Genomic DNA, 103,927 nt, shown 5'->3' with positions numbered 1-103,927 from the left:
CCATTTCGAAGAATAGAGTCGTCTTGTAGACGGAGCTCTAGCCTGCGTGATCGTGTTTAATACTCCTTTAGGGAGTCCAACATGTACCCGTTGATGGCCCAGACATGAAGGGACCATAGTTCCGGGTGAGGATGCCAGATCGAGCCGCGGGCCTGTGAGAGGAGATCTCTCCCCATTGGTACTGGCCACGGGGCAGTACTTGCTAACTGCATCACGACTGGGAACCAAGGTTGGTTTTTTCCAGAACGGTGCTACCAGCAGTACTGAGCATCCTTCTTCCCTGATCCGTTCCATCACCTGAGGCAGGAGAGAGATGGGGGGAAAAGCATAGAGCGGGCGGCGGGGCCACACATGGGCCAGCGCGCTCCTGCTCTTGGAGAAAAATTCTTGACAGTGAGCGTTTTCTTGAGACGCAAACAGGTCCACTTCCGCTCTGCCAAATTTCTTCCACAGCAGATGGACTGTCTGTGGGTGTAGAGACCACTCGCCTGCCGGAACATTGTTCCTGGACAGTCTGTCCGGTCCTATATTCAAGATCCCTGGCACGTGCGCTGCTCTGAGCGAGCGCAGGTTGCACTGAGCCCATACCAGGAGGCGTTCTGCCAGCCTGTACAGTTTCTCGGATCTGATGCCGCCCTGGCGATTTATGTAGGACACCACAGACATGTTGTCCGAATGGACCAAGACGTGGTGACCTTTTATTTGGGGACAAAAACGCGTCAGCGCGTTGTCTACTGCCAGCATTTCGAGGCAGTTTATGTGCAGGAGCTTCTCCCGTTCTGACCACTGGCCGAAGAACGGTCTGCCCTCGAGCAGCGCTCCCCATCCCGAGGTGGACGCGTCCGTGGACACCACTTTCACCCTCGAGGAAGTCCCCAGGCTTACACCTGATTGGTACCAGTCGTTCGCTTTCCAGGGTTTCAGAGCTGTAACGCACTTCTGATTGACCCTGAGGCGAAGCAAACCGGGTGCCCACGCTTCGCGTGGGACTCGCGCTTTCAGCCAAAACTGCAGCGGGCGCATGCGGAGCAGACCCAGCTGGAGCACTGACGATGCTGAGGCCATGAGACCTAGCATCTTCTGAAATCTCTTGAGCGGGACAGACGCGCCGCAGCGAAAAGAGTTCGCTGTGCGTCGAATGTCTACCGCGCGCTGTTGTGATAGTCGCGCTATCATGGATAGTGAGTCCAGTTCTGTGCCCAGGAAAGATATTTTCTGACTGGGTGACAGGGAGCTCTTCGCCCAATTGACACTCAGACCCAAATCCTCGAGGTGATCGAGTAAAATGGTCGTGTGTTCTATGAGCACTGCGCGAGATTGCGCTAGAATCAGCCAATCGTCCAAATAGTTCAGCACTCGCATGCCTCTCATTCTGAGGGGTGCGAGCGCCGCATCCATGCACTTCGTAAATGTACGGGGTGCTAGGGACAAACCGAACGGCAGGACTGTGTACTGATATGCCTGGCCCTCGAAGGCGAATCTCAAATATCGCCTGTGACGTGACGCTATCTGTATTTGAAAATACGCGTCTTTCAGATCTATTGACACAAACCAATCTCCTTGGCGAATCTGCACAAGGATTTGCCTGGTCGTGAGCATCCTGAACTGTCGCTTCACAAGCACTTTGTTCAGTTGCCTTAGATCTAGTATGGGTCTGAGACCCCCGTCTTTTTTCGGTACCAGGAAGTATCTGCTGTATAGCCCTCCTTCGCTCTGAACTTGAGAGAGAGGCTCTATGGCCCCTTTGCTCAATAGTTTCGTCACTTCGGCTCGAAGTAGATGTGCTACTTCTGTTTTTACCGTGGTCTCGACGCGCGCCACATAGCGGCGAGGGCGTCGGCGAAACTGCAGCGAATAGCCTCTTTCTATAATGTTCAGCACCCACTTCGAAACCCCGGGTAGCTTTGCCCATGCGTCTGCATGGATCGCTAGGGGTTGAATACGAAGCGCGCTCCGCTCGCTCAGCGATGGAGAAGCTTCGGTGTGCTGTAACACAAGCGTGGCGCTCGTGACATTTGAGGCATGGGGCGCGCTGATGACAGCGGGCAGATTGCCCGCGCTCGACTCCTCTGCGGTGGTTAACCGCGAGGGGAGGGCTGGGTGGTTCCCGTGGGAACTGTCATGTCTATGTGTGGATGTGGGCGCGGGACAGCGGGCACATTTATCACACCGAAAGCATCGTTCGCTTGCGTGAAGCGAGTGCACGTAGGAGCAGTCTCGGAGAAGGATGCCAGGTGAGTCCTCAGAGTCACCATAGGCAGAGCGAGTGCGAGAGCTGCGTGATCAGGAAAAGGGGCGTCTTGAAAAAGACGCCCAGCTCTTTTAGTGCAATGGGGGTGTGTGTCGCGGCGCGTTTTGCATTATTACAAAATTAAGGATAATTTTTGGCTTCAATATCTCGCGGAAAAGGATTTTCCCCTAGCGTAAGATATCTTACGCAGTACGAGAGACCTCTCGTAAGAGAACTAATATACAGGACTAATAATAGAGGTAAACTGATTACTTGTTTTTTAGCTTTAATGTAAGCATTTCCCAGAAGTGACAAATTGGAAACAAGCCTGACAACATTCTAGAGCCTCAGTCTGAAGGTTTGATGATGTGACAGATTTTGTGTTCAATGTGTTTTGAAGGAGTAACACCGCACTCACGAACAACAAGGTGCCAGACAAACAAAACTGAAGATCTCAAAAAATAAATAAAACTGTCTGCACACTTGAATCCTTTCAGCAAATTTAATAGCCAAGCTTTCGGTCAAACGACCATCCTCAGGGCATACAAACAGTCAATGTAGCAATCAACTTAACTGTGTTCAAACACATCAGGATAATTAACAGTGATTACCACACCTGTGGAAGCCAGGTAGGAGAGTTGTAGTCCAATGGTGGGAGTTGTAGTTTTTCTCTAACCTACCCAACATATTGAGTAATCTACATAATTTACACATTTACTCCCCATAGTGAAAAACCCCCCATTACAAGAAACAAACATAAGTACAAATATACAAAAATACAGAAATACAAGCACATATATACATATATATATATATATATACATACATGCTGTATAAGTACATGGAGACTGCAAGGACATCAGTAAAAACCTTCATAAGCCGCGTTTCCACCGCAGGAACTTTCCCCAGGAACTAGGAACTTTGGGCTGGTACTCGATGTGTTTCCACCGCAGGAACCAGGGTCTAAATGAAGTTCCGGGTAAATATTTCCCCCTCCGATAGTCCCTGCTCATGAGGTAGTACTTTTTCAAAGTTCAGGAACTTTCAGGGGTGGGACTTGTGCGCTGCACAAGCTGATTGGTTGTGTTCACGCCGCATTTTGGTTGGATGATTCCACGCAGCATTTATTTATTTTTAACCTTCCTTTTTAAAAAATCTATTGCGGTTCGTGTCGTTGCTTCATGCAGTAAGAGTTGTCTGTCTGCAAATATGGAATTTAATTTTTTAAAAACTGGTCTGCGCGTTCGTCCAGCCATCTCACGGTCAATGTCCGCAATAGCTGATAACATACAAATGTTATATCTAACGTTAGCATTACGAGCTACTGAACACGCTTTATCAGTGCACGTCTCTTTTCTGCCACAGCTTTTATTATCAAGTCATTATGCTTACACATTGTCATCTATTGCAAGGTTAGGTTAGTAACAAACAATTTACAAGACTGTCACTATTTATGATTGATAGACGGGGTTCAGGCTTTTTTTAAGCGTATTTGCGAAAGAGGATTTTTTTTTTGCGCGTTCGTCCCAGGCATCTCACAATAACTGATAACATACGTTGTCTAATTTTATACGCATACGAGCTTTCTGAACACGCTTTAGTATCAGTGCTCGTCTATTTTGTTTTGTTAATTACCTCGTTAGTAAACCAATACATAACTGCAGCACAGTTTGAATCTCCTCCATACTTATTATAAATGTGGCGCAACTGCTGATTACTGTCCGTCGCAGACTGGGAGGAGCAGTTGCGCGCAGTTTACCTTCCCGGTACTTTAGACCGCGGTGTAAACGCAGAAAGCAACCGGTCTGGGGCAAAAAAAGTTCCTGGGAAAAAAGTTCCAGGTACAAATTGTTCCGGGTAATTTCGGTGGAAACGCGGCTATAAACTGCAGTATTCAAGACTTATAAAAACAGTACAGCTGTGACTATAACATGACACTCATGTCGAAATCCACATTTAAACCTTTGGGACATAAGGCATCCAAAGTATGAATCCAGTACAGTTCCCTTTGGCATAGCACTTTATCAATGTTGCCACCTCTAGATAATTTAATCTGCTCAATTCCCTGAAAGCGGAGAGTTGAATGTGTTGAAAACTAGCCACAGATTGTAAAGATTCAGTCAGATTAGAATTTACACTCTATTCACTTTCATCCACGTGACCTCAGGGCAAAGAAAACAAACTCAAAGCTGCTGGGAAAGTGAAGTGTTTTAAGAAAAATGGAAATTCTGATCATTCTTAAAATTTTCTCTTTGTGTGTGTGTGTGTGTGTGTGTGTGTGTGTGTGTGTGTGTGTGTGTGTGTTCTTAAACGTGTTTATGTTGCAATCCAAATTGTTAAAATGTACTGTGCCTGTTCTAACAAAAAAGGGAACAAATAGGGAACGAGTGTATAATATGACCAATCTGTCTCATGATTTAATAGTTTAGACTTGTGAATTAAAAATGTGGAATTTGGTCTGCTTACTAAATGCTTAGAGATATTAGGTGAAACAATCGTAAAGAAGTTAACATGTAACCTTGCCATTTTTATGCATTCATTGACATATAAATATGCTAAGTGACTCCTGCAAATAAAACATTCATGCAAAGAGCAACTTGGGAGTCTTTAATAAAAATGTTTGAGGCAATTGATAGTGGCTTCTTGGACGGGACGTCAAACCCACCTTAAGTAAGATATGACACTATGACACTTATATTACACTAATAACATATTTGAATTTTCTTTATGATGAGTTTGCAACTTTGTATTATTCTCACATATTGTTTATGAAACCAGTTAGCCATATGAGCTTCTCCAGTGCTGGAATGATAAACATGGAGGTCAAGAGCCTGTCAAGGGAGATATCGACATCTCTGTGAACATTCCTGAAATACACTCTGGAGATTGTTTTTCAGGCTCTTCACCTTTTACTCCAAAATCACGTGACTAGTTAGAAGGAATTTACATTTTTTAAATGTCTTAAAGGAAATCGAGTTAAGATTTTTTATTTTTTTTATCCCTTTATTTTCATTTTCTTAAAGACAACAAACATGCACAATGACACCAAAATAGTAACTATACATGTAAATATCTAAATATACTTTCTAAGCAGTACCATTGTACATGCTACATTGAGCTTGGTACTTGAATTAGAACATGCAATATTGCAATGATTGTAGAAGGTTTCTTCAAATGCTCTACAAACAAAAACATTTTGCACATGAGCAAGTGAACATACACAATCTTTTATCTTAGTGAATGACAACAACAGAAATTAAAATAATGTATAATCAGACAGTTAAATTAAAGTAGATGTAAAAATAATAATAATAATAATAATAATAATACACATAAAGCTTGTTCAGTTAAGAATTTTCTTATTGGTTTCCAAATCTTAATGAAAATGGATAGTTTGTCTTTTAATATAAATCTCAGTTCTTCTAAGTGCAACATATTTCCCAGCTCCCTAGCCCACATCTCAAAAGTGGGTAGAGAATCTGCTTTCCACATCTGCAAAATAAGTCTTTTTGCAAGCATCATACACAGCGAAATGGCCTGTGTCTGATATTTATTGCAAAAAGCATTATCTGCTCCTAAAAGTCCAGTGCAAGGCTCAGGCTCCAAATCAATAGAATTTGCTTCAGAAAGAAATTTAAATATACATTTCCAAGGCCTTTTGGCTTTTTGAGGATTAAAAAAAAACACACACACACTGCAAAGACACATTTATATGCAAACACCATATACAAGTGAATTTAGCATCCGATGTCTTTAAAATATTTACACTTGAAAACAAGACAACATTTTTTCCCCAGTGCATTTGAAGGCGTAACAAACATTTGATTCAATACTGAATCTGTTCTATTCCAGGTGAACAATCTGTCTGGAGTGAATGGATTTGTGGAGACGCTGCGGCGCTCAGGACGGTTTCAGCTCCATTAAAGAACATCATCAACACAAAGACAACAGCAGTGCAAACTACAATCAATATCAGGACAATCTAGTGTCATTATGAATGTTAAACATCACAAAGGCAATGTTATCCGTACTAACACAGTCCAGTTCCAGTTAATTATTTTTTTTATTTTTTTTTAAATAAAAATAAACTGAAAACAATTTAGTTAAATGAAGAAATTCTTTAACTTGTCTGATTATATAGATTGTGTGTGAGAGAACTAATATACAGGACTAATAATAGAGGTAAACTGATTACTTGTTTTTTTAGCTTTAATGTAAGCATTTCCCAGAAGTGACAAATTGGAAACAAGCCTGACAACATTCTAGAGCCTCAGTCTGAAGGTTTGATGATGTGACAGATTTTGTGTTCAATGTGTTGAAAACTAGCCACAGATTGTAAAGATTCAGTCAGATTAGAATTTACACTCTATTCACTTTCATCCACGTGACCTCAGGGCAAAGAAAACAAACTCAAAGCTGCTGGGAAAGTGAAGTGTTTTAAGAAAAATGGAAATTCTGATCATTCTTAATTTTATCTTTGTGTGTGTGTGTGTGAGTTCTTAAAATGTTTTTTACAATCCAAATTGTTAATGTACTGTTCCTGTTCTAACAAAAAAGGACAAAAATAGGGAACGAGTGTATGATATGACCAATCTGTCTCATGATTTAATGGTCTAGACTTGTGGATTAAAGATTGTGCATGTTCACTCTTTGCTCATGTACAAAATGTTTTTGTTTGTAGAGCATTTGAAGAAACCTTCTACAATCATTGCAATATTACATGTTCTAATTCAAGTACCAAGCTCAATGTAGCATGTACAATGGTACTGCTTAGAAAGTATATTTAGATATTTACATGTATAGTTACTATTTTGGAATTTTGACAATGAAGCCTATGAATTACCTTGAACTGAATCAAATTGTGCCTAGCATTCAAAGAACATGCATGTTTCTCAAGGACTCATCCCACATGTTTTCATGAATGTTTAGACCAATTTCCTGTTTTATTTTCTCTGTGTTAGTCCACATTTTCTAGCAGTAATTTGTAAAAGTTTGACACTACCTGTCAGGGTGTGTGCAGGCAGAAGACTCCAATACAAAGTGTTTACTTACAAATATAGCTTAAGGGATACAAATAGGCAGGATACACACTGGTAACGATGTTACATAGACGAGAACTGACAAAGACTGACTAAACAGAGGGAACTAAATACAGACACTGAACAAACCAGGTGACACAGATGAAGGTAATTGACAAGACACAGGTGAAGATGAACTAATGACAGTAGACATGGCAACAGATAAGTGGCAGGAAAACAAAGACATGACTAAATAGGAACACAACTGTTACAGTACTCCCCCTCCCAGTAGGCACGTCCTCACGCCGTGGAGGGACCAACTACAGAGTGAGAGAGGGGACCAGGGCAGAGTAGATGGAGCAGGCAGCACTGGTGGCCAGGGCAAAGCAGACAGAGGGAGGAGCCATGGTGGAGGTAGGGATAACGACACCAGGGGGCCAACTGACGGGGGTGGAGCAGGTGACCAGGGCGGAACCGAAGAGCCGACACCGAAGATCCAGCGGGACACTTCAGGCTCTGGTGTCAAGACAGGCTCCGGGCTGGACAGGACCAGCGGTGAAAAAGTATCTTGGCTGGACGGGACCAGCGGTGAAAAAGTATCTGGGCTAGACGGGACCAGCGGTGAAAAAGTATCTGGGCTGGACAGGACCAGCAGTGAAAAAGGCTCTGGGCTGGACAGGACCAGCAGTGAAAAAGGCTCTGGGCTGGACAGGACCAGCGGTGAAAAAGGCTCAGCTGGCATGACATCAAGAGTGTCTGGCATTTTTTTGGTCCATTCTTCTGTCAGGGTGTGTGCAGGCAGAATGCTCCAATACAAATACATTTACTTACAAATAGGCAGGATACACACTGGTAACAACATTACCTAGATGAGAACAGACAAAGACTGACTGAACAGAGGGAACTAAATACAGACACTGATGAACATAAACCAGGTGACACAGATGAAGGTAATTGACAAGACACAGGTGAAGATGATGAACTAATGACAGTAGACATGCAACGGATAAGTGGTGGGAAAACAAAAGACATGTGACTAAATAGACTAAACAGGATGTGGGGCCTTCAGAACTACCCCAGTACCTGCCCTGCTCATTGAAATGGGAGAAATGCCCTTATGGTTAAGACGCATTAAGCTAGGGTTACAGTACTGGGTAAAACTTAGTGGGTGTAATCATACCTTCCCAGCAAGGTGTCTGTTGCAAGAGGTTGCTGGAGATAATAGATACAATAATTTTTTTGTCATAATAAATAAGTGGGCAGGGAAGATGAGCATGGATCAGGGAGGTATTGTAGAACACACAAATTGGTTACTTATGCCCTATTGGGTGCTGCCTGAAATGTGTGTTGAGTTTGGTTTCCTTCAGGAAAAAAATAATTGTGAGGTGGCACCAAAAATAGAGGAATATCTTAATTCAATCAGTGAGAGTACTATGATTATTTTTACAGATGGATCTAGAGATCTAGTTAGTGGGAAAGCTGGATTTGGGGTATATGTGGAACAGTTAGGGTTGGAAATTGGTCGACGTATTTCTAATGGAAGTTCTGTTCTTACTGCTGAGTTAATGGCAATTTTATGGGCTCTATGGTGGATTGAGGAAGTAAAACCTAGAGAAATCATTATTTGCTCTGATTCTGCAGCTGCTCTAGAAAATTTAAAAGTAGGAAAATCTAAAGCTCGTCCTGACATTGTATTTGACATCTTGAATGTGTTTTTTAGAATTAGGTTTGATTCTAATATCAGTTTTTGCTGGGTTCCCGGGCATGCTGGGGTGAGGGGGAATGTGCGGGTGGATAAAATAGCAAAGGAGTGCTTAGGAAGAGAAGTAGATGTCCATGTATTATTAGGGAGGGTGGAACTGAGGGAACAAATTAAAGAGGGTTTAATAAATGAATGGCAGAGAGGGTGGGAAAAGGAAATTAGGGGTAGACACTACTTTTCCATACAACCTAAAGTTAGGAAAAGACGTTCATTTAACATTTTGTCACGTAGGGACTCAGTTAAAATGTGTAGATTGAGGTTGGGGCACTGTGGGTTAAATTATTCTTTGTGCATTGTAGGAAAGCATGTTTCTGGATTGTGTGAATGTGGGAGTCTTGAGACAGTAGGGCATGTTTTCCTATAATGCAGAAAGTATAGGGCAGAAAGAAATATATTCTTTATTAAACTGACAGGACTTGGAGTTAAGGCTTTTTCTCTTTTCTCTTTGTTTGGTCACAGTGATCAGCATAAACTGTCTGATCTCCAAGGCAGTTATTCAGTTCTTGCATGATACAGGACTGTATGTAAGAATTTAAGTCAAACTTTGACCTGTGGAGGGCAGTAATACGCTCAGCAGCGTCTACACTGCCGGAATCCTATAAGAAGAAGAAGACTAAACAGGAACACAACTGTTACACTACCACTCATACCAGGGTTAACATTAACAATTCTCTCTAAGGTGGGATTCAAATAAAAAATCGTGAGCTTAGAATTATAAGGTTCTATCTCCACTTTTGGTCGAAACTGAGTTTTTGACATAATCTGATCCATTAGGTGTTTATTAATGCCTGTGTGGTGTTATTTTTGTAAAAAAATATTTTGTTAGTAGTTATCAATAAAATAAAAAGGTTCCATCTCTCCATTGCCAGCTGGGATGTAAAAACTTTGATGCTCAATATCCCAGAACTACCCTAAATGGAGATAGAACCTTATAATTCTAAGCTCACGAAATGTCAAAGTTTGGAATGTGCTTTCTAACAAAATCTCTAACTTGCAAGTAACGGAAAAAATATGCAGAAACAATAGCATAGTTTTGTTTTAGCTGTTCAAAAGAGCTACATGTACCTTCCCTATAAAGATCCTGAATTGTTACTATACCCATATGTGTTTCCATTGAAAAAACAGCTTATCGTGTAACCCCAGAGGAAAAGCATGATTATTACAAATAGGTGTGTCCAGATATATATCTGGAATTTTCAAATATACTTTAATTTGTTTCCATACCTTAATTAAGTTAGAAATAACTATGTTTCCGTTGATACTCTTGACATCATTAACAGCTCTGCTTATTAGTCCCATTAAAATTGAAGTCTTATTACAACAGGCTTATTCAATTGCTAACCATTCTGGCTTGTCACCTAACTCCACCAACCCAGATTTTCTCCACCATGCTAAAGTATTTAAATTAGCTGCCCAATAATAATATTTAAAATTGGGAAGCCCAAACCCTCCTTGATCCTTAAGTTTGTTTAGATGTTTCTTGTTGATCCTGGCTGTCTTGTTGGCCCAAATGAAGCTGGTTATAATATATTCTAGCTGTTTAAAATTATAAAGGGGGACAAAGAAAGGAATACACTGAAATACATACAAAAATCTTGGAAGTACAACCATTTTTATAGCATTTATCCTGCCTACCATGGACATGGGGAGAGTCTTCCAAAAAATTATATTATCTTTAAGCTGATCAATTTTCTTTTTCCAATTCAATTTTAATAACATTTCAGGGTTTTTAGTGATCATCAGACCCAAATATTTAAAGGAGTTGTTTGCAATTAAAAATTTGGTGCTGGCTAAATTTTTTTTATCTAGATCATCAGAGACTGGCATTAATTTGCTTTTTTCCCAATTTATCGTGAATCCAGAGAAACGGCCACATTTTTCAATAAGCTCAAGTAATGGTGGAATAGACATTTCAGGTTTAGAAATGTACAGTAGAACATCGTCCGCATACAGTGAAAGATGTTGGGGTTTGCCCTCGATCATTATAGGCGCTATGTTAAGATGTTGCCTGATCCTTGCTGCCAATGGTTCCATCGATATGGCAAACAAAAAAGGAGATAGGGGGCATCCTTGTCGTGTGCCTCGAGATAACTGAAATGAGTTTGAAATGTCTTCGTTAGTAATAACAGAAGCTAGTGGAGAGCCTCAAGTGGAGGAGTTGAAGTATCTTGGGGTTTTGTTCACGAGTGAGGGAAGGATGGAACGGGAGATTGACAGACGGATCGGTGCAGCTTCTGCAGTAATGCGGTCGATGTACCGGTCTGTCGTGGTGAAGAAAGAGCTGAGCCGCAAGGCGAAGCTCTCGATTTACCGGTCAATCTACGTTCCTACTCTCACCTATGGTCATGAGCTGTGGGTCATGACCGAAAGGACAAGATCCCGGATACAGGCGGCCGAAATGAGCTTTCTCCGCAGGGTGGCTGGGCGATCCCTTAGAGATAGGGTGAGAAGCTTGGTCACTCGGGAGGAGCTCAGAGTAGAGCCGCTGCTCCTCCACATCGAGAGGGGTCAGCTGAGGTGGCTCGGGCATCTGTTCCGGATGCCTCCTGGATGCCTTCCCGGGAAGGTGTTCCGGGCGCGTCCCACTGGGAGGAGGCCCCGGGGAAGACCTAGGACACGCTGGAGAGACTATGTCTCCCGGCTGGCCTGGGAACGCCTCGGTGTCCCCCCAGAAGAGCTAGAGGAAGTGTCTAGGGAGAGGGAAGTCTGGGCATCTCTGCTTAGACTGCTGCCCCCGCGACCCGGCCCCGGATAAGCGGAAGAAGATGGTATGGTAACAGAAGCTACTGGATGCGCATAAAGAGTTTCAATCCATTTAACAAATTCTGAACCAAATCCAAATGTCTTTAAAACAGCAATCATATATTTCCAATCTAATTGGTCAAAGGCTCGTTGAGCATCTAGTGAAATTACACATGTCTTTAAGTTTTTCTTGTTATAAATTACGCTAAACAGCCATCTCAAATTGAAATATATATGCCTATTGGGCATAAAACCAGTCTGGTCTTGATGAATTATTGAACAAATGTACTTCTTCAACCTATTCACAAGAATTTTGCTTATAATCTTAGATTCAATGGGAATAAGGGAAATCGGTCGATAGGAAGACATCTGCAATTTATACCGTCCTGGTTTTGGAATTAATACTATGCTCGCTCGGTACATTGTTGGTGGAAATTTACAATCTGTTGTTGCATTTTTAATCAATCTTTGGATGAAAGGTACAAGATTATTCATGAATTTTTTTAAAGAATTCAGCACTAAAGCCATCAGGTCCTGCAGATTTATTATTAGGTAACTGACATATTACTTCATTTATTTCTTCCAGTATGATTTCTTTGTCTAAAAATTGTTTTGCTTCAGTGCTAAGAATGGGAAGGTCCAAATCAGAAAAAAATTATTCTATTACTTCCAAGCTTGTATCACATTTTGATTCATAGACTTCTCTATAGAAATCAGCGAAGCAACGATTCATTTCCTCAGGATCAACAATTATCTCCCCATTATCAGATTTTATTTGATGTATTGCACGAGTTGCCTGAGACTGCTTTAATTGGCGTGCAAGTAGTTTTTAGGGTTTATCACCTATTTCAAACTGCCTTTGTCTGATATACATGAGTTGTCTTGAAATATTCTTAGAAAGAAAAGAGTTATATTCACTTCGCAGCGCAACTATTTTCTTAAGAATAGTCTCGCAACTGGTTGATCTGTATTCCATCTCAAATTCCATCTTAAATTCCAAAAATGTAACCTTCCCATGAAATAGAACATTACGAACCTTGTGAATTAGAGCAGAACCTCCCTCCCAACCCACCCCCCACCCACTACTGCATCCCACGCAAACATTATGGATGTCCACCCCAGAGAAAATAACATTTGCATCTGTCAACTCACCCTCGATGCCACCTGGCATTCTTCCGTTAATATAGCCCACCACTCATCTTACAAAATACAACAAAAACGATACCTTTAGTCTTTTAAATATATCAAATGGAATTATATAAACACAAGTCTCTTCTGACTCTGCTGTGCAACGGCGCAATTTCACCAGTTTTCCAGTAGATATGCTTCGGACGACTCGGATGAATCAAAAGTTTGGGTTTCTTTATCCCTCACGGTCACAATGAACTTGGAAGGAAAATGAAAACCGCATCTCACTTCATGCTCCCTGCATTTCTTTCGTATGCTGTCAAACCTCTGCCTCTGTTTCAAGATGTCAGCTGCAAGATCTGAAAAGATATGCATTGCTTTTCCATCGTATTGCAGAGGTTTGGATCTTGTCAGGCGCAGAATGCGTTCTTTCACTTGATAATGATGAAGTCGTACAACGAATGCCCGAGAGCGGCCTTCTCTTATGGGTTGTGGCGAGCTGTGTGCCCTGTCAATCTGAATTGGTCGATCAAAGTTCTCCTCGCCCAGCACCTGAGCCAGAAGATTAGTCACAAACTCCGTAGGTTTGCCATTTTCAGCGCCTTCTTTTATGCCGACAATTCGGATGTTTTGTTGTCGAGATCTTGACTCTAAGTCACAAGTCTTTTCCTTAAGCTTTTCACATTCGGTCTCTAGGTGTGCACATAGTTTCTCCAGTGATTCGATGCGGGCTTCGTTAACTTTTGTTGCCTCTTCAGTCACTGCTACTCTGGTGGAAATTTTTGCAAGTGATACGTTCACCTCGGATAAAGTAGACGAAATGACATCGAACTTTCTGTCAAAGGTGCTGCTCAATTTCGCTATTGCTTCCATAATGTCAGTGTTCGTCGGCACTATTGCTTCAACGTTAGCTTGATTAGCATTAGCCGGCGACGACTCATGAACTTTATCTGTACCTCCTGGCTCCTCAGTATTCGATTTTTCAGATTTCTTATGCTTTGTCGGCATTGCTCAGGATGTTCAGGATGAATAACTTGTGATATTTAAGTGGCTACAAGATATTTTAACAGACAATATTACAGACTTGTGGAGAGCTATAAAAAAACGCGTTCACTCCATTCGGTGCCGGAAGCTCCCCCCAGATTTTTAAAAACAGTCCATACAATGCAAGGAATGTTGAAACATTGGCGCTCAAAAAATCACACAACACTGCAATAATGTAATTCATAGGCCTACTCCAGTTGTTTAATTCATGTCTTCTGAAATGACGTAATTGGTTTAGGAGGGAACAAAAGTAATTTTTTCATATACATCTTGACATGGTCTTTCCCGGCCCTTCCACCATCAGCTTTGCAAAGAGCGCAGCAAGTGTTCACTGACGTTTGACGGCAGAAAAAAAAAAGTTGAAACACTTTCAATCTGAGGTCTGTTGTCTGAAAATGCCATTAATGGTCAGAAGAGTAAAAGAAAACCTCTGGTGAAGAGGAGGAAATTGCAATATATAAACCAAAAGCTGCTCTTCCTGCTTTCTCAAAAACCTTGCTAACAAATACAAACTCATACTAAAGAGCTGTTCAGTTGAGATGTTAATTTTCTGGCCAAACCAGAAGCTAATTTGCTTTGGTTTGTAAAAAATGTTATACATGTTTGAACTGTTCTTGCGACAGTTATATAGTCTCGACCAGCAGGTGTCGCTAGCGCTTGGTGTTTCTAGTGCTTCGAAACGGTGGCTGCGTCCGAAAACTGATAAATGCTGCCTTCGGAGGACATATTCCAAGGTCGGAAGGCATCAATACACATCCAAATGCAATGTTAGTTTCACTTCTTGTTTCCTGAGAGACCTTCATCTGATTGATTTTTTATTCAGTTTTATTTTGATAAACATGACACAATATAATATCACGACTACATGAAAGGGGCTTTTACTGTTATAAAAAACAGATTTGTGAGAATTAGTGGAACTGAAGGTGTTCGAATAAACACGAAATACATGTGATTGTTGTCATGCGGTGAATCCGGCCAATCGTGAAACTGTGTCGTCATCAGAGCTCTTTGCAGCCACTCTGGAGAAGCAGCGCTGTATGAAGTCGAACAAGCCGAAAATCAGCTAGTATGGTGGGTGATTAATTAATTATTGATCTCATTAGTTAGCAAATTTGCCCAATAATGAGTTAACGAGTCATCCAGGTGGTACAAATGGTTTTCTGTTTGGCTTTAAAAGACCTGGTTGGTTTGAGACTTTAGCCTGTGCAGTTGAATTGGTTTTCTTAGTGGTTCAGTTTGTGTTATAAAATGGGTTTGATTAAAATGATTATTTTGGTAGTTCTTTATCACCAGTTACTATGGCATGGTGAGTTTACTTTGTTTGCTTTTAGAAAGTTTACTTGTCTGTTTAAAAATGTCAAATGTGTTTCTCAGAATTCAGCTGCTTAGTTGAAGATGGATCCTTAGATTTATCCTTGAGTGATGTTGGGAGAGTAGTTGGAGAAAAAGGTTTGTAGACCATTTTGTTTCATAATATATACTCTTGTACTAAGGTAATGAGTTTATACTAATCCATTTACATGGTTGTTGCTTTTGCTATTAGCAAAACTTATTTCTCTTTCTCCCTCTCTCCAGACAATTCTAGCTCTGTCCAACTGCAGGGAACTTTTAGCTCTGAGGGGTCCAGTTCTGTCAATGCCACTTTCAGCCAGGACTATTCTGAGGGGTTGGCTTCTGTGAACGCCACCTTCAGCCAGGACTATTCTGAGGCGTCTGGTTCTGTCAATGCCACCTTCAGCCAGGATGATGCTGAGGCGTCCGGTTCTGGGAACGCCACCTTCAGCCAGGATGATGCTGAGGCGTCCGGTTCTGTTAATGCCACCTTCAGTCAGGATGATGCTGAGGGCTCCGGTTCTGTTAATGCCACCTTCAGCCAGGACGATGCTGAGGGGTCCGGTTCTGGGAACGCCACCTTCAGCCAGGATGATGCTGAGGGCTCCGGTTCTGTTAATGCCACCTTCAGCCAGGACGATGCAGAGGGGTCCGGTTCTGTGAACGCCACCTTCAGCCAGGACGATGCTGAGGGGTCCGGTTCTGTCAATGCCACCTTCAGCCAGGACGATGCTGAGGGCTCCGGTTCTGTGAACGCCACCTTCAGCCAGGATGATGCAGAGGCGTCCGGTTCTGTCAATGCCACCTTCAGCCAGGACGATGCTGAGGGGTCCGGTTCTGGGAATGCCACCTTCAGCCAGGACGATGCTGAGGGCTCCGGTTCTGTGAACGCCACCTTCAGCCAGGATGATGCTGAGGGGTCTGGTTCTGTGAACGCCACCTTCAGCCAGGATGATGCTGAGGGGTCTGGTTCTGTGAACGCCACCTTCAGCCAGGACGATGCTGAGGGCTCCGGTTCTGTGAACGCCACCTTCAGCCAGGATGATGCTGAGGGGTCTGGTTCTGTGAACGCCACCTTCAGCCAGGACTATTCTGAGGGGTCCGGTTCTGTGAACGCCACCTTCAGCCAGGACTATTCTGAGGGGTCCAGTTCTGTGAACGCCACCTTCAGCCAGGACTATTCTGAGGGGTCCAGTTCTGTGAACACCACCTTCAGCCAAGATGATGCTGTGGGGTCTGGTTCTGTGAACACCACCTTCAGCCAAGATGATGCTGAGGGGTCTGGTTCTGTGTACGCCACCTTCAGCTGGGACGATGCTGAGGGGTCCGGTTCTGTCAACGCCGCCGTCCGCTAGCATGATGCTGTGGGATCTATTGTTTTAGCCCCTGTCTATTTAACTTGACATGAGTCAAGATTTTGTGTAACAATAAAATAGTCTTTTTGGAATGGGTTTCATGGTTTGGTTTGTCAATTCATCTTTCTTTTAGATTTAAGGTTTTTCAGCCACTTGGATTAGTTTGTGATGGTTTTATTGTCTTGTGGATGACAGGAGGCCTGTCTTTTGAGGTCCAGTTTTGCCCAAGAAGTCTGAAGTACTGTGTACATTTTTTTTTCTTATTTGTTCTTTGCTTATTTCATTTGCAGCACATGAATGATGTTGCACAATTTGAATATAAATGAATTGGTTAGTTTTGCTTTCAGGATTTGTCGAATGTCCCTAAAGCTCCTCTGGGCTCCGTGAATGAAAGCAATGTGTAATAAAAAAACTGCATTATATAATTCTCAGCTGAGTTCTGCCCATTAGAAAGTGATTCCAGCAGGGGGTGACACAGGCTGTGAAAAAGCAACAGCTAACTTTCATGATGAGGGTGAGCAGAAAAATACATGAAAAAGTAAAAATAAAAAATTTAACTTGAAAATAATTGATTTTGTTTAGAGGGTTTCATCAGTGATAGTTATTTTAAGGGGGAAGAAGAGACCGATTTCTGCCACTGTTTAAAAAAAGAAAAGTGGATCCACTTCAAATGTTGACTACTGTAGATGAAGCTCATATTACACATGTTTTCTATACTTTGTTGATGTATTTTCTTTTGAAAAATGAAGTTGGGCATATCATTCATGTGTTTGGCCTTTTTTGATGAACAAACTAAAAGCCGCAAAACACATTTTGTAGCAGCTCTTGGCTTCTTAATAATGGCAGAGAGTCTCTAACGGGTGCAATCGATTTTTATTCTTCGAGAATCAGCATAAGCACCGTGAAAACTAGAAGTAAACACACAAAAAGCTGGTTAATAAACCTTTGGCACAAATTTTCAAATAAATCCTCACCCCTTTTACAGTGCATCATCATGCATTTGTGTATATGTGCAATGCACATCAGAAGACCTTTAAAGCCATTTTAAAATAACAACACATAAAACAACAATTTGCTCACTAAACGCATGCAACTTTCCTGGTACAAGATACACAACAAAACAATTTCCAGTAACAGACAATGTAGACAATTTACATCCTTAAAGCCTTTCATTCTCTTATACATGGAGCCAACTAATACACACCTCACTCCACTCACCAAGGGTGCAAACTTTAAACTAGCTGCTTTCCTGAATTAGCCGCTAGCTTGATGGTCTCTGAACTAAAACAGCACACAAATGTGTGGACATAAGACAAAGCAACTTCACAAAAACATTGTGAAAACGGAATTACATAAGTAGCCGGTTCGAGCTCGCGTGTCTCTAGTCTCTACGTCTCGGCTACCCCTCTGCGTTGTGTTGTGTTGAATAAAAAACTGGAGTCGAATTGCTGGTTCAGAGGTTCTTTATATGCCTGCATGGGTTGGAAAATGCAGTAATTATTTGTTGCATTCAAAGGAGTGTTTAAATCAGCCTACTCCTCGCTCTGCTCAGACCTCCCGCGGACTGAAGCGAGCTCACAATGCACATTTACAATCTCATTTACAGTAATAAAGAATATAAAGAAAATAGTAATAATTAATATCACATCAGGTGTATCAACAGTCAGTGAAATAACACAATATATATATATATATATATATATATATATATATATATATATATTGACACTAACTAAGCTCATATGATATACATTTTTAAATCACCCACATTCCAGCATTTTATATAACCAATTCGATTGAACACATATAACAAAGAAATCACAAAAACAACTCATAACCATACCTGCATGGGTTGGAAAATGCAGTAATTATTTTTTGCATTCAAAGGAGTGTTTAAATCAGCCTACTCCTCGCTCTGCTCAGACCTCCCGCGGACTGAAGCGAGCTCACAATGCACATTTACAATCTCATTTACAGTAATAAAGAATATAAAGAAAATAGTAATAATTAATATCACATCAGGTGTATCAACAGTCAGTGAAATAACACAATATATATATATATATATATATATATATATATATATATATTGACACTAACTAAGCTCATATGATATACATTTTTAAATCACCCACATTCCAGCATTTTATATAACCAATTCGATTGAACACATATAACAAAGAAATCACAAAAACAACTCATAACCATACCTGCATGGGTTGGAAAATGCAGTAATTATTTGTTGCATTCAAAGGAGTGTTTAAATCAGCCTTCTCCTGTCAAACATTTGAACATAGAAAAGATATCAGCAGACACGCTTCACAGGCCAACTTTCACACTAACATACAACACAACGTGATACTGCATTCACTCGGTTAAACTTTCACTTATGCAGGAAAAACATCTTCAAAAGGAGAGATCACATACTTGTGCATACTCAATTACATTTTAACAAAACCGATCACTTAATTAGTGATTATTTTCACTTATAACACTCTTTCGAACAGGAGTGCACACACCTCGCTCTGCTCAGACCTCCCGCGGACTGAAGCGAGAGCGCGCGCAACGCGCAAATGACGTCACAACTGCGACGAACACAAAACTCATAAAGACATAAAAAAAATTATTTTCTTTTCTTTTCTTACATGCATATGTAGCAGAAAAATTTGGATTTTGTGTGAATTTAAAATGAAACACAAGTTATAATTAATACCTGTTACATTCACCCCCTTCTGAATTCACCAAAATCCCAAAGACTCAACCAACTTGACTGGGGTCTCCAAAATATCTCTACCCATTTCAGCCTGAAAATGCTACCTTCTTAAAAGGTTGAGAGAAATTCAAGGGTGATCAGGCCTAAAAAAACTCCCAGAATAAAATGATGCCTTTTACACCATACCAGGTTTTAAACCACAAATCTTCAAGTCAAATGTATAACATCTATGTCACATCAAATGAATTGCTTTACAGCCACAGGGATAATGCTCAAGTGTATCAGAGAATATGAACTTAGACTATAGAATAACTCTTAAAACAAGGTGAGTAGTGACTGGGACTTTCTACCCAATGTGTTTGTAAGTGATTTAATTTTTACCGGTCTTTGTGCCATAGATTCAATAAGACGATTGACCTTCTTAACCACTCTTCCAGCACGTGTAACTCGTTCTTGAGTATTTTCTACACCCTGGGTGTCTCGGCCTCTAGTCTCTGAACTAGGCTGTTCTGTATTGGGCATATCTCTTTCCTCCACTATGGGATTGGCTCTTTCCTCCACTCTGGGATTGTCTCTTTCCTCCACTATGGGATTGGCTCTGTCACAATCAAGACTAAAACAGTCCCTTTGATAATTAAAAGGCTCTGTAATATGACTGTCATTATCACAAAGCTTCTCAGAACAATCACCATCTTGACTCTGCTGTTCTCCCTCAGTATGGAACTGCACAGATCCAGTTTCACTTTGTGAGGTTTGACCCAGGGAATGTTCTGTTTCATCTAATACCCAGAGGCTTGTCCGTCTCTCTGAACTTTCACTTTCCAAGCAATCTGCAAGATCCTGGGGCTGCTGATGAGCAGCTGACTCCCCATCATCATCACAGTCATCGAGATACGGGTTACTGGCTCCTCCAAGTTCCGTCTGAATGGGTAAGAAGCTGATGTTCAACAAAAGATTGCGAAGTACAAGTCTCTTAGTTCCTTTTTCATCCTGTACCATGTAGGTATGCGTCTGGGGATTCCGGTTGATGACAACATACAGGGTTGACTCCCACTTGTCGGCAAGTTTTCTCCTCCCCCTCTCTCCCTTATTAGCAATCAGCACACGATCTCCAACGCTTAGGTGAGTGCCCTTTACTCTTTTGTTATATCCCTGAGCTTGCTTTTTCTGTTCTTTGACAGCATGCTGCTGTGCAATAGTTGCTGCTTCATGGAGATGAGAGAGTAATGTCTTGGCGTGACTACCATAATCAACCACCACAGGATCTCGGAGTACCTGTTTGAACATCACATCTACCGGAAGTCTCGGCACACGGCCAAACATGAGATAAAAAGGTGAAAAACCTGTTGTTTCATGCACAGTAGCATTATAAGCAAATGTTAGGGTCTGGATTTGTTGGGGCCACTGATGCTTAGCTTTGAGAGGCAAAGAACGCAACATAGCTCCTAGAGTCCTATTAAATCGTTCAGTTCCCCCATTGCCCATGGGATGATATGCTGTGGTGTGCGACTTAGCCACTCCTGACAATTTAAGTAGCTCTGCGATCAAACCACTCTCAAAATTAGCACCCTGGTCGGTGTGTATACGTTCAGGAAAGCCATAGACGCAGAAAATGTGATCCCACAGCTTCCTGGCCACTTGCTTAGCTTTCTGTTTGCACATGGAAATGCGTGAGCTAATTTTGTAAAGTGGTCCGTGACTACCATGTAGCAACAATGACATCTGCTTTTCACATTAAGTGAATCATGTGATGTCGAACACATCTTCTTTGTCCAAACAGCGCTGGTTAATAATTCCCCACGGAATAATTCACCAGTGCCGGGGTGTCTGTCGCCCCCCCCCCAGTTCAGCGCGGACTCCCTGTGACTTTTACAACCTCACAGACTCGTGACATTCCAGAACACACACACACACACACATACACACACACACACACACACACACACCAACATCCTTTGTGTAACTTAACATCCTTTAAGGTATGCAACTCAGAGTTGCATCTGAACTTCCTGTATGCATGTGTGATTAATGTTGTTTGGATCATATAGTTATGATCTTCGAGTGTTTGGCTCTGAAATGTATTCACTGAAAGAAGGTTCCTCGATAGTGTCTTGTAACCCGACCTCGACCTGGTCATAAACTTTATGACTCCAAAGCTGCAGCTCAGCCAGTCCTTCTGCAAGCCAACATTCCAGACCTTTCCACACATATGATCCAATAGCAATGTTTTTGATATGTATTTTTATGTGTGTATAATTGGCCAGATAATGTCTGAGGTATCTATGCAACGTTATTATGTTAATCAAAATCACTATGCTAAGTGATTATGAGGAAATTATGTAACCCTGTATTTCTTTCATGCAAAAACGTCATTCGAGGTGTCAATGTAATGGGAAAAACACGTCGGAGTCGAATCTTGACTGCAAAGTACAATAATATGCATTTATTCCAGGAAATGCCATATTTCTAAATATGAATGTTATTTTCGACCTCTCACATGACAGTCAAAGTGGGGGTTTCTTCACAAACAAAGAATCTTCCCGCTTCAGATCAGAGGATCCGATTAGTCCTCCACGAAAAAGGAGGCGTACACGGGATTCCCTTAAAAGTCCGAACCCTCTCTGAATTCTTTCTCTTATCCCTTATCTCTCTCTCAACTCATCCAACTTCTCTTGATCCTCTCCCCGGCGCAGCGCTTCTCCAAGGAACATCTGAAGGAGGCCCTGGCCTTCTCCATCGAACGAACCCATGTTCGAGTCGTAGCTGCCGGTCTTTGCAACTAAGATTTCCAGCCTCTCCTATCCCGGGAGACGAATCTGAACTTTCTCGGTAACATCACATTCAGTGAGCCTTTCAAGCTTCCCGCGACACCGGAAGACGCAGCAGAAACAGGACACCATCCTCGCTTCTTGCATCAGCTTCAGCCTGACCAGAAAGAGCACTCGCAAGTATATTGATTCCTATAAAAGCTGTTCCAGGTGTCTAGGTCTTAGGTCTGTGAACTAAGTTACCCTCTATCTTCCCTCTATATCTTTCTTTCTTTCATCTCATTTTCATTCTGATCACGCTATGTTTATGTTTTTGTTCGGTTAAATGTTTATTTGTTTGTTTGCATTTTTACGTACGTTTATGTTTGTAGTTTATATAATCTCTAGTGTGTGCCATTTTATTAATAAACCCATGTATACTTTTAATTGTCTCTGTGTTTGAAAACCCACCTTATAAAGTCAATGAAATTTAAAGATCTAAGCTACAAGCTCGATATAAACTACATTTAGTAGGTCTTAATTCAGAAACTCAGTAAGTTTGATATTCGTGGCCAGAAGATAAAACTTTCTTGGAGTTTGAAAAGGGATACCCCCTTCTTAACTGTAATGATCAGACAGTACAGAACAAGGTAATCTCGATAATTGATAAAATAAATGTACATGCGACTTATGAATTATGACCATGAGTCATAAATATTAATATTTCCAAAATTCCCTATATTCTTGAGCTAATTCACATTTACCCCGAGTCGTTTATTGTTAGATATATTATGGTGGAGAATGCGGGCAGTTTCAAACTTTATTTGATGGACAAATTCAGTTTCAGTTGAATGTGTATTATGGCTGTTAATAATGGTACACGCGCGTTTTGAATTGTGAGATAAGTCGCTAAGGCGAACTCACCCAGCTGATGGCGGGCACAAAGCCAGCCCAGCTCTGCTAAAACTGCAGTTCATGACATTACATCTGTCTCTGTAAAGACGAAGCAAAACTCTTTGCAGTTGATACATGTAACATGATTTAAACCGACTAAATAAAGACGAAGGAATTTTTTTTAGTGCGAGGACGTAAATCTGAACTGAGCCGATCCTCAGTTTCAGTCGTAATAGGCCTTAGTAATACGTTAACGATAAACTCCTGGTCAGAAATTGGTCTCGCGATCCAATTTTGAAAACCTATGCATTATCATAAAGTGCTATTTTGATTAATGTTTATGGGAGGTGGAACAGATGCAATAATTCCTGTTCACAGCTGTAGTAATTAAACAGAAGTCTAATGCCTGCTTGCTCACAGCTCTATTAAGTAAAACAGAAGAAATAATTCCTGTTCACAGATGTTTAATTCCTGTCGTGCTCACGGCTCTATTAATTAAAACAGAAGTATTAATACCTGTTTTTATTTGAACCGTTTAATGTATAATGTGTAAGTAAAACAGAAGAAATAATTCCTGTTCACAGATGTTTAATTCCTGTCGTGCTCACCGCGCTATTAAATTAAAACAAGAAGTTTTAATTCCTGTTTTTATTGTAAACCATATATAATGTGTAATTGGAGACCAGTTTTATGAATTAAGAAAACAGATGATAATCCCTGTTCTTCTTCTTTAAACCGTCTCATGTGTATAATGTATAATGTGTAATTCCTGTTAGTCACATGTTGTGAAACTCGCGTCATTTTTCCGCATGCAACAGAGCGCAAAATGCTCGTGATTCCACAGATAAAAAAAATAAAAAAAACTGCTGAATCACGCCACTGACCAACACTAGAGGGCAGCCTTTAGGTGTGTGGCAGTTCTCAAATTACGCGCCCCCAACCGACGTCATCCTGCGTGAGCGTCGCCTCCCACTGACGTCAGCCTGCACGAGCGCAATTACGCCATCTGGTGGACGCTCTCAGATAATACCGGCTTTCATTTTTCTGCTAACAATTTTCCTTTTTCTCTCCCCCGAGGATGGAATGAATGGTTTGACTCTCAAATATTCACCTGCATTCAAAGCTTAGCTTATGCTGATATTATTTGGAGTTAGACAATTCTTCTTTTCTGTTTTTGACTGTCACACTTTAAAGTGAAGTTCGAAAAAAAAAACTTTTCGAATTAAAAACTTGGGTTTGATTCACTCAGTTAATTGATAGTCCACCTAGGAGGAAGCACGCCACCGTGTGGCCAGCTTGGGTTGACGTATCAATATCTGTTTCACCCCCAGTCTGCAGTGAAGTGTCTCAACATTGCTACCCTTCTCGTTTGATTATTTTATAATCAATACTAATAACTTCAGTGTTATTGTAAGGATTATAGGAAGTCATTCTGATTTTGTTTTTCAGTTTAATTATTGTATAATTAGTATTGATACTCCACTGTTATCATTCTAATTTTCTTTTCTTCTTTATTATTATTGGGACCTCTCCTTGCATGCTTATTTGAATTTTAATTTAAACTAGTTTGAATTTTAATTTAAATTGTGTTCACTAACAACCAGGTGGACCACGGAGAAGGAATACGCCCCTTTCCCTTGTGGCACTAACCCACTGCAGGGCCTATCCCTCTGCCTGCGTCCCAAGCCTGTGTTGTTTATTTGAATTTTATTTCATTGATCATTTTTTTCTCTTTCCCCAGCCTTTTCAAAGGGGGGGTAGGTTATTCCGATAATTAACCATCGGTTATCATAATTCCTTTGCATTGTATCATTATTTTAGTAAAGTCTTTGCCTCTGACCCCTGCATACATATTTACTCAATTTGATGAAAACAGAAAGCCTTAATTCACTTTAAGTCTAACCTCTTAATCCCTTATTGTGTATCTATTGGCAGGACACAGTCAGTGCACTGTGGTGATCCGAAAGTCATCTTTGGTGGTTTCCGGTGGGCGGGGGTCATCTGTCCGGCGTTACTGACACTGCGCTCCGTCTGGTGTTGGGACCGTCGGAGAGTCTGACCGCGCCCGCTGGTTTCCACCTGGATGACCTCTATTCACCCCAGGTAAACTGAGATTTGATAAAACCCATCTTTCGAGGTCCTGTCCCGATAATCCACGCATCTCCTGGCCCTATCAGGAACTCTAGCAGCGTTAATAGGCTTAGGCCTCTTTACTTTCTAAAAAAATTTTTTTAACACTCCCCGTGTTATTGTTTGTGACATTTCATTGCAGACCAATTCAGAATCAGAATCAGAATCAGAAAGAGCTTTATTGCCAAGTATGCTTGCGCATACGAGGAATTTGTCTTGGTGACAGCTTCCAGTACACATACAATATAAAGTGACAAGACAAGTGACAAGTAACATAGGTATAAATAAAAAATAGAAAAAATAAAAATAAAATAAAAATAAAAGATTATAAATTATAAATATAATATAAAGTTATAAGGTGCTATAATGAAATGTCTGAGGGAAGTATTGCACATGTTTGTTCCACAGTAGGGGAACATTTAAGTGTTCATGAGGTAGATGGCCTGGGGAAAGAAACTTTTCCTGTGTCTGGTTGTTTTTGTGCTCGGTGCTCTGTAGCGTCGACCAGACGGTAACAGTTCAAACAGAAAGTGTGCTGGGTGTGACGGGTCCAGAGTGATTTTGCGAGCCCTTTTACTCACTCTGGATGAGTGCAGTACTTTGAGTGTGGGAAGGGTAGTGCCAGTGATTCGCTCAGCAGTCCGAACTATCCGCTGTAGTCTACGGAGGTCGGTTTTGGTAGCAGAGCCGAACCAGACGGTGATGGAAGTGCAGAGGATGGACTGGATGACAGCTGAGTAGAACTGTACGAGCAGCTCCTGTGGCAGGTTGAATTTCCTCAGCTGACGCAGGAAGTACAGTCTCTGTTGGGCTTTCTTCACAATAGAGTCTATGTGAGTGTCCCACTTCAGATCCTGAGAGATGGTGGTGCCCAGGAACCTGAATGACTCTACTGCAGTCACAGTGCTGTCCATGATGGTGAGTGAAGGGAGTGCAGGGGGGTTTCTCCTGAAGTCCACGATCATCTCCACTGTTTTGAGCGTGTTCAGCTCCAGGTTGTTATAACTGCACCAAAGAGCCAGCTGCTCCACCTCCTGTCTGTACGCAGACTCGTCACCGTTCCGGATGAGTCCGATAACAGTAGTGTCGTCCGCAAACTTCAGGAGCTTGACAGAGGTGTCTTTAGAGGTGCAGTCATTTGTGTACAGGGAGAAGAGCAGTGGTGAGAGAACACATCCCTGTGGAGCACCGGTGCTGATGGTGCGGCTGTCGGACGTGATTTTGCCCATTCTGACTAGCTGTTGTCTGTCTGTCAGAAAGCTGGTGATCCATTGACAGATGGAGCTAGGGACAGAGAGCTGGGTCAGTTTGGTCTGGAGCAGTGATGGGACGATGGTGTTGAAGGCAGAACTAAAGTCCACGAACAGAATCCTTGCATAGGTCCCTGGTTTGTCCAGATGTTGTAGGGTGTAATGCAGTCCCATATTGACCACATCATCCACAGACCGGTTTGCTCTGTAGGCAAACTGCAGGGGGTCCAGCAAGGGTCCAGTGATGTCCTTCAGATATGCTAACACCAGTCTTTCGAATGACTTCATGGCCACAGATGTTAAGGCAACAGGTCTGTAGTCATTGAGTCCTGTGATCTTTGGTTTCTTCGGGATTGGGATGATGGTGGAGCGTTTAAAGCAGAAAGGGACTTTGCACTGCTCCAGTGATCTGTTGAAGATCAGTGAGAAGATAGAGGCCAGCTGGTCAGCGCAGGTTTTCAGACAGGCTGGTGAAACACCGTCTGGGCCTGGTGCTTTCCTTCTCTTCTGTTTCCTGAAGATCTGACGCACATTATCCTCACTGATCTGAAGTGCAGGGGGGGAGGGGAGGGGGATGGCTGGAGGTGTTGATGGCTGTGTAGAGAGATGGTCAGGGCGGGTATGGGGTGTCTGATCGGGGGTCTCAAATCTACAGTAAAAGACATTCAGCTCGTTCGCAAGATGCTTGTTGCTGTCGATGCTGGGGGATGGTGTCTTGTAGTTGGTAATGTCTTTCAGGCCTTTCCACACTGATGCAGGGTCGTTGGAGGAAAACTGGTTTTCCAGCTTTTTGGCATAGCTCTTCTTAGCCACTTCAATCTCCTTTGTCAATGTGTTCCTGGCCTGATTATACAAGATCCTATCCCCACTCCTGTAGGCATCTTCTTTGACCTGACGAAGCTGTCTGAGTTTTGGTGTGAACCATGGTTTATCATTGTTGAATGATAAGTAAGTCCTGGTAGGGATGCATAAATCCTCACAGAAACTGATGTATGATGTTACAGTCTCTGTGAGCTCGTCCAGATCGCTGGCAGCAGCTTCAAAAACACTCCAGTCAGTGCATTCAAAACAGGCTTGTAAGACCTGCTCTGTGTCGTTGGTCCATCTCTTTACAGTCCTTATTACTGGCTTAGCAGTTTTAAGTTTTTGCCTGTAAGTTGGTAGAAGATGAACCAGGCAGTGATCGGAAAGTCCTAGAGCTGCTCTGGCGACGGAGCGATATGCATCCTTTGTTGTGGTGTAGCAATGGTCCAAAATATTATTGTCTCTGGTGGGGCATGTAATGTGCTGTTTGAATTTAGGCAGTTCACGTGTGAGTTTTGCCTGATTAAAGTCTCCGAGAATGATAAGAACAGAGTCCGGGTGTTGTTGTTCTGTTTCTGTGATCAGATCAGCCAGCTGTTGCAGCGCCGTACTCACGTGTGCTTGCGGTGGAATGTAAACACTGATGAGAACGAGCGAGGAAAACTCCCGCGGCGAGTAGAACGGCTTACAGTTAATGAAAAGCACTTCCACATCAGGACAGCACATCTTCCTTAACACAGTTACATCAGTACACCACCTTCTGTTGATGTAAAAGCATGTCCCACCACCGCGCGTTTTCCCCGTTGACTCCATATCGCGATCCGCTCTGAACAGCTGAAAGTCCGGTAGATGTAACGCGCTGTCCGGAATGGCTTCGTTCAGCCAGGTTTCCGTGAAACACAGAGCAGCAGAGTTGGTAAAGTCCTTGTTTTTGCGTGAGAGCAGAAGTAGTTCGTCCATTTTGTTAGGGAGAGAGCGGACATTCGCCAGATGGATGCTAGGCAGCGCCGTTCTGAATCCGCGCTGCCTGAGCTTCACGAGTGTGCCGGCTCGCTTCCCACGCCTGCGCGTCTTATACTGTTTCCACAGTGCAGCGGCGCAACCGACGACAATGTTCCGCAAAACGCCAGAAGAATCAAAAACTGGTTGGTGATCAGTTGGTGTGCACTGCCGAATGTTCAGCAGTTCGTCCCTGGTATAACTGATAGCGAATGACAAACATAAAACAGGACAAACTAACAAAAACAGTGTAACAACTGGAGAGCTCAACACCGAGGCAGCCATCCGCGGCGCCATCTTGGATTCACTTCCTTGTGTTGTGTTTCCCTCTGATCTTCCCTACCTTCAACCTTGTCTCTTTCTCCACTCTGTTGTGATTTGTTTCTTTCATTTCACTTAGACACAGAACCTAAGAGAGACCCCAGGAAAGCTGAACAATAGAGTGACGATCAAAGCGGGCGTCGCTAAAATGACCCCCAGGCTACCGCCTGTCCAAATCTCTATTGTGGGTTTTACCCATACCCATGAAATTGGCTCCGCTAACTGTCGACATCAGTTAGCCCCGAAATTCTCATAAACGGCATAGCCCGTATGAGTGTAGCTCATTAACCCTATAAACAAACTTGCATTGTGTCTCTTTTTGTGTGTGCTGTGCTTCTCTCACCACAGTAAGCAGAGATGTCGAGCTCACCCAGTCCCGCAGTCCGCTGGCACGACCTCGAGACGTGGCTGCGAGAAATGATGGCAACCATTCTGCCCCAGGATGCCGCTGACCCACAGTACCTGGACCAGTTTGAGACCTACGATCCAACCCAGAAGTACGACCACGAGCAGCTAGCCAAAATCTTCGGAAAACTCGCACTCAACCTCGTCACCAAGGCCCGGGCCAGCGAAAGGACCAACCTCGACCTGGAGCAGAAGGCAGCCGCCCTACAGCTCCAGGCCACAGAAGCCCTGAAGGACCGAGCTCACACACAGAGTCGGCTAGACCAACTAATCTTCCTGACCGAGGAAGAGGACGAAACGGACACAACGCTACAACAGGAAGTTGAAAGACTTCAAAATGCCCTGGACGATCTTCATCGGCACACAGATCAAAGACAGCAGTCAGAGGAAAACACCAGGAAGGAACTCAACGAAAGGCTCCAACGGGCTGAAGCTCTCCTTGAGAGAGCAGAGATTGAAATCCATCGGCTCATTCAGCAGAGACACGATCTCAGAGACGAACTTGACATTGTTCGCAGAGAACTGAGACATTCTTACAGACTTAACAGTGACCGGGAAGGGGAAGAACATCTCACACCATTTCCCCCTTCCAGCGAGTCCACGCCTGTCAGCCAAACACCAAAAGCTAAAGGGGGCGGAGCTGCAAAGGGTCAGAATCCTCTCCAGACGGATTGGGCCCCCAGCAACAGCTCTCCTCCAACAAGCCTTGACAAGCTGGCCAGAAACATTCCTACGTTTGCCGGAGACTGCAGTGTTCATGCGTACCTTCAAGACATTGACTTTCACCTGCAAACTGTCGCCAACGCGACAGCTTGGGACAAATTGTACCTGGTAAGAATCACCTCAAGCAGAGATGTGCGTAGTTTTCTGGATCGCCAACCAGAGACTGTCAAAGCAGATTACAAGCAACTGCGACAAGCTTTGATCCGTGAATTCTCTGACCCAGAATCAGACCAAGGGTTTATCACGGCATTTGACGTCAAACAGGCCCGACTTGAACACCCACACTCCTACTATGGCCGACTCCGACAAACGTTCTTCGGAGCAATCAACACACCACATATGGAAGAAGATATAACCTTTAGAACTTTGTTTCTGCGGAATCTGCATAGCACCGTGAGTAAACATCTCGGTGTGCTCGTCTGCCCACGAACCATGTCTATTCGAAAACTCAGAGACTTAGCCCACAAGGCTTACACCAAGCAAAGGGCTATGGATGAAAAGACTGTAAAAACACACACAATCTACTCCGTCTCTGAGCACTGCTCAGAGTTAGACACAGAAATTGTCCAACAACCCCTCAGTCACAGACCTTACCACAGAGAATCAACACCGTTCCAGGCCAGCAGATGGCAGCACGACGGTGACGGTGCTCATCCAAAGCATCGGACCGAGCGCTCGGAAAGATTCTGGAACCAGCACCACCCGCCGTCCAGAACTCCAAGCCCAGACCGTCGAACCTGGAACCACTCTCCCCAGAACACTGGTGAGCCCGAGTCTTCTTACACAACAGATGAAGACAGTGCAGCCACGTCTGACACAGACACAGAAAACGAACACTAACACCGACTGCTTCAAGGTCATGACTGAACCGCAGCTGAGTAACCAAACCAATGTCTGCGCCACATACAGACAACCCACCCACCCACCCTAACGATTGCAGTGATTACACAGCACAAACGAACTTTACCAACTACACTGCACGCCTCAGAGCCGCTTACGCTACCTCCGCTGTGTACAAAAAAAAAAGTCATGCGGGCCTCTGATGAACAGACTTTTCCTATGCCACCACTTACCCCTCCACCACCCTCGCAGGCCATCTGAGCTCACTAACAACCAGTGCCTCAAACAGCTGTCTGCCACCACGCACATTTTGCGTTCACAGGACTTCAATACGCATTGTGCACCTGTTGCCATCACAGCGCCACAGCTTGTAAGGCCACAAAGCACAAGGGGGGGGGGGGGGGGGGGGGGGGGCAGGCGTAACAATGACGCCACATGTGCCAAAAAGCCATGCATGGGACATCAAAGCATGTGGCATACCAACCTCAGCGAACCAAAAAGACTGCCCTAAACCAACCAAGGACGACCCTCGCTGAAATTTTTCCTCCCATTCTCTCTCTCTCTCCCTTTTGCCTCTAACTGGATGCTGTGGTGGTTCGCGAGAAAGCAGCCACGATCGGACATCACCTCACCAGGTCCGGCATCTGGCATCGCATGGAGAGAGCAGCCCCGACTCCTGACTACCAAGGCAGGACCCACACTCAGAAAGTGTACGTTCGACTCAAACCCAGCAACGTCGAAAGAGCACACTACCTCAACACAGCAAACATAGTCACAGTAAGACGGCCTGTGACCGAAATTCAGACCGAACTTCCACAGCCACTGTAACTCACGACCAGCATGACACTGCCACACGTGTCAACATGCTCAACCAGAGTATGTCGATTCAAGTACCAACAGGTGCCATCCCACACCTTGGTGACCTGTCATGGTACCATCTTACGAAAACACCCTGAGCCAGACAGCACTGGAACTCCCATCCTCCAAGAACTACAACTTCACCTTAGATCCAGAACTGGACCTCTGGTTTGAGGAAAGGGGGGGGTCCCAACTCATGAACATGGCTCCTGTCAACACAGCCCTCCAAGCATGGGCAACCGCCCAGCCTGAATACCTCACCTGTGTCCAAATCTGGACCACAGCTGACACGGTGCTGTGTCTCTCCACGGTCACCGACCACGCCCCGACACTCGTCTTGGCTTTCATCCTGTACAGGACTCAACGAGATGTGAACATCTACAGCCAAGCTCACGAAAGCCGTGTCCAAGGTCTCAGAGGGAATCCCCGGAAAGGGGGTGCCAAGTCAGAGACCACGCCGAACCTCATCGAGCTGAATCCTCAGCTTCTAAGGACCACCTGCTATCCTACCATCATGATCCACCTGCTACACGACCATCAGGATTCACCTGTCATCCATTGTGCTAATTTGTTGTTCGATGAAGTCCATCCCCGGTCTTCATCTAACAAAAAGGGGGAATTATGTAGCAACAATGACATCTGCTTTTCACATTAAGTGAATCATGTGATGTCGAACACATCTTCTTTGTCCAAACAGCGCTGGTTAATAATTCCCCACGGAATAATTCACCAGTGCCGGGGTGTCTGTCGCCCCCCCCCCCCCCCCCAGTTCAGCGCGGACTCCCTGTGACTTTTACAACCTCACAGACTCGTGACATTCCAGAACACACACACACACATACACACACACACACACACACACACACACACCAACATCCTTTGTGTAACTTAACATCCTTTAAGGTATGCAACTCAGAGTTGCATCTGAACTTCCTGTATGCATGTGTGATTAATGTTGTTTGGATCATATAGTTATGATCTTCGAGTGTTTGGCTCTGAAATGTATTCACTGAAAGAAGGTTCCTCGATAGTGTCTTGTAACCCGACCTCGACCTGGTCATAAACTTTATGACTCCAAAGCTGCAGCTCAGCCAGTCCTTCTGCAAGCCAACATTCCAGACCTTTCCACACATATGATCCAATAGCAATGTTTTTGATATGTATTTTTATGTGTGTATAATTGGCCAGATAATGTCTGAGGTATCTATGCAACGTTATTATGTTAATCAAAATCACTATGCTAAGTGATTATGAGGAAATTATGTAACCCTGTATTTCTTTCATGCAAAAACGTCATTCGAGGTGTCAATGTAATGGGAAAAACACGTCGGAGTCGAATCTTGACTGCAAAGTACAATAATATGCATTTATTCCAGGAAATGCCATATTTCTAAATATGAATGTTATTTTCGACCTCTCACATGACAGTCAAAGTGGGGGTTTCTTCACAAACAAAGAATCTTCCCGCTTCAGATCAGAGGATCCGATTCGTCCTCCACGAAAAAGGAGGCGTACACGGGATTCCCTTAAAAGTCCGAACCCTCTCTGAATTCTTTCTCTTATCCCTTATCTCTCTCTCAACTCATCCAACTTCTCTTGATCCTCTCCCCGGCGCAGCGCTTCTCCAAGGAACATCTGAAGGAGGCCCTGGCCTTCTCCATCGAACGAACCCATGTTCGAGTCGTAGCTGCCGGTCTTTGCAACTAAGATTTCCAGCCTCTCCCATCCCGGGAGACGAATCTGAACTTTCTCGGTAACATCACATTCAGTGAGCCTTTCAAGCTTCCCGCGACACCGGAAGACGCAGCAGAAATAGGACACCATCCTCGCTTCTTGCATCAGCTTCAGCCTGACCAGAAAGAGCACTCGCAAGTATATTGATTCCTATAAAAGCTGTTCCAGGTGTCTAGGTCTTAGGTCTGTGAACTAAGTTACCCTCTATCTTCCCTCTATATCTTTCTTTCTTTCATCTCATTTTCATTCTGATCACGCTATGTTTATGTTTTTGTTCGGTTAAATGTTTATTTGTTTGTTTGCATTTTTACGTACGTTTATGTTTGTAGTTTATATAATCTCTAGTGTGTGCCATTTTATTAATAAACCCATGTATACTTTTAATTGTCTCTGTGTTTGAAGACCCACCTTATAAAGTCAATGAAATTTAAAGATCTAAGCTACAAGCTCGATATAAACTACATTTAGTAGGTCTTAATTCAGAAACTCAGTAAGTTTGATATTCGTGGCCAGAAGATAAAACTTTCTTGGAGTTTGAAAAGGGATACCCCCTTCTTAACTGTAATGATCAGACAGTACAGAACAAGGTAATCTTGTTAATTGATAAAATAAATGTACATGCGACTTATGAATTATGACCATGAGTCATAAATATTAATATTTCCAAAATTCCCTATATTCTTGAGCGAATTCACATTTACCCCGAGTCGTTTATTGTTAGAACCAACACATCAACAGAGTTCTGCCTAGAGTCTTCTGCGCTCCAGAAATCCAAACATACCAATTCCATGGGTGCTGAGGTTCTGATACTCTCCAACGGGGCTCTAGCAGATGGCTCAGGTGATTTAGCGAGAATGTATCTCTGGCAACATTTAACATAAGACTTGATGTCTTGCTCCATCTTCGGCCAGTAGAATCTCTGCCTTGCTAAATGAAGCGTTCTCGCTTGCCCTTGATGTCCAGCGAGGTCATGAATCCCACTTAACGCTTTGGCTCTAAGACTCTGAGGGAGCACAAATTGATATCTCTTGTGCTTACTCAATTGGTCATTGATTACTCGATAGAGTATGCCATCCAGGAAGGTAAGTCTCTCCCATTGTTTGCTGAGGGAAAGAGCACTTGGGTTGAGGTTCGCTTTTTCACGTCTGGAAGGTCTTCTCTTACGAGTCACAAAAGGAACAACCACAGATATGTTAGGATCCTGTTCCTGTCTTTGTTGAAGTTCTTGTAGGGAGAATTCAGGAAATGTGTCCAGACTTGGTGGGGCGAACTGCTGAACAGATTGGATCAACTGGACTGCTCTAGACTCCGCTGCCAGCTCCCAGTTGTCATGAGCTTCACAAATGGCATGAACGTCGCCAACACCGCAAGTACCCGAGCTAGCCACTGGAAAGATCTCTCCTGGGTCAGTCTCCGACCCCTGCTGCTGACATTGAACTTTGAGTCGGAAGGTATCCTGGATCCCTTCCTCACTAAATCCTTCAGCTTCAGACAGCAACCTCTCATACTGTTCATTTAGCAGCCTATGACCGATTGTCTTTGAAAAAGGGTCTCGACTAAGAGCATCAGCCACAATGTTCTTGTTGCCTGCTATGTGATGTATCTCAAAGGTATAAGGGGCTAACTTCGCGACCCAGCATTGTTCGCAGGCATCAAGCTTCGGTTTAGTCATTATATACGTTAGAGGATTATTATCCGTCCAAACGGAGAATGTGTGTCCTTTAAGCCAATGACTAAACTTCTCGCAGACACTCCACTTTAGGGCCAAGAATTCTAGACGGTGGGCTGGATATCGCCTCTGTGAAGCACTAAGTGTTTTACTCGCAAAAGCGATGGGCCTTGCTTTGTCCTCCCCCAGGGGTATTTGAGACAATACCGCCCCTAAACCATCTAGAGAAGCATCTATGGACAGGATCAAGGGTCTTGAAAAATCAGGATGCGCCAGGACAGCTTATCCTTCAGAGCACTGAAACTTGCATCACACTCCACTGTCCAGTCGGAGGGCTTTAGTTTTCTGAATGTACCAGCCTTTCTTGTGACATTTCCTCTTCCCTTCCTCTTCTGACCAGCAGTGAGGGCAAACAATGGTCTGGCAATGGCGGAACAACAGGATATGAAATGTTGATAATAAAAGACCATCCCCAGAAAAGATTTAACTCTTTTTACAGAAGGAGTAACTCCGTCATCCTCCATAAGATCATCTTTGGTCATGCGGGAAATCACGCCCACCTTTTCTGGGTCCACAGCAACCCCACCCCCTTCAATGATGTGTCCCAAAAACCTCACGGAAGTGCGCATAAGGTGACACTTTTTCGGGCTCAACTTGAGATTATGTTGGCGGAGTCTCTGGAATACCACATCAAGCCTACTCAAGGCTTCCTTTTCAGTGGCTGCAAACACTAGCAAGTCATCCAAGTAACACAATAGCTGGCTGAAGTTCATGTCAACAAATATACTCAACATCATTCGCATAAATGAAGCCGGACTATTGCACAGACCTTGTGGCATACGATTGTACTCATGCAATCCAAGTGGTGTGGTGAATGCTGTGTATTTTTTATCCTCCTCATGCATGGGGATGTTATAGAAGCCGGAGGTCAAGTCCATAGTGCTAAAATAGACATTTCTGCCCAGAGCTGCCAGACAATCTGATTGATGCGTGAGTGGGTGTGCGTCTTTTAGAGTCCTTGCATTGAGCCACCTAAAGTCGGTGCAAATTCTCAAACTACCATCCTTCTTCCATACCATCACCAGAGGTGATGCAAATTCGCTGGTGGATTTCCTTATTATGCCCTGATCCTCCATTTCTGTCAAGACCTGCCTCAATTTTTGGTAATGAGCTGGTGGAACTCTACGGTAAGGAAGGCGGAATGGTCGTTCATCCATCAGGCGGATGCGATGAGAGAAGCCTTTTGCCTCACCACAATCCAAAGCATGTTTCGAGAAGATGTCATTATAGCTGACTAAAAGCTGAACTAGCTCCCTTTTGATAGAGTGACTGATTTGGCACGACTTGAGGTCTATTTCTTTCAAACCAACTTCTGCAAGTTTCTTCTCAACATCCTCACCGCTTGCTTCGGAATAACTCATTACTTGATCACTAGCCTTAACCCTCTGAGGTCGGCAAACGCGCCCCCGCGCTTTGCTGGATTTTCTTCACATTGTAGCACAATAAACTTAAATTACTCCGTCATTTATGGTCATAAAGAAAAAAGAAATATAAAAAAAGAATCTGTGATATTTCTACTTTTGTATGTGTCCACTTACAATCAAATCAAAACATTGTGCTTTTGTAAAATAAAGAAAATAAACAGGGTGTGCGTTCTGCCTCTCCGTCGCGGTGAACTTTTTTTTCTTGAGCACGTCTATAAACTGAAACAAAACTCATCGAATACTTGTCACACATTTATGAGCCATATACCTTTATACACATTTAAGTGTGTACTTTTAAATGATCGGATTCAAACTGAAAACAAATATTCTCTGTTTAAGTAATTTGTATAAAACCAACAGGATGTCCAGTATCTCAAACGCTTGCTAATTACTTTTAATTCGACCACGCCCACTCGCGCAAAAGTGATTCACATGCAAATCGTCCACATGGAACGCGAACGCCCTCGTTACCTCAAACACAAAACACCAAAAAACTTCACAAGTCTCTGCTTTTCGTCGAGTTTGGAAGACACGTCTGAGCTTACATTGGATTTAACTCAGAAGAAGAAGAACGCGATTTGAAGACAAGAAAGATGTAAGGTAAGAAATTCTTACTTATTAGTTTATGGTATTGTTGCATAAACTTCACATTGCAGTTGAACTGTTGCTAGATATATGGTGAATATTATACTATTTAGACCCGTGTTTACTGTTAAATACTGTTTGTGGATATCTGCTCAAACATAGATATGTATAACCATAATGTTTAATATTTTGGAGCGCGATCGCGTTTGAATGTATCATATTTTGGAGCGCGATCGCGTTTGAATGTATCATATTTTGGAGCGCGATCCCGTTTGAATGTATCATATTTTGGAGCGCGATCGCGTTTGAATGTATCATATTTTGGAGCGCGATCGCGTTTGAATTAGAGCTTAAATCGGGCCCAAAAAATCAAGCCCGACCCAACCCGAGCCCGAGCACGTTGTGTCCGAGCCCGGCCCGACCCGACACGTTCACTGTAATTATGAGCCCGAGCCCGATTTAAACCCGACCATTTTTAATATATGGGCCGTTATAACCAGGGGCGGCGCCAGAATTTTTTTAAGCAGGTGCTGCTGTGCTCATTCAGGCTACAGGGGGAGCTGCGCAGTTATATATATTATATAAATACTATTAATAAATGACCAAAAATTGGCCACTCAATATTCAATATTCAATTATTTTAATTATCACAATTAAAGTTTTAATTTTATTAAATTGAACAAGCACAACATTCAGCATTCAATCAAATATTCTTAAAGATTTATTATTATTAATAATGTTACTTCAACATATTGTTATTTCAACATAATATGTGTGAGCAACAAGCAAGATGTGCATTTGTAAATTCGGTGACAGCATATGTTACGAGTTTCAAATGGTGTGACCGCGGCGCGCCGGCGACTTCATGTCATGATTATAATGTCTGCTATATTGCTTTTTATGTATTAAATCCAGGCAATTGGTTGATGAAAAATTTATTAAAATTAAGATACAATTTATACTAAACGAAATTCACTTTAAAGAAAAGCTTTCTTCAAAACAAAATTTAAACTTGAAACTATGTGCTTATTTAATGGCTAAAAATAACTCTCTTTTTGTACAAATTGCAGCACATTCATTTAATTCTGAATTTTGCACATGTAAGTTGAAAGGCATTTGTTTGTGCATAGTAAAACATATCTGTAACATTTATCAAGTTCATAATTGTGCGTGCAATTATCTTAATGAATAGACCTAATGCGACAAGGAAGAAGCATGCAAACTGCGTTGTTTGTTTATTCAGAAATAGTTGAATGGATCGGAAAAGTAACAAAAGCGGATATTGAGGCCTGAGGCTGACTACTATAATAATTTCTGTCATGGCAAGTCCCCGTTTTGTTTTTTGTTTTTTTTGCTGTCATAGGCGAGCAGCGTGCGCATTTAATGCACGAGACAAAGCCACATTATGTTGTCACTCCCCACGACTAGTTTAAAATGTGTCCATACCTCCGATTTTCCTCCAAACTTGCTCAAAGTTAATTCTCCTGTTTTCATTTTTTTCTTTGCTTCTTCAAGATCCATGTCGCACTTAGAATACCAATTTAGAATAGCAACAGAACAGCCTACAGCACGCACAGCAGGTGTGATGCGTCACGCGTGCGAGACTGCGAGTGCGAGTGGACGAGACACTGCGCATGACACGTGACGTGCTTTATCAAGGGCCCGACCCGACCCGGCCCGAGGACAGTGGCGGGAAATATCGGCCCGACCCGGCCCGGGCTCGGGCTCGGGCAGAGAATTAAAGCTCTAGTTTGAATGTATCATATTTTGGAGCGCGCTGTGGGTTTGAATGTATCATATTTTGGAGCGCGATCGCGTTTGAAAGGAAAAATGCACCAAACATTAAGCTTTATGTTTTTACTATTATCTCATTTCATATCATCATAACGAATGGAAACATTTGAAGTAACATAAGATAATCAATATATTTTTCTCTAGCATTGTTACTGAAATCTTTTGGAAGATTTATAGGCTGCTATAGGTTATTGTTATAATTATTTTATGCAGTACTGCACATAGCTTATGCCTACAAGGCACAACAAACATGGTGTTCATTATATTATATATTGTTGGAAACATTTGTGTGTGTGTGTGTGTGTGTGTGTGTGTGTATTCTGTGTGTTCCAGTATGTTCACTTTTTTTCTTTTCTTTCAGGGACCAGATGCAACTGAGTCCTGCTGACTTCAACATTCACATGAGTCTCTGTACATGAACATGGTAAAGTGAAAATCAAACACCTTGGAAATGAAAGGTATGTACAATGTTTTTAGGAATGGCACAAAGGTCTCTGTCTTTGGATCATTGTTTTCAATGTGCTCTTTTGTCATTTGTTGTGTATTTTTGGATTATGTTGTGTTGTAAATAAATCCAAACAATCTAAAAGCCATTCTTTTTTAAATCTCCTCATTCTTTGTGCAAGGTTGCTCTGAATGACAAGGCCTGATAGCTCCTAATAGGGCAGTTAGGGGAGTGTCTTTGTCTTTTTCAGGTGTTGAAGGCTTACATATTCATGAGATGATCACGCCTCTTCGCATATGGCTTTCTCACACAAAACACGTCTTAGAAATTTTAAATCAATATATTGTCTTATCTGAATGAGCAGTCAGGGTGATTTTCACATAGTTTTGGAGCAAATATTCTAGGCTACGTGATACAATTTTCAAAAGTCTTGTGAAGAAATAATCAGTATGGGTTTCATGGCCTTATTTCAGTGACAATTTGTTTTGGTATTTTCACAAACCACGCATAAATGTCATTATCTCAAAACCACAAACTTTTACATGCTGCTGATATATTATTGTAGCAGAGTTTGTGCTAAATACAATGTAATAAGACTTTAGCCATGACAATGTCACAAGTAACAGAAATAAGCACAAATGTCAGAGCATGTCAGAACACCTCCAGGGCCAGAAAACAGCTCAGACCTTAACCTGACTGGAGTTCTGGAAAACCATAAAATCTTCGGCAGCCATACAGGGTGATACATCAGCCAACTTGCAATTCCTCTTCAAAGTCACGGGTTGATCAGAGAGATTCACTATCCTCATGGGAACATATCTGTCACCCCACATGGGTGTAACAACCCGACCGACCAGAATGTTTCGCGGCATGGATTTTTAAGAGGTGGGTTCGACAACCAATGTGCTGCCGGGGGACATACACTGTAAAAAAGAAAAAGTTAGTTCAACTCAAATTTTCAAGGCAACCGACTGCACAGAATTTTTGAGTTGAAGATATCAACTTAATTTTTTACGTTTTGAAGAACTACAATTATTAAGTTGCGTCAGCTAAGTTTTTCAAGTTCTGACAACTAAGTTTTTTTAATTCAAGGTACTGGAACTTTCAAGTCTGTAAAAGCTTACTATTTTGAGTTCAGATTACCATCCCCTGTAATAACTTACTATTTTGAGTTTAAATTAACTCAAAAGTTAACCCCCCAACTTTAAATCATCCACTGACAGTAAACCAGTTCATTTATGCATGTTTATTTGAACGACTTTGGCACAAACAGCTTTACAATTCCACAATGTAAACAAGTAATCTTATGCACAAAGCAAATACATCAGGTTTCGGTACCATAATATGGGCAATGTAAACAAGCAATCTTATACCCAAAGCAAATACATCAGGTTTCAGAACCGTAATATGGGCAGTTTTTTTTTTTTTTTACTTTCCGACTCTTGTTGAGACCTTACAAATAATGCAACATTGCCAAAGATGACCGATAAACAGTTGTATAGTGCCTGCCTAAGTATTAATTCAGAAATGTGTAAATCCCCATCTGAAAAAGCCAAATTATCTGAACTTTGAAATTAGCCAAAAATGCAAACATGCAGGCTATAACAGTAATGGTGAAACACAGCTTGCTTCTACTGAACAATCAATACCGTAGTCTCTTGACAGTAATATGACAGCTACACATACAGTGCTATGCATAAGTTTAGACACCCATGCTAAAGTTGACTAAAAAGAGGAATAAAAAATCATCTTTTGGAAATTGAACTTAATGCCTTAATTAAAAAAATTAAAATCCAACCTTTAAGGACACCAATTTTCTTTGTGAATGAATAATGTATCGTAAATAAATAAATGTTCTTCCTTAAAATACAGGGTGCATAAGTCTGGACACCCCTATGTTAAATTCCCATAGAGGCAGGCAGATTTTTTTTTTTTAAAGGCCAGTTACTTCATGGATCCAGGATAATATGCATCCTGATAAAGTTCCCTTGGCCTTTGGAATTAAAATAGCCCCACATAATCACATAGCCTTCACCATACCTAGAGATTGGCATGGTTTTATTTCAGTTAGCCGAATAGCTGGTTTGATTTGCATTGAGAGATGATCTTATGGAAAGTACTCCATGCCAATCTCTAGGTATGGTGAAGGCTATGTGATGATGTGGGGCTATTTTAATTCCAAAGGCCAAGGGAACTTTATCAGGATGCATATTATCCTGGATCCATGAAGTAACTGGCCTTTAAAAAAAAAAATCTGCCTGCCTCTATGGGAATTTAACATAGGGGTGTCCAGACTTATGCACCCTGTATTTGTACATTTGTACATTTATTTATTTACGATACATTATTCATTCACAAAGAAAATTGGTGTCCTTAAAGGTTGGATTTTTCCAAATTTTTTTAATTAAGGCATTAAGTTCAATTTCCAAAAGATGATTTTTTTTTTATTCCTCTTTTTAGTCAACTTTAGTATGGGTGTCTAAACTTATGCATAGCACTGTAAAAGATTCGTTTTTAGTTTAAAGGGTTAGTTCACCCAAAAATGAAAATTCTGTCAGTAATTACTCACCCTCACGTTGTTCCAACCCCGTAAGACTTTCGTTCATCTTCGGAACACAAATTAAGATATTTTTGATTAAATCTGAGAGCTGGCTCACTCCTCCATAGACTTCTATAGACGTTATAACTTGCTGGCCCAGAAAATGTATTAAAGACATCGTTAATATAGTCCAAGTGACTACAGTGGCTCAATCTTAAGTATATAAAGCGACGAGAATACTTTTTGTGAAAAAAAAAAAAAAAAAAAACGACTTTATTCCACTATTCATTTCCTTCTCTCTGGGCCTCGAGTCTTTTCACGTAGTGTGATAGCACAGCACGTCTGTGTTGTACATCACACGCATCTCACACATGACCAGCGTCGGCCAATAGTGAGCCTACGTGTGACGTACAACACAGACACGCTGCGCTATCACACTACGTGAAAAGACTCGAGGCCCAGAGAGAAGGAAATGAATAGTGGAATAAAGTCGTTATTTTTGTTGTTGTTTTTGCGCACAAAAAGTATTCTCGTCGCTTGATAAACTTAAGATTGAGCCACTGGAGTCGCTTGGACTATATTAACGATGTCTTTAATACATTTTCTGGGCCAGCAAGTTATAACGTCTATAGAAGCCTATGGAGGAGTGATCCAGCTCTCAGATTTAATCAAAAATATCTTAAATTGTGTTCCAAAGATGAACGAAGGTCATACGGGGTTGGAACAACATGAGGGTGAGTAAAAGCTCCGGACACGTTGTGAATTTATCTTGTATTTTGGCTGTCCTACAGTGCGATTGGTCAAATGTGACTTTAAGGCGCCAGGTGTTTTAAAAGAACATACACAGTCACTGTAAACACACGGCCAGTAAGCTCCTCTTCCGTGCCTGAGCCGATGGTGCCTAAGCAGACGCTCTTGACTGGCGCTGGCAAAGCTGCAGAAGCGACACTTCATAGAAAACCTAGCACAAAAATAAGAGGAGAAAATGAACACAGTGACATACTTCGCAACCGTTCACGTTAATGCTGTTGAGCTTCAGGGCTAAAACACACAAAGGTAGGGCTGGGTATTGTTCAAAATCTTTCGATCCGGTGCCAATTTCGATACCTCAGTTTCGATACCGGTTCCTAACGATACTTTTTTCGATACCAATTTTATGAAATCCATTTTAACAAGATTACATAACACATTACCTCAGAAAAACTTTGGTTTTATTTTTTCAGTTTGACTCATGCTCCTTAGCCAGTGCACAAAGGAACAAAAAAGCACAAAGGAACAAAACATTTTTTATAAAGAGCTCATGCTCACCAAAGCTGATTTTTTTTTTTTATAAAAAATACTGTAAAACTTGTAATATTGTGAAATAGTATTACAATTTAAAATCTTATTTGAATATATTTCAAAATGTAATTTATTCCTGTGATGTCAAAGCTGAATTTTCAAAATCATTACTTCAGTGTCACATGACCCTTCAGAAATATGAAAACAGTTTGCTGCTTAATATTTAGGAAACTATGATACATTTTTTAATGATTCTTTGATGAATAAAAAATTCAAAAGAACAGCATTTATTTAAAAACGAAATATTTTGTAACATTACACATGTTTTAATGTCACCTTTGATAACTTCAATGCATCCTTACTGAAAAAAAAAAAAAAAATCTGACCAACCAACACATTTTTGAAAGGCAGTGTACATTCAGTAGGTTATTATTTATTGCAATATAAGCACTGTCAGAGTGATCAACAAGGTATCTCTTCATTTACCAGTCGAAGACGGAGCAACTTTCTGCTCTTATGTTTACTCCGTGCACTGTCAAGGTCTTCATCATATTTGTGAGTGCGCGCGCGCCTCTCATGAGTATGTGCGCGGAGAGTTCCGCGCGTCTCGTGTGTGTACTGTAGAGTTTGCGTGTAGGTATCGAAATCTGGAATGAACAACGTCATTTTTCGATACTCGATATATCGAGGCAATTCGGTCGGTACCTAAAAAGTATCGAACTCGGTACCCAGCCCTACACAAAGGTCGCATGCTAGAAGCTATATCTATCTAGTTAACTATCGTATCAAACCGAAGTTTTGCATCACAGTTTTAGCACGTTGGTTCTAACGTTACCTTGGTTGCAGCGCATGGTCGCGAGCAGTTGTCAATGAGCAAAGCAGACGTGCATACAATGCCATCATTCATCGAGAATAACAAACATACCGGCAACACAAATCTTTCAATTAATATGTGGACAATAATTATATTGAGCTTAGCTGTTCAAAATAAGCTAGCTTCTAACCGATTAGCTAGTGGGGGATTTTGTATTGCCATAAACGGCTCGCCTGGTTATGATTTATCGATTTTGTTTCCCGCAATGAAATGTAATACAAATATCAAATGCATATACATATTCATATGATTAGCTTACCTGTTAGAAGGAATGTCTCTCTTCAACAAAGACGTCAGGGAAAGTTACCGCTGGCAGGCATTGTGACAAGATGGCGGACGCAAACTTTCAAACTTTTGAAGGGAGCTCCTGGGAAAATCATTGGAAACCCCGTAGCAGCCGGTTGCCATGACAAATTTCAAATGAGCATGCGCAGATAAGTTGACCACACTCTAACTGGGTGTCAACTACAACTTCAAAATAAAATCAACTCAATTTATTAAATAAGATGAACTTTTCCTCAGAAACGTCTGAAAGTGAGTTCAAGTGGCTTAAAACACATAGTTCAAGTTCCAACTAGCAATTTTATTGTCAGTGAATGCAAAAATCTTAGTAAGGTGAACAATTTTGAGTTGTCGTTTTTACAGTGTAGGGGTGTTTTTCGGCAGTCTGCCCCATACAAGATGCTCATGTCTAGCCAAGAGTGTTACAGCTTGTGTCAACTTCACAGTCCCAATCTTGTTAGGAGTATCGACATCAAGGAATTGAGAAGTATCAGGAGACAACGACATGCCACAGCTCTGAACGGTCACCCTCCAATAATCGTCACTGCTCTTCATTTGATGCATGATGTACTTTATGACGTTAGATCCGAGAATGAGGTCATCTTTCTGCCCTGGGACCACAAGAATAGGAACGATACATTGTACACCAGGGAACGGCAACTGGCGGCCCGCGGGCCAAAACTGGCCCGCCAGCAATATTTTCTGGCCCGCCGGATTATTTTGGTAGTCCTAAATGCTGCACAAAACTCTTCCACTACTTGAGAAAAGCCGTAGTCGCGCGGCGATTTCACCGCCGCATACTGTGTGAAACGCCCATAGGGAATCATGCGGCGCGGGATTACATTTTAAAGTATAACTGTGCGTTCACACCGGACGCGAATAGCGCGTCAAATTCGCGCCTGCCGCGTCTAGTTATACGCTTGACCACTTTGTGTCCGTTCGCGCGTCAAAAGACGGTAGCGGTCAGAACTCTGGTGTACTTTGGACGGAGCGGGCGGTCTGACTGACAATAGCCCACTCGCACTCCCGACATCTTTTGACAGCGTATCCGCACTTAATTCTGACCACCTGTACACCTGCTCTGAGGAGCTGTTTGGTACTGAAACCATTGTCAGTCAACAACATTATTTTTTTGCAAGGATGTTTGAAATAGTTCGGCAGAAAATAGCCTACTTCATTTCGTCAGTAGGGCAATATGATTTTCGTTTATGTTGCTTAGAAATTTGAGTGATAGGCTTTGTCTTATTTAATTTATGTTATTTATATTTCTTTCTTTTTTTCTGTGGCATTTTTTTTCTCTGCTGACAGTAGGCCTACAATGTTAAAATAGCCTACTATTTATATTGGCACGAACACAATTTTTGTATAGCATTTATAATTATTATAGGCTACTTAATCTCCTTCTTTCCGTTAGAGACATTTGAATGTGAGATTATGGAAACGAGATCTAAATTTTGTGGACCCGTCAGGTCGGGAAATAAAGCGGGGGTAACACCGAGTATATTTTAAGCGGTTGCGAACCTTGTGGGAGCGGGACTGAAAAAAAAGCAGTCCCGCGCAGACCTCCTTAAACCTTAGGTGTGTATGTGTGTGTCCCCGAATAAATAATAATAAAAAAAAAGGAATAAAGTTCAAAAGTCGGACTGTACGGAATGAGGCATGATTGCTATTCACACCTTTATTAAAATGGCTGTAATCTGTTACCACAATAGTACTTGATCTGTTTAAAATGATTTCCTTGATATATGCATAAGGTGTTAAATTAAAAATCCAAATTAAAATTTGTCTAATACATTTTTTTCTATTTTTGATCTGAGCACAATCAGAAAATCAGAAAACCCGTCCTTATTCGTTTTTTTTTTCTTTTTCATTTCAGTTCAGGAAATAAATAATGGAAAAACAAGTCGTTTTTCATCTTTTTATTTTTGGTTTTATGAATGATCCACGGACGGTGACGGACACATCATATTCCACAATTATAGGCCTATATAAGAGTATTTAATTTGTATCCATAGGCCTACTCCGTGTAGCTGGCCCGCCATCTACTGGCTAAAAAAAATATTGGCCCGCGGCCAAAGTTACTTGCCGACCCCTGTTGTACACCGTACACTTCTATCTCCACTTCATACACACATTTAGGGTGAGTTTGATGGCCCCCACAGCCGATCAGGATTACTTGCTCATTTAACTGCTTGTCTGTAGTAATTACCTTTTCGTCTAGCATCCTAGATGCCGTTGCTTCGTTTACTGTATAAGCCATGGAGCCGGAGTCTAGCATTCCCTTGAGTCTGAATGTCTTATTCACGATCACTGGAGCATAGAATAATTCACTAAATAGTTCAATTCTTTGTGAATTCTGCAGAACTACTTGAACATCTTCTGATTGGGATGTGTGCTCATACCATTGCTCCCAGTCATCAGCATCATCTTTTTGTTCGAGGGTTTGATTTTGTCCACCCACACATCCCCTCTCCATATGCAGGCTTGTTAGTTTAACGGTGGTGGTTCCTGGCTTGAATGCATACCCGGACCACTGGCTCCAGATCCTGCCTTAAGACACTCTCTCTTCCAATGTCCTGCTTTGCAGCAATTCAAACACAACCCATCTCGCCTGCAATGCATGGTAGTAGAGTGGTCAGTCGCTTTGCAAACGTTGCATGGCTTACGGAAAGACTGGAATCCGCTTGACATGTACGGTGCCTGGGCTGCTGCTTGATGGTTCTGCTTTAACACACGATCAAGTTGAGCTATGAGACTCTGAAGGCTGATATTATCAGACGATGTGCCAACATCACTCACAGCATCCATTTGGCTTTGTGGTCTCATTGAAGCACCCACCAAAGTTGATTCATCAATTGCAGCAGCCTGCGCGTTTGCAGAAGCAAATCTCTCAGCACCTGAACGTTTCGATCTGGCTCGCTGCTGCTGAATCTTCAGTTGTGTCTGGTGATCATCGAGGCGTTCTTGAATTTCACTAGCTTTCCACTTGTCAGCAGTTTTGAACTTCAGCACTGCAGAAAGGGCTGGGTCTGGGCAGTGCTTAACGAACATCATGGTTACCTCTTTACTTGGGTCTTCAAGGTTGCGTCCCTGCCTCTTCAAGCACTCCTCTGCCACGTCAACAGCTTTATTCAAGCGAATCCAGTAATCCATCGCGTTTTCTCCCACTGTAGGTAGGGTGTTGTAGAAGTCAGCGAGTGGCATTGAAGAATACGTCAGTTCACTAAAGTGTTGCTTTAGTATATCAATAATAACTCTTGGGTCTTCACCAGATTTGAATGATGGGTTACTGCGTAATGTGATTTTGATTATGTCTCTCGCTCTCCCTCCAAGTCTTGACATAATTTCCTGAGCCTGTTCTCCTGTGGGCACACCTCTCTTTCTTAAATAGAGGTCAATCTGTTCTTCCCACTCGTGGATAGAAAGTTTATCTGTGCTATCTCCACGGAAGCTTGGTGGCTCTTTCACATCAGATTGCATCACCAATTTTACACCATTCATGGTTAGTGAATGAGGGTCGGCACAATGTGGTTCTAAACCTACATTTTGGCTGCTAGTCATTCTCTCCTCATTCTCACTTCCGTTCTTTAGCTGCGCTGAAATGGACTTTCCTATTTCATGAGCTAACTGTGTAATAAGGTTGCTTAAATCAGCGGAAGTTGTGTCTGACTTGGGAACCTGTCTTTCAGTTTTTATACGTGTGGAGAAAAACACTGGAGAGTCAGCAATACCTGTGGCTCCAGGAGTGTGAGACATATCCCTAAAGAACTGCCCTCTCCCCCCACCAATGTATACTTCATCCTGCGTATCTTCCACAACATAAGTATATGACATTGTCACAAAAAGAGAATTACAGCAATATGACAGAAGTTTTTTTTTTTTTTTTTTTTTTTCTTCTTTTTTTTTTGCTGTATTGTAATACTCAGTCTTTGTACCTCTCTCTCCAGCAGATTAGACAGGAAAAGAAGAATTCAACCCAGTCCAGAGAACGAACTATTCGGTACCCAGCAACATCCGGCGGTCAATCTGACGTCGATCCTTCTGGGAATCCGGGTCACGGCACCAATGTAGCCGGTTCGGGCTCGCGTGTCTCTAGTCTCTACGTCTCGGCTACCCCTCTGCGTTGTGTTGTGTTGTGTTGAATAAAAGACTGGAGTCGAATTGCTGGTTCAGAGGTTCTTTCTATGCCTGCATGGGTTGGAAAATGCAGTAATTATTTGTTGCATTCAAAGGAGTGTTTAAATCAGCCTTCTCCTCGCTCTGCTCAGACCTCCCGCGGACTGAAGCGAGCTCACAATGCACATTTACAATCTCATTTACAGTAATAAATAATATAAAGAAAATAGTAATAATTAATATCACATCAGGTGTATCAACAATCCTTTTCTCTGCTACTGTGTTTTGTGTATGTGTGTGTTCGCCGCCGCGACACACACTCTCATTGCACTAAAAGAGCCGGGCGTCTTTTTCAAGACGCCCCTTTCCTGAGGACGCGCAGCTCTCGCGCTCGCTTACGGCGACTGCCCTCACTGCGAGCTAGTTACTGCCTATGGTGACTCTGCGGACTCACCTGGCATCCTTCTCCGAGACTGCTCCTCCGCCCCCCTCCCCCCCAACCCGCAAAGCTCGCCGGTGCGCCCGCTTGCCTTGCCTGCTTGGAGGATGATACCTGCTCTCCCTCTGTTCGAGCTGCGCAAACCGCGCCGTTCACAGGGGATGTCAGGAGCGGACGGTCACGGAGCTAGCTTTCTCTCTCCCTCTGTTCGAGCCGCGCAAACTGCGCCGTTCACAGGGGAGGCTGGAAGCGGACGGTCGGGGTTAGTTTTTCTTTACGTACAAGAAAGCTACCCGGCCCCTGCGCCCCATTCACGCGTCACTCACCAGCGAAAGGAGAAAAGAGTGTTTATAGTCCCGCCGAAGCTGGACTGACCTGAATTTTCTGACACATTTCTCAGTTCCCTGATCAGGCGACTGGAAATATAAATATTGCAGCCTGCAAGCAAACGCCGAAGAAAACATTTTGACGCTCTTATATGCTCGTGCATCTGAAAGCCTTTGTGTTCCCCCCTGTGGCTCAGTGGCGGAATCTTTGGTTTTTCGCACGAGAGACCGGTGTTCGGATCCCGGTCTAACGGCAGATAAATTATGCCTCCAATGCTTCGCTCTGTCAGTTCCCTGAAAGGTGACTGCAGATGTGCATTTTGCAGCCAACGAGCGCGTTGTACAACCCGCTCGCCTGCACCCAAACACCGTTTCTATGGTTCCCGTGCGTCACTGGCGAAAGGAGAAAAGAGTGTTTATGTCCCGCTGCGGCCGGGCCGAATTCTATTTCTCACACATTTCTCATTCCCCTCTGAAGTTCAGGCGACTGGAAATGTCAATACTGCAGTGAGCGAACGCAGTACGCAGAGCGAACGCCTGTTGTAATGCACGCACGCCTGCAAACAAACGCCAGCATGTTGACGCTCTCTGATAATACTCGCGCTAACTAAATGCCTATGTGTCTTCCCCTGTGGCCCAGTGGCAGATTCTCAGGCTTTCACGCGAGAGACCCGTGTTCGATCCCGGGTCTACCAGCAGATAAAATTATGCCGTCAATGCTCGCTCTGTCAGTTCCCTGAAAAGGCGACTGCAGATGTGTATTTTTGCAGCCAACGAGCGCGTTGTACAACCCGCTCGCCTGCACCCAAGCACCGTTTCTATGGTTTCCGTGCGTCACTGGCGAAAGGAGAAAAGAGAGTGTTCCTAGTCCAGCTGCGGCTGGACCTACCTCCATTCTCACACATTTCTCTGGAAATGTCAATATTGCAGTGGACGAGCCTATTGTAATACACGCACGCCTGCAAACAAACGCCAGCATGTTGACGCTCTCTGTTTCTATGGCAACTTCTCGCTCGTTCAGTTCCAGTAAATGCGACTGTTCCAGTGTATTCTGCAGTAAACAAGTCGGCGACACAGCCTGCTTGCCTGCACACAAACGCCGCTTTTACGGCTACCCAGATAAATCCCATAAGAGTGTATTTTCTGGTGTTCCGGCCACGGCCGATGGTGTTATGAGTGTAGACAAAATGCCCACTGCCCAGTGCTCATTCCTACACAGAAACACAGCCCGTCACACAGGGCTCGCGCACATGAAATCGACCCAGATCGATTGCGCATTAAATATGGTAAATGTGCCCACTGCCCAGTGCCCACAAACACTACGTTCTGCATGTCTCAAGGTTTCTGTAAAACGAAACCAACATGCATTCGCTCTGCTCAGGCGGACAATGCTCTCAGTGTTGTAAATGTGCCCGCTATCCCACGCCCACATTCACACATAGACATGACAGGTCTTACGGGACTCGCCCAGCCCTCCCCCTCTCGGTTGACCACCGCAGAGGAGTCGAGCGCGGGCAATCTGCCCGCTGTTATCAGCGCGCCCCCTGCCTCAAATGTCATAAGCGCGACGCTTATGTTGCAGCACACTGAAGCCCCTCTGTCGCTGAGCGACCAGAGCGCGCTTCGCATTCAACCCCTAGCCATTCGTGCAAACGCATGGGCAAGGCTACCCGGGGTTTCGAAGTGGGTGCTAGACATTATAGAAAGAGGCTATTCGCTACAGTTCGGTCGACGCCCGCAACGCAAAGCGGCGCGAATCGATACTACGGTGAAAAAGGAAGTAGCACACCTACTTCGAGCCGAAATAGCGAAGTTACTGAGCAAAGGGGCTATAGAACCCTTATCACAAGCTCAGAGCGAAGGGGGCATGTACAGCAGATATTTTCTGGTACCCAAAAAAGACGGGGGTCTCAGACCCATTCTAGATCTAAGACGACTAAACAAAGCACTTCTGAAACGACGGTTCAGAATGCTCACGACCAAGAAAATCCTCTCGCAAATTTGCCAAGGGGACTGGTTCATGTCGATAGATCTGAAAGACGCTTATTTTCAAATACAAATAGCGTCACGTCACAGGCGATTTTTGAGATTCGCCTTCGAGGGTCAGGCATATGAGTACACAGTCCTGCCATTTGGCCTATCCCTGGCACCTCGCGCATTCACGATGTGCATGGATGCAGCGCTCGCGCCCCTCAGGCTCCGAGGCATACAATTATTTGGACGATTGGCTGGTTCTAGCTCGATCACAGTCGGAGCTCATAGAACACAGGACCATATTACTCGATCACCTCGAGAATTTAGGTCTCACAGTCAATTGGGCGAAGAGTTCGCTGTCTCCCAGTCAGAAAATATCTTTTCTGGGCACAGATCTGGACTCGCTGTCTATGACAGCACAGCTGTCGCCGCAGCGCAGACTAAGTATTCAGCGCATGACAGAGATTTTTCGCCACGGCGCTTTAGTCCCGCTCAAAAAGTTTCAAAGGATGCAGGGTCTCATGGCTTCAGCATCCGCAGTGCTTCAGCTGGGTCTGCTTCGCATGCGCCCGCTGCAGTATTGGTTGAAAGCGCGCGCGCCGCGCAGAGCTTGGACCTCCGGTCTCGCGCGCCTCAAGGTCGATCAGAAATGCGTCGCAGCTCTGAAACCTTGGACAGTGACCGACTGGTACCGGTCAGGAGTAAGCCTGGGGACTTCCTCGAGTGTGAAGGTGGTGTCTACGGACGCCTCAACCTCGGGATGGGGAGCGCTGCTCGAGGGCAGACCGTTATTCGGCCAGTGGTCGGAACGGGAGAAGCTTCTGCATATAAACTGCCTGGAAATTATGGCAGTCGACAACGCGCTGAGGCGCTTTTTGTCCCCAGATAAAAAGACACCACGTCTTGGTCCGTTCGGACAACATGTCAGTGGTGGCTTATATAAATCACCAAGGAGGTATCAGATCCAGAATCCTTCACAGGCTGACGGAACGCCTCCTGGTCTGGGCTCAGCACAATCTGCGCTCGCTCAGGGCAGCGCATGTGCCCGGCCATCTGAATGTGGGACCAGACAGACTGTCCAGAAACTATCTTCCGACAGGAGAATGGTCTTTACACCCACAGACAGTCAAACTGCTATGGAAGACATTTGGCAGAGCGAAAATAGACCTATTTGCGTCTCAAGAGAACGCTCATTGTCAGGAATTTTTCTCCAAGAGCAGGGATGCGCTGGCTCACGTCTGGCCCCGCTCCCCGCTCTATGCGTTTCCCCCTGTCACGCTCCTACCCCAGGTGTTAGAGCGAATCAGGGAGAGCGGATGCCCGGTGCTACTCGTCGCCCCATTTTTGGACAAACCAAGTCTGGTTTCCAGTCCTGATGCAGCTGACGAGTACCACCCCGTGGCCGATACCGGTAAGGAGGGATCTCCTCTCGCAGGCAAACGGATCGACATCCTTACCCAGAGCTTTGGTCCCTACATGTGTTGGCCATCAACGGGTACCCGTTAACCTCCCAGCGGGAGTGTTAAACACGATCACACAGGCTAGAGCTCCATCTACGAGGCGGCTCTATTCCTCAAAATGGTCTGTGTTCACTAGCTGGTGTACAGCGAGTGGCACTTCACCCTCACGCTGTGGGGTGCCGGAGGTTCTCTCCTTTTTACAAGAGCTTCTGGATAAGGGCAGAACCCCATCCACGCTCAAAGTTTATGTGGCGGCCATAGCAGCGTTCGCTGAACCACCGCTTGGCCAGTCATTAGGAAGGAACGATCTGGTAATTCGCTTCCTTAGAGGAGCTAAGAGGCTGAACCCTCCCAGACCTCCCTCAGTTCCCGTTTGGGACCTTTCCACGGTTCTGGAAGCCATGAAAGGTGCCCCATTCGAGCCAATACAGTCAATAGACCTGAAACTCTTGTCTTTCAAAACAGTGTTTCTTCTGGCTCTCGCTTCAGTGAAGCGCATAGGGGATTTGCAAGCGCTCTCAGTGAGGGCGACGTGTATGGAGTTTGGGCCTAATGACTCGAGAGTCATACTCAAACCAAAGCATGGATATGTTCCTAAATCCCTCAATACACCGTTTAGGGCACAGGTTATCTCCCTGTAGGCCCTGCCGGTATCTGAAGAGGAAGGGGACGCAGGCTTCCTTTGCCCGGTCAGGGCGTTAAGAGCCTATGTGTCTCGCTCATCTGTTTTCAGACAGACGGAGCAGCTCTTTGTTTTGTTCAGTGGACGTTCTAAGGGACTAGCTGCATCAAAACAGAGTCTATCCAGATGCATAGTTGATGCTATAGCGCTAGCTTACACATCCAAGGGCCTGCAATGCCCGATAGGTGTCAAAGCGCACTCCACAAGAGGCATGGCCTCGTCGTGGGCTTGGTCCAGTGGGATTGCCTTGCAAGATATCTGTATGGCGGCAGGCTGGGCCTCCCCGTCTACATTTATAAGGTTTTATAACCTCGAGGTTCCCGCTTTACAAGCTAGGTTGCTCTCGGTTTAATTTTTCAGTATTGCCCGCCCGATGCTATCGGCTCAGGATGCTGAAACTGCTAGAGCGTCGATCACTGATCGTCTGTATACTTCTGTGGGCAGTGCGTAAGTCCCCCATATTTATCAGTCCAGGCCGAGTTCGCCCTGGCTGTGTGGAACACTTGATATAATATGCTCTTATCAGAGCTCTATATTACAGGAATGATGCTATTCTAGCCCCTCTTCCCGGATTCTCTGTGAGTCCCTTGTGATTAGGCACTGTATGAGCCCCGGGCACCTGCCTTTGGGACTTTAGTGTTATGTCTCAAGCACGCACGGCGTTTTACACTGTGTTCTCCTAGCGTAAGATACTTACGCAAGTACGAGAGAACCTCTCGTAAGAGAACGTACTCGGTTACTAACGTAACCTCGGTTCTCTCTAGAAGAGGGAACGAGTATTTGCGTATCTTGCCGTGCATGCGTCACGTTCTGATTCGCTTCAGCGATGAAAAAACTGACCAAACCAGCCTCTCTGGGCCGTATTTATAGCCCTAGCCCCACCCGCTTTCGGCGGGACATGACGTAATGGGCGCGAAGCACCCTCATTGGTTCTGACGTCATGAGGGGCCTCTATCGATAGGCTGGTGCAGTTGCCGCAGAGCAGCCAATGGGCGCGCGAGCTGTCTCGCCCATGTCTGCATGCTGCTGCAATGCGTTTTACATTATTGCAAAATTGTGGATAATTTTTGGCTTCAATATCTCGAGGAAAAGAGGTTTTCCCCTAGCGTAAGATACTTACGCAAATACTCGTTCCCTCTTCTAGAGAGAACCGAGGTTACGTTAGTAACCGAGTACGTAATTATTTGTTGCATTCAAAGGAGTGTTTAAATCAGCCTTCTCCTGTCAAACATTTGAACATAGAAAATATATCAGCAGACACGCTTCACAGGCCAACTTTCACACTAACATACAACACAACGTGATACTGCATTCACTCGGTTAAACTTTCACTTATGCAGGAAAAACATCTTCAAAAGGGGAGATCACATACTTGTGCATACTCAATTACATTTGAACAAAACCGATCACTTAATTAGTGATTATTTTCACTTATAACACTCTTTCGAACAGGAGTGCACACAATACATACCTCGCTCTGCTCAGACCTCCCGCGGACTGAAGCGAGAGCGCGCGCAATGCGCAAATGACGTCACAACTGCGACGAACACAAAACTCATAAAGACATAAAAAAAATAATTTTCTTTTCTTTTCTTACATGCATATGTAGCAGAAAAAGTAGGATTTTGTGTGAATTTAAAATAAAACACAAGTTATAATTAATACCTGTTACACATAACTTAATGTTGCAGAGTGAACAGCACCAGGATTCCACAACCTGAGTTAACTTACATATGTCCCTGAGCTTCTGAGACGAGAGAAATCAGGCGAGAGCAAACTGTTGATCGGCTATAGAGGTTCCTCACAGCCTGAAACCCAGTCACATGAATGACCTGACTGTGAATTAAACGTACAATATGTAAATTTTTTTCACCGCTAGGGGTCGCTAACCTCTTACAATAACAAAGGCGTAGTTTGATGACGCAACATTTGCTAAGAATTATGGATCTTGTCGTCAACATCAAGCCGACCGATCTAATAATGTTTATGGATGAGAAAATACATCAATGTTTTTATCATGACTGTGATATGAAGCAGGTCGGGATTGCTAAGAGACAGCTATCAGCTCCACACGCGACGCGAGTTCCGCGGATATAAAAGGAATATGGACATTTCATTCTACCGAACTACACGCAAGTGCAGAATTACTACTCACAGGTCAGTTTATTAGACAAATTAAACTTGTGAGGTAAAGCAGCGCTGTTTCACTTGGTCTAACACAGGGGTCGGGAACCTTTTTTGACCAAAGAGCCATTTTTTCATTTTTGGATAATGCATTTTTCCAAAAGAGCCACAGTAGAAAAAAAAAAAATATATATATATATATATATATATATATATAAATTAAAGACGTGCTTTTTTCAATAAAAAATTCAACAGTAGCCTAGTAATTATTAGGTCCATAGACAACTAAAAACAAACAAATATTCAGCAAACAATAAATTAGTTGCAATATGGAATTAATTGTGCAGGGCTTTCACTGTGAGGTTGAGTTACCAAGTGATGAGCATAAATCCTCTTATGTGTGCGTGTGTGAGAGAGAGAGAGTGAATGCACAGAGTACATCTGCTGTGTTTACGTGAATACTCGACTTGCCATTTTGAAATATTTCTGTTTATTTGGCCGCTTAGGCGCGCAACCGAAGACAAAGGCTACTTGTCCGTGTTGCGCTCGGAGCGCGCGCACAGCGTCTTGTCAGTAGAATTCAGTTCTCTTTCGCGACTTATCACGCTTTTAATATTTATTTTCAATATAAAGCACATCCTGTTATTTTCTTTCTCATTCATTCATGTTTTGTTATTAATAACTTTAAACAGAATCGTCAACTGAAATCTGCGCGGATTATCAAAAAATACGACACATTTATAGGACATAAAGGGTCTCTGCGCAAATGTCTCTTTGCACAGCAAAGCCCCCGTTTCAATAAAAGGATATATTAAAGTTTATAAAGCCTACTTTTACATTTTCGCTGCTGTTCTAGAATGGTTTTCGCCAGCTTGAATCCAGTGCAGGAGCTGTAGGTTACCACAGAACACTCCCGAACAGCACTGAACACGCACTTTTGCCGGTACAACTTGAATATTATTATTATCATAAACTTTTAATTAACTTAAGTAGGCTGTACTACAACAAGGGAATTGTAATTGGCTGCTTTTTCTGCAGAGAGCCGATCTCTGTTGATGTGTTTTAATTGTTTCATCGATGGTTTGTTGGTAAAGGGTGAGAGACCTCGCGAGCCACATGATTTTTGCCAAAGAGCCAGATGTGGCTCGCGAGCCATAGGTTCCCGACCACTGGTCTAACATTACACTATCACACTAAACTGCATTTGAATGTGTTGAAATGTATGTTATTCTATGTGTTAGTTTGTCTGTATGAGACTAGCAGTAAGCTAGATCAACATTAGAATAACATACAGATCATATTCTAACATTTTATTATTGTTGAACTATATAACATTGATTAGTTTTATGTAAATGTGCTCACCTGTTTAATAAAGTACATGTAGGAGCGGTCGAAGTCTCGGACATGGAGCTCTCGGCATCTCGAAAACACCGCACTGATATTGATTCTCGTTTTAGTTCTCCTTTTTTATCCAAAGTCTGCTTGCCATGGTCCATAATGTTTGAACGAAACAACAACAGCATGCAGATAGACATTACGAACTTCACAGTTGTCCACGTCTGTCGCCTTGGTTACTATCAGAGGGCTCTGGTTACTATGGCAGTACGAGCGGAAACCAGGGAGAACGTGGATATGACGCCATTGACGGCGACAAAACGGAAATAAAGAAACGGTCCGTGTCTCCGAATTAAATTACAAATTTCTCCTGGTTTGAAAGTTGTTGGAAACAGTCGGGATAATGTAAGTCCACAACTAAAAAATATATATATAACATAGATACAGTGTTAATTTCGTTGACGAATAATTTTCGTCATTATTTTCGTCAACGACATTTTTTCACAGACGAAAACGAGACGATAACTAAATAAAAACTAGTTTTGAATGACAAAAACTATGACAAAAATCTATTGACATTTTCGTCAACGAATAAAAACTAGACGAAAATGTTAGATAGTGACGATTTGGAAAGCGATCCAGTCTGATGTCCTGCGTTTGTGGTAGATGCGCACATTTGTACTGTGACGTGCTGATCTACCCAGCGGCACACGAGTTGGCATGCGCTGCATGTCTCATAAAACGTTAAAACATGTAAGCGTCTGGGAGAATGAGTAGAGCAGACATGTAGATCTGAATAAGAGTGACGACGCAAAAAAGAGCTCTATTCGGTACGGTTTTCTGTGCGCACACACCAGACCCGAAGCGTGCAGTCATTCACATAAACATACAGCGCGCGAGTATGGAATTGAGCTCTCTTTCGTGTCTGAATGGACAAATACACACAACATTATGTCTAAATGTCAGTTTTGGAGAGTATTCACGTAAATTATGTCGGTTATGTCTTAAACAGTTGTGAGTGTATCGCATGTGCATCAGTGCAATTGGATCCGCATGTCATTGGACATGATCCGATGTCTTAAAGTGACAGTGAGTAATAAACCTGATGTGTCGTGTGTCCTTAATATTGATCAAGCAACAAAAGAAAAAGAGAAAAGCATTCATTGCTCATTAATAGCTTTAATAAGGATTAATTATATTTAATTCATACAAATAAATATGTCATTCTCTTAAATAAAGAATAGAGAATGATGTATGCAAGTAGTTATAAAGAATATGCATATGCATATAGCCATTCATTGAAAAGAAGACTGTGTTCTACTTTAGGAAAAGTGGTTTTATTTAATTGTAAGATTTTTTAAGTTACAGTAGTTAAATCTGTATCTGTATTGCATGTTCAAACTTTAAAATCATTAATATTAGCAGGTTAATATATGTTTTCTCCGGGAGTATATGGGTTTGGGAATTTTAGAGAAATTCAAAATTAATGCATTTCAATTTAAACCCATTATATTTTAGTCGACTAAATCTACTGTAGATTTTGTCGACTAAAATCTTATTGTAGTTCGTCGACTAAAACTAGACTAAAACTAAAACAATTCAGATGACTAAAATATGACTAAAACTAAATGGCATTTTAGTCAAAAGACTATGACTAAAACTAAATCAAAATTTGCTGTCAAAATTAACACTGCATAGATATAGTGATTTTTGCTATTTTTAAAGCAAACAAATTACATATTGTACCTTTAATTACCTCTAGAGGCCTCCAGTGGCCACTTACACATAAAACAATATTTTTTTTTTTATTATTTGTCATTTGTTGCATTATTTGATAGAGCAGCATGCTGTTCGTGGCTGCTTTCTTTGCTGTTTTCATCCTTCTTCAAAGCTGATGAAGAACTTCATTTAGGCAAGGCAAGTTTATTTATATAGCACATTTTGTACACTATGGTAATTCCATGTGCTTTACACAGAAATTAATTAAAATAATCACAAAATAAAAGCAAGGAAAATTAAGACAGTTCTGAAAGGAATTAAAAGAGATATAAAGTTGATACAGTTATAAAATAAATTAAAAGAGTAAAAAGATGATACATAGTCCTCAACTTTCACATTAAACTCACTACTCTACCACAGACTCGAACATCATCACCAGGTCCTCAACATTGTTTCATCTCTCAATTTCCCAAATAACATTTCAGAGTACTTCATGTTTGTCTCTTACCCGATTCTCAGCGACATTTGAGCTCAGTTTAAAATCAAAGTAGGATGCAAAAATAAAATACAGTGTATTCAGTCGGACGTACAGTGGCACAGTACTCATTCAGTAAATGCACAGCTAAACAGATGTGTTTTGAGTCTGGATTTGAATGTGACTACTGTAGGAGCACATCTGATCTCTTCTGGAAGGTGGTTCCAGCTGCACTGGCATAACAACTAAAAGCGGACTCTCCATGCTTAGAGTGAACCCTTAGTATTTCTAGCTGATGTGATCCTAATGATCTGAGTGATCGGTTTATATTCAGTGAGCATATCTGCAATGTATTGAGGTCATAGGCCATTGAGTGATTTAAATACCAGTATTAATACTTTAAAAATCAATCCTAAATGTTAATGGGAGCCAGTGGGAAGACCTGAGGATGAGACCTGATATGTTCATAGTTTCTGGTTCTGCTCAGAATCCTGGCAGCAGCGTTCTGTATGAGCTGCAATTGTCTTCTGGTCTTCTTGGGAAGGCCAGTGAGGAGTCCATTACAATAATCCACCCTGCTGGTGATGAAAGCATGAACAAGTTTCTCTAAGTCTTGTCTGAAAACAAAGCATCTAATTCTTGCAATATTTTTGAGATGATAATATGCTGATTTAGTTATTGCTTTGACATGACTACAGAAACGAAAATCACACTGAGATTCCTGACTTGATTTTTTGTTGTTTGACCCCTAGTGTCAAGGTATGCGTTCACTTTGAGAACTTCCAAATGCAATGAATTTGTTTTACTGAAGAAAGTTTTGGCACATCCAACTGTTAACTTCATCAATGGATTGGCACAGGGAGTCAATAGGGCTGTTAGCTGTAGTTGATAGGGCTAAGTAGTGTCATCTGCACAGCTGTGGTAAGCAGTTTGGTTCTTTTTCATTATTTGGCTCAGTAGGAGCATGCACAGGTTGAACAGGAGTGGCGCAAGAATTGAGTCTTCAGGAACTCCGCATGTCATGGATGTCCACTCAGGCTTATGGTCTCCTATACTCACATAATAACCTCTCCCTCCTAAGTATGACCTGAACCATTTTAGGACTATCCCAGAAAGCCCGGCCCAGTTTTCCAGCCTCTCAAGAAGTATGTTTGACAGTGTCAAATGCAGCACTGAGGTCGAGTAGTACCAGAACTGATGTTTTGCCTGTATCAGTATTTAAGCAAATAATAATAATAATAATTTGTTACAATTATATAGCGCTTTTCTGGGTACTCAAAGCGCTTTACATGGAAGGGGGAATCTCCTCAACCACCACCAATGTGCAGCATCCAACTGGATGATGCAACGGCAGCCATACTGTGCCAGAACACCCACCACACACCAGCTTATTGGTGGAGAGGAGACAGGGTGATGAAGCCAATCAGTATATGGGGATGACAACTTTTTCAATGATCTTGCCCATGAAAGGAAGATTTGAGATTGGTCTGTAGTTGCTCAATATGTTGCTATCCAGATTGCTCTTTTTCAGGAGGGGCTTAACAACTGCAATTTTAAGGGACTTTGGAAAAGTCCCAGAAAGAAGTGAGGAATTTACCACTTCTAGGAGATCTGCATTAAACAGTTAAACACACTTTTGAAAAAGGAAGTGTTGGAGTGTGTGGAGATATCTCTGGAAATCTCAACGAGCTGAGAGGACGCTGGTGTGTTTGTCGTCGCTTCTCATCTCCGATCTAACCAACGTTTTTGTGGATTTTATGCTCTACAACCAGCCTAAACACGCTGGTCTCCCCAGACATCAGGGATCAGGGACATCAGGAAACATAATTGCTGTTTTGCTCGGTTCTGCTGTGTTTGTCACAGCTGTCTAACGCAGCTTACCGCTGCAAACTTTTCTACACCATCAACCCATCAGACGACACCTGCTACTGAAGTACAGTGACCTACCATGGATCCTCTGTCAGGTCCATTTCTGCTGGTTCATGAAACTGCTATCCAAAATAAGTTTTTACTTTGCTGTGCTGTGGTCTTCCTGGCCTCCTGTCACCGTTATGGAATTAGCAAACTGAGCTAGGATGCTAGCAACTGTTTGCTGCCCCTCGGCTATAACTTCCATCAAATATACCACAGTGGAACTCATGAGTCTTAACTCTAATACATCTCCGAGTTGCCTTGAGGTGATAAAATCTCTCCATCTCCTGTGTCGTTCCCCCTATGTCCATAGGGCTGCCTGTCATAAGTTTGTTTACTCTCACAAAACTTTGTCTGTCCCAGCTGTTTGGAGCCATGCCTCACGGTCATCGATGCAAACCACGCCCATCACATGCAAATCTGCGATCCTTGGTCTGTGTGGACAACACCGTCACCCATGACAATGCACTAACCAGGACATCATTCATGCTGCTTAACCCCCTGGGTTCAGAGATCACGTATTGTGTATACTCACAATAAAAACAAAGTGTTGTGCTTTTTGCCAAATAAAGAAACATGATGCAAGTTCTGCCTTCTCTCTGTCAGTGAAGTCCATTCTTAAACGCGTCCGAAAATGAACTGTAACTCAGCGAATACTCAGTCACACAGGCATACAGGCACATAGGCATAAAGCTTGAATTCTCTTCTTTTAAATGAAGTAATTTATATAAAAAACAAATATTCTCAGTTTATGTAATCTGTATGAAAAGAGAGAGATGTCAGTCGTTTTCATTTCAGCTCATTATAGCTCATTATCTGCTAATGTGAACACGCCCACGGAGAGCGTGCTATTCAAATGCAAATGATCTGAGGCAATCCATACAAACGTGTCAACGGCCACATCAGCTCGATAAACGGCACTCGGTTACTAACGTAACCTCGGTTCTCTCTAGAGAGGGAACGAGTGTTGCGTAAGTTTAGCTTACGCTACGGGAGAACTCCTTTTCTCGAGAATACTGAAGCAAAAAATGATCCTTAATTTTTAGAATGTAAAACGCTTTTAGAATGTAAAAATTTGCTGCAGCAGGCAGACATAGGCGAGACAGCTCGCGCGCCTATTGGCTGCTCTGCGGCAACTGCTGCAACCTATCAGTGCGTCTTGGCATGACTCCAGAGCCAATGGGAAGCCTTCCCGCGCTGTCGTCATGGCCCGCCAAAAGGGGTGTGGCTTCAGCCTATAAAAACCCCTCGCCCAGGTTGCACAAGTGATTTCAGTCGACTAGAAGCGAAACCAAAGTACAGCACAAGCACGGCAGGCTACGCAACACTCGTTCCCTCTCTAGAGAGAACCGAGGTTACATCAGTAACCGAGTGTCGTTCTCTTACGAGAGTACTCTCGTGTTGCGTAAGTTTAGCTTAGGGAACCCTATGTAAAGCGCCATGCGTGCTGAGTTTCCAACACTTATGTCCCAAGGGCAGTAGCCCGGGGCTCATGTATAAGTGAAGTGATCGCAACGGCAGAACAGGGCGGGACGACTCGGTGTTATGAGATAGGTGTATACACATATATACGCAGTTAAGGCAGTATGACCACCTTAAACTGCATAAGCCTGCAGGGCGTTGCAGCATATCAACAGTCTAACCAAACTGAGTTGGGTAGACAATGTTAATATAACCTAATCAGACTGAGAACAGTCTGGCCTGTAAGGCAGGTACTTCCAGGTTATAAAACCTTACAAATGTAGACATCGAGGCCCAGCCTGCTGCCATTCAAATGTCATGAAGTGAGACCCCACTTGTCCATGCCCACGACGAGGCCATACCGCTAGTCGAGTAGGCCCTAACCCCCAAGGGGCAATCCATGCCCTTGGACGCGTAAGCTGACGCAATTGCGTCTACTATCCATCTGGACAGGGTCTGTTTCGAAACGGCTAGCCCTTTGACGCGGCCACCGAATGAAACGAAAAGCTGCTCCGTTTACCTAAAGGCAGCAGAGCGCTCCACATAAAACCTTAAAGCCCTTACTAGGCAAAGGAGGTTAACCCCAGCCTCACTGTCAGACGCAGGGAGGGCCGAGAGGGAAATAACTTGCGCTCTAAAAGGAGTCGCAAGCACTTTTGGGACGTAACCGTGCCTTGGTTTGAGGATGACCTTAGAGTCATTAGGCACAAATTCCAGGCATGTAGCACTCACCGAGAGCGCGTGCAGGTCGTCCACCCGTTTTACTGAGGCTAGTGCCAGCAGAAAAGCGGTTTTGAATGACAGGTACTTTAGCTCTACCACATGTAATGGTTCGAGTGGTCCACCTTTCATGGCCTCTAGGACCGTGGAAAGGTCCCAAACTGGAACCGAGGGTGGCCGAGGAGGATTCAGCCTCCTAGCACCCCTGAGAAAACGGATTATGAGGTCGTTCTTTCCCAGCGACTGGCCATTTACAGGTTTCGTAAATGCTGCTATGGCCACCACGTACACTTTGAGCGTGGATGGGGTTCTCCCGCTGTCCAACAGCTCTTGTAGGAAAGAACCACCGTTACCTCACCATCTAGCGGGTTTAAGTCATGAGCTGAGCACCATTCAGCGAACACTGACCATTTGGACGCATAGAGCCGTCTAGTAGACGGAGCTCTAGCCTCTGTGATCGTGTTCAGCACTCCCTCCGGGAGGTGAAATGGTGATAGTTGATCGCCCACACATGTAGGGCCCATAGCTCGGGGTATGGGTGCCAAATTGCGCCCTGGGCCTGGGACAACAGGTCCTTCCTCAGCGGAATCGGCCATGGAGCTATGTTCCCCAGTTCCATCAGTTCTGGGAACCAGACTTGATTCTCCCATAGCGGAGCCACCAGGAGTATCGAGCATTTGCTCTCCCTGACTCGCTTGATTACCTGTGGTAACAAGGCGACCGGAGGAAACGCATAGAGAGGACGCCTGGGCCAGTTCAGGGCCAGCGCATCTCTTTCTTTTGAAAAGAATATTGGGCAGTGAGCGTTGGTCTGCTACGCGAACAGGTCTACCTCTGCTCTGCCGAAAATATCCCAGATGTTTCGCACCGTCAGGGGGTGCAGGGACCACTCCCCTGGGGAGAGTTTTGCCCTGGATAGCGAGTGCATATTGTGCTGGCCCCATATGAGGAGGCATTTTGCTATTGCAAGAAGGCTCCGGGACCTGAGGCCGCCCTGGCGATTTATGTAGGACACCACCGACGTGTTGTCCGTTCTGATTAGAACGTGGTGGTTCCTTAATGTGGGGAGGAAGAACTGAAGGGCGTTTTCGACCGCTTTCATCTCTAGACAGTTTATGTGTAGACGCTTCTCCGCGTCTGACCACAGGCCCATTGAAGGTCTCCCTTCGTATAGGGCGCCCCAACCCATGTTGGAAGCATCTGTCGTGACTACTTTGATTCGTGAGGCGATGCCCAGGTTCACGCTGGACTGGTACCAGCCGGGTCTCATCCACGGTTTCAGAGCTGCAACGCATATCTGATTCACCGTGAGACGAAGCAGACCTGATGTCCATGCTCGCGCTGGCACCCGCCGTCTCAGCCACGGCTGAAAAGGGCGCATGTGCAGCAGACCCAGCTGCAGAACCGACGAGGCTGAGGCCATGAGACCCATCATCCTCTGAAACACTCTGAGGGGAAGATTCTTCCCTACAGTGAATGTCGCCGCTAGGCGCTGGATCGCGGCCGCGAATTCTCGCGTCAGGCGCGCCACCATAGAGCTGGAGTCCAATTCTATCCCCAGAAAGGATATTTTCTGGCTGGGGGATAGAATACTCTTGGCCCAGTTGATTCTGAGACCCAACTGCTCGAGATGGGTCAGCAGTAGAGCTTTGTGTAGCACCAATTCCTCTTTTGACTATAATTAGCCAGTCGTCCAGATAGTTCAGGACTCTCACGCCCCTTCGTCTGAGGGGCGCGAGCGCCGTGTGCATGCATTTCGTAAATGTACGAGGTGCTAAAGACAGGCCGAAGGGAAGGACGGTGTACTGATAAGCCTGGCCCTCGAAGGCGAATCTCAAGAACGGCCTGTGACGGGCTGCTATTTGGATCTGAAAATAGGCGTCTTTCAGATCCACTGATATAAACCAGTCCCCCGGTCGAATTCGAGCGAGGATTTGTCTGGTTGTGATCATTCTGAACGAGCGCGTCATCAGCGCTTTGTTCAAGCGTCTGAGATCTAGTATAGGGCAGAGCCTGCCATCCTTCTTTGGTACTAAGAAGTAACGGCTGTAAAACCCCGACTCGCTTTCTGCCAAGGGGACGGTTTCCACAGCCCCTTTTTTCAGCAAATTCGCTATTTCGGTGCGAAGTAGGTGTGCTACTTCCCGATTCACCAAAGTTTCGACCCGGGCTGTGAAGCGCGGTGGTCTGCGAGTGAATTGTAGCGAGTATCCCTGTTTCACTATCTTTAACACCCATTTTGAAGCCCCTGGGATGCTTTCCCACGCTTTCGCGTGAATGGACAGGGGTAGAATGAAATCTGGGCTCCGGTCGCTCAGGTACGGGGACCCGGAGACCCGGCCATGATGACGTACTTCGTTCATCATTTCGAATGGGGCAGACAGTACTTCGTGCAGTGGTTCTGTAACCGGCACCCCGGCCGTATGAACGGGGAGATGCTTTATTACAGGCACAGCTCTGTGGGCTCGCGGCGCGAGGCACGGCGAGCTTTCCACAAAGTGTGTGCGCTGAGAGGCAGACACGTGATCTGCACTCGAGACACTGCCAGCGCGAGCTGGGTTCATACCAGGGCCGTGCACAGGGGGGTGGCCCGGTGGCTAGAGCCACTGCCCTTCTACCCTCATCAGCTGAGGTGCCCCTCTCGCCCCCCTCCCTAACCCTCCAGAAGATTCCCATAAAAACGTTCTGTTATCGCTCCGCTAAAGATCCACTGATTCCGCTAATCCGCTCCGTGTTTTCCTGCTCGCTCCGCAGCGTCACTCGTAGACAAGCATGTGCCCGCTCTCCGACGACAGTTTCAGAATAGAATTTCGTCCCATTCACAGGTCGATTACAAATTACAATCCACATTACAGACAGTAGTCGATCCACAAAATTAGTATTTTGTTAATATGTTTTTGTATTTCTGTCGCAAAATGTTTTGCTCTTGGTCTTCAAATAGTGCTAACAAGTTACAACTCGTGCAACATCCATGTTCTTGGAAGAAAAGCAAATGTGTTTTGTGCCGTTAGCCACCTTGTAACCTACATTTACATTTATGCTTTTGGCAGACGCTTTTATCCAAAGCGACTTACATTATCCTATACATTTATACATAGGTATGTGCAATCCCCTGGGATCGAACCCACAACCTTACGTTGTTAACGCAATGCTCTTACCACTGAGCTACAGGAAAGCAACTATACTAAGGTACTATTCATTTAGATTAGATCACACTTAGATAATATATAGTATATTACCTTTTTATTATGTATAATCTTAATATGGTCTCATTAAAATATTATAAATATGATGTAGGCTATGTTATTGATAGATACTATATCAACTAAGGCAACTGATTATAATGGGAAATATATTTACAGGAGTTAAAGTGTGAAAAACTGTCTGCTAAATATTCTATACATAATGATTTACCCTCTGGCTTTCTAGAACTTTGATTCAATTTTTGCAATGTTTTGCAACAATGTTTTGGCTTTGTCTTTGCTCTTTCTCACTCTGTTCTTCTAATTTTGTGAAAGCATTGTTTTTTTGTCTACAAAATCTGCAAACAATAGAAAATGTTATTTATTTATTCGTGATTTATTTATTAGTGTTATTTATATTAGATTAGATCAGGTTAAATAATTTGATTGAACAAGAATTCTAATTTTCACTACTCCCAATGTATGATTGCCGAACAATATATGTTTGAAAATTTATGGAGCAACAGATTTTGTGTGAAAATAAATCAGAAAGGTGGTTTGTTTAAAAATCGTATTAATGTATGAGGTGGCAAGGAGGTACACACGGGGCATGGTAAGACACACAGTATTGATAAAAATACTTAAGCTAAATTAATATGCTTTTAATAATGTCTAAGTTGATACTTGTTCAAACCAATCACTTTAGCAAAGTTTATAACAATTTGAGTTATTTTGATCAATTAAATAATAAATGTTTGTTCAATAAATATAGGCTATCTGTCATAATTTTCATTTTAAAAATACAGAAACAAGATTCTTGAGATCTTTGTATTTAAATTGCTCCATAAGTCTAAAACATAAAAAAAAATATATAAAATGGTAGATTAAATTAGCACAGAATCAACTTTGATCAAGTCAATGATCAGCCAAATTTCCAAGTCCATCATCAAAAGCGTTTATGAAAAAAAGTGCTGAGCAGAATTTGTGCCATTGAGTGGTATAAAAGAGAATTAAGTCAAATGCGCATTTTACCCCAGTGTGACTTTATAACTGTTGTAACCTGTATATCATTTCAATTTATACTTTAACTGTATAATATTAAATTAAATGTCTATACTTCCATAGGATGAGGCAGCTCAGAGAGTGAGAGCCCACTGAGCATCAGACAGTTAAACTGGCATTGACATTGAATTATTTAATTGGAAGAGTAATTATAACAACATAACTTGATTTTGCACTAAATCCTAATTGTAATCTTATTGCCCATATAAAAGAGTTGTTTTTAATTTTCTGTATTAAGATGATACTGCCTCATTCAAACTCCTTATAGTGCCCCCTTTTTTGGTTTAAGCCACTGCCCCTCAAAATGTCTGTGCACGGCCCTGGTTCATACGCTGAGGCGTTATGTGTGTGCGTAGCGCAGATACAGTCATATACACAGGCAGGGGTGGGCGCTGTACAGCGGGCACATTTCCTACACTTGAAATATGAATGGCATAAGCCGGTTTGACTGATATGGACCCTGTGGTGGTGTGAGACACTGCATGGGTAGTGCTTGTGTGTAGGGGTGAACACTGGGAAGTGGCACTGGCAACGACATTTTTTCACAGACGAAAACGAGACGATAACTAAATAAAAACTAGTTTTGAATGACAAAAACTATGACAAAAATCTATTGACATTTTCGTCAACGAATAAAAACTAGACGAAAATGTTAGATAGTGACGATTTGGAAAGCGATCCAGTCTGATGTCCTGCGTTTGTGGTAGATGCGCACATTTGTACTGTGACGTGCTGATCTACCCAGCGGCACACGAGTTGGCATGCGCTGCATGTCTCATAAAACGTTAAAACATGTAAGCGTCTGGGAGAATGAGTAGAGCAGACATGTAGATCTGAATAAGAGTGACGACGCAAAAAAGAGCTCTATTCGGTACGGTTTTCTGTGCGCACACACCAGACCCGAAGCGTGCAGTCATTCACATAAACATACAGCGCGCGAGTATGGAATTGAGCTCTCTTTCGTGTCTGAATGGACAAATACACACAACATTATGTCTAAATGTCAGTTTTGGAGAGTATTCACGTAAATTATGTCGGTTATGTCTTAAACAGTTGTGAGTGTATCGCATGTGCATCAGTGCAATTGGATCCGCATGTCATTGGACATGATCCGATGTCTTAAAGTGACAGTGAGTAATAAACCTGATGTGTCGTGTGTCCTTAATATTGATCAAGCAACAAAAGAAAAAGAGAAAAGCATTCATTGCTCATTAATAGCTTTAATAAGGATTAATTATATTTAATTCATACAAATAAATATGTCATTCTCTTAAATAAAGAATAGAGAATGATGTATGCAAGTATTTATAAAGAATATGCATATGCATATAGCCATTCATTGAAAAGAAGACTGTGTTCTACTTTAGGAAAAGTGGTTTTATTTAATTGTAAGATTTTTTAAGTTACAGTAGTTAAATCTGTATCTGTATTGCATGTTCAAACTTTAAAATCATTAATATTAGCAGGTTAATATATGTTTTCTCCGGGAGTATATGGGTTTGGGAATTTTAGAGAAATTCAAAATTAATGCATTTCAATTTAAACCCACTATATTTTAGTCGACTAAATCTACTGTAGATTTTGTCGACTAAAATCTTATTGTAGTTCGTCGACTAAAACTAGACTAAAACTAAAACAATTCAGATGACTAAAATATGACTAAAACTAAATGGCATTTTAGTCAAAAGACTATGACTAAAACTAAATCAAAATTTGCTGTCAAAATTAACACTGCATAGATATAGTGATTTTTGCTATTTTTAAAGCAAACAAATTACATATTGTACCTTTAATTACCTCTAGAGGCCTCCAGTGGCCACTTACACATAAAACAATATTTTTTTTTTTATTATTTGTCATTTGTTGCATTATTTGATAGAGCAGCATGCTGTTCGTGGCTGCTTTCTTTGCTGTTTTCATCCTTCTTCAAAGCTGATGAAGAACTTCATTTAGGCAAGGCAAGTTTATTTATATAGCACATTTTGTACACTATGGTAATTCCATGTGCTTTACACAGAAATTAATTAAAATAATCACAAAATAAAAGCAAGGAAAATTAAGACAGTTCTGAAAGGAATTAAAAGAGATATAAAGTTGATACAGTTATAAAATAAATTAAAAGAGTAAAAAGATGATACATAGTCCTCAACTTTCACATTAAACTCACTACTCTACCACAGACTCGAACATCATCACCAGGTCCTCAACATTGTTTCATCTCTCAATTTCCCAAATAACATTTCAGAGTACTTCATGTTTGTCTCTTACCCGATTCTCAGCGACATTTGAGCTCAGTTTAAAATCAAAGTAGGATGCAAAAATAAAATACAGTGTATTCAGTCGGACGTACAGTGGCACAGTACTCATTCAGTAAATGCACAGCTAAACAGATGTGTTTTGAGTCTGGATTTGAATGTGACTACTGTAGGAGCACATCTGATCTCTTCTGGAAGGTGGTTCCAGCTGCACTGGCATAACAGCTAAAAGCGGACTCTCCATGCTTAGAGTGAACCCTTAGTATTTCTAGCTGATGTGATCCTAATGATCTGAGTGATCGGTTTATATTCAGTGAGCATATCTGCAATGTATTGAGGTCATAGGCCATTGAGTGATTTAAATACCAGTATTAATACTTTAAAAATCAATCCTAAATGTTAATGGGAGCCAGTGGGAAGACTTGAGGATGAGACCTGATATGTTCATAGTTTCTGGTTCTGCTCAGAATCCTGGCAGCAGCGTTCTGTATGAGCTGCAATTGTCTTCTGGTCTTCTTGGGAAGGCCAGTGAGGAGTCCATTACAATAATCCACCCTGCTGGTGATGAAAGCATGAACAAGTTTCTCTAAGTCTTGTCTGAAAACAAAGCATCTAATTCTTGCAATATTTTTGAGATGATAATATGCTGATTTAGTTATTGCTTTGACATGACTACAGAAACGAAAATCACACTGAGATTCCTGACTTGATTTTTTGTTGTTTGACCCCTAGTGTCAAGGTATGCGTTCACTTTGAGAACTTCCAAATGCAATGAATTTGTTTTACTGAAGAAAGTTTTGGCACATCCAACTGTTAACTTCATCAATGGATTGGCACAGGGAGTCAATAGGGCTGTTAGTTGTAGTTGATAGGGCTAAGTAGTGTCATCTGCACAGCTGTGGTAAGCAGTTTGGTTCTTTTTCATTATTTGGCTCAGTAGGAGCATGCACAGGTTGAACAGGAGTGGCGCAAGAATTGAGTCTTCAGGAACTCCGCATGTCATGGATGTCCACTCAGGCTTATGGTCTTCTATACTCACATAATAACCTCTCCCTCCTAAGTATGACCTGAACCATTTTAGGACTATCCCAGAAAGCCCGGCCCAGTTTTCCAGCCTCTCAAGAAGTATGTTTGACAGTGTCAAATGCAGCACTGAGGTCGAGTAGTACCAGAACTGATGTTTTGCCTGTATCAGTATTTAAGCAAATAATAATAATAATAATTTGTTACAATTATATAGCGCTTTTCTGGGTACTCAAAGCGCTTTACATGGAAGGGGGAATCTCCTCAACCACCACCAATGTGCAGCATCCAACTGGATGATGCAACGGCAGCCATATTGTGCCAGAACACCCACCACACACCAGCTTATTGGTGGAGAGGAGACAGGGTGATGAAGCCAATCAGTATATGGGGATGACAACTTTTTCAAAGATCTTGCCCATGAAAGGAAGATTTGAGATTGGTCTGTAGTTGCTCAATATGTTGCTATCCAGATTGCTCTTTTTCAGGAGGGGCTTAACAACTGCAATTTTAAGGGACTTTGGAAAAGTCCCAGAAAGAAGTGAGGAATTTACCACTTCTAGGAGATCTGCATTAAACAGTTAAACACACTTTTGAAAAAGGAAGTGTTGGAGTGTGTGGAGATATCTCTGGAAATCTCAACGAGCTGAGAGGACGCTGGTGTGTTTGTCGTCGCTTCTCATCTCCGATCTAACCAACGTTTTTGTGGATTTTATGCTCTACAACCAGCCTAAACACGCTGGTCTCCCCAGACATCAGGGATCAGGGACATCAGGAAACATAATTGCTGTTTTGCTCGGTTCTGCTGTGTTTGTCACAGCTGTCTAACGCAGCTTACCGCTGCAAACTTTTCTACACCATCAACCCATCAGACGACACCTGCTACTGAAGTACAGTGACCTACCATGGATCCTCTGTCAGGTCCATTTCTGCTGGTTCATGAAACTGCTATCCAAAATAAGTTTTTACTTTGCTGTGCTGTGGTCTTCCTGGCCTCCTGTCACCGTTATGGAATTAGCAAACTGAGCTAGGATGCTAGCAACTGTTTGCTGCCCCTCGGCTATAACTTCCATCAAATATACCACAGTGGAACTCATGAGTCTTAACTCTAATACATCTCCGAGTTGCCTTGAGGTGATAAAATCTCTCCATCTCCTGTGTCGTTCCCCCTATGTCCATAGGGCTGCCTGTCATAAGTTTGTTTACTCTCACAAAACTTTGTCTGTCCCAGCTGTTTGGAGCCATGCCTCACGGTCATCGATGCAAACCACGCCCATCACATGCAAATCTGCGATCCTTGGTCTGTGTGGACAACACCGTCACCCATGACAATGCACTAACCAGGACATCATTCATGCTGCTTAACCCCCTGGGTTCAGAGATCACGTATTGTGTATACTCACAATAAAAACAAAGTGTTGTGCTTTTTGCCAAATAAAGAAACATGATGCAAGTTCTGCCTTCTCTCTGTCAGTGAAGTCCATTCTTAAACGCGTCCGAAAATGAACTGTAACTCAGCGAATACTCAGTCACACAGGCATACAGGCACATAGGCATAAAGCTTGAATTCTCTTCTTTTAAATGAAGTAATTTATATAAAAAACAAATATTCTCAGTTTATGTAATCTGTATGAAAAGAGAGAGATGTCAGTCGTTTTCATTTCAGCTCATTATAGCTCATTATCTGCTAATGTGAACACGCCCACGGAGAGCGTGCTATTCAAATGCAAATGATCTGAGGCAATCCATACAAACGTGTCAACGGCCACATCAGCTCGATAAACGGCACTCGGTTACTAACGTAACCTCGGTTCTCTCTAGAGAGGGAACGAGTGTTGCGTAAGTTTAGCTTACGCTACGGGAGAACTCCTTTTCTCGAGAATACTGAAGCAAAAAATGATCCTTAATTTTTAGAATGTAAAACGCTTTTAGAATGTAAAAATTTGCTGCAGCAGGCAGACATAGGCGAGACAGCTCGCGCGCCTATTGGCTGCTCTGCGGCAACTGCTGCAACCTATCAGTGCGTCTTGGCATGACTCCAGAGCCAATGGGAAGCCTTCCCGCGCTGTCATCATGGCCCGCCAAAAGGGGTGTGGCTTCAGCCTATAAAAACCCCTCGCCCAGGTTGCACAAGTGATTTCAGTCGACTAGAAGCGAAACCAAAGTACAGCACAAGCACGGCAGGCTACGCAACACTCGTTCCCTCTCTAGAGAGAACCGAGGTTACATCAGTAACCGAGTGTCGTTCTCTTACGAGAGTACTCTCGTGTTGCGTAAGTTTAGCTTAGGGAACCCTATGTAAAGCGCCATGCGTGCTGAGTTTCCAACACTTATGTCCCAAGGGCAGTAGCCCGGGGCTCATGTATAAGTGAAGTGATCGCAACGGCAGAACAGGGCGGGACGACTCGGTGTTATGAGATAGGTGTATACACATATATACGCAGTTAAGGCAGTATGACCACCTTAAACTGCATAAGCCTGCAGGGCGTTGCAGCATATCAACAGTCTAACCAAACTGAGTTGGGTAGACAATGTTAATATAACCTAATCAGACTGAGAACAGTCTGGCCTGTAAGGCAGGTACTTCCAGGTTATAAAACCTTACAAATGTAGACATCGAGGCCCAGCCTGCTGCCATTCAAATGTCATGAAGTGAGACCCCACTTGTCCATGCCCACGACGAGGCCATACCGCTAGTCGAGTAGGCCCTAACCCCCAAGGGGCAATCCATGCCCTTGGACGCGTAAGCTGACGCAATTGCGTCTACTATCCATCTGGACAGGGTCTGTTTCGAAACGGCTAGCCCTTTGACGCGGCCACCGAATGAAACGAAAAGCTGCTCCGTTTACCTAAAGGCAGCAGAGCGCTCCACATAAAACCTTAAAGCCCTTACTAGGCAAAGGAGGTTAACCCCAGCCTCACTGTCAGACGCAGGGAGGGCCGAGAGGGAAATAACTTGCGCTCTAAAAGGAGTCGCAAGCACTTTTGGGACGTAACCGTGCCTTGGTTTGAGGATGACCTTAGAGTCATTAGGCACAAATTCCAGGCATGTAGCACTCACCGAGAGCGCGTGCAGGTCGTCCACCCGTTTTACTGAGGCTAGTGCCAGCAGAAAAGCGGTTTTGAATGACAGGTACTTTAGCTCTACCACATGTAATGGTTCGAATGGTCCACCTTTCATGGCCTCTAGGACCGTGGAAAGGTCCCAAACTGGAACCGAGGGTGGCCGAGGAGGATTCAGCCTCCTAGCACCCCTGAGAAAACGGATTATGAGGTCGTTCTTTCCCAGCGACTGGCCATTTACAGGTTTCGTAAATGCTGCTATGGCCACCACGTACACTTTGAGCGTGGATGGGGTTCTCCCGCTGTCCAACAGCTCTTGTAGGAAAGAACCACCGTTACCTCACCATCTAGCGGGTTTAAGTCATGAGCTGAGCACCATTCAGCGAACACTGACCATTTGGACGCATAGAGCCGTCTAGTAGACGGAGCTCTAGCCTCTGTGATCGTGTTCAGCACTCCCTCCGGGAGGTGAAATGGTGATAGTTGATCGCCCACACATGTAGGGCCCATAGCTCGGGGTATGGGTGCCAAATTGCGCCCTGGGCCTGGGACAACAGGTCCTTCCTCAGCGTCTCTTTCTTTTGAAAAGAATATTGGGCAGTGAGCGTTGGTCTGCTACGCGAACAGGTCTACCTCTGCTCTGCCGAAAATATCCCAGATGTTTCGCACCGTCAGGGGGTGCAGGGACCACTCCCCTGGGGAGAGTTTTGCCCTGGATAGCGAGTGCATATTGTGCTGGCCCCATATGAGGAGGCATTTTGCTATTGCAAGAAGGCTCCGGGACCTGAGGCCGCCCTGGCGATTTATGTAGGACACCACCGACGTGTTGTCCGTTCTGATTAGAACGTGGTGGTTCCTTAATGTGGGGAGGAAGAACTGAAGGGCGTTTTCGACCGCTTTCATCTCTAGACAGTTTATGTGTAGACGCTTCTCCGCGTCTGACCACAGGCCCATTGAAGGTCTCCCTTCGTATAGGGCGCCCCAACCCATGTTGGAAGCATCTGTCGTGACTACTTTGATTCGTGAGGCGATGCCCAGGTTCACGCTGGACTGGTACCAGCCGGGTCTCATCCACGGTTTCAGAGCTGCAACGCATATCTGATTCACCGTGAGACGAAGCAGACCTGATGTCCATGCTCGCGCTGGCACCCGCCGTCTCAGCCACGGCTGAAAAGGGCGCATGTGCAGCAGACCCAGCTGCAGAACCGACGAGGCTGAGGCCATGAGACCCATCATCCTCTGAAACACTCTGAGGGGAAGATTCTTCCCTACAGTGAATGTCGCCGCTAGGCGCTGGATCGCTGCCGCGAATTCTCGCGTCAGGCGCGCCACCATAGAGCTGGAGTCCAATTCTATCCCCAGAAAGGATATTTTCTGGCTGGGGGATAGAATACTCTTGGCCCAGTTGATTCTGAGACCCAACTGCTCGAGATGGGTCAGCAGTAGAGCTTTGTGTAGCACCAATTCCTCTTTTGACTATAATTAGCCAGTCGTCCAGATAGTTCAGGACTCTCACGCCCCTTCGTCTGAGGGGCGCGAGCGCCGTGTGCATGCATTTCGTAAATGTACGAGGTGCTAAAGACAGGCCGAAGGGAAGGACGGTGTACTGATAAGCCTGGCCCTCGAAGGCGAATCTCAAGAACGGCCTGTGACGGGCTGCTATTTGGATCTGAAAATAGGCGTCTTTCAGATCCACTGATATAAACCAGTCCCCCGGTCGAATTCGAGCGAGGATTTGTCTGGTTGTGATCATTCTGAACGAGCGCGTCATCAGCGCTTTGTTCAAGCGTCTGAGATCTAGTATAGGGCAGAGCCTGCCATCCTTCTTTGGTACTAAGAAGTAACGGCTGTAAAACCCCGACTCGCTTTCTGCCAAGGGGACGGTTTCCACAGCCCCTTTTTTCAGCAAATTCGCTATTTCGGTGCGAAGTAGGTGTGCTACTTCCCGATTCACCAAAGTTTCGACCCGGGCTGTGAAGCGCGGTGGTCTGCGAGTGAATTGTAGCGAGTATCCCTGTTTCACTATCTTTAACACCCATTTTGAAGCCCCTGGGATGCTTTCCCACGCTTTCGCGTGAATGGACAGGGGTAGAATGAAATCTGGGCTCCGGTCGCTCAGGTACGGGGACCCGGAGACCCGGCCATGATGACGTACTTCGTTCATCATTTCGAATGGGGCAGACAGTACTTCGTGCAGTGGTTCTGTAACCGGCACCCCGGCCGTATGAACGGGGAGATGCTTTATTACAGGCACAGCTCTGTGGGCTCGCGGCGCGAGGCACGGCGAGCTTTCCACAAAGTGTGTGCGCTGAGAGGCAGACACGTGATCTGCACTCGAGACACTGCCAGCGCGAGCTGGGTTCATACCAGGGCCGTGCACAGGGGGGTGGCCCGGTGGCTAGAGCCACTGCCCTTCTACCCTCATCAGCTGAGGTGCCCCTCTCGCCCCCCTCCCTAACCCTCCAGAAGATTCCCATAAAAACGTTCTGTTATCGCTCCGCTAAAGATCCACTGATTCCGCTAATCCGCTCCGTGTTTTCCTGCTCGCTTCGCAGCGTCACTCGTAGACAAGCATGTGCCCGCTCTCCGACGACAGTTTCAGAATAGAATTTCGTCCCATTCACAGGTCGATTACAAATTACAATCCACATTACAGACAGTAGTCGATCCACAAAATTAGTATTTTGTTAATATGTTTTTGTATTTCTGTCGCAAAATGTTTTGCTCTTGGTCTTCAAATAGTGCTAACAAGTTACAACTCGTGCAACATCCATGTTCTTGGAAGAAAAGCAAATGTGTTTTGTGCCGTTAGCCACCTTGTAACCTACATTTACATTTATGCATTTGGCAGACGCTTTTATCCAAAGCGACTTACATTATCCTATACATTTATACATAGGTATGTGCAATCCCCTGGGATCGAACCCACAACCTTACGTTGTTAACGCAATGCTCTTACCACTGAGCTACAGGAAAGCAACTATACTAAGGTACTATTCATTTAAATTAGATCACACTTAGATAATATATAGTATATTACCTTTTTATTATGTATAATCTTAATATGGTCTCATTAAAATATTATAAATATGATGTAGGCTATGTTATTGATAGATACTATATCAACTAAGGCAACTGAATATAATGGGAAATATATTTACAGGAGTTAAAGTGTGAAAAACTGTCTGCTAAATATTCTATACATAATGATTTACCCTCTGGCTTTCTAGAACTTTGATTCAATTTTTGCAATGTTTTGCAACAATGTTTAGGCTTTGTCTTTGCTCTTTCTCACTCTGTTCTTCTAATTTTGTGAAAGCATTGTTTTTTTGTCTACAAAATCTGCAAACAATAGAAAATGTTATTTATTTATTCGTGATTTATTTATTAGTGTTATTTATATTAGATTAGATCAGGTTAAATAATTTGATTGAACAAGAATTCTAATTTTCACTACTCCCAATGTATGATTGCCGAACAATATATGTTTGAAAATTTATGGAGCAACAGATTTTGTGTGAAAATAAATCAGAAAGGTGGTTTGTTTAAAAATCGTATTAATGTATGAGGTGGCAAGGAGGTACACACGGGGCATGGTAAGACACACAGTATTGATAAAAATACTTAAGCTAAATTAATATGCTTTTCATAATGTCTAAGTTGATACTTGTTCAAACCAATCACTTTAGCAAAGTTTATAACAATTTGAGTTATTTTGATCAATTAAATAATAAATGTTTGTTCAATAAATATAGGCTATCTGTCAAATTTTTCATTTTAAAAATACAGAAACAAGATTCTTGAGATCTTTGTATTTAAATTGCTCCATAAGTCTAAAACATAAAAAAATATATATAAAATGGTAGATTAAATTAGCACAGAATCAACTTTGATCAAGTCAATGATCAGCCAAATTTCCAAGTCCATCATCAAAAGCGTTTATGAAAAAAAGTGCTGAGCAGAATTTGTGCCATTGAGTGGTATAAAAGAGAATTAAGTCAAATGCGCATTTTACCCCGGTGTGACTTTATAACTGTTGTAACCTGTATATCATTTCAATTTATACTTTAACTGTATAATATTAAATTAAATGTCTATACTTCCATAGGATGAGGCAGCTCAGAGAGTGAGAGCCCACTGAGCATCAGACAGTTAAACTGGCATTGACATTGAATTATTTAATTGGAAGAGTAATTATAACAACATAACTTGATTTTGCACTAAATCCTAATTGTAATCTTATTGCCCATATAAAAGAGTTGTTTTTAATTTTCTGTATTAAGATGATACTGCCTCATTCAAACTCCTTATAGTGCCCCCTTTTTTGGTTTAAGCCACTGCCCCTCAAAATGTCTGTGCACGGCCCTGGTTCATACGCTGAGGCGTTATGTGTGTGCGTAGCGCAGATACAGTCATATACACAGGCAGGGGTGGGCGCTGTACAGCGGGCACATTTCCTACACTTGAAATATGAATGGCATAAGCCGGTTTGACTGATATGGACCCTGTGGTGGTGTGAGACACTGCATGGGTAGTGCTTGTGTGTAGGGGTGAACACTGGGAAGTGGGCACTTTTCCTACACTTAGCAGTCGAGCGGCCTGAGCCAGCTTTATTGTTTTCGACCCTGGATGAGTGTGACACACAGAAAGGGTAGTGTTTTTGTGCAGGGGTGGGCATTGGGCAGTGGGCACCTGTCCTACATTTAAAACACCTTCGGCCTGAGCCGGAATATGACCAGACATAATGCTCTTTTTGAGATATATGTGGGTCGCCGTAAAAACGGCGTTTGTGTGCAGGCGAGCGAGTTGAGGAACTGACTCGTTGGCTGCTAAATAGACTCTTCGAGTCACCTCTGTTGAGGGAACTGAGAGAGCGGTTCGTGCTGATTTCAATGGCGGTCCGGCCGCGGCGGGACTTAACTATCGGCGCCTTCCTAGGGGGGCTAGGAAGACTTGGGGGTCTCAAAGCTTGGCGCAAGCTTGTGCCTGGGTCCCCGGGCAGGAGGCGGTCTGCGGTGGCTGGTAGAGCACGAGCGCTGACGTGCATCCCGAGCCTGGCGATGTTGTGAGGCGGTGGTGGGGGGCGCTGTTTTCCGAGCGGGCGGCTGCTTTTTAGCGCGCGGCAAAAAGTGTCTCATAGCCTGAGACGTTTTCTGCACCTCTGTGTATCGCTCCGCGAAGCCCTTCACCGAGGGACTGAAGAGGCCAGCTGGTGAAACAGGGGGAGACACGCCGTTGCTGCGGCTTTTGTTTTTCCATCTCTCTTCTACTGCTCAATTAAAAGCAGGAAAAGCAGTGTACGCACTCTACAAATTCCTCAAAGCCGTACTCTTATAATTGCCATCTGCCTACTCTTATCCGGGGACATACACCAATGTCCGGGACCCCTCAAAAGACTGGCGGAACGTGAACCCCGGGTTACTATTACGTTGGCCACCAACAGCTACTCTGGCCACTACGGTACTGGCTCAGACTCACCTGTGGGCCTGGAGACCGGGGTGTTTGTACCGTCGATGGCCTCGGGTGGCTCCGTTGGAGTGGCGGCGAGCGTGGGTCCACTGGCGGTGGTCGGCGCGGTGGAGGCCGGCATCCCAGCGCGCGAGGCGTTGCGCCCATCGACGCGCACCGGAGGACCCATGGGGACTGCCATGGGCACATCGGACTTTGTGCCCAGGGTGTCCTCGGGCTGTGGTGGAGTCGGGATCGCGGAAGGAGGAGGAGAAGGATTGGCAGCTGAGATACAATCCACAATAGCCCTCGATGCATCTAACACGGCGGCCGCAGGGGCTGCTACTGCTAGCGTAGCAGCTAAGAGGCTACAAACAACTGCAGCGTGCATCAATGGTCACGTGACATTGGCTGTCAGCATGACAGCTGAATTGGAAACAGTGCCAGGGATCCAAAATGGGTTTGTACCTCAAACTCAGACAGCACCAAACTCCTGACAAGTTATTAACCCCCTGAGGTCGGATGACGCGCGGGCGCGTCAACTCGATGTTTACTAAATGTTTCTATTAATATCTCCGCGATTGTGCAGCACACATAAATGGTTCTGATTTTGCCGTAATCGATAGATTCTCAGCTTCAACGTCCTTATTCTTGCGAGATCGTACGTGACTCATACAGAGAGCAAGAGGGAAGACAAGATGACCGTTCACCTTGCGTGATTGGTGGGCTAGCTTGCCTGTCTGCATTTTGTGTGAAACCAACCAATAGATGCGGTTGAAATCCCTAAGTACCCTCCCATCTCCTCACGGTGAGGAAAATACCAAGCTGACATGGAGAGAGAAAGAGTAAAAAAAAGTCCGCGAAAGAAAAAGTCCGCGAAAAAAACATGGCAACAACATAAAGAAGAGGAAAGCCTAGGACTTGTGGCGGTTTTGGAGAGCAGCGACGAGGATGAAAGGCGAGTTTCCGAGCCTGATGGATTTTCTTCTGATGAAGATGAGGATTATGATCACAGAAGAGATCCAGTTGAAGACGGGTAAGCGTATTTATTTTATAAAAACATTGTTCGCATGGTGCACTTTGTACTAGGCTAACTGTGACCATCTTGGCTAAAATAAGCTGTGCTGTGCTGCTTTGTGTATCTGAACTTTGACAAATTGACTGCGCCTTTAGCAAAGTGTTTACTTTATGTAAAAGTAATTTTCTTGTGTAAAACTGGGGTACACAAATAGTAATGTTGTAGGCATGTAGGCTGTTCTTGGTGGTCTCCTTTTGATAACTAATGTAATATTTATTCACCTCAATTCACAATTTGAATAACATTATCTCTTGTAGTGATGAATCGATATGTTTTGGCCAAATTGATAATGCAAGTCCTAACTTATTTGTTTTTGTGTTTTTTTCAGAGAGGATGCACAGCTACCAGGGCCCAGTGTAACACAGGCAGCCTCACCTGTGTCTGTCACCAGGGGCCTGATGTATAAACGTTGCTTACGCACAAAATGGGCATAGAAATATGCGTACGCATTTTTCCACGCACATATCGGGATTTATAAAAAATAAACTTGGCGTAAATAAGTGCGCACCGTAAGGATGCTCTTGACCGTGCGTACGCACTCTTTTAGAAGAGTATGTGTTTTGGCGACACCAACTGGCCCAAATAGCAATAACTATTTAAAATGAAAAACTTCAAAATTATCCTATTACATCACCCAATAAATCAAATTGCATCAACCTGAATTATCATTATCAGCATTCTTAACCAGGTGCAAATACTTTGAATTTACTTTTTTTTTTTAACGAATGGGCTATAAAAAGGTATGTGCGTATATAACATATCATCATAATGGATGCTCTAGCGCTGTTTGAAGACCTTGCTAATGACGCTCTACGGAGGGAGCGTGTTTTCAGAGACCGTGAAGATTTCCTTGCTCATGATGATGATTGGCTCATGAGCCGATTTCGATTCCCAAGAGCCATCCTCTTGGAATTGTGTTCTGAATTACGGCCAGTATTGGAAAGACCCTTGCGGAGAAACCACGCGCTGTGTGTTCCTGTACAAGTATTGACCACATTAGGCCACTTGGCCACTGGTACTTTCCAGCGAGAGTTGGCAGACCGATCGGGTATGTCGCAGTCATCCCTGAGCCGTGTCATGCCATATGTATGGGATGCCATAGTGGGGATGGCACCCCGATACATCCGTTTTCCTTACACGCAAGCTGAACAGGCCAACATCAAAATGCAATTTGCAGCAATCGCCGGTTTTCCCAATGTAATCGGTGCTATTGACTGCACTCATGTTGCAATAAAGGCACCATCTGAGAATGAATTTGCTTTTGTTAACCGAAAACATTTTCATTCTTTGAACGTGCAGAGCATATGTGATGCGCATATGTCTCTGACAAATATAGTTGCGAGATGGCCTGGGTCAACTCATGATTCCTACATTTTGTCCAACAGCAGTGTAGGGAACAGACTGCAACAGGAGCTGTGCGTGATGGATGGCTTCTTGGTAAGTCGGCAGGAATGCGCATGTAATTGTAATTGAGTAATGATGCAAATGTGTTTAAAGCATACCTTTTAAAATGTTTTTTCTTTTAGGTATAATTATAATCTCCAATGATAAACAAACCCACACTTATTTTAATATTTTTTTAAAGCAAAATTTCACATTAATCAATGCAAATTTTCAGGAAACAAAACATGTTTTATAGCATTTAAAAATTAAGTGAAATGTTATATTGAATCAATATTGCCCTGGAAAAAACAAAAAGCTATCTGTAGGCTATTTTACAAGTACTTTCTTTAAAGTATTCTTATAATATTGTTTATAATTGTTACCTCTGCCTAGCACTTGAAATGTTATATTAATTGTCCCATTGTATTTACATTCATTGTTTTGTTATATTTTCTTAAAAAAAAAAAAAGTAAATGTTTTACCTCTCAGGAGACAGTGGTTATCCCCTTAGAACGTGGCTGCTAACTCCACTAACTAGACCCCAAACCGAACAAGAACGGCGTTATAACGAGAAGCATTGCCGGACGCGTTCAGTGGTCGAACGCACTATTGGTCTGCTAAAAGGACACTGGAGGTGCTTGGATAGGTCTGGTGGCACAGTATTGTACAGCCCTACAAAGGTTTGCCGCATTGTGGTGGCTTGCGCAGTGTTGCACAACATTGCTCAAAAGAATGGTATACCTGTTCCATCGAACGCCCATACTGAAGATAATGAACCCGACCCTGGCCCTCCTAATGCAGTGCATAATGCTATGGCAATACAGCGGCGTATAAATGTAATACATGGAATGTAAAAAGGCAAGTGAATTCAAACTTTTTATTTTTTCACAAGTTCTTTAAGTGAACCACTTATTTCTGACAAAATTGTTTTTATTTCTTTCAGTTCGGAACACACCGCATTAACAGCATGAACCATGTGACGTTGGGTCTGCATGACTTCTTCCGTCAGTACACGCCTTGAGTTACCAGCGCTCGGTGGTGGCACAAAGGATGATGATGATGATGATGATGATGATGATGATGCACTGGATTGCGCACAGGATGGGGTTGCTTGGGCATTTGATGATGGCGGCACACTGGACGTTGGTGGAGGCACACAAGATGCCGGTGGTGGCACACAGGATGGTGGTGGAGGCACACAGGATGGCGGCGGCGGTGGCACGTAGGATCTAAGCCTACATCCCTTGTCTACCCCACTTGGACCACTCACCGGGCTTGAAGGCATTCCAGGATTAACTGTTCCTTTAATCATTAAAAAACGTTTAATTAAATAAAGGTTGTATTGCATATCTGTAAATGTGTGAAATAAAATGTGCACTTGATGACTTGCTTTTGTCTTAAGTTACATTTTTAGCATTTGAATAAACAGGAAAATCGACTATTTTAATAAACGTATATCTTAAGGGCAGCTGCATCTATTGCTAGATTTGTCACTTGGATATTTTAGGACTTTCCACTTCCACGGAATTTGAATTGGTTGATTTAAATTATCCACAATAAAAAAGCAGAATTTTAAACAGACAAAAACTTATATAATGTGTAGATAAATCAATTACTTACCATCGTCACTGCAAATCACATCCGTATCACCTTGGAATTCTGGAAGAACTCCACTTAATCCTGTTTCCCCTATAATCGCACCCACCCTTGCATCAAAGGCTGAGAGGTCAGTGATTCCTTGACCACCACCAGTTGTTACGACACTGCACCTGTGTGCACATATTCTTTTCTTTACTACTACTTTTAAGTCAGACCATTTTTTTTTTTGTCTCTTGGACTGTGCGAGGCACCAAGGTAACAGCATTGACTGCTTCTGTTACTTGCTCCCATTCTAATATCTTTCTTTTATTTGAAATGCCCGCAGAGAGCCCACCAAATAAAACTTTTTTTCGGCCCTCCACCTCAGACAGCAGTACCTCCATCTCGCAGTCGGTGAAGTTTCTTTTTTTTTGCTTTTCGTTTCTGTTCTTCCATTTTTAGCCAAACAGATCTTATCGGTCATATTAATATGGAGGGAGATCATACATATTCAAAATAGGCGGTCTTAACCTCCAAATATGGTTATTTCGGGAGGAGATTGGGGTAAGCTATAAGCACGTGCACCTGCGCACAATATTCAGATAAATGTGATTTATAAAGTGAACCTTGCGCAGGTTCTGGCGTACGTAGGGGAGACCGGGGACAGTTGCAACAGGGGATGGTTGCAACATGTCATTTTTCTCCAATCAGAAACAAGCTAGAGTGATGACACTCAATAAAAATAAGCCAAAAGGGCTTCTTTGTGCTCACTTTAACATACGCAGTATGCTCCCTAAACGTGAACAACTGGACCATATTCTCAGGAATTCAAATATTGATATAGTAGGCATATCAGAAACTTAGCTTAAAGAATCATCAGGTGGGGGTGTATTGCTGTATGTGAAAAATAATTTGGAGTATTCACTACTAAGTGTGCCAAGTGAGGTCAAAATTGAAAATGTTTCAGTAAAAATGTCCCTCTCTGCAGAGATGACTTTTACTCTGGTTTGCCTTTACCGTCCTCCATCAGCCAAAGTTGACTTCTATGAACAACTGCAGGTACTAGTCAAGTCAAGTCAAGTCAAGTCAAGTTTATTTGTATAGCGCTTTTCACAATACAGATTGTATCAAAGCAGCTTCACAGTATTAAATTAAAATAATACAACAAAGTTTGTTTCAAGAGGAATTTATTGATTGATAAAATTAAATTAAATATCCCCAACTGAGCAAGCCAAAGGCAACAGTGGCAAGGAACCGAAAAACTTCATCAAGTGACCTAATGGTGTCCTAAAACTCCATCAGGTGACCTAATGGAGAAAAAAAAAAAAACCTTGGGAGAACCCAGGCTCAGTCGGGGGCCAGTTCTCCTCTGGCATTTATGAGCTAGAGGCCGGATTGTAGTTTGAACTGTAGGATTATATGAATGCCTGGCTGAAGAGATGCGACTTTAATCTAGTTTTAAACTGGGAGAGCGAGTCTGAGCAACGAACAGTATCAGGAAGACTATTCCAGAGTTTTGGAGCCAAATGTGAGAATGCTCTCCCTCCTTTGGTGGTTCTGGATATCCTAGGTATGACCAAAAGCCTTGAATTTAGTGATCTTAAAGAGCGCGATGGATTATAGGGTGATAAAAGATCCGTTAAATAGACTGGAGCTAAGCCGTTTAGGGCTTTATAGGTCAGTAGCAATACCTTGTAATTAATACGGAACTTTATAGGTAACCAATGCAGTGATGATAAAATCGGTGTTATATGATCATATTTTCTTGATCTAGTAAGAACTCTAGCGGCGGCATTTTGGACTAACTGTAGCTTGTTTATTGAGGATGCAGGACAACCAGCTAGTAAAGCATTACAGTAATCCAGTCTCAAGGTCATGAATGCATGAACTAACTTTTCTGCATCAGAAACTGATAGCATATTACGTAGCTTAGCAATGTTTCTAAGGTGGAAAAATGCTGTTTTTGTAACATATGAAATATGATTTTCAAAAGACAGGTTGCAATCGAGTATGACACCCAGGTCTTTTACTGTAGAGGATAAAGTAACAGGACATCCTATGATGTTAAAGTTGTATTGTGCGAGGTTTTGTGGGCGTTTTTTTGAACCGATAAGTATTACCTCTGTCTTGTCTGGATTTAATAAAAGAAAATTACGGGTCATCCAATCTTTTATATCTTTAACACACTCTGTCAATTTGGAAAATTTTGCGTTTTCATCCGGCCGTGATGAAATATATATTTGAGTGTCATCAGCATAACAATGGAAACTAATTCCATGTTTCCTTATAATATTTCCAAGTGGCATCATATATATTGAAAATAACAGAGGGCCTAATACAGATCCCTGCGGCACTCCATAGTTTACTGGAGTTATGATCGATTTTTCTCCATTTAAATAGACAAAATGGTAGCGGTCAGATAGGTATGATTTGAACCAGCTTAGTGCTTGTCCTTGAACACCAGTATAATTTTGTAGTCGATCTAAGAGTAATGTATGATCTATAGTATCGAACGCAGCACTAAGATCAAGTAAAACTAGTATTGAGATACAGCCTTGGTCAGAAGCTAAAAGTAAATCATTTGTGATTTTAACGAGCGCAGTTTCAGTGCTATGATGCGGTCTGAATCCAGACTGAAACTTTTCATAGATCTCATTTGGTTGCAAGAAAGAGCCCAGTTGAGCGGACACCACTTTTTCTAATATTTTAGACATAAATGGAAGATTTGAAATGGGTCTATAATTTGCTAGATTATTATGATCTAATTGTGGTTTCTTAATGAGAGGTTTTATAACTGCCAGTTTAAATGTTCTTGGAACCTGACCTAAAGATAAAGACGAGTTAATAATATTGAGGAGAGGATCTTCCACTACAGGTAACACTTCTTTCAGTAGTTTAGTTGGTATAGGATATAATAAACATGTTGTTGTTTTAGATGAAGTGATAAGTTTATTTAACTCTTTTTGTTCTATAGTTGCAAAGCACTGTAATTGTTCTTTCGCGGTGATAATTGAAGCTGAATTATAAGGCGCGATTGAAGATTGAACGTTTACAATTGTGGTTCTGATGCTTTCTATTTTCTCAGTGAAGAAGTTCATGAAATCATTACTACTGAACTGTAACAGGATATTTTGTTCGGGTGACGTCTGTTTATTTGTTAGTCTAGCCACGGTGTTAAATAAAAACCTTGGATTGTTTTGGTTGTTTTCTATTAGTTTGCGGAGGTGCTCAGCCATGGCCGCTTTTAGGGCCTTTTTATAACGTGACATACTGTCTTTCCACGCGATTCTAAAGACCTCTAAATTAGTTTGTTTCCATTTACGCTCTAAAATACGCGTTTCTCTCTTTAAAACATGCGTAGTATTGTTATACCATGGTGCTTTATTTTTCTCTCTGACCTTTTTTAATTTAATAGGTGCAACCACATCCAATGTTCTAGAGAGAATGGTGCTCATAGTGCTAGTTAGTTCTTCTAGTTCATCTGTTTGTTTGGGTTCAGGCAGCAGCTGAGACAGATTAGATAAGCAATTTGAGAAATTATCTATGGTGGATGGGAGGATTGTTCTGCCTGGTTGATAACGCGACGCCGCATGACATATTACAGCAGTACGTAATATGCAAGTTACCATGTAGTGATCAGTGACTTCATCACTTTGTGGAATGATATCTATATCGGTTGGATCGGTTCCATGTGATATAATTAAATCGAGTGTATGATTAAGACGATGTGTTGGTCCGGTGACGTTTTGCTTGACCCCAAATGAATTTAATAAATCTGTAAACGCAGCTCCTAACGCATCATTTGGATTATCTACGTGTATGTTAAAATCTCCAACAATTAGTGCTTTATCGACATTGACTAATAGGTCTGAGAGAAAATCTGCAAACTCTTTTAGGAAATCAGCGTAAGGCCCTGGCGGTCTATATACGGTAGCCAAGGCTAGAGATAATAGGGATGTTTTTCTAACATCTAAGAGCGTAACATTTAGTACAAGTACTTCAAATGAAATAAACTTATAACCCGTTTTCTGGGTAACATTTAGAATATCTTTATAAATGGTTGCAACACCTCCGCCACGACCAATCAGACGGGGCTCATGCTTATAACAGTATCCAGGAGGAGTAGACTCATTAATACCGAAATAATCATTTGGTTTAAGCCAGGTTTCAGTAAGGCAAAGTATATCGAAGCTATTATCTGTGACTATTTCATTTACAATAACTGCCTTAGGTGTGAGTGATCTAATGTTTAGAAGACCTAGCTTTAGAAATAGTTTTTGTTTACTAATAGCAACATTTTCTGTTTTAATAACAATTAGATTTTTCCTAGATCCTGCATTAGATTTATTATTTGATCTCACTAAACGAGAAATAGACACGGTTTCTATGCAATGTTCTACACTAGTATTTATATCAGTTGAATTGGTGCAGCAGAGACTATGATTTGGACTTTTGGTTACTAGTCAAAGGGTATTTAACATTTTGGAGATGTTATCTGACAGAAGATCCGCTCCGAATCTGCTTGGGTGTAAGCCATCAGCACGGAAAAGCCTAGGACGCTCCCAAAACAGATTCCAATTATTTACAAAGAGCAGTTTCTGCTCATTGCACCATGACATTAACCATTCATTTAGCGCAAATAATCTGCTGAACTTTTCATGCCCTAGTCGGTACGTGGGAAGCGGTCCTGACACAATGATCGTTGTTTCAGGCGATGTACTGCGTACCGTATCGATTAGATTCCTGAAGTCTTTCTTCAGAATCTCCGTCTGGCGCAGCCTGATGTCGTTCACTCCCGCGTGCAGGACCACAGTTCCGACGCGCTTGTCACCGTTCAGGATCTCGGGAACGCGAGCAGCGATTTCAGAAACACGAGCACCAGGAAAGCAGTGACTTACTACTTAAACATCACACAACACACAACAAGTACAATGAAATTATTGTAATTAGAGACTTTAATGTGAACTGGGACTGTAAGAAAGATAGGAAAACACTGTAAGAAAGATAGGAAAACACTAAAGCATACTGACAATCTACATTTTTTCCAACTTGTTCAGCAACTAACCAGGATTACGAAACACTCTAAAACTAAAATATATCTACTTTTCAGCAACAGACCTGAAAGGATAATTAGATCCTACAATTTCCTGACTGGTCTTTCAGACCATAATATTATAATTTTTTCTAGGAAACTGTCCAAGTCGAGGGTTAATAATGATTTTTTTTATTCCACAAATAATAGGTATCCTTATGAGTTTATACCTAACAGCCAACGACAAAATGTGGCCACAGCCCTGTCATCACTGGACTGGGATACAATCCTGTCTTGTGACAATCCTGAATTTTGCAGCAGTAAATTTATAAAATCTCTGAAGGATGTTATCTCAACCCATTCGAGCAGAGGGAGATATAAACGTAAAAAAAGGTGCCACTTGCCATGGCTGAATAAAGAATGTAAAAATCTGATGTCAGCTAGAGACCTGCTATTAAAGCAATTTTTGAAATCAGGTCTAACAACAGACCGTCAGAAGTTTACTCACATGCGAATCAAGGTAACACAGAGTCTGAGACAGGCCAAAGCTAACTTTTTCATTAAAGTAATAGAGAATGCAAACGGCAATGGAAAATTAGTATGGCAAAAACTAAATAAACTGCTTGGCCGACAATTAAACAAAAATAATAAGGAATGGAGCTTCAAATTAATGACTCGATTATTAAAGATCCACTTTCCATAGCCACCAATCTCAACAGTTTCTTTATAAATTCTGTGAAAGAGATTACGCAGCATTTTGCTTCATCTCTGTGTTCTGACAATGTTACTGATCCACATCAGTCTGTATTCAAAATCACTGAAATCTCAGACTATGAAGTAACAAAAATGATTACTGCCATGAAAAATTCAAAAGCCCTTGATGCATTTGGCCTGAATACACATTTTTTTAAAGAGTACAAGGACCCTCTTGTAAGTCCAATCACCCATCTTCTTAATATGTCCTTTAACCATTCTATAGTCCCTGCAGATTGGAAAGTGGCTGCAGTGACACCAATGTTCAAATCAGGTGCTACAACAGACATGTCCAACTATAGACCTATCAGCATACTTCCCGTTATATCAAAAATCGCGGAGAAGTGGGTAGTCAGACTGTTGACTGCCCATCTGGAAAATGTCCAACCTTCATTACATCCACTACAATTCGGTTTTCGGACTCATCACTCCACCGATAGTGCCCTGTGTGTGTTAACAGAAAACATAAAAGGTCTGCTTGACAAGAGTCCTTGTGTCGGAGCTGTCTTAGATTTGAAGAAAGCCTTTGACTCAGTTTAACATCTCTGATCAAGCACTTTTATGGTTTAAATCCTATCTGTCCCACAGGAAACAGTACGTGGTAGTAGATGGTGTCAAATCTCCTTGTCTAGATTCCGGAGTTGGTGTCCCACAGGGGTCTATCCATGGGCTGGTTCTGTTCTCTCTTTTTATTAATAACCAAATTCATGTCCAAACGTCTTCTCACAGATGTATGCGGATGACGCAGTAATTTACACTCAAGCAAAAACCATCCAACAAGCAGCTGCTGATCTCACAGCTGCTCTATTCTATGTGCAGGACTGGCTCAAGGATTCATGCCTCATGTTGAACACCAGAAAAACTGTGTGCATGTACTTCTCAAAACGTCATGTCGAAGTAACCAGATCAAATATCTTTCTGAATGGAGTGGAGCTTGACCTGGTCTCAGAATTTAAATACCTTGGGGTAGTCATTGATCCAACACTTTGCTTCAAAAGTCATGTAAAAAAAGTAGCACAGGTAGTCAAATTTAATCTTCAAAATTTCCGGCATATTCAAAATAATTTAACCATGGGTGCTGCTAAAACATATATTTATTCAATGATTATTTCTCATTTTGACTATTGCTTGACTACCTGGTCTCTTGCTTGCCCCACAACACTTGAAACCATAGAAAGTCTCTATAAAAAGGCATTAAAAACACTTGATAAAAAAACGCTATCCCACCACTCTAAAAAAACATAGATGATCAATTTGAAAATGGCCTGTCTGATATTCGCAGATGACCACACGAGCCTCCACCAGAGGAGACTTGATAATACCCCACAGGCGCACCACCTTCGGTCAGACGGTCCTGTCTGTCCGAGGTGGGAACCTGTGGAATAGTCTTCCTCTAACACTGAGAGAATGCCCTACATATAGCTCGTTTAAAGTCCAGTTGAAAAAATGGTTATGGGCAAACCAAAGTTGCACACATTAGTGGGTATGTTGTATCTTATTCTAAATTTCTTTATTTTGTAATGTGTACATGGATGAGTGTTTGTGAAGCTGAATGAATTTTTAAGTCTTATGTGAATATTGTATAGGAATTTTGATAATTTATTGATAAACGATGTACTTACTGTAGATGTAAATTTTATTCTGCAATGTTTTGTGACATGTGTGATCTTAGCCCGTGGGACTACGGATGGAAATGAGCTTTTGCCTACAATCCGGCACTGTCCCAATCTAATAAATAAATAAATAAATTTCATGTTGACTGGGTCCACGCAGCTACAGGTTGTCCTAATCTCTTTAATTTCTTTCCAAACAATATTATCTTACTAACCCCAAACTTTTGAACTGTAAGCCTAGTGTATAATGTTAAAAAAAGCTTTCTATTTTAGATAAATGCTGTTATTTTGAACAATGGTTTGTTTGCAATGTGAATTTTGTTTATGTATGACATTAAAATTACTTTTAGAATTAAATAGTTCATAAATAGGTTAAGCAATACAAATGTGTTTATGTCTGATAAACTTTTAAACACATACTTAACTGCTGACACTGAAATGACGTACACTGTGTGATACAGTACAAATATTTTGAGTGTCTCTCATTTTCCTATAAAGAACCACGATTGTCCCTCATTTTCCTTTTCTGAAGTTAGCACCCCTACCGTCTACTATCCTGCTGGGTGATTTTAACATTCATGTGGATTCCAGTAGTTGTTCTCTTGCTACTGATTTTCTATTACCGCTGGACTGCTTCAATTTCATACAACACATAACAAAGGGCATACCCTGGACCTGGTGTGCTATACTGGCATAACCCCCTCCCACCTGCAGTGCACTGACCTGGCTGTCTCTGACCACTATGCTATTCTATTATTGGTCCCTGTGTCTACGCTATCTGATTCCCTAGCGACTCACCTCGCCACCCACCACCCCTTTTTGATGGCCACTAGTTGATAGCATGGTGGAACATTACAACCGTGCCCTCTCTTTCAGCCTGGACTTTTTTAGCTCCTCTTACCACGCGTTACGTGTCTTTCTCTCGTCCTGCCCCCTGGTTCACCCCTGAGCTCCGCAGGATGTAGACCATAGGACGTAGGCTTGAGAGACGATACAGAAGATCCGGCCTCACTGTCCATCGTGAAGCATTTAAAGAACAGGTCATGAACTACAAAGAAGCCCTTTCTCAGCCAAAAACAAGGTATTACTCCACACTCATCAATAACCAACAAAAACACCCCAAATTGCTCTTCTCCACCATCAACCGTGTTCTTCATCCTCCTGATGCTGCTAAACCCTCAGACGCAGCTGACCTCTGCTCCAGGTTCCTGGATTTTTTCCAGCAGAAAGTGGACACCATCCACCGGCATGCTCCAGTCTCCCCCTGCCCCAACAGGACTCTCAGCACTCAGCTGCCCGCTCACCTCAGTGCTGCATATCTGCCTTCTCTCCATTGGATGCCGACCAAGTAACAAAACTGGTCATCTCAGCCAAGACTTCAACCAGCAGTCTTGACCCAATGCCCACCACCCTGGTCAAGGCCTGTCTTCCCATCCTCTGCCACCCAATGCAAGACATTATAAATCTCTTGCCACTGGTGTGGTACCATCCAGCTTTAAAATGGTGGCAGTCATCCCCACTCTCAAAAAGCCAGGTTCAGACCCAGACGACCTCAACAACTATCGTCCAATCTTCAACCTCCCTTTCCTCAGCAAAATCCTGGAAAGAGCAGTGGCTGCCCAGCTTCAACATCACATGTCCCACCATGAGCTCTTCGAACCCCTTCAATCTGGTTTCAGAACCCACCATAGCACTGAGACCACCCTTATTAAAACCACTAATGACCTCCTGCTTGCTGCTGACAATGGCCTTATCACCATCCTCATCTTCATTGACTTTTCTGCAGCTTTTGATACAGTTTCTCATACCATCCTTCTCCACCTTGCCTCTGAGCTCATCTGCCTCAGTGGCACAGCACTGTCCTGGTTCCGGTCTTACCTCACAGACCGGAAACAATTCATCACCCAAAATGGCTCCAACTCTGATCCAGCATCCACCAACCATGGCGTGCCCCAGGGCTCTGTGCTTGGTCCTCTGCTGTTCACCATCTACATACTACTCCTAGGTCATATAATCCGTAAACATGGACTCAACTTCCACTGCTATGCTGATGATATTCAACTTTATATCAGCACTAACCCCTCCTCCCAGCTCCCACCCACACAACTTGTCAACTGCCTGCAGGAACTCAAATCATGGATGACCACAAACCTACTCAAACTCAACAGTAATAAGACAGAACTCATGGTGGTGGCCTCTGCACCACTGCTCAAGAAAGTTGGAGACCTGGCCCTGGTTGTGGATGGCTGCTCCATTTCCCCATCTCCTGAGGTGCGCAACCTGGGCGTCATCTTGGACTCCACTCTCTCCTTCCAGTCACACATCAACAATATTACCAAGTCTGCCTTCTACCACCTCAGAAATATCTCACGACTCCGGCCTTCTCTCACACATTCAGTAACTGAGACACTCAACCATGCCTTCATCACATCCCGTCTGGATTACTGCAATGGTGTCCTGGCTGGACTGCCCACCAAGGCCCTTAGCAGACTCCAGTATGTCCAGAACTCTGCTGCCAGGGTTCTAACCCACACAAAGCCCTGACAGCATATCACTCCCATCCTCCAACAGCTCCACTGGTTGTCAGTTAATTCACACATTACCTACAAGATCTTGCTGCTCACTTACAAATCTCTCCATGCACTCTCACCAAAATACCTCACAGATCTCCTCCACCCCTACACTCAGTCACGTTCCCTGCGGTCCTCTGACAAGGACCTGCTGGACACCCCCCGCACCAGGTTGCGGACTTTTGGGGACAGGGCTTTCTCTGCCAGTGCTCCCACACTCTGGAATAGTCTACCACTCCTCGTCCGCTCTGGCCCATCCCTGCTCAGTGTTCAAAATACACCTCAAAACATTTCTTTTCACTAAGTCCTTTCCCGGCCCTTCCACCATCAGCTTTGCAAAGAGCGCAGCCAGTGTTCACTGATGTTTGACGACAGGAAAAAAAGTTTAAATACTTTCAATCTGAGGTCAGTTGTCCAGCGGAGCAGTGAAACACTGAAAATGCCATTAATGGTCAGAAGAGTAAAATAAAACCTCTGGTGAAGAGGAGGAAATTGCAATATATTAACCAAAAGCTGCTCTTCCTGCTTCCTCAAAAACCTTGCTAACAGATACAAACTCATACTAAAGAGCTGTTCAGTTGAGTTGTTAATTTTCTGGCCAAACCAGAAGCTAATTTGCTTTGGTTTGTAAAAGATGTTATACATGTTTGAAACTGTTCTTGTGACAGTTACAGTATATAGTCTTGACCAGCAGGTGTCGCTAGCGCTTGGTGTTTCTAGTGCTTCGAAACGGTGGCTGCATCCGAAAACTGATAAATTCTGCCTTCAGAGGACACATTCCAAGGTCGGAAGTCATCAAGACACATCCGAATGCAATGTTAGTTTCACTTCTTGTCTCCTGAGAGACCTTCATCTGATTGATTTTTTATTCAGTTTTATTTTAATAAACATGACACAATATAACATCACGACTACATGAAAAGAGCTTTTACTGTTATAAAACAGATTTGTGAGAATTAGTGGAACTGAAGGTGTTCGAATAAACACGAAATACATGTGATTGTTGTCATGCGGTGAATCCGGCCAATCGTGAAACAGCTGTGTCGTCATCAGAGCTCTTGCAGCCACTCTGGAGAAGCAGCGCTGTATGAAGTCGAACAAGCCTAAAATCAGCTAGTATGGTGGGTGATTATTAATTATTGATCTCATTAGTTAGCAGAATGCCCAATAACGAGTTAACGAGTCATCCAGGTGGTACAAATGGTTTTCTGTTTGGCTTTAAAAGACCTGGATGGTTTGAGACTTTAGCCTGTGCAGTTGAATTGGTTTTCTTAGTGGCTCAGTTTGTGTTATAAAATGGGTTTGATTAAAATGACTGTTTTGGTAGTTCTTTATCACCAGTTACTATGGCATGGTGAGTTTATTTTTTTGTTTGCTTTTGGTAAGTTTACTTGTCTGTTTAAAAAAAAAAAAAAAAAAAAAAAGTCAAATGTGTTTCTCAGAATTCAGCTGCTTAGTCGAAGATGGATCCTTAGATTTATCCTTGAGTGATGTTGGGAAAGTAGTTGGAGAAAAAGGTTTGTAGACCTTTTTGTTTCATAATATATACTTTTGTACTAAGGTAATGAGTTTATACTAACCCATTTACATGGTTGTTGTTTTTGCTATTAGCAAAAAACTTATTTCTCTTTCTCCCTCTCTCCAGACAATTCTAGCTCTATCCAACTGCAGGGAACTTTTAGCCCTAAGGGGTCCAGTTCTGTGAACGCCACCTTCAGCCAGGACTATTCTGAGGGGTCGGGTTCTATGAACGCCACCTTCAGCCAGGATGATGCAGAGTGGTCCAGTTCTGTGAATGCCACCTTCAGCCAGGACTATTCTGAGGGGTCTGGTTCTGTCAACGCCACCTTCAGCCAAGACGATGCTGAGGGGTCCGGTTCTGTCAACGCCACCTTCAGCCAGGACGATGCTGAGGGGTCTGGTTCTGTCAATGCCACCTTCAGCCAGGACGATGCTGAGGGGTCCGGTTCTGTGAACGCCACCTTCAGCCAGGACTATTCTGAGGGATCGGGTTCTGTCAACGCAACGTTCAGCCAGGACGATGCTGAGAGGTCCGGTTCTGGGAACGCCACCTTCAGCCAGGACTATTCTGAGGGGTCCGGTTCTGTGAACTCCACCTTCAGCCAAGATGATGCTGTGGGGTCTGGTTCTGTGAATGCAACCTTCAGCCAAGATGATGCTGAGGGGTCTGGTTCTGTGTATGCCACCTTCAGCCAAGATGATGCTGTGGGTTCTGTGAATGCCACCTTCAGCCAAGATGATGCTGAGGGGTCTGGTTCTGTGTACGCCACCTTCAGCTGGGACGATGCTGAGGGGTCCGGTTCTGTCAACGCCGCCTTCCGCTAGCATGATGCTGTGGGATCTATTGTTTTAGCCCCTGTCTATTTAACATGACACGAGTCAAGATTCTGTGTAACAATAAAATTGTCTTTTTGGAATGGGTTTCATGGTTTGGTTGTCAACTCATCTTTCTTTTAGATTTTGCTAAGGTTTTACAGCCACTTGGATTAGTTTGTGATGGTTTTATTGTCTTGTGGATGACAGGAGGCCTGTCTTTTGAGGTCCAGTTTTGCCCAAGAAGTCTGTGAACATTTATTCTTCCAGTTTGACTTCTTTGAGGACTACGATAGGAAAAAGTGACTGCAATATTTTGCAGATATTGTGATCATTCATAGATGAGTGAATGATTAAGGAGTCCGTCTTACTTGCGGAAGTAGTTTGCCCAACATTATTCTCGTGTACTTTCCACGATTTTATTCTATAGGATTGGCTGAATGTGTTTGCTTATTTCATTTGCAGCACACAAATGATTTTGCACAATTTGAATGAACTTTAACCCTCTGATGGTCTTCGTTTAGCAGTCACACTGGGGGCCTTCCCGGTCATAAATGACCGGACACCTAAAAATTAAACTTCCTCCATCCCGGTAAAAACCAATGAAATTTATTTTTGTTCTATATTTATTCTTTTTAATTTAGAATTTTGAGACAATTTGATTGAACTTATATTTATGCAATATTTATAGTCAATTTTTTTGCCATTGGAAATAATGATTATTATTTTTTTTTATTTTATTTTTTTTATTCTATGCAGTATTTTCGGGTAAAATAGAGACTAGGCTTTCAGAAAAAAAATCTAATTAAAAAAAATTAATCAATTTATTAAACATAAAATTAAATAAAACATGTTATTGCATGGGTTTACCACTAGATGCCTGTATAGCTCTAAATGGAGATGTTTGTCAATTCTAGTTGTTTTTGGACCAAATTACTTACTTTTAAGATGTGGATTGAATGTATTTTTTTAGAAATTCTCAAATAATACTTTTTGCCAAGGTTTATAACATTTTATTAATTATTATTTTAATAATTTTAATTATTATTATATTAATTATATATACATATATTAATTATAATTATTAATTATGTTATGTTTTTCACTCTTGATGTTTTAGAGATTCACCCCTTCATTGCTGAGCACTTTTTTTCTGCATCGTGGCTGATTTGTAGAGAATTTTTGTGTTTTTGTCAATTTCCCATTCATTTCCTATGGGGGTAATTTTGACCGAAGACCAAAATCATGACTAATTTTTTGACCACTTAGCATGCTCGGATCATGAACTCAATTTTTTTGTGTGTTCACATACCTAATGCCAGAAAAGTCACCAAGTTTCGTAACATTCTGATGAAGCTGTGATTTTTAAAAATTCAAAACAGATTTTTGTAATCTGAATTTATTGGTGTGTATGTGTATAAACGTGTGTTTGTATGTGTGTGTGTGTGGGTGGGTGTGAATTTTTTGCACTCTTGATGTTGTAGAGTGTCACCCCTTTACTGCGGTGTACTTTTTTTTAGAATCGTGTCCGATTTGTAGATTGTACAGACAAAAATTCAGAGAATTTTTGTGTTTTTGTAAATTTCCCATTCATTTCCTATGGTCGGTCATTTTTGACCGAAGACCACGAGTGTGACTATTTTTTTTACGACCACTTAGCATGCTCGGATCATGACCTCAATTTTTTTTTGTATTCACATACCTAATCCCAGAAAAGTCACCAAGTATCATAACCTTCCGATGAAGCTGTGATTTTTAGAAATTCAAAACAGAAAATTATTCGGTCAGAAATGACCGAGGACCATCAGAGGCTGGTTAGTTTTGCTTTCAGGATTTGTCGAATGTCCCTATAGTTCCTCTGGGCTCTGCGAATGAAAGAAATGTGTCATAAATAAAAATGCATTATATAATTCTCATCTGAGTTCTGCCCATTAGAAAGTAAGTCCAGCAGGGGGTGACAGACAGGCAACAGCTAACCTTTATGATGAGGGTGAGCAGAAAAATACATACTGTAAAAAAAAATTTTTAAACTTGAGAATTTTTTTTTCTTTAGAGGGTTTCATCAGTGATATTATTTTAAGGGGGAAGAAGAGAGATTTCTGCCACTGTTAAAAAAAAAAGAACTAAAACTAAAAAATGTGTTAACCACACAAAGACCATCAGTCTAAAAAACAGTTATAGCAAACAGCCATTTGGTTGCTGTTGATCTGATGAGTTACAACATGGTAAGACAAACACACTCATACTTAAATGAAAACTGATTGTTATTGATATACTGTACAGTTGTCAACATTTTAAGTGGATCAAAACCTTTCATCAAAGTTATACACGATTTTGAACAATACCCGTTCTTGTCTTAGGATAACTTTGATGATCCACTTCAAATGTTGACTACTGTAGATGAAGCTCATATTACACATGCTTTCTATACTTTGTTGATGTATTTTCTTTTGTAAAATGAAGTTAGGCAGATCATTCATGTGTTTGGCCTTTTTTGATGAACATAAACTAAAAGCCGCAAAACACATTTTGAAGCAGCTCTTGGCTCCTTAATAATGGCAGAGAGTCTCTAACGGGTGCAATCGATTTTTATTCTTCGAGAAATTAAGTTTTATTAACTAAGTTCGGGAGGAGCAAGTTCAGATAATTAACACGAGTGGATAGCACTCAGCAATCAATGATTAAGAGGGTATATATAGACTCAGCAGTCTTACCTCGATCCATTGAAAGTTTGCAGCATCCCCCCACCACCCCTTCTCCACACTTCTAGTTCTAAACACTAACATGTGGGGGGAGTACTCTGGGTTCGGGCTGAATTCTGAGCTCGGAGCCCTCCCTCCGGACAGCACGCCAAATACGCATTAAATCTTACTCCCTCAAAATTATATGTAAGTGTGAATCAGCATAAGCACCGTGAAAACTAGAAGTAAATGGTTAATGAACCTTTGGCACAAATTTTCAAATAAATCCTCACCCCTTTTACAGTGCATCATCATGCATTTGTGTATATGTGCAATGCACATCAGAAGACCTTTAAAGCTATTTAAAACAACAATTTGCTCACTAAACACATGCAACTTTCCTGGTACAAGATACACAACAAAACAATTTCCAGTAACTGTCAATGTACACATTTTACATCATTAAAGCCTTTCATTCTCTTATACATGAAGCCAAATTTATACACACCTCACTCCACTCACCAATGGTGCAAACTTTAAACTAGCTGCTTTCCTGAATTAGCCGCTAGCTTGATGGTCTCTGAACTAAAACAGCACAAAATGTGTGGACATAAGACAAAGCAACTCCACAAAAACATTGTGAAAACGGAATTACATAACTTAAGGATGTAAAATGTCTACATTGTCTGTTACTGGAAATTGTTTTGTTACTGGAAATTGTTTTGTATCTTGTACCAGGAAAGTTGCATGTGTTTAGTGAGCAAATTGTTGTTTTATGTGTTGTTATTTTTAAATAGCTTTAAAGGTCTTCTGATGTGCATTGCACATATACACAAATGCATGATGATGCACTGTAAAAGGGGTGAGGATTTATTTGAAAATTTGTGCCAAAGGTTCATTAACCAGCTTTTTGTGTGTTTACTTCTAGTTTTCACGGTGCTTATGCTGATTCTTGAAGAATAAAAATCGATTGCACCCGTTAGAGACTCTCTGCCATTATTAAGGAGCCAAGAGCTGCAACAAAATGTGTTTTGCGGCTTTTAGTTTAAAGTCCCTGTAAAGGCAATTCTAAAAAAAAATTCTAAACACATTAGAAATGTTAGAAATGTTTTGCTAAAACATATTACAAAGACTGTGAACTGTGAAGTACTGAATTGTGGAGTTAGACCGTTAAACAGTTTTTCACCATTGCTGTGTTCCGGATTTTTTGGGCGGGGCTAAAACGGGGGCTCGATGACGCACTGAAGCCCCTGAGCTCCTGGACACGCCCCTACTTGATGACGCACTGGAGCCCCTGACGCTGTCCCCACCCCTAACAATATAAATAGAGCACATTCACATCAGTTTGCCGATCGCGAGTTTATATGATATCAATGGTTACTACAGCCTACAGTTTGCTAGCTAGCTATGCCTTCGTTACGGAAATGCGTACTACCTGGATGCGATCACGTACAAAACAGATCGGTGTCCTTATTAAAATTATCAAGAAGAGGTGGATTAATTTAGTGAAGAGCCGCCTTGATGGAGAGGAGAGCTGAGGATCACCGCCAAAACCTGCCTCTGTAGTGATCATTTTACACGGGATAGTTTTATAAACTTTCGTTGGAGACAACTGGGATTCACTGATAATCCGCTGTTACTGGTGAATGAGGCCGAGCCGACTATCTCTCGCCTCGGTGTTCATACTCCCGTCGCGCCGACAACTGGTGCTATCGTCGGCAGTGCGTGCCCACCAATGAGTGTAAGTTGCCTTGTGTGCTTATGTTATAATTATAGTAGGTAGTCCAGGCTCGAACATGTATGGCTTTGTAAAAACAATTAAGCTGTTAGGAGCATCCATTCCGGCTGTAGCGGTGACAGACAGTTGAGTAAGGCGACGGCAGCTTTCCCGCGAGTGGGCGTGGTTTCAGCGCAGCCAGTGGACACGCCCCCAGCGTTTGAGAGCAGAGACAACTGCTCATTTTTTCAAGATTTTGATAGCTTATTTTATGTACTTGCCGGCTTTTTTTATCATTCAAATTTGGCTGGGTGGCTAATTACACATTTTTCTGTGGTGTGACAAACTCAGAACACATACTTCATTTTGACTTTACAGGGACTTTAATGTTCATCAAAAAAGGCCAAACACATGAATGATCTGCCTAACTTCATTTTTCAAAAGAAAACACATCAACAAAGTATAGAAAACATGTGTAATATGAGCTTCATCTACAGTAGTCAACATTTGAAGTGGATCATCAAAGTTGTCCTAAGACAAAAACGGGTATTGTTCAAAATCATGTATAACTTTGATGAAAGGTTTTGATCCACTTAAAATGTTGACAACTGTACAGTATATCAATAACAATCAGTTTTCATTTAAGTATGAGTGTTTTTGTCTTACCGTGTTGTAGATCATCAGCAACCAAATGGCTGTTTGCTATAACAGTTTTTTAGAATGATGGATTTTTTTTTTTATAGATATAATTCTTTTTTGAGAATTATATAGTGCGTTTAAAAAAATAAATAAAATTATTACACATTTCTTTCATTCGCAGAGTCCAGAGGAGCTTTAGGGACATTCGACAAATTCTGAAAGCAAAACTAACCAATTAAAATTTATATTCAAATTATGCAACATCATTTGTGTGCTGCAAATGAAATAAGCAAACACATCATTCAGCCAATCCTACAGAGTAATATCGTGGGAAGTACACTAGAATAATGTTGGGCAAACTACTTCCACAAGTAAGTAGGACTCAATCATTCACTTATCTATGAATGATCTAGCCTAGAAATCTAGACGCACCCTAGCGGCAGCAAAATGTATTTTGCAGCCAGGGCAGTCTAGCAACTCTCCACTGACTTTCAAGCTGCAAAAACCTAAATTGGGTCAGGCCAATCACATCGTGTATAGAGTAGGCGGGGCGGGCTTAACATGATGACGACAGAGTTGCGACGGTTACCTGCTACTTGAAAACAAAGAATGGCTGCTGCTGGCGAACATCTTTCGAATCGGCTTTGTCCGCGACTCTGGAGGACTTGGAGTTAAGTTTTTCTTTGAGAAAAGAGCATAGAACAGCACTTAAGTCATTCTTAAAAGGAAGATGTGTTCGTAGTTTTGCCGGCCAGATATGGCAAAAGTTGAATCTATCAACTAGCTCCGCTGTTGGGAAAACGCTCTGGTTGGTTGAAGCGCTGTCCTAATGCGTGCAGAGGGAATTTGAAAGACAGCCGTTTATCCCGCCCCTCGTATTGAGCTGTGTCTATGGTGAGTTGCCAGACCCAACATCTTGATGTAGGTCTGGCTTGCCAGGCTATGAATGATCACAATATCTGCAAAATATTGCAGTCACTTTTTCCTATCATAGTCCTCAAAGAAGTCAAACTGGAAGAATAAATGTTCACGGTACTTCACAGACTCCTTGAGAAAAACTGGATCTCAAAAGACAGGCCTCCTGTCATCCACAAGACAATAAAAGCCATCACAAACTAATCCAAGTGGCTGTAAAACCTTAGTGAAACCTAAAAGAAAGATGAGTTGACAAACCAAACCATGAAACCCATTCCAAAAGCCAATTTTATTGTTACACAGAATCTTGACTCATGTCAAGTTAAATAGACAGGGGCTAAAACAATAGATCCCACAGCATCATGCTAGCTGAAGGCAGTGTTGACAGAACCGGACCCCTCAGCATCGTCCCAGCTTAAGGTGGCGTACACAGAACCAGACCCCTCAGCATCATCTTGGCTGAAGGTGGCGTTCACAGAACCAGACCCCACAGCATCATCTTGGCTGAAGGTGGCATTCACAGAACTGGACCCCTCAGAATAGTCCTGGCTGAAGGTGGCGTTCACAGAACCAGACCCCACAGCATCATCTTGGCTGAAGGTGGAGTTCACAGAACCGGACCCCTCAGAATAGTCCTGGCTGAAGGTGGCATTGACAGAACCGGACCCCTCAGCATCATCCTGGCTGAAGGTGGCATTGACAGAACCGGATCCCTCAGCATCGTCCTGGCTGAAGGTGGCATTGACAGAACCGGACCCCTCAGAGTAGTCTTGGCTGAAGGTGACGTTCCCAGAACCGGACCCCTCAGAATAGTCCTGGCTGAAGGTGGCATTCACAGAACTGGACCCCTCAGCATCGTCCTGGCTGAAGGTGGCGTTCACAGAACCGGACCCCTCAGCATCATCCTGGCTGAAGGTGGCGTTCACAGAACCCGACCACTCAGAATAGTCCTGGCTGAAGGTGGCGTTCACAGAACCAGACCCCACAGCATCATCTTGGCTGAAGGTGGAGTTCACAGAACCAGACCCCTCAGAATAGTCCTGGCTGAAGGTGGCATTGACAGAACCGGACCCCTCAGCATCGTCCTGGCTGAAGGTGGCATTGACAGAACCGGACCCCTCAGAATAGTCCTGGCTGAAGGTGGCGTTCACAGAACCAGACCCCTCAGAATAGTCCTGGCTTAAGGTGGCGTTCACTGAACCGGACCCCTCAGAATAGTCCTGGCTGAAGGTGGCATTGACAGAACCGGACCCCTCAGCATCGTCCTGGCTGAAGGTGGCATTGACAGAACCGGACCCCTCAGAATAGTCCTGGCTGAAGGTGGCGTTCACTGAACCCGACCCCTCAGAATAGTCCTGGCTGAAGGTGGCGTTCACTGAACCCGACCCCTCAGAATAGTCCTGGCTGAAGGTGGCATTGACAGAACTGGACCCCTCAGGGCTAAAAGTTCCCTGCAGTTGGACAGAGCTAGAATTGTCTGGAGATAGGGAGAAAGAGAAATACATTTTTTTTGTTAAATAATAGCAAAAACAACAACCATGTAAATGGGTTAGTATAAACTCATTATCTTAGTACAAGAGTATATATTATGAAACAAACAAGGTCTACAAACCTTTTTCTCCAACTACTCTCCCAACATCACTCAAGGATAAATCTAAGGATCCATCTTTGACTAAGCAGCTGAATTCTGAGAAACACATTTGACTTTTTTTTTTTTTTTTTTTAACAGACAAGTAAACTTACTAAAAGCAAACAAAAATTTAACTCACCATGCCATAGTAACTGGTGATAAAGAACTACCAAAACAGTAATTTTAATCAAACCCATTTTATAACACAAACTGAGCCACTAAGAAAACCAATTCAACTGCACAGGCTAAAATCTCAAAACCAACCAGGTCTTTTAAAGCCAAACAGAAAACCATTTGTACCACCTGGATGACTCGTTAACTCATTATTGGGCAAATCTGCTAACTAATGAAATCAATAGTTAATTAATCACACACCATACTAGCTGATTTTAGGCTTGTTCGACTTCATACAGCGCTGCTTCTCCAGAGTGGCTGCAAGAGCTCTGATGATGACACAGCTGTTTCACGATTGGCCGGATTCACCGCATGGCAACAATCACATGTATTTCGTGTTTATTCGAACACCTTCAGTTCCACTAATGCTCACAAATCTGTTTTTTATAACAGTAAAAGCTCTTTTCATGTAGTTGTGATGTTATATTGTGTCATGTTTATCAAAATAAAACTGAATAACAAATCAATCAGATGAAGGTCTCTCAGGAGACAAGAAGTGAAACTAACATTGCATTCGGATGTGTCTTGATGACTTCCGACCTTGGAATGTGTCCTCCGAAGGCAGAATTTATCAGTTTTTTGAGGAAGCAGGAAGAGCAGCTTTTGGTTAATATATTGCAATTTCCTCTTCACCAGATGTTTTCTTTTACTCTTTAGATTAGATTAGATTCAACTTTATTGTCATTACACAAGTACGGGTACAAGGCAACGAAATACAGTTTAGGTCTAACCAGAAGTGCAATAGCAGCAAGTGCAGGATATACAGTGGTTCCATAAGTGCAGGACATGGATATGTACTGAATAAATATAGAGTTGAATACTATTATAAACAAAAATGTACAGATAGATTTGTCCTATGAATATAATATACAGATAACTATTACTGTGAACAGAATTTACAGCTAGATATGTACTGAATATAATATACAGATGACTGTTACTATAAACAGAATTTTACAGATAGATATGTACTATGAATATATATACAGATGGCTGTTACTATAAACAGAATGTGAGCATAATATACAGATGGCTATTACTATAAACAGAATTTTACAAATAGATATATGTAT

At 42.7% G+C, this 103,927-nt stretch overlaps 1 protein-coding gene and 3 long non-coding RNA genes across 4 annotated transcripts; 2 read left to right on the top strand and 2 right to left on the bottom strand.

The window, feature by feature from the left end:
- Window positions 1-9,432: 9,432 nt before the first annotated feature.
- On the bottom strand, window positions 9,433-95,201 carry LOC309489973 (uncharacterized protein; the record flags this gene model as incomplete). Its single annotated transcript, XM_082158928.1, has 3 exons — window positions 94,567-95,201; window positions 15,445-16,331; window positions 9,433-9,606 (listed from the first exon to the last, which is right to left on the bottom strand). The coding sequence occupies exons 1-3, from the start codon at window positions 95,111-95,113 to the stop codon at window positions 9,433-9,435; spliced, it is 1,608 nt and encodes a 535-aa protein (XP_082015054.1). The 5' UTR covers window positions 95,114-95,201.
- Window positions 81,241-82,600, top strand: LOC309491156. The gene is made up of 2 exons (XR_014202947.1): window positions 81,241-81,272; window positions 82,162-82,600. It is a non-coding gene; the product is annotated as an uncharacterized lncRNA (long non-coding RNA).
- Window positions 95,202-101,155: 5,954 nt separating the features above from the next.
- Window positions 101,156-102,099, top strand: LOC309490146. Its single transcript, XR_014202603.1, has 3 exons — window positions 101,156-101,560; window positions 101,606-101,650; window positions 101,921-102,099. It is a non-coding gene; the product is annotated as an uncharacterized lncRNA (long non-coding RNA).
- Window positions 102,100-102,171: 72 nt separating this feature from the next.
- Window positions 102,172-102,936, bottom strand: LOC309490145. Its single transcript, XR_014202602.1, has 3 exons — window positions 102,820-102,936; window positions 102,663-102,737; window positions 102,172-102,527 (listed from the first exon to the last, which is right to left on the bottom strand). It is a non-coding gene; the product is annotated as an uncharacterized lncRNA (long non-coding RNA).
- Between the last annotated feature and the right edge of the window lie 991 nt (window positions 102,937-103,927).

The sequence above is a fragment of the Leuciscus leuciscus genome, assembly GCF_965113295.1.
Source record: "Leuciscus leuciscus genome assembly, chromosome: 25".
Classification (NCBI taxonomy): Eukaryota; Metazoa; Chordata; class Actinopteri; order Cypriniformes; family Leuciscidae; genus Leuciscus; species Leuciscus leuciscus.
The sequence above is the reverse complement of the archived record's forward strand: the minus strand, read 5'-3'. Positions and strand labels throughout refer to the sequence as shown.